The 144,179-nt window shown below is 42.3% G+C and overlaps 2 protein-coding genes across 6 annotated transcripts; both read right to left on the bottom strand.

Annotated features, from left to right (window-relative positions):
- Window positions 1-5,671: 5,671 nt before the first annotated feature.
- LYPD6B (LY6/PLAUR domain containing 6B) lies at window positions 5,672-15,209 on the bottom strand. 3 transcript variants are annotated; one of them, XM_033164471.1, is made up of 6 exons: window positions 15,126-15,209; window positions 11,697-11,801; window positions 10,778-10,929; window positions 9,798-9,896; window positions 8,556-8,686; window positions 5,672-6,150 (listed from the first exon to the last, which is right to left on the bottom strand). In XM_033164471.1, exons 3-6 carry the CDS (start codon window positions 10,890-10,892, stop codon window positions 5,986-5,988), a joined length of 510 nt encoding a protein of 169 aa, XP_033020362.1. In that variant the 5' UTR covers window positions 10,893-10,929; window positions 11,697-11,801; window positions 15,126-15,209; the 3' UTR covers window positions 5,672-5,985. The 3 variants fall into 3 exon arrangements, with proteins under 3 accessions (XP_033020362.1, XP_033020352.1, XP_033020370.1); XM_033164461.1 differs by having other exon boundaries at window positions 11,701-11,801; XM_033164479.1 differs by having other exon boundaries at window positions 11,705-11,801.
- A 52,579-nt stretch (window positions 15,210-67,788) lies between these two features.
- On the bottom strand, window positions 67,789-140,542 carry KIF5C (kinesin family member 5C). 3 transcript variants are annotated; one of them, XM_033164439.1, is made up of 26 exons: window positions 140,357-140,542; window positions 124,449-124,539; window positions 118,566-118,639; window positions 110,387-110,491; window positions 107,217-107,265; window positions 105,399-105,454; window positions 103,930-104,017; window positions 102,914-103,038; window positions 102,113-102,217; window positions 101,597-101,745; window positions 98,904-99,052; window positions 93,589-93,764; window positions 92,421-92,489; window positions 88,399-88,605; window positions 85,995-86,141; window positions 84,440-84,628; window positions 84,206-84,323; window positions 82,283-82,359; window positions 80,760-80,869; window positions 78,490-78,591; window positions 77,413-77,473; window positions 76,641-76,712; window positions 75,577-75,681; window positions 73,607-73,823; window positions 73,023-73,135; window positions 67,789-69,711 (listed from the first exon to the last, which is right to left on the bottom strand). In XM_033164439.1, exons 1-25 carry the CDS (start codon window positions 140,480-140,482, stop codon window positions 73,041-73,043), a joined length of 2,862 nt encoding a protein of 953 aa, XP_033020330.1. In that variant the 5' UTR covers window positions 140,483-140,542; the 3' UTR covers window positions 67,789-69,711; window positions 73,023-73,040. The 3 variants fall into 3 exon arrangements, with proteins under 3 accessions (XP_033020330.1, XP_033020322.1, XP_033020339.1); XM_033164431.1 differs by having other exon boundaries at window positions 73,034-73,135; XM_033164448.1 differs by lacking the exon at window positions 118,566-118,639 and having other exon boundaries at window positions 73,034-73,135; window positions 140,357-140,363.
- Between the last annotated feature and the right edge of the window lie 3,637 nt (window positions 140,543-144,179).

Genomic DNA, 144,179 nt, shown 5'->3' with positions numbered 1-144,179 from the left:
AGCATACCTTAATATAAGGCAGCCTTTCTCAACCTTGGGTCCCCAGATGTTTTTGGCCTACACTCCCATCATCCCTGACCACTGGTCCTGCTACCTAGGAATGATGGGAGTTGTAGGCCAAAAAACATCTGGGGACCCAAGGTTGAGACAGGCTGTTAGCAGACAGCATACCATAGTCCATCAGGGGCAAATGCACTAGCTTTTAGTCAAACCACCATCTTATTATTACCATCATTACTGGGTCATAAACAGAAGAGAGAAACCTTTTTTTTCTTTTTGGAAATAAATATTTTGGGGGGGGGGTTGTTTTTAAAAAACTGTGTTAGAAAATTAGTTGCCAGGTGTTTTTTAAAGGTTTTGTCAAGTAAACAACTTTTATGCTAAAAAGTAAATATTGTCATTGAAGAAAAATTGCCACTGTGGGAGAAAAATATACAATTTCAGACAAACCAAAACCTGTGCAAAGCACTATGCAAGCACTGCATAACAGACATTTGGGATAGCTCAGTTGGTAGTGCAACAGACTCTTAATCTCAGGGTTATGGGTTCAAGCCCCACGTGGGCAAAAGATTCCTGAATTGCAGAGGGTTGGACTCGATGACCCTCGTGGTCCCTTCCAACTCTACAATTCTATTGATTCTAAGAAGGCTTTGGCTCAACTGTCCACCAGCTGATGGCCAGTAGAGTCAAAGGCATCTTTTTGCAGGCACTGGCTGTGCAAGCAAGTTCCCCAGAATTCTTGCAGCCAATCCAGCAGGCAGGCTTCTGCTCTTCCAGCTGATGGCAGTAAGCCAAGTCTGTTTTCCCTTGCCAATACACCACTGGGAATGCACTTTAAGGCTCCCGATGGCACAGTTGTGGCTGTGTCTGTACCTGCCTCTCACCTGAAGTCATGTAAGATGTCAGACATTGGGCTTATAGGTGTGGTTTGTGGAAAACACTTTTACAGGCCAAATTTGAAACCCAAGTTTGGTCCCCAGGCTGGGGATATGCCACCTGTACTCTAGAACAAATTATCAAAGTAGCCCCCTACAGCTTGGATAAAAGGTTTCCTCTCTCATACACATCGGCACTATTTTTGTATGTGAATGTTTACTTCAAATCTTGAAAACTCTTTCCTGCCACCACTGGCAGATTTACAGTTATGCACAAAGGCTTATGGAAACAACTTTTATATATTTTTTAAACACATTCCCCCCCGCCCCATCCCCTCCCCCCCCAAAAAAAGTCCAGAACTTTGGTGCACTCTTCCTTTTAAATTGCTGGAAATATTTGTGGCTTTCATTTTTGGCAAATGTCTCCCCTGCATTTAATTATATCCCCCAAATCTTTCCCTTCATTAAGCTTCCCTTTTCACCTTTAAGTGCTGCATTTAGCCACAAAAAAGGGGGTGGCGTCCTACACAATGCCTTTACTAAATCTGTTATATCAATCTCATCACACTTATCTGGCTTCGGGGTATTAAAGCTCACATCCCCGACCCCAATGAATATCATCCAAATCGTTTGTCCTTCTTAATCTCCTTAAGGGTTCAATTATGCTGCTCCTCACAACATGGGATGAAGAGGAGGAGCGGCACAGGTGGGGAATGGAGGCTCAACGTCTTAAAAAACCCCTCAAACCCTAATCCTTTCAAGTTGCTGGAGAAGCATAAAGAGAGCACAGTGAGTGTGTGCTTCCTCAAAGAGCATGCATATGAAATACATGGGTGCCTTCTTGTTTCTTGCGCTTCTGTCTTGGCCCACGATAGGTAAAGGTAAAGGTAAAGGGACCCCTGACCATCAGGTCCAGTCGTGTCCGACTCTGGGGTTGCGGCGCTCATCTCGCTCTATAGGCCGAGGGAGCCGGCGTTTGTCCGCAGACAGCTTCCGGGTCATGTGGCCAGCATGACAAAGCCGCTTCTGGCTAACCAGAGCAGCGCACGGAAACGCCGTTTACCTTCCCGCTGGAGCGGTCCCTATTTATCTACTTGCACTTTGACGTACTTTCGAACTGCTAGGTGGGCAGGAGCTAGGACCCGAACAACAGGAGGCCCACGATACAGAAGGTCAAATACCAGGGCAATATAGAGTGCTTGTGTATGCGTGGCTGTGCAAATATTTATGGAACACCAATGGACAAGAATTAATGATGCCCAAACATATATGCTACACACAGAGACTTTTGCTAGATGCAGTCCGTTTTTCCTTCCTTGAGTCCCACCCACCCACCCACCCAGTGAAGACTATTTGCACGAGGAAACGGCTCCACCGTTGCAGTTTCCCCACTCAAAACTAGCTTCCTGGAGTCTTAATTTAACTTAAACTGCATTTACATGCACATGCAAATCAGGACAACTTCCTCTACCTCCCATAAATTGATCTTAAAACTTGCATGTGGATGTGCCTGGCGCAAAGGAAGAACGAAGGCTGCCTCAAGTTGCAGCCAACGTTTCTCACAAACACCTTAGTCGTCTCTTCTCCCTAGGCAACATTCTTCAATTTCAGTCATTATATGAATTGGAGAACCTGTGCAAAACGTTCCCAGCAGTGGAGTCACAGTTTATAGAACTATGATACCCAAAATAAATACGGTGAGTTAGTACAGGAATCTGTATTGTGCTGCATTCTAGTCCTCTCACTTTGCTGTGTCCTCGTATAAGAGCCTGCCTTTCCAATCATTCATTCTGCTCAGCAATTTCTGTTCACAATGCAGTGGTATCAAAGCAGCCTTGCAATCTGAGATCCTTTAAGTCACGGGTGGGAAACCTTTGGCTTCCCAGATGTTGTTGGGCTGCAAGTCCCATCAGATCCAACCAGCACTGCCAGTGGTAAGGGATGATGGGAGCTGTAGTCCAACAACCATCGTTTCCCCATTCCTGCTCTAAGTAGAAATGCCGGGAATTGAACTAGAACCTTTACATGCAGAGTGCATGCTTGGTCACTGAGCTTTGTGCTCATGGCTTGTTTCTAGCAGTGGAGGAGGAGGAGGAGGAGTTTGGATTGATATCCCGCTTTATCACTACCCGAAGGAGTCTCAAAGCAGCTAACATTCTCCTTTCCCTTCCTCCCCCACAACAAACACTCTGTGAGGTGAGTGGGGCTGAGAGACTTCAAAGAAGTGTGACTAGACCAAGGTCACCCAGCAGCTCCATGTGGAGGAGCGGAGACGCAAACCCGGTTCACCAGATTACGAGTCTACTGCTCCTAACCACTACATCACACTGGTGGTGTGTATTTGATCTGAATATCTGCTCCTACTAAACATAGGGTATTTCTTGTTTTAATGGAAGCTCAGTATAAGGTTTATCCTCATTTGTGTCACAAACTCTAGAAAGTTCACACTCTAGAATTTGTGAATTTCCACTCATTAAACGAAGTATCCTAAATGCAGTTTTACCCATTATTTCTTCCAAAGTGACACAGTACAATAGTCTTAATTAAAGCACCAATTAAATGCCATCTAGCTATTGCTTTGTGGTGCCATTTGCAACTTTCAAAATTTCAAATTTCAGCCCTGTGTGTGTCTCTCACACACGCATGCATACTAACCAAAAAAGCTTTTAATAAAATAGCACCACACGTTAATCCTGTTCCCAGATGATCTTGGCTTCTCTCCAAAAGACTAGCCATCACCCATATTGGGCAGTGACCTTTTCTTTACAGCGTAAACAAAATCAAACCATTACATTGTCTACAAGTAACAACAAGAAACAAATTTTAAAAACAAAGGACATTTTTTTTGCAAACAAATGTCACAAAAAATCAGGAACCCACCCACCCCCCCCCAAAAAAAAACAACAACTAATGAGCAATGCTCATGGAAGTATTCAGGTTTAAGTGACACATAATTCAGCAGAGGCTGGTCTTCTTACTTTCATGCAATTCAAATTTAGTTAAATAAAATTAGAGCCTGAGCATGCAAAAACCTTGGTTCAAAAGCAGAATGATTTAAGACAGCCATAAGCATGGTAAAACAGAGCAATAATTAAGGAGAGTTCTGTAGTTTAAACTGCAGGTGTTACTCTCTCTGTAAAAAGACTATAATAGTAAAAAAAAAAAAAAAAACCACATTTCCTAGGCAACTGTTTTATCTAGACATAATCCTTCCAAGTTGCAGTATTTGTCATCATATGTACAATACATTTAATGCCCGGGGGTGTGGGGTGTGATCCAGCCCCTCCCTGAGAACAGCAAGGTATACATGCAGACCTGCACATCTGTGCAGTTTTTGGTACATGGGAGGGAAGAATCCCCTTGTACATGCAAAGATCTCCACGTGCAAAAGAATTCATTCCGAGAAGGACCAAATCGTGTCTTTATTTTCTCATCCTCACAACAACCCTGTGAGGTAGGATGTATTTGTTGTGTAGGGAAAGGATGTTCCCACAAACTGACCTGCCTGCAAGTCAGTAGCTGAGCAGGGATTTGAAGCCTGGATTCCTAACTGCAACATTTCATCTGCCTATAGATATTGGATGGCCGCTAAAAACACATTCAAAATCCACAGGGTGGCTGAATAAAGCTGTCCCCTCCAAAAGGGGGAGCGGGAGGAACCATGAAGGCCTACTTGCAAATTTTACAAGAGGAAACTATTGTGCACTGATGAGGAATGACCTACAGGACCTCGGGGTTTTGTTTTGTTTCCACTGTATAATATTGCTAATTATTTTCTGTAAGGTCATGATGAACAAGATCCAGACAAGTTACACACATTGAAAACAATTGGGGGTGGGGGGGAAGAGCACAATAGGTTTTGCTAAGCTACAAAATTTCAGGTGTATTAAACGCTTTCTCACTAGCTGTATAGGTTTCCAAGTAATTCATACGCTGTTTGTAATGCTAATGGATACTGGTGGCCTCCATCCAGTGTGGGTTCATTGGCCACATGCAAACTGTTTCCATGCGTACACTAGAGTTTCCCCTTTGTCTTCTTCTTCTGGGCTGTGAAGGGGTCCAGAATTTCCACACACTGCACCTGTCCCCACCCAAACAAACACCCCACTTTATACTTGGGCTTAATTCAGGCATCATGGTGAAAGACACTTATCCATGACAGAAAATTAGAGGTGCCATGGGTTGTATTTAGTTAGCAAACTATAATTAGAAATAGGCTTGCAAATCCAAGGTTTGTGCCGACTATGATATATGAATTTCCAGACCATAGTTGCAAGAAGAAACCTAGTAAACTGAGTCAGACCATTGGTCCATCTAGCTCAGTAACTGTCTACACTGACCCGCAACTGCTCTCCAAGATTTCAGACAAGAGTCTTTTCCAGCCTCATGCAGAGACGTTTGTATTGAGCACTGATACCTATCTGTAATTACATAGATTCCTCCATGAATTTTCCATAGTTTATTATTGAAGAACTGATGTAGCAAGAGAAAAACCATGTAATTCACATTTTATTGCTGTGGTATGGCTTGATGTCCCAATAAATAGGATGTTTTACCAGATGCCACACTGTTTCATCTGTTTTAAAGACTCGTCATCATCAAATTGACTATTTATTTTAAAAGCAATATTAGGGGGGGAAATAGACATGAGAGTTCAATGCTTAACCTCCATATCAGAGGCAAAAAGAACAATTCCTTATTAAGATAATATGCAAAATGTACAAATTCTCCTACAAAATAGAAACTCATCCACTGACTAGAATTCCAGTAGCTAACCAAGTCAATACAACATTTGGTCATCGTGTTTGGTCTTTTTAATACTTTGAACAAGCATCTGCTGGTGTCTTCACTGTAAAAGCAGCACTCTTCAAAAACAACAGAACACAGCACCATTCTATATTTTTCCTTTGTTTAGTAGATGTCAGAGGATTCCTCTTCTTCGTTGCCATCTCAGGTGGGTGCCATCACCCTTCTAAGAGGACGAGGGAGGCATTCATGGTGAGTTCTGGCACCTCTTTTTCTAGAGAAGGTAGCACTGGTCACCATCTGAGAGACAGTCTTCATATAGCTCCAAGTGACAAATTAATTCTGTTTGACAGAAGGAGTCATGTCACAAAACAAAAATGGCGGCGATTGAAACCAGCAACAGGATACTGGCAGCCTGCCTGCCGCTGCCTGATGTCCTCCGAGCATGGACAACTGCAAATACTGCATTAGTATGATTTGTTGGTATGTCTACATTGCAGATCATCCCTTCACAGCAAGAGATGCATTCCTGTAAGTTTTAAAAGACAACATATGTTTTTTTTTTAATTAATCAATGAGTTAAATCTGCAAAAAGTTGCAAGTGAATAAAAGAAACATTCTGAAGGAGCATTTTTTTGTTTTGCTACAGTAGGCTCAACTTAAGAAAAGGCATTCCATCTATACACCATGGTAGAGGGATGCCTCTTTTTATGATGGTACCTGGCATCTGTGGGTTGGTGTTTTGTTTTGCAAGTACCTGCATTACAAGTAAGCAAGCAATCTGTTTCTTGATTTATTGCAAGGCACGTCTTTAAAATTAAAAGTTTTTAAAATCATTCATTTGATATTGTAAGGTTCGCGTGATGGCGCTTACTAGTAACGAAGCAGGAACCCAAACAGTCTTTTGGCAGTTTTATTGTGCAAAACTATTTACAGTGCGGAGCTACAAAAAGCATGTCTGTCTCAGTCGCTGGCAGAATCCGGGAGTGGCCCCTTCCAGCTCCTTCTCCAGCTTCAGCACCCCAAATCTCCACCTACCCTCCTTGCGTTTCACCCCTCTGCGCATTTGGGGCGCCAGAACTGGCGTGCTTCCCTCCTGACCAGCCGGATGAGGTGAGGTGATGGGGCTCTCAGCAGCATCCCCAAGCCCTCTCCTCTCCCGGCTGGTCCCTTCCCCTTCCTCCCCATTGGAGGTGTGGCTGCTCTTCGTGCTTCATGCATTGGGGCTCTCTGTATGCTAACGGGCCCTCCGTTCCCCTCAGTGGACCAGGTGGCAGTTCCCTGACAGATATCAATTAAAGTTGCTTCCACACCAAGTTCCTTACACTTTGCTGGAAAGGAAGTTCCACAGAGCAGTAATATGGCACTATGTTATCCAGATGCACTGTGCCTCTGTGTCAAGGAGGCAGAAAGGAACCCACTGCTCTTGAACAGAACAGGAGCTAAATGGCAGTTCATTATTATCCGTCAACCGAACTGAAAGCGGAGAAACAACAGGCGCAATGTTTCTACAGAAGTAAAAGTTGCAGTCCTCAGCAATGCTTTGCCTGTCTACATGGCATTTGTGTTGTGCAGCAAGAAACAGAAAACAAATGCCACAAATCAAGCCAGTGGGGGACCCCTGGAATATAACAATTTGGCAATGGCATTGTCTGGATTCTTTGTAAGAAATGAGTGAACGAACAGCAATAATTCCTGAGAAAAGAGCTAATTACAGCGGAAGCAACCTAAATGTCACAGCCTCATATGGCAGCAGTTTCTTTACCATAATTAATTAACGGAAACTTGACATTTTTATGCAACTGTTAAATGGATAATAAAGGGCTGAATCCCTGCTAAATGTGTGCTTTTAAACGGAAGGTTAATAATTTGTGTGATGCTCTTGACATGTGATGTGCAACCCAGAAGAATGTACACTTGCAGATTCCCATTGCCAGAAACAGAATGGTAAACCATGAGAGTGCAAAGGAAACACGCTTCATCTGTGGCCAACATTGTGGAATGTTCTGGCTTCCCCCTGCTTCAATTATCATGGTTTTTCTCCTCTACATCAGCTCTGTGAGAATAAGGCCCATTGTCCCCATTTTATAGTTGTGAGACTGAGATTCAGCCTGAATGAGATGCCAAAAGCACCCAATGAGTTCTGTAACTGAGCTGATACTTGGGCCAATGTCCTCGCACAAGATTTTTGTCAACAGGCCACACCAATTCCCAACAGTGGAGACCTCAGTCAGTGACTGAGCTACATATAAACACGCATCATTTTGTCTACTACATGCTTGCAATATCTAGGTCAAAATGTATTAACCCACATACAGATATTCCCTTAGCAGCCTGATCACAGGTGTCTGACAGTCTGGGACCTCGGCTGTCAGCAAGAACACAAGGGCCAAGGAAACCTTGCTTTTTCCAGTCTCTTAAGACAGGATTGTGTCCTTTAAAAATAAATTTTTAAAAATCAAAATTCTAGGTAAAGTTGACTGATGTTCTGCAACCTATATAAACAAATGCAAACCAAGCAAAAATTATTTTTATGTTCTGTGCAAGGTAACCAGCTTCTTCTGGAACACTAATATGTGCATAATAAGCTGCTCCTGGTGAGTGACTAAAATAAATTTAATAATTAATAATACACACTATGGCCTTTTAAACTGGGGGGGGGGGGAGGGTGGGTTACTGTTTTTGTTTGTTACGATGTTATGTATTTTTGTTTTTTTATATTGTAAACTGCCCTGTGATCCTTGGATGAAGGGCGTTATAGAAATTTAATACATCACCACCATCATCATCAATGCAGGCAACAACTATACTTGGGATGGGGATTACTGTTGTCTTCCGAGTGTAATAATTGCCTAATTTATGCCTTGGGTGTGGAGGACAGAGAGGGCACCTTGTTCTAAAGTACTTTTCTGTACACAAAACGGCAATGCTCACAGTGTGACTAGTTTCCCTGTGGTGGCGACATCCAACAAAACGGCACTCTTCTCTGGTAGCACATTTTTTAGTGACAGAGATGCTCCTTCCATGACTGGTGAAGTGATGGGCTGTCAAGCAGTACTCTGTGTCTAAGCAACCAAAAAGAAGAAGAGAAAATCAGTAATAGAGTTGAGGCAGTGAGATTCAAATCAGAGACTGGACTTTCTGACCGGAGCTCAAGATGTCTGGAGTTTTTCATAAATGGGGCTTTCTTTTCCTGCCCCCACTGCCTTTCATCACCTGGCTTGACCACAGACACATCTCTCCTTGCTTCAGAATATTTTAAAAGTTTGTTCTATTGGCTCTGAAATTAGGGCATACACTTTCTGGTCCTGTTCTTCCTTAGATGGGAAATCCCTACATATTAACATACACTCCTGCATTCCACTGGGTGCAGGTTTTCCCAAGGTACTGGAGAAGGTGGCCAGGGTATTAGCACAACCCGCCCTGCAGCCATTCCTTTGACTGGCACATTTTCCCACACAGAAGGCAAGACAGCACTGCTTGTATCTAAATGTAATCTGCGGCACACAGAGATTGGGGGTGGGTGGGTGTTACCTAGACAAAAACTCAAGGAGTGAACACAACCTTTCCACTACCAAGTCACCATTTTGTTTTCCAATAACATGTGTCAAAGGTGCCCTTCATATATTGCAGAGGAACTGCTGATTTGTGACATGTTAAACTCTTAGCATCCTATTGGTGGGTTCGGTCTTGTGGGGGCTTTCTGCGCAGTGGCTGACAAGCTGGGAATGGAAACAGTCCTATGGGAAAGAGCCTTACAGCAACAACATACGGTAAAATGAAGTTACTGATAAGCCGTATGAAGGACACCAGTCAGATATGCATGTGATTGGCTCTGTGACAAATAAGAAGCATGCCAAGTATAGCAGTGTACTCTAAAGCCAATAGTGTTAAATACCATATTTTCCGGCATATAAGACGACTGAGCGTATAAGACGACCCCCAACTTTTCCAGTTAAAATATAGAGTTTGAGATATACTCGACCGCAGATTCTCCACCCGGTGTATAAGACGACCCCCGACATTTGAGAAGATTTTCCTGGATTAAAAAGTAGTTTTATATGCCAGAATATACAGTACCTTCTTAGCCACTTCAATATCTAAAATATGGTGTGGTCAGATGGAAAAAACCAGAACAAATAACATTAAATATCTTACTGTTCCCCATGTACTTACTCTGAGGACACCATTTGTCTTCAGCCCATCTGTTACAGTTGTAATTGTCAACCACATTGTCACATGTAAAACACTTGAAGCTGCTTGGAAATGGAGTAGCTTTGAAATTAAAAAAATAAAAATAGAGAAATGAAAAGATGTAAATAGTTTCAGAATCCCAAATGTCATAACCCCAAATTCAGTTCTTCCCCAGTTAGGTTCCGGAGAGAGGGCAACCAAACAGCAATGAGCCTTGTTGAATTGCATCTCAATCCTAAGTATACTCACTATGGGCCTATTGATTTTAGAGTGGGTTTTAGGTGAGTGCAGGGGGCTGCCATGCAGAGAGGAGCTAGGAAAGCCCCATTGCCTGAGTGGAATTTTGTTCAGTTTTCTCTGCCTGCAACCGTTAATCATTTATATCCTGACTCTCACACCCAACCAAGATACTCAAAGTGGATTTCGTCTTTTGGATGCTTTCTTGATTTTATTCTTCATCTCAAGAACCCTCAGTGGCTGCATAGCCCATTGTGGGGTACCCACTGTACCAGGTTAAATAAAACAGATCAGCACTAACTAAAATACAGTGGCGCAGACAGACTTTAAATGAGGAGCCCATCCAGCCCCTGGTTTCTTGTGATACAACATCCAAAGAGCAAGGCAACAAATGGAAAACCACTGTGTTCAATAACAGATGCAAAATCTCTGCAGGATGTGTCCGAAACAACAGTACGAGAAAGATGTAGCAAAAGTAATAAAAAGAGGAACGTGCAGGTGTGCTTTAATCAAGGGTTCAACAAAAAAATTAACAACTACCAGAGACAATCAAACTGATGTTTAGCTTTTAGGTCTATTAGAAATGCATTGTGAATTCCTGATGATGATGATGATGATGATGATGATGATGATGATACAAGGGATTTCAAATAGAAAATGCCCCCAAAGTTGAAAACATATGCATAGCCAACAAAACTGCAACAAAACTGTAACTGGCTACTTACGGTCTACTGGAAGTCTCACATTATGGAAGTTGATGTTCTTGGCTAGAATCCAATTATTGGAGACTATGAAGAGCTGAACAAAAGCTGCAGCCAACATTTGATAGAGGAACGGCATGCTGTTTGTTGCACATCAAAGCATAAGGTTCTTATAACTGAGAGGAAGAAGGGGAGAAAGAATGTATCGTTACCCCAAAAAAAGCCTGAGAACTGATTTTATGTCTGGCACACTCTGTACAATACGTTACTCACATCCACCACTGCCACCACTGTTACTCCCAGCAATGTCCTAGGGAGCATACATGCATTAAAGGTGACATCAGCTCCACAAAGCTAAGCTGGCACTGCCTTCTGCTGGCCTGGTTGTAATGTACATCACAGCACTGCTACATATTACAGCAAAAGGCCATTCATAAGTGCAGCGGTTGTGATAGAGCAGAGGAGGTTAAGAAAAAAAAACATCCATTAACAAGCTTGAATGGATAAAATCAAGCTTTTTTTTAGAAAGAAAGATGAGTGCAGGTTGCAGTGGCCATTGCCAATCTGAACTGCAGGAGCATACAGGCCTCAGGTTTATTTTTTTAAAGAGGGTTCTCAATACTCTGGTCAGAATCTACAACATTATGATTTCTAGGCTGTCCATTTTCTGCTGAATGCAAAACAAGTTCACACATCGTCATTACTGCATGCATTTTAAATTTCTTAATTAATGCTTATCTATCTTTAACAGGTAACATGCATATTCAAAAAGTACCAGTTACAGGTGGGTGTTGGTCTGCCATAGTCAAAACAAAACAAAATAAAAAATGCACACGAAAGCTCATACCAAGAACAAACTTAGTTGGTCTCTAAGGTGCTACTGGAAAGAATTTTTTATTTTATTTTATTCAAAAAGTAGTTGCTCCAATAGAATTACCGGTTCCTACTTGCCTATTTTGCATCTCTCATCTTGCACAATGCCATCACCTCAGCAAGTATCAATGCTCAGTTTGAAGGTATCAGAATTCCACATGCAGATCTGCAGATGCTAATGAGAAATAAAAAGGCATTTAGTGTGATTTCTCCCACTAAAGGTCACATTTAAAGAAAAAGTCTTCATGGATAAACATTAAAGAACTTTTCCAAGTCACAAAGACTCATCTACCAAAATGGGAGGAGGGATTTGATATTGGTTACATAAAGGACAAAAAAAAAACTTAATAAGTACAGCCATACCTTCAAACCGAAGATGGATTTAATCCAAAGGTTTGGTGAAAAGATGAATATGGGACATAGAAAGCTGTGGGTCAGGCCACTGGTGTACTGAACTCATTAACACTGTCTGGCAGAGGCTGTCCTAAGTTTCAGACAGGACTCCTGTCCATCTCTCCCTGGAAATGCTGGAAGTTGAACTATAGTCCTTCCACAAAATGCATCATCAATATCACAAAGCATTTTTGCCATGAATGAAATGATTTACAACAGAATACACTTGTGTCAAAGCTTACAAGCATGCACACGGTTAATGCTGTCATGCAGGAACATTGTTGTTACTTCTGAATATTGCACAAACACAACATGGACGTGTCAGATATTAGTGGAGTGTATACGACCGCTATTCAGAGTCACCACTAGATGGCATGAGATAAGATGAGATCTGCAGAGTTTCCAAACCCCTTTTTGTACACTTGGATCTGAACTGCAGCCAGTTAAGGTGCTGGGAACCAGCCTGTGCTTCTTCTCTCACTCAACGTGCACAAGTCAAGTCAAGTTTCATTGGCTAAAAACCAATGGCCATTGCAAACATGTGAAGGTGACTGGGTATTACAGTTTATCATAGGTTATTTCCAGAAGAATGTTCCATGTTTAGCAGGCCAAATTAATCCCCAATTCTTCCTAGGACACACACAATCTTGTGTATGATATGCTTATCTCCATCTGGTCACCAAATGAATGAAAGAGTCCAATAACTAACAACACCCATATGAACATCCCAACACAACGGGCCATGTCCATACTTCAGGGTTTCTAACTTACCACGGTTTATTGGAAACTAGCTGTGTGCTGATTAATTGCTCCTGCTGTGCTCCTTCCCTGGTGCATGTGAGAGAAAAAAATCAGGAAATTGATACTAAACTTGATGTCCTGGATTGTGCACTGTTGCTCCCTGGCAAACCAGAATTACTAGCCATAAAAGCATGGTTTGTTGATTCCTGGCTACTTAAGAGGAAGCAAACAATGAACTTGGGTCTGAACATCTCAGGATGTGGTTTCTTGCTTTGCATTTCCCTGTTCACGACAAGGGAAGAGCACAGTAGAATATATCTGCTTATTCCTGATAAATCATGAGGGGAATTCAGTCAGAGCCGTCTCATCCATAGAAGCCGGTGGCGCGGTGCGCCAGGGCGCTGGGCGCCCCAGAGGCGCCCCCGCGAGCCCGCCGGCATACCGGGCTCCTCCTCCCCAACCCGCCCCCGCCCCCACGGGCAGGCGGGCACTCGCGCGCCGGCGGGCGGGCTGTAAGCCGCCCGCCCTCGCCTCCCAGAGCCCCAGCTGGAGCGGCGCGGGGCTTTGCGCGACCTTCCAGCACTCCAGCTGGGGCTCTGGGAGGTGAGGGCGGCCGGCTCGCGCTCCCGCGCGCAGCCGGCCGCCCGCCCAATGCAGCGCGAGCTGCCCAGCAGCGCCGCGCCGTCCAGCTGCGCGCGGAAGCGCGAGCCGGCCGCCCTCGCCTCCCATCCCGGAAGCGCTGGAAGGGCGCGCAGAGCCCCGCGCCGCTCCAGCGCCACGCCCCTCACCCCCCGCTCGCCCACCCCCCTCCCAAGGGGCGGCAAGCGCGGGAGGGAGGCGGCGGAGAGGCGGCATGGCGGGGGCGCCGGAGGGATAGCCGCGCCAGGGCGGCAGATCCCCTTAAGACGGCTCTGAATTCAGTGTTGCACTAATCGTTCTGTCAGTGCAAGCATTTTGGCTTGCCACACAGAATGATGCCCCCTCTCTTCCCCAGTACCATGTGCTTTTCCATGGGTTCTTCTGATCTACCCCCAAGCCAATGTTGGGGGGCACAGGGGGAGGAGATGGTGGAAAGCCCTATTGCACAAGAAAAAGTCATAGCACAGGGCTTCTGCTGACAGGATGCATTAGTTGAATCCTGCCCCATGGAAGCAATGCTGACTTACTGTGACATGTAAACATGCCCAGAGTATATACTGTTGCACAAAAACAAGTCCAATTTCTTAGCAAAGCTTTTTAGAATAATTCCAGCCACCAATACCAAGTAGAAAGTGCTTTTTTTCTCAAAGGATGTTGGTTTTCCTTGCTGCCAGGGGTGCCAACTTGAATAAAATATTGTGGGGGCCCAAGGTAAGCCCTGCCACGCATAATCGATCACATGATGCAGGGCGCGCACACCACTTTAATAGGAATGCCCATCAACTTTGTGGGGGCCCAGCCCCCTCAAATATTTTATTGTGGGGGCCGAAGCCCCAATGGCCCCTAGGAGTTGGTTCCTATGTTTGCTGCAGACCAGTATAAGGAGGCACACACCGTTCTTTAAAAATATTATCTTAGATCTTGTCTACTTAGAACCATGCATTATTTTTGCTTTATTTTCCATTTGAGTTGACAACTATTTATCCCTGATGCACAACTGAAGAGCGGTAACAGGAGTAGACTCACCCTTGAAATATTCTAAAGCTTTGCATAGCTTTGACCGTACACAGTGTTGCAACACAGAGAACTTTGTTTCTCCCAGTCCTTGAAACTATTGTTTCTGTTCTCTCTCATTCTGTACTCTTCAAATACCAAACTAGTCAAAGAATCTTGGGCCATAATGTAGGGTATGTACACATTAGCAGATCGGGGTCCCAGCAAAGTCATTTTCCTCTGCTACATTTTAAGTCACATCACCAATGCCCATTACCTTATTTGTTTCAGTGCACCAAACTCCAGTTCACTGAAGCTGTAATCAGCGCATGCGTTGTAATCTGCACATGCGCAACGGCTGCCTGAACTGGTTTCCTATGGATTGTGGCTAGCGTCATGTGTACTCAGCTTCCACCACCAGTGTTGCAAGTGCGCTGGAGCTGAATTAAGTGGTAATACAGACAAAGCTTTATTTCTGAATAGCTCACTTAATGTTTGCTCTGTGAGGGTGGGGCACTGATACCCTTCAATGCAGGGCTTATCTGTCGCAGAAAAACAACCAGCTTTTATGGAAGCAAGGCATGACACAGAGCTTCTGACAGCCAACACTCACCTTAAAACACAAAACTGCACCTGCACCACCAAACAAACATTTCACTCTAGACCTTGTTGCTTCAGTATGAGCCACTTTGAGGAAAGCAAACAATGCAAGCTAAGACCAGCCTTTGCCTACCTGCTGCCCACAAGGTGTTTTGGATAGTAATTCTCATCAGCCCCAGACAGCATAGATTTTCTCCACTCTGAAACATCCCTGTACAGTTGTTGGTTTTTTAAGAAAACAAAACAAAACAAAAACTCATGGCATGTTTTCCTGCAATCCTAATACCTCATCTAGGATGCTTACTGTCACTGGCCTGAACAAGCCTATTCTCTCTTCTCTACCTCCATCTTGTTATCTCCTTCCTTGCTTCTCAGGCTAGTATCTTAACATTTTGTATATCCTGGAATCCCATGGGTTCTTGCTTGGTTGCTTAATATATATATATTTTTTCTGTTGATTTACAAACTTGCATACATCAACACACTTAGGGAGTCCCCTGAGTATGTGGAAACCACTGACTTATTTTTTAGTTAGCCCATTTACTTTCCAGACTGACTAATGCTTGACTGTCTGGGTTTACTATCAGAGACGTGATTCTCAAAACTCTCCTCAGCTCCTCAGAAGGACCACTTGAAAAATGCTGAGAGCCTTGGTGGGACCGCTAAATGATGTTTCTGCCAGTTGCTGCCACAGTTTGAGAACCCCTCTAAAAGGGAATTGCCTAAATTTGAACAAACTTTGGATGTAATATTCTTTCCCTTCTTCATTTAAAAAAAAAAAAACTAGGCACAGAAATCTGGAGAGCTCAGTGATTTAACCCCCCCTCCGTGTGTGTGTGTGTGTGTGTGTGTGTGCGTGCGTGTGCATACACCCAGGTGATGCTGTAATTACTCAGTTTTGGAATTGTCTATTTTTATCAGAAATTTTCTGCCCTCCAACCTAAATACTCTAATGTGGAATGTATAGCTATTTTTTCCTCTACACACAGAGTTCTTAATTTAAATCTGCCCATCCCAGGTTACATATTAAAAGCCAGCCAAGTTAATAAATCCTTTGGTCAATAAAGTCTCTGTATCTCAAACATTTACACTGCCACTACCCCAAAGGGAACGAGCCTGGATATTTCCAGAGATTTCTGCCCACCATCCACGACTTCATTAATCAAATTGTTTTTGCACGGCAAATGGTGTGCAGCGGCCTGTGAAAGTATCTGCTACTACAATGCGAACTGAACAAATGCACTGTTTAGGGTTTTTTTTAACCAGTTGTTCCTGGAAGCTATCGTTGTTGTTGTTTTGCAACTGAAAATTGTAACAATCCAAGCCATTTCAGCTGCTACTTGAAATTAAAAACCTAAATGGAGTCACCAACTGTGAAAAACTACGGTCTTGTTTAAGTCTTGTAAAAGACTGATAAGAGCATAAAGCAGAAACAACTGGTGTTAATGTGTTGGAATATAGTATTTCAACATGTGTGTTTTTTGTTTTTAATGAAACACAATCTCTTTATCATTACCTAATGCAATATATATGCCACTCTTTTTCTTTTCTTTTTTAAAGGGGAAGATAAATAGTAGTGTGGTACCTTAGAGATTAATTTATTTATTCTGGCATGAAACTTTGCGAGTGACATCCTGCTCCATTAAATATAAATAATATAAACTGAACTGAAGTGGAAGCCATGTAGTTTTGGTACACTGAGATTACCCAAAATCAAGCCTTTCTATTGCTGTATATTTTGTTTCTATGTACTGTTTCAGCATCAGAACATTTATGTCATGAGTGGAGAACTTGGGTTCCTCTAGATGTTGCCTGAACAATGGTCAAGGATGATGGGAGTTGCGGATCCAACAATATCTGGAGGGGCACAAATTTTCCATCCTTCCTACATCCTTATCTCCCCCACCCCAGTTGTGAAAGCCCCACCAAACAGCTGATTGTTGGCAATAGCGAAGTGCTGTACACAGGGTTTTGCAATTGCTGCCAACCAGCTGATTGACAGTGCCTACATAGCCCCTTTGTCACAGCCACATCTTTCCTTCCCCATACCTGACGTCAGATGTAGGGCCAGTGGGTGTGGTAAAATGGGGTGCTGTCCCTATGGGCTGGACATTTCCCATCCCTGCTATATGCCAAATTAGATCCCATACCCTTATGTATGACTGAGAGAGCAAGGAGGAATGCAAGTACAGTGGGCGCTCGGGTTGCAAACGTGATTCGCGCGGGAGGCACGTTCGCAACCCGCAGTGCTGCATCTGCGCACATGCGAGTTGTGATTTGGTGCTTCTGCGCATAGCGCAATTTATCGCTTCTGTGCATGCACCTAAACCTGGAAGTAACCTGTTCCGGTACTTCTGGGTTTGGCGCAGTACGCAACCCAAAATCGCACAACCTGAAGCGGCCGTAACCCAAGGTATGACTGTACTTGAACCAAGATTTTGAATTTCTGATTCATATTGAACCAGATTAAAATTTAAATGAAGGGCTGAATGATTGACAGGGAGTTTTGTTTTCCTAAGCATGATAAAACCAACTTATGTGTGGATAACAAGTGGATGCAAGTCTTCTCCCCCGCTTTCTTTACCATTTTAGGTGGCACACCTGTGCTTCAGAAAGGGGTCTTTGTTCTCTCTCATTCCACTGCTGTCCCCTCTCCCTTGCTTTTCTTTCTTCAAGCTTGTTCCCTTTTTTTACTGCCTCTGGTTTCTCCTTTTGCAACTAAACAATCCTTCAGGGTTGTGGGGGAGGTGTCTAATATATGACAACTGTGGTTATGTCCAATAAAAAATATGGCAATCTTCCTCTCTATAACCAACATGCCACGCATCTCTGAATTGAACTGAACCCTGACGTTTCATTAACAGCTCATTCTTCAGACATCGGTGACTCAAAGGGGGGAGGGGGAAATGTGTGTAAACAGCTGCAGTTCAAGTTCACTTCTTTTTAAAGTTTCACTCGCTTGTCTACACTACAGCAGAGCCTCGTTTGGGTTAGGCATGTTTGTACTTACACTTAACTGAAAGTCCAGTCTGATTCCCGGCTTTCAAAGGAACACAGACTGCTGGTAAAGGACTGCAGGGCAGCATTTGCAACTACACCTCCCAGGACTTCAGTGCTGCAACCCACAGAGGCAGCATTCCCCTGCATGTGTCTGAATGTTCCCTTTCTGGCTGCACGCATTTCCACTGGGAGAGCCCTTAAACGTGTCCTTGCTGAGACGCTCTCCTGCTCTCTGCTATCAGAAGACCAGTTCAACACCGATGGTAAAGAAAGAGTAAACCTTAGCACGGTGTTGTAAAGCATGATTACAATTGTAAAGCAACCCGTGGTCTCTTGATGAAGGGCAGTATAGAAATTTACTAAATGATGACGATGCTGCTTTGTGAAATAACATGGACCAAGGGATAAGAAGGGTTCCAAAAATGAGGGGTTCAGCATCCTGCTTCTCTTGACTAGCAACAGGATTATGTAAAAAGGCAGTGACCCGCTTAAAAAAAAGCAGGAAATGAAAGAGAAATCCCTCCCCTCTCCCTTGCCAAGTGCAATATCTTCTCCCCTACCTGCACCTTCCAAGGAGCAGATCAATGGAAGAAGAGGCTCTGGCCTGGCACTGAAGACAGAAGGCTGAGATACAACCTCCTCCTTCTCCTTCTCTCTCTCTCTCTCTCTCTCTCTCTCTCTCTCTCTCTCTCTCCCTATATTGGTAAGGAGATTTAAGTGGGGAGGCATTGGTATTCCCCCAACTGCAGTTTGAAGCAATATAGGCCATTCTGCCACCTCAGGACTTTACACCTCCCTCATCCCATATACTGTGGTGGACAGGCAGTGGGAAGGAGATACAGATGGTTTGGGTTCTGGGAAAGAGAGTCAGTGGTGGCAACAGAAAATGTGCTGAAGGAGGGGAGAGGCAAAGTACATATCTGGGGCGGGCAAGCACTGTCACCATGTTAAGATTTCTGAAAAAGAAACAACAGTGTATTTCACATTGGCACTCCCATCCATTCAAGTCCCATTACAGGGTGGCGCTGTAGGTTAAACCACAGAGTCTGGGGCTTGCTGATCAGAAGGTCGGCGGTTCGAATCCCCACGACAGGGTGAGCTCCCGTTGTTCGGTCCCAGCTCCTGCCCACCTAGCAGTTCGAAAGCACGTCAAAGTGCAAGTAAATAAATAGGTACCGCTCCAGTGGGAAGGTAAACAACATTTCCGTGCGCTGCTCTGGTTCGCCAGAAGCGGCTTTGTCATGCTGGCCACATGACCCAGAAGCTGTATGCTGGCTCCCTCAGCCGTTAACGCGAGATGAGCGCCGCAACCCCAGAGTTGGACATGACTGGACCTAATGGTCAGGGGGTCCCTTTGCCTTTACTATCTTTGATGGAATTACCCAGTAGGTATGCTTAGGACTGCAGGCTTGTTTAATTTTATTATTAAACTGCAACTTGCATGAGAAGAGTGCCTTTCCTTCAAGCAATCACATACGTTGATTTGATTGGGAGATGGGAAGAGGCAAGACACTTGTCTACTAGGGGATACTTGGGTTTAGCTCCAAGAACAGTGAGGCAGATTGTGTACTTCCTCTGAAGCTGATCCAATCCAACTACAAATAAAGCAACTCACACCCAGGCATCCAAACCGTGTGTATCAACGCTTCCTGCAGCCAACCTTACCCCAACCTTGGGTCTCCATATGCTGGGTCCCCATCATTCCAAGCCACCACAGCTAATGGTCATGGATGATGCAGGTTGTAGTCCATCAGTATTTGATGACCTAGTGTTAGAGGAGGTTGCTAGAGAACGTGGGATTTTGTACAAAGTTTTGAGATGTGTATGAAGAGCAGGTCACCCGAACATCACACTATTTTCTGGTCTGCACAATCCAGTCCTTGGTAATTCACATGCAGTGTTGCACCCCCTAGTACCCCCATAAACACTCGTTTTTCTTGCTTTGTCACAATTCCACTGTATGGCCTCATTCAGCCCTACTGTCTCCAGAGGCTTCATTAAGACTGATCTGATTAAAGGGAAACTAAACTAAATCAACAGATCAACTGAAGTATGTTAATAAGAACTTCCTAAAAAGAGGGCAACATGCTTCACTTACTTCATGCCTGAAAACAAGATAATAAAGTAGAGATGCCTCAAGGTAAAGTCTCTCTCTCTCTCTGTGTGTGTGTGTGTGTGTGTAGGTGGGTGCTCCCTCCAGTGTGGTATGCTGCACACTCATGTTAATAAAATGTACCTGGAGTTTTTACCCCCAACCTGCATACCTTTCACTCAGATATAAATCAGGAGCATGAAAAGGAAAGGAAGAGAAAAGCAGGTGGGGACACTACAGTGTCTCAAAACGATTAAAATTCCAGCTCTATGTGGTTCTGCACACAGTAATTCAGCACTGGTATTTGAAAAACTGATCCCTGATTTCAGCAAAAGCAACCTTAAATTAGGAAGGTTTCAACATGGTAATGCTTAGTGATGAAAAGGTAAGATAGATGAATAACCAGGAGCAATCTTGATTAACCTACCTCTTGTTCACCCTGATAACATATGAGTAGGGATGGGCAAATCTTGCAATTTCAGTTTCTTGTTTTTCCAATGTCAAGTTCAGTTCCCCACATTTTCATGAGAGTCTGTAAACTTCTTCTTTTTTAATAGAAAACGCTCACAAGAATTTGTCAGGATTTTAGGTCACATTTCTCCTAATATGCATATTTTTGCAAGCACTTTCCTGTTTTGGTATGTTATTTCCAGCAATATAGGCATTGGTTTCTTCTTCTTACTCTTTTAATAAAACTCTTTTTATTTACCTTTCATATGCTGTATATAGGTAACTAATATCCAGTGCAGATAAGTAATGCAATGAGTATACAGAGGTAAACGACGCAACAAGGATAAACGAACATCTATAAGCAGAAAATAGCAACAGCAACAAACGTTCCCTCCCCCACTGCATTTCTATATACACGCTCCCCTAATATACACACACTGAACACGTTATTTGGTTGGAGAGCCACACTGCAAAATTCAGAGTAGTGCACATTTTGAAGAATAGCTATGTTTTGGGTTTTGCACGTTGTTTTGGGACATGCAAATTCGCATTAAAACTGAACTCAATTCTTTTATATAAGATATGAGTTTTGCAGTCACCATTTGGTTTTCGTACTAATGTTATGTCCTGTGGCCAATATGAAAATAAAGCTAGGTAGGCAATACAGTATATCATGGTGTTGTCAAGCCCTGCTAAACTTGAGGAGATGCTGAGTGTCATTGCTGAGTAAAGGTTTCCTTGGTGTTCTATACCAGGCTTCCTCAACATCGGCCCTCCAGATGTTTTTGGCCTACAGCTCCCATGATCCCTTGCTAGCAGGACCAGTGGTCAGGGATGATGGGAATTGTAGTCTCAAAACATCTGGAGGACCGAGGTTGAGGAAGCCTGTTCTATACAGTAGAATGGATTAAATTCCTTGGGGCTTTGAGGCATCCCATGAAACTACTCCAGCACTATGATGTTGATTTGAGACAATACTTCAATAGCCTTAGTTGCCAATTACCCAGCTGTTTATATTACACTTCAACAAGTCCAGATTTGCTTCAGAGTACAAAATTGTGCCGTGTCAGATAAGAAGACTGTGCAGGTTTGTTTTATTTTTTGCACATATTACACATCACATCTGACATGGCATGGCACTTGTGTGTTGAACGCAAAATGTAAAGTCAGAATTATCTGATTGAAATGAGTCAGCTCGTCTTGCATGGGTGCTAAGTGAGAAGTGGCCTTTTTAAAGCATATTTTTTAAAAGCAGGGACACTGAAGCTAAGGTTAGTATTCCACCATTGCAAAGATTTATTCTTGCAAAACAGACTGTTCTCCCTCCCCCCCCCCGCCCATCCATTCTGGGTCCCCCCCCCAAAAAAACTCTCCAGATGTGGGGATGGCGCAAGGCCACACAAGGGGGGGGATCCACTTGCACTAGAATGAGAAGTTAGCCGAATAACACCTAAGAATGCTTAACATGTTTTTAAGGCTGCAAATTTATGCACATTTAACCCCACTGAACAGCAGAACAGAAGTATAACATACATGGATTTGTGCTAAGATAATGAGACTCTACAAATAGTGTTTTGTCTCTAGCTTTGCTAGTTTGTTCTAAAGTCTATCCCAGGGCTGGCCCACCCATGACGCAAGGTCAGGCAAATGCCACAGGTGGCAGGATCTGCAAGAGCAGCAGATCTCAATGCAGCTCTTTATTTTCCCACCCCCTTGTTCCTGATGTAGAGCTTCATTCCTCCTTCCCTGGAGGGGTGCCATTTTGTGGTTAGCCTCAGGTGCCAAAATGTCTTGGTCCAGCTCCGGTCTATCCTTTTACTCATTTAACCCCCAGTCTGCAACCATGAGTACTGCTGCTACAAGACTCCCAACGCTGCACATTTCTCCTGATCTGGTGAAATTGGGGTGTGCTTTATACGAAAGATGACACAACATGAGTTGCACAGCAGCTGTGTCGAAAGAGTGTATATAATCATTCACAAAATTCTCCTGCGCTCCTAAAATCTTTTCTGCCAACTGTCAGCCTGCGGCAATTTTTTACAGGTGAGTTATAGCTTTCACTCTTGAAAACTGGGAGGGGTATATAATGGAGCTACTGACAAACCGTCTTAATTACTACTGCTTTGAAAAATATGTTAGAAAGAAAGTCATAAAAGCCCCACATCCAAACCCCCAAAAGAGATTAAATCAGTAAGAATTCCTTTGCTATGAAACTACCATATGGGTATACATACAAAGGGAAATCTACATTATGCCCATAAATCAATAGATCCCTTTGATCCCTGTGTAACCTGATGAATTCTATGGCCCTGATTTACACACCAGGTGGTGGCAGGCAATTGTCAATTGGCAACCAAAAAGGAAAAAAGAGAGAGAAAAAGAAAAGTAAACAGCAGCCAGCAGGTTTATTACAGACCAAAATGTTCACAATAGCCTCTGGAAATCAGGACGTCATTCTTCTTTTCTTGATGTGCACATATTGATCATGAACTGAATCATGTCGTTCAAATGCCAGCAATAAAAAGCAACATTCTAATCTAGTTCAGGGCTTATATGGAGTCACAGAAACTACTGTGGCAAGAGTGAAAATTCAAGATTCATAAGCGTTTGTCAAGGACAGAATACAGGCACAGAGCAAGTTTTGTTTGTTTTTTATGTCCATGTAAACCCCAGTCACAATTTGGCACCCCTTTTATTGAAGTGAGAGAAATTTATGTGCTTGCTTTACCCTTCCAGTAAAATCAAGGAGACAGGAAAGTGCCAGACTCTGGGAGGGGTGTGATCCTATTGTTTCACCCCCCAACATGGGCAACTGTTAGAAGACTGAAACAATTGTACAAGCCCCTGTCATATACTAAACCCCTGCTGGCTTGCACAAAAAGAACAGAGTAAAATTACTAGCACTTAAAGCAGACTGAGCATTTAATTCTTGGTTATTAGGCATGTATAATTTCCTGCAATTTAGACACTGCTGCTGGTTGCCTCTTTGATGTTCCATAGTTTTAAGGTTGAGGAAGGACCACCACTAGCAGCACCATCTCAGAAAACGTGGCTCCTTGTTCTTTCATTTGTACTTGTTTGCTCATAGCACTGTGGGTGGAGGGGGAGAGGAAATCTCTTTTCTTTACATATTAAAATTGCTCTCAAGTATGCAGTTAGCAAAGCTTGTCCTAACAAATCAGTGGCCACACACATAAAGCAATCTCCAAGAGTCTCCTCCAGCACCATAATTCAAAAGCATCAATTCTTCGGCGATCAGCCTTCTTGATGGTCCAGCTCTCACTTCCGTACATTACTACTGGGAAAACCATAGCTTTAACTATACGGACCTTTGTTGGCAAGGTGATGTCTTTGCTTTTTAAGATGCTGTCTAGGTTTGTCATTGCTTTTCTCCCAAGAAGCAGGCGTCTTCTAATTTCGTGACTGCTGTCACCATCTGCAGTGATCATGGAACCCAAGAAAGTGAAATCTCTCACTGCCTCCATTTCTTCCCCTTCTATTTGCCAGGAGGTGATGGGACCAGTGGCCATGATCTTAGTTTTTTTGATGTTGAGCTTCAGACCACATTTTGCGCTTTCCTCTTTCACCCTCATTAAAAGGTTCTTCAATTCCTCCTCACTTTCTGCCATCAAGGTTGTATCATCAGCATATCTGAGGTTGTTGATATTTTTTCCGGCAATCTTAATTCCAGTTTGGGATTCATCCAGCCCAGCCTTTCGCATGATGAATTCTGCATATAAGTTAAATAAGCAGGGAGACAATATACAGCCTTGTCGTACTCCTTTCCCAATTTTGAACCAATCAGTTATTCCATATCCAGTTCTAACTGTAGCTTCTTGTCCCACATACAGATTTCTCAGGAGACGGATGAGGTGATCAGGCACTCCCATTTCTTTAAGAACTTGCCATAGTTTGCTGTGGTCGACACAGTCAAATGCTTTTGCGTAGTCAATGAAGCAGAAGTAGATGTTTTTCTGGAACTCTCTAGCTTTCTCCATAATCCAGCGCATGTTTGCAATTTGGTCTCTGGTTCCTCTGCCCCTTCGAAATCCAGCTTGCACTTCTGGGAGTTCTCAGTCCACGTACTGCTTAAGCCTGCCTTGTAGAATTTTAAGCATAACCTTTCTAGCGTGTGAAATGAGTGCAATTGTGCGGTAGTTAGAGCATTCTTTGGCACTGCCCTTCTTTGGGATTGGGATGTAAACTGATCTTCTCCAATCCTCTGGCCACTGCTGAGTTTTCCAAACTTGAGAACAAACTTAGTTGGTCTCTAAGGTGCTACTGGAAGGATTTTTTTTATTTTTTATTTTGTTTTGGCTTTCCAGAGGGTTAGCTATGCTAATCTCTGGCAGCAAAAGCAACAAAGAGTCTGGTGCCACCTTCACTAATAACAAATTAGTGTGGCATATGCTTTTATGGACTAGACTCCACTTCCTCTGGTAAAGTACAGTGGTACCTTGGTTCTCAAACTTGATCCGTTCTGGAAGTCCATTCCAAAACCAAAGCATTCCAAAACCAGGGCGCGCTTTCCCATAGAAAGTAATGCAAAATGAATTAATCCATTTCAGACTTTTAAAAACAACCTCTAAAACAGCAACTTAACATGAATTTCACTATCTAACAAGACCACTGATCCATAAAATGAAAGCAATAAACAATGTATTGCAGTTACACAATCAATCAATCAGTAGCTGAACTGCGTTCCACGCAATCACAAAAACAAAAATGCAAAATAATTAGCAAAATCAGACAGACCTCAGCATAACACTCAAAACGGAAGTGTGGCACTCAAAATGGAAGAGTAACACTCAAAAAGGAGCACGTTTGGCTTCCGAAAAACATTCACAAACCGGAACACTTACTTCCGGATTTGCAGTGTTTGGGTTCCAAGCTGTTCTGAGTACCGACTTGGTACCACTGTATCTATTTTCATTGTTACTTATTCAAAGATATACAAAAGTTTATACCCAGCACAATGTTATCTTTTTATAATACTCCACTTCATCCAATGTAGTAAAAACGAAACAAAAGAAAACCTATGCCACATTCAATTTGTTAAATCTTTAAGGTGCACCCATGAACTCTTAGTTGAGATTTCCAGTTTTAACTTGTAAATATAAAGCAAAAGCAAAAGCATTTCAGGCCTCAGGCTTGCTGTGTCATCTCCCTGCCTGAAACCCTGGAGAACCACTGCCAGCCAATGGAGACAATACCTGGCTACATGGACCAATGACCTGACTTAGTATAAGGCACTTATTCTGCATCTGTGCCAATCCTGTACATTCATCTAGGTTTACCAGGGCAGGTATTATTTATCCCTAAAGCACATTCCGAGTTCGTTCCGTAACTCACTTTTCTCTACGGGCAACCATAAAAGGATAGGTTTCTCACTCCCCCAGAGTATGATTATCACAGTATCAGGTCAAAGGTTAAATGCCCTAAATCATGTCGGTTCAGGTGAAGAAGGCAGCACTGCTTTGTAATGATTTTGCAAGAAGGGCTTGCAATTTTGCTTCTTAAGAGCAGAGGTGTTTGCTAGCTGTAGCCAGTGCACAAAAGATAACAAGAGATAAGCATAAAGCTAGGAGCATAATAAAGCTGTGCAGATAACAGTACTCTCAGAACAAACTCAACAATTAATAACCAGTGACAGGAACACAAATGTGATGGTGACGATGCAAATGCAAGAGAAATACTAAGCTTGCTTTACTGCTGTTCTACTGCTTTTGTAACGTGTACTTGAAAACCGAGACCTGGCAGGATAGGCAATGAAGTCAGATAGTAGCTGGGTATGCAAGTTTTTATGACCCAAAATGTGCAGGTCTACAAGACGTTTTCGGTAACAAAAGCAGCTTGGAAGATTGGGAGGACAGTTCACATATTAACCGCTACTTGAAGAGTATCAAGCATTGGTTTCAATGTAACCACCCACCCAAAGTTGTTAAAGAAATATATTTCCGCTGTTGAATGGTTGTTACCTGTTGGAAAACTTTGACTGTAATGGAAAATTCATTGCAATTTGCTGCTATTGTTTAATGAATTACTTAGCTGCCCTTCGCCATAAGGTCCAAGAGTAGATTACAAAATTTAAAAGTGCACTGTTTTAAAAAGTTTAACACAAATTACAGGTGCAAGACTGGAGGTGGATCATAAAAATATAGATCTCAAGTGTCAGGGTAAGAAGACTGGTGGAATTTCAGGGATTCACCTAATTATACCTGTCACACACAATTCATGAGATGTCTTCTACTGAAAAAATATATAGCTTTAATATACATATTAAATTATATATGTGTGTGTGTGTCAGCATTCTACCTCCCTTTGCTGTCAGAGGCAATTGTTTAGAAATCTAAGATCCCGCCCACCTCAGTTCAAACTCTTATCCACACCTGGACCCCCTTTTTTCTTACTACCAAATGTCTAGATTCCAGAGTCTTCCATATGTGTTCGTGTATTATGGTATAAGCACTTCTTGAAATGGAGGAGAGGGGAATAGCCTTTGCAGTCAGGAAGGCATATCTTCATAGTTCCTCTTGGCATTACTGACCCAGGTTTTTGCAATCAGATTTAGTGTCAGGAATAACGTAGTCCTGAGCACAGCAGAGTCAACGCAGGTTTTCTGGAAGCTTCTGGCTGTAGAGCATTGACTGGACAGCACAACGCAGGAACTCAGCAACTACACTTTGGATAACTATATACAGCATTTATTGAAGCAACAAGTATCCATAAGTTACTATATACAGACTTAGGAAATAAAAGAAACAAAAGTAAAACCTGTCTTCTCTGTCTCTCTCTCTCTCTCTCTCTCTCTCTCTCTCTCGCAACCTTCATTAACCAAACTACACAACACTACAGAAAACCCCACACAGAGCTCATCTCTTTAGGAACTCCTTAACCAATCACAAGGTAGTTGCTAAGGGTCTAGAGAGAGTAGATCTTGGCTTTCAGCCAACAGTTAATTGCCAGAGGTGGATAGCTGACTTTCTGCACATAGGCACTTTGAAATCTCTAACAGTTCTAGCTTCCAGTGGCTTCCGGTCAAGATGGCGGAAGGCCAGGCAGTCATCTCCAGAGCTCCACAGATTTTAACTGAGTTTTAACTCTAGCCCTAATATGCCCGATGTGTATTTTACAGACAGGCATAAAACTGCTTGCAACATATACTCCTTCTAATGCCTTCCTTCACCATTTCAAGGCTAAGCAGAAGCTACTTGGGAAGCCAACCGCAGGCCACAGTGGAAGCATGTCAGCACAAAGTAGCTGAGAAAGGCATGCCACAGGACTGACCCCACGAGGTCTTTCTGGGAAAGAAAAGTGATAAAATGTATTCCCACCTTATTCACAAGTAGCTCTCCCATTAGTAAGCAAAGATTCCAGCCCTTGGCTTGCAACATACAGCTCCAGGGCACCAAAGATGCCAAAAGTGGGACATTCTGGAAGACCACAGCAGCAAGATTTATTTCATGTTGTTAAATCACGATGAGCAAAAGGGTGGTTTTCCAAACTAGGAAATGAGGTAACGACTAGTTTGATAATAAGTAAAGTTCATTAAGTTCAACACAGAATATTCATCCATATTTTATTTTCTTTGTTGCCTCAGGTTAGCTAATATCACAATGCTTCCTGGATGTTTAATTCACCCCATCAGCGCTCCCTGTCAATACTCAAAGGTCTGCAATCTGGCCATTTCAGTCTCAACCAGTGTTTCTTGTTTAACCTTGCACATAGTATAGTACAGAAGATTTACCAATGCTATATATTGAAAACAAAGCAAAGGTAAATTTTTCAAGCCAAGTTAGACAGACATTGTTTGAATTTCCATTTATTCCTCCTCTTAGCCCCTGGTAGAAATTACCAGTAGTTTAAATATCCCTCATTGGATTAGCAACAGTGGGTACCATAGGAAGCACAGAATTAACCTGAGGAGTCCAACGTGTACACTAGATTGGCTGCACACAGCTCAAGGTTTAGAATTTCATGCAAATGCTTGATCATGCAACTTCAGAGAATAATGGAGAAAATACCTGGTGGGTTGGTCACAAAATAAAACTAATGGCTTGCCCACTCCAGAGCAAAATGTGGAGTGCGGGGGGAGCGCACCGCCCCCGGTAGCACGATCCCAGTGGGGTGCCATCACGGCTGCCACCCACCAGCGCTGGGTGCCACACCCCTGCAGGCAGCACACTGCCTGTCAGGCCCTCAGGACTGTACTCAAACCTTCTTCCTAGGCTACAGCCCTCAATAGCCCTGCTTTGTACACCTCAAGTATTTTTGTTTGGTTGGAATGTATCGCTGAACTTTGATAATGCCTCTTATTTGTCCAGATGTATGTGTATGTAGAAACTAGGTGACTGTACAAAGGCACATCTTCACATGATTTTCGGTTTCACTCTGCTGGAAAAGCTGCCATCCTGGCTTGCACAATGCTCTGTTGTGTTCAGTGCAAATTCTCTCTAGGAGCTGCATCTAATGGTGTCTTTGCCTTAGTGGAAATTGCTTCCACTTGTCAAAGAAAGTTTTACAAGAGTAGAAAACTGAATTCACTGTAGTTTTACTGAAGACAGGAAGGGGTAAAAAAAATAATCCATGTAGATTAACAGCCTTGGTTTAGTGAGAAGCATATTAAGATAGTCAAGTAACAGATAACTTCTGACACATAGCAACATAGCCAAAATAATTATAAGGACAAGAATTTTGGGAGCTGTTTGCTATACGTCCACACTATCCCTCCCACACTCGGAGGCACCTTAATCACCCTGCAGACTTCATCCCATATCTCCCTTTGATAAGAGAGAGGGAGAAGAATGTCTAGGAGGCATTCCTTCTGTACCAGTGATGGGCCACTTGGAAGAGACAAGAGAATGCTACAGAAGCAACTTTCCTGGTGTTATTAGAAAGCACCACAGGAGAAACCAGAAGTGCAAACTGCTGCTGCACAAGAGACAGCTGCTGAACAGCCGCCAATCATTCCAGATTGTAAACTATCTTCAGAACCATGCCAAAGAAGTCAGAGAAGAGACATGGGGGCTTCTGCATCCCCCCCTTAAACCAGGCATAGGCAAACTCCGGCCCACCAGATGTTTGGGACTACAATTCCCATCATCCCTGACCACTGGTCCTGTTAGCTAGGGATTATGGGAATTGTAGTCCCAAACATCTGGAGGGCCGGAGTTTGCCTATGCCTGCAACTGTCATATAGCATTACAAGGCATAAAGGCTGATTCATACTTGGCTCCTGTGCACATTTATGCCTCTCCTCGTGTGTACTGCAGCATCTCTTTGGCTTTGTGTTTTCTACTCAGACGTTCCACTGGGTGTGTTTAGGATTCCTTGCTCTTTGAAGAGTTTAAGGCAGTTTAAGGTGTTTAAATGCCTAGATGAGTAGGTCCCATTTGTGTGATCCATCTATTATAAAAAGGGGTGCAGATCACACAGAAATTGCTTGCTTAGGCACTTAACATGTGTAGCCCCTGGGTTCACATTACAAGGGTCCATGCACAATGGGGTAATGCTCCCATCCCTGCTGTGTGTATACAGAACAAGGCCTTACGTGAACCATACATCAGTCTGGTTCTACCATGAAAACTATTGTTGACATTTATCAATATCATTATTTTTGGACATTTTGTGTGAAAAGGAAGATGAACACACCATATTTGGGTTTGAAGATTGGGGAAATACTGGATTATGAAAAGTGGAGTAGTTGTAGTTGGATGTTACCGTGGAACGAATGTTTGAATAATTCTTTTTATGTAACTGACAGATGGAGAATCATAAGTCCTTTCTTTCTTTTTATCTTGTATCATAGAAAAGCTTTAATAAAAATAATTATAGGAAAAATCTGGTTGTACTGTGGAGCGCATTTCAGAATGAGTGTATGTGGGAGAGGCGCCTTTTAAAAAATGACTCCATTTATATCACCTGGAGCTACCCTGATTTATGTACAAGAGACTGCTCAGTAGATTGGTTAACCAAACTAATCAATATACCTAAGCAAAACAAAAATTAATTATCTTGCCCTTTGCTCATTTCCACACACAGTTATCTCCCAGGATGAAAAATGAGTCCTCACCTGGCTTAGCATTACATGTGAACCTGTGCTCAGGGTTTGCTTCTCCCAAACTAACAAGCGGCAAGCCAAGAACAAACATTGGCTTCCATTTAATGGAATATTGGAGAGAAACAAATACTGAGCCCTGGTTCTCACACTCAATGCTAAGCCAAGGCTTGCTGCTTATTGATCCTAGCAGAGCAGAGCAGCACTAGCACACTGCTTTTCTTTTTTTTACAGAAAGCTATAAATCACGCCACACCATGATGTGCAAACCAGCCCCGTATACAGGGATTGGGAAGCGAAAGGATGCATTGAATATATATCAGGCTTTTAAAAAAAGTCTTGCAGACCTTTGAGTAAATGATCCTTAGGAGTGACCAAACAGGTACCATAGCCTTGTTATTGGTTTAATTTGAGGGACTGCTGCTATAACCCAGTTTCTAGCTTACCCTTGTCTTTAGTTTCCTGAACACAGATGGTGATGATGTCCACTGAATCAGAACATGAACATAATAGCTATACTCCTCCTATGCCCCCCCAAAAGATCAGCATCTCCAGTAATAAATAATTAGTTGGAAGTTTGCCTAATGCCTTAATTTTTTTAATGTTATATGCAAGAGTGATCCTTTTCATTTTAATTAACTGCCTCATATTTCCATGTGCTCCTTCTGAAACCTTCTCTTGAAACACTGTTCTGAAAAGTTTGCCTAACAGGGAGCATTTTAAAAAAGGTGGGGAGGTCCACATGGTGTTTCAGGGTTTGCTAGATAATGGAAAACTCAACAGTGTGTGTTTTCAGTCCTATCTTTATTGACAAAGGCATGCCTGCTGGCAGGATGGTCCACTTAAGAGTGTAGTACTTTGCTCTGAAAAATGCTGAACACAAGTTTCAAGGGCTTTGCTATCTTGACAAATTCCACCCCTGCTAGGAAACAGCCAAGCAGCAATGGTCATGTTGTACGACTATGGCACAATTCCTCATTATTCCTATCTCTTTCTTTCTCCACATGACAGCACTTCGGCATAATTATCCTTTCTTGTACCTTTCCCAATTCATCATAAAGTGAACTTGCTATGTGGCAGACCAGTGATACACTTTAATACAGCTTTTAAAGAATCCCAGGGTGAATAAAGTATATACCCTGCCACTCTCACACATTGGCCACTGCTTTATTTTCAACTGGGGACTAATGGCTGCTTAGGTCCCATTAATCTTTGATTTCCCCTTAATTTCCAGGTTTCCTATGTTGTATTTCCAGACTTCCAGAAAACCTTAACAACTGCTTTCTTTGGGTCTGTGTTCCACACAGCAGACTCTCAGTCAAATTTTTAGCAGTCAGCATGCTGGCTCGCAGTATTAGAGGTGAATGCAGTATTGGGCTATTACCTGCAGCTTTTCTATCTCTGTCATGGCTGACATTCAGCAAAGAGAAGAATGCACTCTGGGACTGAGCATCTCAGACCCTCCAAGTGTCCCTATTTTCCAGGGACAGTCCAGGATTTACAGAAGCTGTCCCGGTTTCTGATTTGATCCCAGAATGCCCCGCTTTTCCTTAGGACGTTCCTATTTTCATCGGGGAAATTTTGGAGGGTATGGTGGGGTGTTCCTATTTTCAACAGAGGTGTTGACGTTATGCGAGTTGTTTAACGTTTAATTATGTTTCTATATATGTTGGAAGCTGCCCAGAGTAGCTGGGACAGCCAGTCAGATGGGTGGGGTATAAATAATAATAATAATAATAATAATAATAATAATAATAATAATAATAATAATAATTGTTGTTGTTGTTGTTGAATAGGATGTCGATCGGAAGGTTGGCGGTTCGAATCCCCATGACAGGGTGAGCTCCAGTTGCTCAGTCCCTGCTCCTGCCAACCTAGCAATTCGAAAGCACATCAAAGTGCAAGTAGATAAATAGGTACCGCTCTGGAGGGAAGGTAAACAGCATTTTCGTGCGCTGCTCTGGTTTGCCAGAAGCAGCTTAGTCATGCTGGCCACATGACCTGGAAAAACTGTCTGCGGACAAATGCCGGCTCCCTCGGCCAGTGAAGCAAGATGAGAGTAAAGCAACCCCAGAGTCGTCCATTACTTTTATTTTCATTGGAGAAATGTTGGAGGCTATGGGATCTGGTCACCAACATCAGGGTTCACCTAGATCAGCTGTTCTACATGTCATCTCTCTGGCAGCACATGCCCCATTCATTTGGTTCCCTGGAACAGGATAGAAGCCTGAAATGTCAATAGAAAATCTCTCTCTCTCTCTCATGCTGCATTAATGGGCTCATGCTGAATAAGCGGGGAATGGGGAAGGGGACATGCCAGCACACCCATACCTGCAATAGCACCTGTCACCACTTAACCCTGCGTTCTCTTGACAGCGCTTTAAAGAGTATGTTTGCATAAAATCTCTAAACAGTACTGTAACATTATTACAAGGAAAGGTAGGAACTGGGTCAACCGTAATGAGATGGCAGATTTCTTCTTCTGGTCCCTGGAAGTTAGCAAAGCCGGGCCAAGTTTCTAGCCTAGCCCCTCCAACAACAAACGGTCTTTGTGCACACCTGACAGAAAACGAGACGCCTGCATTCTAGTGTTAATAGGTCCAACAGAAATGATAAAGGTATCAGTGCCTGCATTCCCTGAGAAATCCTGGGCTTTGTTCACTCACGGTGGCAGCCATCCAGAGGCACAGTGACTGCAGCACTGTTCTCCAGCCATTTCTAAGGCTCTCTGCTAGCATTGGGAAAACTTTTGAGGGCAGGAGCACGGAGAGAGAAAGTTTCCAAGTTAGAAAAGAAATTTCCCGAGGGGGGGGGTTAATAATAATAATAATGCAGTGTTTATAATACCGGGAACACTGAACTAATTAAGCTGAGGCTGGCTTAATTATGTCAAATTAAAGACATTGCAGAGGGTTGCAGCTGTGCTGGTTTCCCAAAATGACACACCACCCAGCACTATTTGTTGACATAATTGTGCCTCTAAACACTAAGGCAGGATAAACACTCATTTATATTTAAATTATATTCAGGTTTGCTGCTTTCTGTCATCCCTCTTTCATCTCAAATATGGCACAAACTTGCCACGCACACAGTGCTTAACCCCCATTCTTCTACATCCCCCCCCCCAGAAACAATGGCAGCAAGCAGCAGAAGCAGAGAAAATTGCGAACCAGTCATCTGCTGCAAGTTTATGAAAATTCCAAGAACTCAAAACCGTATTTGTCTTGCCTGTTGAATGCTACCAATGCCACCTAGTCTAAGAGAACCATGCATTCCAAACAGCAAACTCACACTGCAACCCCAATGCAATGCGCTCAGAGGTCTGAACTGGCTGTCGATTTGCAACTGGGCTGAGTTCAAGGTGTTGCTATTAGTAGATAAAGCCATTAACAACTTGGGACCTATTTGCCTATGAGATCCCATTATGTGTCCACTTGACCATTTCAACAGGCAGAACTGGAACTTTTACAGGTGCCACTTAATACCCACACCCAGCTCTATTTTTCTAGAAAAAGAGGTGCCGGAACTCACCACGAACGCCTCCTTTGTTCTCTTATAATGGCAATGGCGCACACCTGAGAGGTGCCAAACAGGATTGCAGTCAAAATGAGACCACTAAGAAAGAAGGCCGGGGTGTCAGCACGCTTAAGGTAACCCAATGGTTTGCAGAAGCTCACATTAAAACTTTAGGGAAAAAATCCTATGCCGCAATCCCCTAAAAATAGCTCAATGAGGCTGAGCTTTCTCATTGGCAATGTAGTGGTGAAGGCGGGTGTGTGTGTAGAAAACTATAAATGGAATGGAGTGAAATTATATCATAATTAGCTTTAGTTTCTACTTCAAATAAGGCCTTTTTATTGTCTGGCTGATACATATTTATCAGTTCCTAAATGTTTTCAGTTCTACCAAATAGTTAACCAATGCATGTGAGCAGTATATGGTATTAAAACAGTTGTTTTCAGCAAATGCTAAAAGTCATCAAAATGAATAGGCAGTTACTAAATGGATTTATAATAAAAGAGATTAAGAGGGCAGGTCATCAAACCAGGCTCAGCGCCCTATATCCATGGCTGTAATTTCACGCAGCTCAAAATTCTGCAAAACCTATATGAAGAGCTGGTAGACAGCGAGAGGCAAAGAATGTTAACGTTTTGAGTAAAACCTTGTAGCTAGTTTCGAGACAAACCTGCCTTTGAAACTCAAAACAGTTCTACAATTCAAGCTCAGAACATCTGCAAAGGAGCTGAATGTTGCATTTCAATTGTGTATGAATTATTCATCAAGTAAAAGATGCACTTCCAAAAGGTGAGAGAGATCATTTGCAAACATAGGCACAGGTTTATATGGCAGGTGGCTGGCACTGAAGTAGTTTTCACACAGAGCACACTGATGCATGACCTAGTGATGGAGCGGAGCATGAAGAAACAAGAGTTAAGGAGGGCGATGGAATTTTAGAAATGGAAAGCTTGTGCTGGGAGATTCAAGTTAGAAGCACTTAAACAGAAAGCAATTCTCTCCAAGGATCTTACCTGCCTAATGCCACCTGTTAACAATCAAGAGGTAGCAGAGGACCCTCTCTGATTCACTCAGGATGAGTACTCCATGCTTGTTTATCTCCTCCACATTAAAAAGGCAAGGCAAGAGGGTAGGATAATCTGATTTCATTATACTGCCTCTGCCTCTCAGAGTCGGCTTTGGAAATACTGTATGAAAACATTCCTCTTCTACCCCCCCCCCCATGTAACTTGGTGGCTTATAATCGTCCATCCAAACTTCTTGGACTGAGAAGCTTCTTTCCCCCTGTATCTTCTTTCGACAGCAGTGCCAACCTTTGCTGCCACAAAGCATTTTTTTAAAAAAAAATATGTTCTCAACATTACTGCTACTTACATATATGGTTTTCATCTCACAATCCAATGGGTTTCTGTTCCCTGCTGTTGCTGGATTCTATACCAGGTCCCTCTTTTGCTCAGCTGCCTGCATCTCTCTGTTGTCTTGTTAGCACGAGAGTACCGGTATTTGGTAACTTTCCATGGATGTAGAGAAATGTTGCAGCAGCAGAAGGTAGAGCCAGCATAACATCCTTAACAGCCTGCCTTCCAAAATAAAGTTGGGAGGCATATATATTTAGATGTTCACATCTCAGTGAAGGTTTGGGGAATTTGGTAACTAGAAGCCTCTCCCATCAAAGGAGCAGTTTAGCAGCAGGCATAATAGAGACTCCAGAGAGCAAGATCCAGTTACAGAAATCAAGCTACAAAAGGCAACAAAAACAGTATTCATGTTTCTTTGTGGGGGGGAGGGAGAAGCACAGAGCATTGGTATTTACAGGCAGGAGAAAATCAACACAAAGACATGCAAGGCATGGCTTCTGCTTGTTTGTTAAGGGTGGAAGTAGCATGCTAAAAGAACTGTAGGGTCCAGATCTGTGGTAAAAACTCTGGAGCAACAAGGGCACACACAATTTAGTATTCAATATATTTAAAAAATGCAATGGTGTAATACATAGCTTTCCATACAGGAATGAATGTGAAACTCAACTTATATGAAAGAGCAGGGCCAGTCCAAGACATTTACGCACCTGAGGCAAACCACAAAATGGCACCCCACTCTCCACCAGGGGAGAAGGGGTGAGGGAAGATATTCATCAGGTGAATAAATATGTACATTGGGGTCTGCTGCCTCAGTGGATCCTGCTGCCTCAACTTGCCTCATGGGTGGGCCGGTCCTGTGAAAGACACGGAGTGCAATGATCTTTTATGAAGATATCCTGCTGTGTGCACACAGCAAGGGATGTGTTTGCAGCAATCTGACAATCAATTGCTATTGACAAGAGATTGCTAAAAATCCTTACAGAGACACAATGACTCATTTTAGCTAACTAGGGTATTTTTTAACAGTTGAAACATTTTTGTACTTTCAACCTTTTTACTGTAATTTTAACTTCTGTATTTTGTTAACTTTTTTGGAAGCTAATTTGACTTGATTGTAGGAATAACACCTGGTTGAATTCAACACTGTGCTCTTCCAGTTGTTCCATCTGTGCAAACATTTCAGGTTGCCAGGTGGAATGACTCCCCACCACTCTACCTACTGCACACTGTTCTGGGAGCCCTCCCAACTTCTATAGGGCCAATTTTGGGGGCATGCCTCTCTAATAATACTCAACATGACTGTTTCCTCACTACAGGTTCTCCCTCCCTAGACCTACCATTGCCTTCCCCACCATGTTGCCCACCTCAAGCAGGGGCTCCTATTTGCCTTCCTCCTCCGGTCAGATCCTTGCTATTTTCCCCTTCAGTTATGACCTCTAATGCAGCAGGACACAAACTCACAAGAAACATCTCTCATACAATTCTAGGTCCCTTCACTTTTCTTAAACATCCAAGTTCTATCACAGGCTGCAGTTTGGCATTGCTCATCTACCCAATTGCTTGAGTACCATAAAGCGGGTTCTCCTTCATGGAGAGCACGTGTTGTGGTGGGGGCCAGCAAGTCACCCCTCTGTTGCTGGGTGGGATCGTATAGATGGCAACTGCTGTGATTGGGTCCTGGGTGTCATTGGAGAGATTTCTATGTTGCAATTGTTGATGGACAGCCCAGCGACTATATATTGCTTGGCTCACACAGTGATATACCTCTTTGCTGCATGCATCGGATCACCTGCCCCCCTCCCTATTATTAGGCTTCTGTGTATGACCTTGCTATGCCTGTCATGGGGTCGTCTGCTTTTGGGGCAGGGGCCTGGTAGGAATTTTTCCATTTGGCTGATGCCATCTGGTTTTCGCCTACTGCGTAGCAATTAGTCACAACTTGTAAGGTTGGCAATTAGGCATTGGTTATTAATTTGGTTGGTGGAGGGGTCAGGATTGGCTGTGGCTGCCCCTCCAATGCCCCTGGGAGCATTTGGGGAGAGGCGAGGGTCAGACCCCCGGCTCCCATTCTCTCCCCAAAGTGTTTTCCCTTTACTGACGAATGTCAGTCCTGTACCCAGTGGGACAGATAGTCTGAACCAATGCCTAAGCAACCACTCACATATTTTGTCTTTTAACAAAGTTGTGGCCAAAATTATGCCAAAAAACCTTAAACTTAAATTTCTGTCTGAAGTGTGTTTCATTTGAGGGGTGGTTTGGGGACCTCGACACGCAAGTAAGACAACCTGGTGGCCTTGAGATTTTTCATCTTCTCCAGCAACTACCTTCCCCGGCCTGGTGCCTTCCAGATGCTACCAGACTGCAACTCCCATGGTCAGGAATGATTAGAATTGTGATCTGGAGGTGGCCAGTTTGAGGAACACGGGCCTACAGGATGTCGTGAATGTTTGAGTCATACCAGGGTAAAGCACACACCCAACACCACTTAACTTGGATGACCTTCAAATCACCATGAGCCCTGCAATTTTATAATTCCAGTTTTTGAGCTTCTGTGATTAGGGTGGCAGTGATGAGAGAAGAATGAGAAGGTAATGACTATCCATTCTAACTTTTATTTAATTGAAGTGAAGGTTATTGTGCCTAGCCTTGACTGGTGGCAGAGAGCCAAAACCTTAGCAACAAAGCTAGTGGTTCATCTTTCATTCTGAAGCTTAGTCAATGTGTTAACCACACACAAAGGGGTACAGGGGTGGGGAACCACAAGAGATTAGCTCAAGATAGTGCTCCAAGGTTTGTATACATTCATGCCAAAAAAGATAGCTGTGATGGACTCTCAAAATGTCCTGGACTTTCTGCCTTGCATGTTCTTGACTCTGTCTCTTGCTGTGTGTCTTCTGCCATGGATTAATATTGTAAATATGTCCGTTATTTAATATCACCTTTTTGAACCTGCCTTCATTGGCAATGTGCTGAGGAATAGGGGCCTTCCCTGCGGCAGTGCCAAGGGGTGGACAGACCAGTCCATGTTACTTTCACATGTGTTCATTCCTAAGTCTGTTCAATCTCAACTCTGCATTAAAATGAAAAAAAATCCCCCCAAAATTGCATTTAAATAACATTTGTTTTACTGTATTTTATCTCTAATAAAAAGTGCATTTTGGCACTTTTACAAGCTGAGAACAGCATACCAAAATCTGGAGAAGAGCAAAATCTGATAAGGATAATGGACTGCACATTACTGTGGGAACTGCAAATCAGGTAAGTTCAAATCAGAAACCCCCAAGATCAAATTACTCAAACCATAGTGATGCCTTGATTGGGACATTCCTTTATACACACACACACACACACACACACACACACACACACACACGTATGTATTTCTGCATCACCTTTATTTTGTAGAAGCCAGGCTATATTCGTTCCCTGGCCCCACCCTGGCCCAGGCTTTTAGTGGATGGTGGGTTTTGTTCTCTCTGGTGCTCTTTTTTACACTGGCTTTTCTCATTTTTTATGCAGATTTTTGTGACCTTCCTACACCAAAGTTCCTCCCAAAGCAGGAGACCCACACTGTACCAGTTCAGCTAGCAGCTTGGGCCTCATATTTTGAGAACTGACTAATCCTGATATTATTATTTTTCAAGTCCTGCAAGTAGAAAGCAAGTCTGGGCTGAGCTGCACCACCTTATTCTGCTGCATGTGCACACCAGTCCTTAGATAATCCTTCAAGGTACTTACTATCTACACTATGAATCTGAAATGGTCAGTCATGGCATTCTCCCAGGAACCCTGCAGAGTCGCCATTCTGGGAGGCGGGGGAAGCAGCACCTACTGTAGAATGTGCCCTGTGATTGTAAGCCAAAAAGTTACTGTCTTATCAAGGTACACAAATATGCGTTTATGGAGGTTAGGTTGCTATGGATGGCTGGACTGGAAGAAATAAAACAGAAACCAGGGAAATAAGCATGAAATAGTACGAAACATGATCAGATGGTTTGCTTTTGTCTGAGCTGTTGCATGCTGAGGAGATCAAAACCCAGGAAACCCACATTAATCGACGGCATGCCACATATATCTCAGGCAAAGAGAAAGATTTATTTGCTCAGTGAAAGTGTTTAGAATGCCATTATAACTGCAGCCTCAAGGAACTGCCCTTGCATGTCAGATACATAGTTGGTCTTTGTGCTGCAGGAAATGAACACCCGCAGGAAATGAATACGCTGCCAAAGCCACTTCAGTTAAAACCTATTTGGGAAACCCAGGAGGTTCTCTAAGCCACTGATCACAGTACCATGACAAGTTAACCTGCGCGGCACAAGAGACCAGGATGAGTCACAGTGCAACAAGTGTGTTAATAAAAAGCAGAATACTTCACCGAACGTATGCATTTGCAGAATTTATTGCCGTTCCCAGAACCCCACAACCCTTGCTTAGGTACCAAATATTGATCATGATGGAATCGCAGAATATTTGCTGCATTACGAAACGTTGATCATGATGGAATGACATAACATTTGTTGTGGCAGGATAAGCTGTCACGTTTCACGAAGCACTGGCTGCCTCCACCTGAGCCTCATACCTTTCCATAACAACTCTCTTATAATAAGACCTACTGTAGATGATGATTTCCACATTTGAGATTAAGGAACCATTGGATACTGGGACAGGAAGCTTGACATTTATCCCAGTCAAAATAATCAAGCAGGTTCACCAGCTGGGACACAGAATGTTCAGGCTCAGGTAACACAAGCGAGTCCCCTCTCACATCTTCAGAAACATGCGAGTGGAGTATGAGATCGCACCTGCTAGTTATAGCCACCAGTCTGTTAGCTGTGGCTTTTGCATCGGTCTGAATGAGATGTATGTGCGTAAGGCTCTTCCATGCAAAGGAGAATCCTGATTGTCCCAGGATCCCACACTTGTGTTGATTTCCTTTCAATCTGACACAGATTGCTTGGTCAGCAGATGACAAAGCCAGGGCCAGTGTGGGGTTTTTTTAAAAACCAAAATAATAATAACAACAACAACGAGGTGTTTGTAGTCATATATTGATAGAAGTGTCATAGGTGCCAGCACAAAATAGGCAGCAAAAAGAGAGGGGGGTACAGGTACTCTTTACTGCCACACACACAAAAAGTCCTGGCCCAAGACACAGGTCAACTTACAAAATATATGGCTAGCAGTCACCATCTCTCACTTTCTTCTCCACCCATTATAACATGAACCCCTCAATGTGAAAAAAACACCTTAATTATATAGCTTAGAGCTGAGGGCTCCCCAACATGAGCCAAAGGCTTCAGAAATGCTATCAGATCCAAACCATACCTGTATGTAATTATGCTGCACAAGAACTTCCATCTCTATCTACTGGAGGTCTTTTCTGCATCTTACACAATCACACTTAGATTTACATATAAATATTTATCCTGGTACATAAATTTAGTTGTGTGTTTAGTTTGAGCTATTTTTGCTGTAGGCCTATTCACACAAATTACATATATTACAAACGTTTCTGAAAGGATTTCCTCCATAACCCTTTGAAGATGCTTCTGTATCTACACCCAATAAAAATACGTATTGGACTGAGAACATATGACTCGGCTTTTTCTTGAGTAATAAATTAACTCAGGTAGACATTATGGTTTTACAGGCTTGTTTGGTAGGGGTTTTCCCTGCTCTTTGTGTGTCAGATCCTAGCTCTTTGACTAGCTGCCATTTTGAGAGGCAATCCTTGCTTTTTATCCTCTTGTTGCTACTGTTGTTACTCTCTGCCACACCCACCATCATGCTGAGTACTAAAATCTCTTCTGTTGGGATTTGGACAGACAAGGCCCATTCATGGTAATGCTGGTTACATGCCAAATTTCCCCTGTATGAAAATGAATGATTTTCCCCCCTGGAGCATACTTGAGTTGGCACGAAGCCAAAGGATACGAACAGAAACACACTAACAATGAGATTCACAAACAAAAAGTCAGCTTCCAAACGAGTAGTCACGCAAGTCTGTTTTAGCAAAAACAACAAAGTCCTGTACCGCTTTAAAGACTAACAAATGCACTGCATGAATATTGCTGATAATGTTTTGTTAGGTGGCAGTTTGCCCATCTTTATTCTGTACTTTTATTTTGTTTATACTTGATAAACATTTGTTATTTTCCTGTCAAAACAGAACAAGAGACTGGCACAATTATGGCATAAACTACGTCTACACACCGCAGTTGTTCAGTTTGATTCTCAGGACTGTTGACAAAAGGAATAAAACCAGTGCTTTTTTCCTGGGGGGATGCAGGGGGACGTGTACCCCAAACATTTTGTGAATCTAACAGGAGAGGATTTTATAATTTTTAGTTTCTTCTCTAGCATGGTGAATTGTCAGTTCCGTTGCTACCACCAATGGCGGCCTCATTTCCTGTCACAGTGTTTCCTGAGTCTCAGACAGAAGCGAGTGTTTAATGTGTGAAGTAGGAGTCGGTGTATGTAAATTCATGGTTTTTGAAAGCACAACATCTGGCGATGGACACCAACAGCAAGCAGAGGAATCGGGAAGATGTTAGTGCACACAACCTCATGCCAATGTGGAAGTTACTGTGATCTGTCAGCTGTGTAATATGAGGTAATGCATGTTATCTGTACTTTTGTCCATTTACTGTATTTATTTTTTCCAGATTTGAACTATAAAATGGTGAGTCAAAAGGAGAGCACCCCTAAACATTTTTTGTAGAAAAAAGCACTGAATAGAACAATTGAAATGGAAGCTGAAAGGATGAAAGAAAAGATAAGTGAAGATAAGTGAAAAGGTAAACAGGTGGGAAATGAAGCAAGATCCACAACCAGTTCCCTAACACAGGTGGGCCACCTTAGTTAAACAGATATGTTATAACGAAAAGCCTTTTAAATTAAATAAATGAAGAGGTAGGAGAAGCTGAGAAACGGGTGCATTCTGGTGAAGCCAAAAAGGTGACTCCTTTTTTGTGGACTTGAGTCCAGTTGATTAGATGCGTGAGGTGTTGCCATAAGCTGGCAGGAATATATATATACCTGTGGGTGTCAAACCATTCTCAAAATGCAGTAGTTAAGTTATACACAGCACAGTCAGCTAAACTGTGTCTTTATATAGCAGCAGCTTAATTTTTGTATACAAATTCCTGTCAACTTTAAATTTGACCCATCAAAATCCTTACCACCCCTAGGGCCAGGCTGCCTTAGCAGATATTTTCACACTGATTTTTTTTTTATTGTGGCAGCAATACATTTGTGAAATGTAGTGCCATCCAGCTCTCATTGACATCACAGAATCACAGGGGACAGCAGGAGCTGTATGTTGAAAACAGAAGCAGCAAATGACCACACAACAAGTACAGCGGCAGGAAGCAATCGTATAATGCATACAGAGATAGCTATTTCAGGAATGTTGAAGGGCTTTGTGCGTGCCTGGTAGCTTTTGAGTTTTGCTCTCTGAACATCAACGTGCACATACATGCATGTACAGGCATGCATTCGAAGGAGCATTGCAAATTAGTTTTCAAAGAACTCGTAATTTCAGAAGTAGCTAGCCACAACAGTGCTCATGTGGGGAGTGCAGAATTATCCAAAGGTACATGTGACAGCAGTTGAGCCACATCTGCAAACCCAGGTCACTGCAGAACAGCAGTGGACTGGATAAGCAAGTTCTAGTGGAAAACCAGACGATAGGTCGAGGCGGCTGAACCCCTTTTCTACCCATCTCTTCCTCTCCCCCAGCCATCTCCACTTTCCATTCTCATTGCACTCCTCAACCCACCCATCGCTTCTCTTCTGAAAAACCACCCTTCCCCTGCTGTTAGGTACGATTGCAGGGTCAAAGACAAAACTCCAATTAATGTGAAATTCTTATTTGTGTATTAAATTTATATTCCACACTTCCTCCCAAAGGAGCCCAGGGCAGCAAACACGTCAGCCATGAAATAATGCAATTTAAAACATCCAAAAACAATTAAAAGGTTATAAAAAAACAAAAATTATCTCAGCAGCATGGTTTTTTCAGAATGTGGCTAACCTAGGCATGCATCTGGCACCACAAAAATACAACAGTACAAACAACAAAACATAATTATTGTGGCATAAGCTTTCGTGGACTAGACTGAAGTGTACTTCATCAGATGCAAGAGGTGTTATCCTTCAGCTGACCTGGTCTAAGGTGCTATAAGACGTTTAGTAGTTTTTGCTCCAGCAAGCCTGCAAGCTGTGCTACGGTGGAAAACAGATCATCACAGTGGGCCACAGCTGCCCACATGATATACGGTCAAATGGAAAGTCCTAAAAATGTGAGATTGCAATATATTATCTTTTATGTAAATATACAAGAAACAACAGTGCGTCAGTGCATTCTATTCTTAAAGCAGAATGGCAAAATATAGCAGGAGGACTTCAACATAGCACTGTGGCAATCTTTCAATCAGTGCAAGCTTTTTGGCTTGCCAGATTTCAATCCCTCCTCCTCTTCATCTCTTGTGCCCTGTTCTGGGGTTTTCCTCAACCTCCACCCAATTCTAGGGGGCTTGGGTTAAGGAGAGGGAAGGAAGTCCCAATGGACTAGCAGAAATCCTCCTACAGGCTTACGCTAGCAGGACAAACAATTGAATCCTGACCAGCGCTTTACTGTTTGCATGGTATTTGGACAAGGAATTAAGAAAGATGTGTTACCATCACAATCTGTTTGTTTTAAACAGTAACTGTCAAGATACATTAAATATTAAGCATGAATCCAGACATGCCATTTACTTCGGCTCGTTCTATCCTTCCTGCAGTAATAGCAAGAGTGCTTCATATAGCTGAAATGATAGTGAGCCAAGAGCCCATTTTTATAATGCAAGATTACAGCATATCAGTTGCTGAATACATCTTGCTACCTGCTTTTCAGCCGCAACAAGCTGTAAATCCTAATAAAGAATTCACCACAGACATGTGGAAAATAAGAGAGGAAAGAAAAGGACAAGGCTGCAGTCAACACAAACAAAGCACAGAAACAGGATCTAATTAAAATGAGGTTGGGATCTTATCTTTAAAAAGTGGTTAACCACATCAAACGCTGGATATGAATATGCTTAGAATTTAAAACTAAATTTTTAGATAGTCATTTCCAGAGATATTGAGGCAGATGCTGTTGTTAAAAGCAAAGTAATGGATATGCAAAGACTTGGAAGTGTTGTGCACCCCCACTATTAGAAACCTATCTAAGAAAAAGAACCACATTACACCTGCTTTGAGTGACTGTTCCAATGGGCAAGCACCAAGACAAACTAAACATCAGATAAAAATAATTCATCACGCAGCTGAATCGTATTTATTTATCTGGAGTATTTTTATGCTGCTCTGTAGCCAGGGGCGTCACAGGGGGGGCGGAGGGGGCGGGGGCCCTGGGCAGCACCCCTACTGGGGGTGACACATCGGGGGCGGCCCCGCCCACTGGGCTTTTTTAAATTACTTTTTTAAAAATTCTTTTTCGGCTATTTTCGGCACTGCCGGGGTAGAGCCGCAGGGGCCGCCAGCGAGTCGGGGTGTCACCTCCCTCGCTGGCCGCCCCTGCGGCATTGCCCCGGCAGCGCTGAAAATAGCCCCCACCCTCCAGCGGCTTTTCGCGCCGCTGGCTGGCTTGCGGAGCTGGGGCAAGGAGAGGGGCGGGTCAGCGAAGAGGGGTTTCACCCCTCTTTGCTGGCCCGTCCCTCTCTCTGCCCCACTTGCGCTCCCCCGAGGGGGCCCGGGCGGCGGCTTTGGGAGTCTCGGCAGGCTGCAGAGTCCCGAAGCCGCAGCCTGGCACCCCTTTGTGCTACAGCAGCGGCTTCGGGACTCTCTGGGGCGGGGCGTCACCGCGTGTGCGTGCGTCATGACGCACACGCCGCGATGCCCCGTCTCCGGGGATGCCGGGCCGCTGCTTCGGGAGCCTCTGCGAGCTGCAGATAGTCCCGAAGCCCCCCGCCCAGCATCCCCCGGGGGCGGGGCGTCGCAGCGTGTTCGTGCGTCATGACGCATGCACGTGCCGCAATGCCCCCGCCCCCAGGGGTGCCTCTTGGCTTCCCGGCCCGGGTAGCCAAGGGGCTAGGGACCCCCCTCTGTCTGTAGCCAAATAAGGCTCCCAGGGCTGTTTGCAAATCTCAGTGGATAAGAGAGTTCCTTTCCTCAAGTTTACAAACTAAAAATTACATGGCGGCAAGGCCTTTGGGACGTTCCCTTGGGTGTGGTATCAAGTGCCCAATGGTGGCACTTGGCTCTAAGCCCAGGACAAGGATAAAACGTGGTCTGCCAGGAAATTTGGCTGTCCATAGCATCTGGAGAGACATAATTTCACCGCTCCTGGTATTGTGTGTCACAGGTAAAGAGCAGGTATACCATCCAAACATTCCATGATGAGGATGAAAACCACTCCATTATCCTCTCATCAGATGATCAATCTAAAAAAACAGAGGAATGGGGCAATGTTTTATCTCTGTGTGTATTGCATGCCCATGTGATGTGTGCATTTATCCTAGTGTGTTTGCAATACGTGTGGTATGCGCCTGCACCTGCCAGGGATGGGTTGGCCACGTCCACTTTCTGAGCACACTGGCATGAAGCCCACAAACTGGTGGAGATGCAGCCCTCAGGGCCATAAATATAGGCCACCCCTGTTAGAGCCAATCGCCACACAGGGCAAGATACAAGCAAGTAGAAGGATGCTTTGATTTGGTTGTTTGGTCTCATTCAACAGATTTTTTTTTTTGTGGAACACCTCAAAAGTTAACAAGGAGACTATTTTCATGCTCCCTCTTATTAGTATCACAGGCAAGACTCATTCTGGTTTGCCTATGCAAGTTGAAGCAGGAATACATTCAATGTGACAATCAAAGGGCTCGCCTACCCTTCAAGTAATTCTTAATGGTTTCATAGGGCCTACTGTAGACAGTTTTTGTTTGAAGTGCTACGAACCCTACTGCTCCTGCAAGCCAAGGGCAGAACTAGGCATTGTTTCACCCAGGTCAAAGATCTGGTTTGGCGTGCGCGCACACACACACAGGCTGGGAGCCTCAATGGCACCCCTCTGGAGGCTTCACCAGTGGCCAAAAAAAAAAAAAAAAATCTGGCTATTCTTATTATGGCTAGGGAGTCTCAAAAACTTGAAGCAGTCCAGGGCTCTCTGGGCCTCTGATAGGGCCTGAACTAAGGCAGTGGATCCTGCAACTGTTCTCTCACACAGCTGAATAGAGCCTGCAAGGATGCAGTTGTTCCATGAGTCACATTTTCTTTTTGGAGTAGTAGGAGCAGGTGCCTTCTATGACAGAAGCACCACCCACAGTCCAGGAACGAGTCTTACTATGCTCCCCTCCGTGGCAAAACTGAGGCTTCTCTGTAGTGACCTCCTCACTCTGTTTGCAGTCACACATCTCCCAGCGTCTTCCCTCCCCCCCCCCCCCCATCAGCGGATTGGGGGCTGCGTTTGATGCCTTTTGACTTCTGCACGACTGTTTTGACATTTGTAACTATGGTGACAACAGGCTTTGCTTAAAATGGCTTACCAGAAGGCGCATGTTTCTTTTACCTCAGAGGAATTTACAATCAAACATGAAATTACCCGTTACAGGAGCCGACGAGGTAAACTGGAAAGCATCCATTGTATGGCCCGATCAAATTTCTGCCCCAACCTTGCTCCCAGTTTTGGCCAACGAGTCACGTCTCTCACCTCGACATACCAGCTCATTCATTTTGTCAAACTAATGAAGCAGAAAACCTGGCTCACTTGACACTTCCACCAACCCCAACCCCACCCCCACCCCGGTATCCGGCTGCACAATAATTATTAGCCATCCAACCTGGTTCTTTCATAGAGGAACTGGAAGGTCATGTCACCTCCACCTCAAGGGTATGAGATGTCAAGCTCATGCCATTCTAAATTCCCTATGTTTTCAAGCAATTGGGGTGGGTGGGGGATCCATTTGTCTTTGCCAGCATTTAGAAAACCGTGAGGGTCAATAGTCATATCTGGAGTTTTAAAATTTCAATCGTCTTATTCAAGAAAGAACAATGTTTATTATTTCTTTATTTAATATCAAAGATTTATAAGCCACCTGTTTCAGAGCAAATCCCTCCCAGGGCAGCTTACATCAACACCAAAACAGACAACGGGTCACTGCAGTCCATAGGGAGCATCATACCTTATATCTTCTTTCCACATGAATTTAGCTTGACTAAAGCATTGTCCAGCCTTCTGTGTCTTGTGTTCCAGCAAGGGGCCCAGGCAGACAAGAGACTTTTCTGTCTTTAAAGCCAACATTCAGGCTAACTCAAACCATAACCTCAGGTTTTCTTGACCAGAACTTGTTTTCATACCATTTCACTGCTTCTGGGATTATCAACTTCACAGTGCAGATTAGATTTGCAGCTCCTCTCTCCAAAAATGGACTGAGAAAAAAAAAATGAAGCCTACATCAGGAGCTTCAATGCAACATGATGTTTGGTTCTTAACGTCTACAGCAGGCTTCCTCAACCTCGGCCCTTCAGATGTTTTGAGAATACAATTCCCAGCATCCCTGACCACTGCTCCTGCTAGCTAGGGATCATGGGAGTTGTAGGCCAAAAGCATCTGGAAGGCCGAGGTTGAGGAAGCCTGGTCTACAGTAACATTTACTGGATCAGGCTTCTAATTTAGGATATTGTCTCTGCTAAAGCTGTTCTCCATACCAGCAAAATAATAATTAACCTAAATATATGCTCCATGGAATGCCACATGGATAAGTTTTCCTTAATTCAGTGGGTGGAGATGAAAAAGTAGTTTCATCAGTACCAGCAGATACTCCTCCCTCCAAGTTCTCCCTGCCCCAAGCAAGTTATTACAAATAGGAATGGTATTCTCCTGTAGGTAGACAGGGCAACTAATCCAAATGATGAGAAGGATTCCTGGGAACAGAAAACAAGTGGAACGTATGAGTCATCTAGAAAAGGCAGTTTGGGAATCTTCTCTGAAATATACAGAAGTTTGTTTATTCTAGCCTACCAGGTTAAAAACTATTGCGTTGGATCACTGCATAGGACCACTGTCTCTACCCCAGATATATACTTCTAGGAATTATTGTGAGACTTCTCACAAGTGGTTCTGAGACATCACAATGCTTTTGCATTTTCCTACTTCTCCTCTGAAAATACCGGTACTTCACCTCAACAGCACAGGAACAGCCATGGCAATTTCAGCAATTTAGAATAATCACAATACTGTGTTGTTTATTATAAAACTTTATATACATTTTGCCAAATAAATATAATGATTGAGATGGGGGTTGAGGCCAGCAATCAGCAAAATGTCACCGGATCCAGCATAAAATCAAAGCCACACAGTGCTCTGCCTGAAATTACTACCACATTTTCATGCACTGGTAAAAACCCTAAATTGGATGCAAAGAACAGCAAACCCAAAGGCTTGGACTGGCCTGCCAAATTTTACCAAGTGGCCTGGTATAGTGGTGCCTTCACTGAAATAAAAAGCATGCAGGCACAAGTGAGGAAGGAGTGATTTCATCCCTGTCATGGTGATGGGTCGGATGGAGAGGTTTCGTGGGCTTGTAAGAATGTGGGTGGCCCCACTCACAGTGGCCCATGCCCATCATGGGCTTATAGCCCCTAGAAAGCTGTTCATGGGTGAATGTGGTCCTCAGGACAAAATGTAAGTATTCCTCACCCTGCGCTAAATGAAAAATATTTGCTGCTATTATCCCGCTCAGATGAAAGGCAGGGTGAGCTTCAGGCTAGATGCAAAAACAATGAAGAGTCTATGCTGGCTGCAGTGCTCAGACTGGGTGCAAGGTTCCAGCTGAGCTCTAAAACAACAGAACTCTTTGCAAAAACAAAAAACAAAAAAACAAACCAACAAACCAAACTTAGATGGAGCCCTATATAGTAGCAGCAGTTGCTTTCCAATTGTTAGCCCCATCTGCTCTGGAAGGTATTTATTTGATTAAAGGGTCCCAGACCTCTCCAGCACTTCCACCAGATGAGCCTAATGAGAAATGCCCATTTATGTTGTGAACTGCCCTGAGATCTAAGGGTATAGGGCGGTATACAAATTTTAATAATAATAATAATAATAATAATAATAATAATAATCCTATCATGAAGGAGTAGGACAGCCTCTAGTTTCACACTAGGTCTTCTGCAATGAAGTCATATGGTAGAAGTGCTTCTGCAGCTAGTCTTGTTTGTGCTTCCTCTTCTGGTTAAGAGTCCTCAACCTCATCACCTGAAGAAAGGGGCACAGTCTCCTAGTCCCGGATACCAGAGCACACAGAACCTGCTACCCACAATGAAGATTGCACATTGGCCCTCAATGGACAATCTATGCAGCAAACAAAGCTGCAGAGACTGGGTAGGGAGAAGTGGAGAGTCCACTTCCAACCAAAGCACTATCATCAATTCTGATAAGAACAGGCTAATAGAGGGGCTGGGAGGTCTTGGCAAGTTTCACATCATACTTTCAGACCCACAGTTCAGAAGGACATGCCCTCCTTCTGGAATTCCAGAACTCCAGAAAGCATTACAGGTGGATGCAACATTACAGACACACTCATGGAAGAAGAAAAAGAGGAGGTAATTACCCAAAATCAAAACAAATCTGCACCCAGTTGTTGCTTGAGAAACTTTCCCACTTATCCACTGTTATACTGGCACAAACAACACTGGGGCATCTCTGCAAATTGGTACAGAGTTACATGGCTTGCACTTCATGATCGTCCAAAGAACATGGGGTGCTAAACAGCAAGTGAGCTATGTCTTAAGCTATGTCTATAACCGAGCTGAGAAATTTTTTTAGGCATGTTAGGAAATGATAGCATCAGACAAACAACCAGATTCTTTTGAGCTTTAGAATAATGTACTCTCAGATCCTTTGTGAGGCTTTCCAGGCGTGGCTGTAAATGGTTGCAAAGTCTTTCTTAGGGTTTACCATAATGGTAACTTTCACCATCACCTTTGAAGTTGGGAAGCAATTAAGGGAAAAGGCTGTAGCTCAGTGGGAGAGCAGAGCACACACTTTGCATGAGGAAAGTTCAATCTTTGGCATCTCCAGGTATGCCTGGGAGAGTATCCTATCTGAAAACCTGCAGAGCAGCTTCTCTACAGTCAGTATGGACAAACACTAAGCTACATGGACCAATGGCCTGACTCTTATATAGATATAAGACAGTTTCCTATATTCCTAACAGTAACTTTTGTCATCTGCTTGATTCCAGATTGCAATAAATCTGCAAAGGAGTAGAAAAACATTCTGCACCTGTTTTAAAGTAAGCCCTTCATTCTTTCCAGTGAAGCTCTGTGGCTCATGCTTTACCAACATTGCCTGGGGAAGTTATTGCTACAGATATATTTTTTATTATCTTTTATCACAAACCTTTTAGTCCTTGACAGCAGAATTTAGGCATCCTCCAGAAAGATTATACTCTGCATTCAGGCATACAGTTGTTAACAACCACTTTAGTTTTGAACTTCCAGTAGCTTCTTACTAGGTTACCTTAAGAACTGCTTGTCAGTTGGCAGATGAATTCAGATAACACCCATTTGTCTAAAAGGGAGTAATTGTTCACTCAGGTGTTGGGTGGCTCTGTCCTCCTCATTTATTCTTTTCTGCTTCACAACAAACATTTGCTTCTTGGTTCCCCACCTAGACTTCATTTTGAAGGAAACTCTTTTAGGGTGCATTCAGATGTGGAGAATATTACATTAGTTTTCTTGACTATAATGCAAGTGCTTCTGTGCTGTTTTCTAATGTTCTTTTTGCACTGCAGTACCTGTTGCATTGGGACGCGGGTGGCACTGTGGTTTAAACCACTGTGCCACTTGGACTTGCCAATCGGAAGGCCGGCGGTTCGAGGCCCCGCAGCAGGGTGAGCTCCCATTGTTCAGTCCCAGCTCCTGCCAACCTAGCAGTTTGAAAGCATGCAGTGCAAGTAGATAAATAGTTACTGATCTGGCAGGAAGGTAAACGGCGTTTCCGTGTGTTGCTCTGTTTTCGCCAGAAGCGGCTTAGTCATGCTGGCCATATGACCTGGAAAAACTGTCTTTGGAAGCAAACAAACGCCAGCTTCCTCGGCCTTTAAAGCGAGATGAGCGCCACAACCCCAGAGTCATCCGCAACTGGACTTAATTGTCAGGGGTCCATTTACCTTTACCTTTACCTGTTGCATTATGGTACTGTGACTTTTTTTACTGATCAAGTCATGCAAAATTTCATTCACACTAATGTAATGTGTGTGTGTTTTACACACACAGTTTTACACAACAATGAATGTCATTGTGTAACGACATTCCTGCACATGTACACTCCCCCATGAAAACTGCAGGGAAAAACTGCATGTCAGTATAATACCCCAAATTTCATCTCTTTACTCCAGTGGTTTTCTAGGTTAACAGCACTGAGAATGGGGATCCCCACACCCCACCCCACCCCGGAAGCAATGAACATGGAAATGAGCACTAAACTTCCACAAGATTCCACATGACTTAATGTTATGTGAAAGCTCAAATATAACGTGGAAACAAACAGGGAAACTGCCATGCAAATGCAGCCTTACTTTATGCAAACAAAGCATTAATCTGTATGTACTGATGCTCTGTTTAAGAAGCTCTTAAACTTAAAGCTTTTGGAATTACTAGTTTTTATGTGTACATACTAAGATGAGCTTGGCGGACAAACCACAGGAGCATGCCCTGCAGGAAATGCTTTAGGTAACTCCTGCCACTGCAGGTGTACTTTTGTGTTTTTATATTGTACTGTAAAGTGAGTGCCCTGTGATCTTCGAGTGGTGTAGAAATTTAATAAATGAATGCAACAAATTTAAAAATTGAAGCTGTCAAATCAAAAGCTACAATAGCAGTTGCATTAAAAGAGCTAGGTGTCTGGATAATTTGCCCTTCATAAAGTTTACATCTGATAATCATACTCTTTTTACTACATTTCAGAACATACTTCTATGTCCATGAGACTGATAAAGGTACAGTATTCATATCCTTCATCTATACTGGTTGGTGTAGAATTAGCAGTCTGCTCTGAACTAGCTACTTCCCAAGGCAGGTTCAAGACCGTAGTCCTCTGTGTGGTCTGCTACAGGAAAAATGTTGCAACATTTCCAAGGGCCACACATTTTCTAAATAAACATTACAGTTCCTTGCCTCCAAAGTAAGCTTTCAGGGGACTTAAAGGTAAGACAAACGCACAGAACATCGCTGATTACTCTTGGCATGACACTATTAACCGAATCCAGGCTCTCACCTGATGTCAATCACTGTTAATCCACCACAAAAGAACTGAACAACATTAATCCTAATTTACAGAGGCACTCTCTATTATGTTTTTATGACAGGCTTACCAATTACAGCAATTGTAGGTAAACCATTATATTAAAACCCTGGATAAAAGCAAAGGTGTATTGCTCCTACAATGGGTTTCAATTTTCAGACTAATTTAGAAGTGAACCAAATATGTTATGTATATGTGTGCGCACAGGGAGTACACGGAAGGCTTTAAAGAGAATTTTCTTGCATCCAATTCTTTTCATGTTTATTTTTAAAATGAGGCACATTTCACATCTTACCCAGAGGCAAGCCAGAGTTTGCCACCAAGCAAGCATCCAGTAAGAAATGGCAGCCCATCACAACGCCTTGAGCCATATGGTAGACATTTGCAAACCTGGGTCTGTACTTTTCACACAGTATTTTAAGGTGTAAGACAGCACATGTACAACTTTACAATATAATTTAAGTATCGGACCCTTAGATTCACTGAGGACTTAAAAAGAATGGTGCAGAGGGCTGCAGCCTTAGAATATCATTTGATTAAAAATATAAACTTTTTCATTCTTGTTCCAAGTTGTACAGGCCAAAAACACCTTCAGGCAATAATATTTTTTTTCCAGAGTAATTTTCATGAAGATGATACCCTTAGTTATAATGATTTCTTAAAAAAATAATGTGGCCACCTCTTTATATCAGGGTTTCTTCTACACAATACAATGCTTCATTGGAAGTATAACACAGAGGTCATGAGTATCACAGTCAAGACCATATGGCTCCACCATAGCCAAGCCAATTAAAATCAAAGTTACTGCAAACAGTCACTATTTACCTTCTATATATTACTTGGCTATTTTATAAGAATGATCAGACTTTAATAGTTTTGGCTAAGCCAAGCATCACCTTCATAGGCAATTTTGTCCAGAGATGCTGCCAAGCAGAAATCATGAGCCAAGGCTGCCTCTACACACTCAGTGACAACACTGTTTGTTAGGTGAAAGACAGTTTTGTAAGAAGCCAATCCACAAGCTAAAATGTGCCTCATAAGCAAGAAAGCTTTAAACCAGGGGTCAGCAAACTTTTTCAGCAGGGGGCCAGTTCACTGTCCCTCAGACCTTGGGGGGGGGCTGGACTATATTTGGGGGGGGGGTGATGCAAGAGCACCAAGAGCCCCGGTAGCTGCTTACCTGTGTTTTGCGAGCGGCAGGGGCTGGCAGCAGCAGCAGCAGCAGGATGATGAGCGGTGCGCGAAAGAGCTCCAGAGAGGGGCTGCTTAAAATGGCGGCCGCTCAAGCACTGCTGCTGCTGGCACCAATAAAGCCCAGGCCCCTTCCTTCTCTAGGCAGGGCAGGGAGAAGCCAGGAGGTGGGAGGGAGTAGGCGCCGGCGTCGTGTGAGGGAGAGGGGGCGAGAGGGAAAGAACGTGTGTGCTGGCGATCCATACAGTGATTCCCAGACCATCCACAGGCCGGATCCAGAAGGCAATTGGGCCTGATCTGGCCCGTGGACCTTGTTTGCCTACCCATGCTTTAAACATTGACAATATTTGAGTGTTTCAGTTGGCCTCTTGTAATTGTGGCATCGAATAACATGCACATGGCATCTTGCTTGATTTTTAAATGTGTATCTTGATTAAATAGTAGTCATCTGAAATACACAGAAAGGAAGAAGCAGTCCTATGCACTGCCTGCACAGCAAGTATGGGGAACCTCTGTCCCTCCAGAACTACAACTCCCAACACCCCTGGCCATGCTTGCTAGGGATGACAGGCAGGGGCGTAGCAAGGGGGGCAGTCTGCCCCGGGCAGCGCCCTGCTGGGGGTGACATTTTGGGCGGTGGCCCCCCTCTGGGCTTTTGTTTTTTAAGGCTATTTTCGGCACTGCCGGGGTGGAGCTGCAGGGGAGGCCAGCGAGGGGGGGTTTCACCCCCCTCCCTGGCCGCCCTGGCGACTACTCCCCAGCAGTGCCGAAAATACCCCCAGCGGCTTTTTTTGCCATGGCATGGAGGCAAGGGGCTGGCCTGCAAGGAGGGGTGCCACCTTTCATTCTTTTAACACAGCTTTCTTTTACAAATTCCTGAAAGCAACAATAGCAATAACCCTTATGGCATCTGGTCCCTTGGGGGAGGATTGAAATAATCAGAAGCGTTCCAAGGATCAGCACACTAGGCAGGGCTCATCTGACATAAGCTGATCACCAGATTTACTTCACTCTCGTCGTTAACATGACATGGATATAGCACAACACAGCCATTATTGGGGATACAGCTCTAGCAAAGCTGTGCTAATGAGTACCATCTGGGAAACCTCCATCATCCTGGCAACTCCAAGGGGAATGCCACCAAAACTAGGTGCAAGAGAAAAACCTGCATAGAGTTGTGATGCATGGAAATATCACCAGCATTATAATTAAAGAAGCAAAAGCAGAGGCGTAGGAAGGTCAGGTGGTACCCGGCGCGGAAAATTTCTTGTCCCCCCCCCACTGATTCCCACCCCCCTGCAAAAATGTTTTTACGTTATTTCATATTTTCTTACAAAGGAATAAAAACAAGTAATAATAATAAAAAAAAACTTTTATTTATATCCCGCCCTCCCGGCCGAAGTCGGGCTCAGGGTGGCTAACATCAGGTACATAACATTGGTATAAAATCAAACAATAATCAAATTACCTCCTAAAAACATCTCAAAATCCAATTGAAGTCTAATTAGGTAGCTTTCCACAGGGTTAGGGTTGGGAACAGTAAGTGCTCCACTGAACTGAAATTTCAGCCTTCATGACATAGGAAAACAGCCAAGTAAACAGCTATTTTGGTGGAGGAGGGGCAAGATATTAACCGATATGCATGAAATTTCTTATATAGCTATATAATCCCTAGTATAGTAAGATAAGACCTTTGGAGCAGGCATTTAAAAAAAAAGTTTTTTATGAACAGCCCTAGTAGGGCAGTAATTGTTCCTTGATAATTTGTCACCCCCTCCATTATGAAACATGGGGCGGTCACCCCCTGAGCAAAAGGATGGAAACAGAACACAAAAGGGGAAAGTGGTTCCTCTCGTTCTCCCTAACACAGAAGATAACAATGTCCCTAAATTGTAGAGGTGCCTTTGTGCAAAACACAGATCTGAATGATTCACAGTGCAATCCTATACATGTTTTAATGAGGCTACTTGCAAGTAAATGGCTATAGGATAGTAGTCTCTTTAGGCTCCTCAACACAGACAAGGAACAAGACTCCTTTTAACAGGTATCTTGCAATTGCACCTGGACATCTTTCATTTTCCTAGCACAGTGCCCCATTTCCTACTCTGTCGTAAGTACATACATTGGTTGCAAGGTATACAGTACATTAGATTCAAAGAATCTCTCTTTCATCCTTTGTAATCTGTCATATGATTAAATATTTGCTTTTACACAGCATGCAAGGCCTTTAAAAAAAAGATCCTTACCAGTGAATAACACATTCTGATCAAGTCTTACATCTAGCTGTAAGGGAAATACCTCCAATTGTACAAATATGTCTGCTTTTTTTATACAATGTAAACAGGCATGATCTTACAGGTCTGAACAGTATGAGGGGAACAAGGAGTAAGAGTTGGATACAACCAGAGGGTACGTAGTTTTCTTGGGGGGGAAATGAAAGGGTGTATAAATTCCCCAGATTGTGACTTTTGTCCAGAATATGTCCAGAATAACTTATTTTGCATTACATAGATATAGCAATTAAAGGAATTCCAGAGTTTTCAGTCTGGAATCTCTATTGGCAGGGTGTTCCACAGGACCGAGCCTATAACACTAAAGTCTCAATTTCCTGCTGTTGTCAAATTAGCGTCATCAACTTGGGGAATGACCAGAGATGCTCTAGTATATGATCTTAGTGATCGAGCTGGGACAGTGGCGTAGCAAGGGAGGGGCGATGGGGGCGGGGTTTCCCAGGTTACAGGGGAGGGGGTGACACTCGGCAGCCCCTCCCACCACTCCCCACCACCCAGCACCCCGTCCGTGCTCAACGGACGGACGGGGCAGCCCCACGAGCCGCCGCTCGCCTGGCAGCCTGCCTAGTTGCCACGGGAGCAGCAGCTCCAGGCCAATTGCACTGTGCATGCCCGGAAATTCTGGGCATGCGCAGTGCATCTGAGTTGGTGTCACTGTTCCTGCGGCGACTGAGCGAGCTGCCGAGCGAGCGGCAGCCCATGGGGCCACCCCATCCGTAAAGCAGCACAGACGGGGCAGCCCCACGACCCGCCACCTGCTCAGTGGGTCGCCCAGTCGCAGCAGTGCAGGGCTGGATGAACTGCGCATGTGCAGCATTTCCGCGCATGTGCAGCCTGTCCGATGTGTGTCACGGCGCACACGTCACGGCGCCCCGCCCCCAGGGGGGTGCCTCCGCGCGCCACCCCAGGTGACCAAGAGGCTTCCTCCACCCCTGAGCTGGGATATAAAGGTTCAGGCAATCCCTGAGGTGCCCTGGACCCACCCAAGTTCTTCAGAGCTTTGGAGATCAATGCAAGGACCTTGAACCTGGCTTGGTGGCAGATGGGCGGCCAGTGAAGCTGTTTTAGCAAAGGTGTCACATGTTCTCAAACAGAAGCTCCCGTCAGCAACCTGGTCACAGCATTCTGCACCAGCTGGATCTTCCAAATCAGACCCAGAGTGCATTACAGTAATCTAGTCTCAAGGTTACCAATGCATGGGCTACAGTGGTCAAGCTAGGAACAGTCATAGTTGGCAAACCAGAGAAAGCTGGTAAAAGGCACTCCTAGCATAGAAGGCACTTGGGTTACTATTGACAAAGATGTATCCCCAATATAAGCACCTGCTCCTTCAGACAGAGTGCAACCCCACCCAGAACAGGTAAATTGCTAATTTCCCGAAAATGGGAACCACCCACCCAAAGAGCCTTCGTCTTCCCAGGATTTGAACAGCTTATTGGCCCTCATCCAGTCTACAACTACCTCCAGACACTGAACCAAAAAGCCTTTGCAGTCTTTCCTGATTCAGATGTTATGGAACAATAGTTCTGATACTGATAACAAATTCCTGGGCTGAGAATGTGCTCTGAGGAACATTGTTCTTTAATTCTAACTGTACGCCTTTTGCACAGGGCTCTGGCTGATAGATCTTGGGGGGTTCTAGCAAAAAACAAACACTAACATTGTAAAGCTCTCAAGCCTGAAATCTGCCCACCCCTTCCATAGGCCGCACCAGTATCTCATAAGCTCCCCAAAGGGCCTTTTTGTTTGACAGCCTTGTCAAAAACAGAGCTATATATTTATAGATAGTCCTATCTAAATTATCATTAATAATAATTACAAACCTCAGCAGCAGGGATACACCCGAAAGTTAAATCATACTGTAAGCAAAGACTTGGGAGTCCAGACAGCTACTTCTGGCACACCTAAAAGCTTGCATCTGCCTTGGGGGAAATTTTAATCATTTTTTATTTGAGCAGCTGATATCTCACACACGCCATGCCATGTCACAATTTATTTCTGAAATTCCCCCTCCATTTCAAAAGCAGATTTCCCTGTGTCACAGGCAAGAAAGATGGCTATTATCTGAATAACAGCGAAGGCATGTAGAAACATAGTACTTTGAATACCTCCCCCAACTCCCCCCCAAAAAAATCTTTCTCTTAAAGAACACGCACACCAGTTTGTGTGATCCTGTTTTCTCATGCAAATAAGAAGGCTGTTTTCAGAATGAATGGCATAGATATAATTTTTTTTCCTGTAAGCAGATGCTTGAAATGCTTTCCCCAAACCCAGATGCTACCTTCCCTTTTCATCATATCTGATGAACAGCATGCCCTGAGGACTCTTTGTTTCAAAATACAGCGATCACAAGTTAACGATCACAAGTCTCTATCAAATGCAGACAGTTGTTACCTACTGCAAGCCTAAACTGACAAGGCTCAAGTTCGGATTTCATGAGTTCAATCCTGAACACTGGTGAAGCCGGTCCCTTGCGGGTTTTCATTCTCCCTCTCCCGAAAGGAATGTTAACATTTCCTTTTCATCAACCAGGAAGATTTACATCTAATCTGTCACTTTGAAGTAACTCCTGCCTTGATTTATGCGCAGCAGATGCTGCTGTAGAGCCTATTTATTTAAAATGCAACACTGAAGTTGAGAGACTAATGGATCGGACATCTGTAAAGGATTATACCACAAACACATATGCCTTAAAACGTAATGAAGAAAAGGAGGTCAAAAGCCAAATGATTCCAGGGATTCTAGTAGTTAGGGCACACAACAAATCAGTACTGATGCTCGATGTTTTTACCTCTTGTTATGGTATCTGCTACAAGCTGATAAGGAAAGACGCGAGCGATGAGCCAGGTCTTTGAAAGTTTGGTAGTACAGTATTGCCAAATCTTCCAGTGATTCAGAAGAATTCTGTTGCAGGGGATAACTATAATGCAGTGCTTGTGGGAGGGCAATTTCCTTCTCCTCTTCCCCACTACAGCCCTAAAAAGCTGTAAAGTATTCCTGATTGTCAGCGGAGGCTTTTAGGTGGGACTCCAGTAGGGAAGAAATGGCAGGGATTGTCCCTTCTGCACTCTTAAAATAAATATTCTTTGTGCTGCTTTTCAGTAAGGCTCAAAGTGCTAACCAAACGGAGAACTGGCAAGGAAATAACAGGTGGATCAGCTCCAGGCGAACCAATACCTGACCAAGAGCCTGGAAATATCTGTGGAAAATATTACAGGGGTCAGGCTACGACATGCCTCTTCAGCGAGAATGTTCCACAACTTTATATTGACTACTCTGCTTCTGACTGTTACCCAAACCAGCTCACAATCAGATCTCTCAAGGTGGAGGGCTTCGATGGGGAAGAGGTATTCCCAAGGAATACCAAACTTAGCAACTTTAGGACTTTGTAGGCAATGGCCATCACTCGGTAACTAAGCAGTGCTCTTGGGGGTAGCACAGGTAACCTATAAAGCCTACACTGCTGAATATCTCATGTTACCCCATGCTGAACTCGCTGCAGTAGTCGCTATGTGCAGTTATGAAGCCATGAGGTACAGCTGCCAAGATCCCTCATTTGTTGCTAAGAGTGTGGCTGCCGATGAAGTGCAACAGACAGAAAGCACTGCAGATCAGAAATATCACCTGCTGTCTCTGAACAGCCCTGGCGGCAAACCACTCCATCAGAAGGAGCGTGACCTCCATCAAGCAGGGGCATGCCACCAACTCCCATATCACAAAAAATTGTGTCGTTGTGACTTCAGATAAATTCGTAAAATAGATGCTGCAGACCAACTCCCACGTTTCCTTCCATGCAACAGCAGGTTCATGTGATGTTGTTAGAGATCAAAAATTTAAAACCAAGCTGTGTGATGTGGTTGGGAGCAGCATGTGCACAAGCACTGCCAATTCAGCCAAAGTTAGTTGTGGGCACAGCACCACAAATGTTGGGAAGCCGTGCATGCCCAAAGCCCATCCCAGCTGAGTTCAACAGATGGTAGGGGGGAAAGGACATAATCTCCTCACCAAGGGCTTTTGCAAGTGGAAGTTGGCCATGGTACCTTACTCAAAACTGCCCGTTTCTTTGTGCAAAACACACTACAAAGCAAAGGGCAGGCTTTGGAGCCTATTCCCTCATAAAACAAAGTCACCCAGAATTCTTTTCTAGAGCTTCCATATGAAATATAAATAAAAACTGTTGATTGAATAGCTCAGGTGTGCAATTATTGACATTTGCAGGTCTGCACTCTTAGAGAGAGTCACCACAATTGTTGGTCCAGCAAAGCTTTATGGAAACAAATATAGTATAACCTACCAATTATAAGAGAAAAATGCGGCTCCATAGTTGGAGAGCAGAGGAAAATGACAAGAAGAGAAAACAAAGTTAATAGCAAGCTGGAGCCAAACAGGACTCGTGTTTGTGAATCAGAGTCTAGCTTGTTTGTTCAAGTAAAACTGAGATTTGAATTTACAGCCCCATTTGTAATTATAGCTGCTTGACTCAAATGCAAGCCAGTGTGTACAGTAATGTGTATTCGTTTGTATTCAATTTATTTTTAGACCACACACCCAAACACAGCTGATCTAAGTATTTTTGATTTCTCAGTTTACTTGATGAATGGTACTGATAAGGAAGACTAGTCATGTTTAACGTAACTTGAGGCATATAAAATTTGGACAAAAAAAAAAGCAAATAACTCCCTTGTAGCTCAAATTATATATTTGGTGCATGTCCCTATATCTATCTATGCATTTAGGTGAACACCAGAAGGCCCCAAAATACATGGACAAAGTGAAACACAGCAATATTTGTCTTTAAAAGCCCATAGGAAATATACTAGTGTGAATAAAACAAATAAAAGAAATTAGATTTTTTCCCCTATAAAAAGAAGTTGTTGCAGCCCAACTGGAAAAAAGAAATAGCAATGAGTTCTGAATTTGAACCCACCCTGTTCAAAGGGGACACTCTTTGAACCAGGGTTGCCAGCTCCCCTCCTCCTCTTCTTCACAAGGTTCCTCTATCTCCAACACTTGCATGACAGGCATACTTCAACAGCTTAGCCTTTCAGCCCCAACGAAGCCACAGTCATGGGAACTGTTCTCCCTACTGAATTCCTGCCCACTCTGCAAAGTGTTATATGCACAGGGCCCTGTTCAAGAAGAGGATGGCAAACCCTGCTCTGAATAGTCCTAGTAAGGGCTATTTGCCATGAGCAAGAAACAGCACTCCCGGGGAACAAACAGAGCAACCTTCCCCAACCCAGTGTCCTCAAGAGGTTGTCAGACTACACCTCCCATCATCCCTGACTGTGCTGGCTTGGGTTCATGGGAATTGTAATCCGCATTATCTGAGGTGGTCCCCACCCCAGGTTGTCAACTGTGTCCTGTGCCATCACTGTATGCTTCTTGGTGACTGGCCAAGGCACACCTCTTTACCTGAGCCTTTGGTTGAGTGGATGTCTTCCTGCCTCCTGCGTTGCTACACACTGTTGTTCTGTGCTGTGGTTTTGTTATTCTGATATTGGCCCTTTATTTTTATTTTAAAGACCTGTATATTGCATTTCTTTGATCTGTGGTGGTTTTGTAACAGCCCAGGGGCTTTTGCTTGTGAACTTCTGGAGGTGTCTGGCTGGCAGCGCAATGCTGAACTAGGTGGACATCCATCAGAATCTGCACAGCAATACCTGCAGCCTTCTAGAGATGGACGTCACCTGTCTTTAGTGGCTGCAGGCTAGATCTAACCTAGCACAGAGCAACAGTCAGAGATACCAAGGGGTGAGGACACACAGGCTAGCAGAGTGCAACAGAAACTATTCTGACACGTTCTTCAGCCTGAAAAAATACAAATGCCTCGGAATCCAAGGAGCGTGTGTTCAAAACCACTTCCTTATCCCACGCCTTGACACATGTTCAGAAGCCACGCTTTGCATGCAAAAGTTTCCATGTTTGATCTTTGGCACCTCTCTGCAGGGCCTCTTGTCTGAAACCCTGGAGTGCCATGGCCAGTCCCCAAAGACCAGCTTCCCCGCCTCCTTGCATCCCAGGGTAGCCCAACAGTAACTGTGGACAAACTGTTCTGCTTAATGCCTGGCCACTGGTCATCCTGGGAGTCATGGGTGTAGCCAGGATTTATTTTAGGGGGGGGCAGTCCTTATGTGGTGGTGGGAACAACCAAATTATCTGTGACACAATTGGTCAGTTAGTTAAATACATTTATTTCCTTGCCCCCTCTGGCTACGCCCATGGTTGGAGTTGTTGCCCATCACTTCTGGCTTCCCCCACTGGCTTGCCCCTGCCCTCTAACCCGATCCCTTCTAGGTGTGGCTGAACACACCCAAACACCCCACCCCCAACTCCCACCAGGCCTGCCAGAGAGGGCGGGAGCTGGCAGGCCCAAACATCTGGAGGGCATCAGCTGGGGGCTAGGCTGGGGCAGACCATCCCGGATGGACCAATCGCCTGATTCGCTATATCAGGCAGTTCCCGGGGAGGAGGCGCCGCCGCTTTGCCCAGAGCCCGCGCACCCGCCGCCGCCCTCACTCACCGAGCGCTCGAGTGGTCGTCTCTCTCTTCCTCCCCCGAAGAAGGTGCGCGGCCGAGGCGAGGCTTCGTTCAGGGCAGAGCGAGCGCCGGGAGCCCGAGGAAGAAGAAGAGGAGCGCCGTCGCCACTTGCCTGCCGTCGCCTCACACACCCGAGGGGCGGGGCTTTACCTGCTGCCGGGGTGGGGCTGCCAGGTGGGCGCCCGCCCGCTCCCCAGGGGGTCGGCTCGCGCCCCCCATTCTGAGAGGCGGGGAGCGAGGGGGCGGGAGGAGGAAAGCGCCGGCTGAGGCTTGGAAAGGGTTGGAGGTAGAGGCGCTCAAGAAGACACCTCACACTCACTTACACACACACACACACACACACACACACACAGTCTCTCTCTTTCTCACTCTTACTCTCTCACACAGTTGTTCCCTCGGCGCCACTCTCTCCCGCCACCTCAAAGAAGTTGCTTTCGGGAGGCGGGACGGGAGGATGCGGAGTTGTGCAACACCTGTAAGCTTGGCGGGCGGGGGCCGAGGGAAAGTGTAGCCGCACGACGGCGCGCTGTCGGCGGGTAGGCGGCGCTGTGGAGACGCGCGGAGGAAACAGTGGGGTCGAGCGAGAGAGCGACCCAAGCGCCGGCGCGGATTCGGAAGAGGCTCTTCTTCCCCAGCAAATGCTGGGGTGCCTCGCAGGCTCCTCCTCCCTCCGTTTGGACCTGTTGCCTCTTCGGGAACGTCGGACTTCGCAGCTGGAGGGTTTTGGGTGGCCACCTGTCAGGGATTCTTTAGCGGAATCTTTCAGGGGGCTGGACTAGATTCCCCTTGGGGGTCCCTTCCAACCCTAGAATTCTAAAAGCCCAGCGTTGGCAACTCTCGCACACCTGCGCGCGTGCGCACGGGGAGCTGCCGAGCGACTCAATGACCCTAGTCCTTAACCCCTTGTCACCCGAGACAGCCCCTGCTCCTTAAAACTGAAAAAAACCCATTTGTATTTGTACACAATAACCTATATCCTGAAATGTTACATATTTATATGCAATTGCATAAAAGGAAAATGAATGCAGGAAAGCAATAAAAAATGGGCCAATTTCATTTTAGTTCCTTAAGATGGTTGTATATACAAATGGAAGCCGGATGTATGCACGTTGTAAAATGTTCTCGCACATTTCCCTCTTCCCCAAGCCCACCCCCTCAAGCTCTTAACAACAATTTTCAGGTCATCACTGCAAATACCTCTTTAAAAATGACAGTGACAAGGCATCAATTTATAATCAGCAACCTCATTAGAGCCACAGTGATTTATATTCACTTCTTTCTCCCGCTCTCTTTTTACCCAAGTTGATCTTTTCCCTATCAGAAAAGTAAAGTACTGTACTGTACAGTACTGTACAAGTTTGTCTGCAAGCACTGCCACCTAGTGGAAGTTAAGTGGCCCTGCATAAGTAGCAAAGCACTACAGGTATTCCAATAGTAATAACAATTCATAAGTCAATAAACCTATAGGAGGGCTCCTCTGCAAGGGAGAAGCATGGAAGTTTCCCAGAGGAAACACAGGCTCTTCAACCACCCCCATTGAGTTTGTATAGAAAAGGCCTCCCTCCACCTGAAAGCTTGGAGGTTTTGCTTCCAGTCATGGTAGAAAGAACTGGGCTGGACAGGCCAATGGTTGACTCCTTATAAAGGGGAGCTTCATAAATGGGAAGGGGATTGTGGTTGAGTCTGCAACTTGCCAAACACAGCTCTCCCTGTTTCTAACATCTTTATAAACCCCAACCCTTTGTGCAAACACAGTTTAGTACTCTGTTCTGATCAAAAGAGAAGGACTGGAAGGGAACTGTGTGTGCCTTGCTGACTGAGAAGTCGTCATGCTACGAGCGACAACAAATAAGAATAATAAATACCAAATGTATTTGCTGAAACCAAATGGGCTGCATTCAATTATCTCCTCTAGGGGAGACAGATCTCATCTGGTTAGCTTCCCCCAACCCCTGCAACACGAAGGGCTTTTGCTGAAAATAGGGGCTCTGTGCAGGTTCCAAACTCACTCTCTCCAGTGGCCTGTCTTCAGAGTTCAAGTGTGGTTGGTCCTAACAGGCATGAAATCTGCAATGCACACCCAAAACATTCAAGTTACATGCTGGGCTGGGCTTATCAATCAGTAGGCTTGCAGCTTGGGCTGGTGAACAGGTTTGCTCCCACAGCAAGCAACAAGAACCCTGCATTTGATGTGTTTATTAATTTTAACTGTAGCGAAAAGATCTGACCTTGGAAAAGCCATCTGTAAACACTTGAACAGGGTGAAATCGCAACCACCGATAAATACAGGCCACAAATGCTGCTTGCAAGATAAAGTTTACTTCGATTTTATTTCCACTTTTAAACAGTTTTTGAATGATACATCATGCAGTCTGCCAGTGTATCCATACATTTTAATAGATAGTATTTTTAGAACCAAGATCAAAAGACTTATCTATGGGAATGGTTGGGGAGATTCAGGTCTGCTGTTACAGAGCTTGAGTCATTACAGCATATTTTATAATAGTGGCAATTCCAAACCCCCCCCCCCGATTGTAATCAGAAAAGTATCCACATTTCACTCCCCCCCCTAAAACAAGCTACTGTACAGATACATAGATCCCAGAGAATACACATCTGGAGTACACATTACACACTTTACAAACTAGACATGTATACTTCTACAGAATGCCTGGATCCCTATTGTTCTTTCACATCTTCCACTATTTAAAGTGTTTCAGAAACGAGAGAGACAGAATTATTTAGAAGCTGACAATCCTTTTGTACGGGTGTTTAAAACAGTCATTTGTCCAATGTGTTTTGAACTTCATAAAGGCATTAAATAAAGCTCTAATTGCCAACACAACGGAGCAAATTAATCATCCTTGTAGGTGTAGTTGCACAATTCTGATGAGAATGGTTTACTGAATAAAAAAAAAACATTTTTGTATTCTGCTTGCCTCCAAAGTGTACAATGACATAGTGTTCAATCCGTCGGCAACAGACTGCACACAGTTGCTGTATAATCTCTTATTCAACATGGCTTGCATGGACAACACACACAAGATAGAACCATCAGAAATGGGAACAGTCATGGGTGTTACATTCCCAAGACCAAGGCCTGGGGAAACCCAGCCAGATGGCCAGGGTATAAATAAATTTATTAATAATAATAATAATTAATATTAATATTATTATTAGTAGTAGTACTACTATGGTCCATTTCATATAAAAGCATTCAATGGTTGAGTTTGCATGTGGTTTTTTTAAGTGTTTCTAGAGATCAATTATGAAGTTTTTTCCACTTACTGAAGTACCGGTATGTATACAGAAATGTTTCCAAAAACTCAGCTGCATTTAAGATACTAGTATAGCTTAAATGCTTCTGGTTTCTACTAGATTCAGGATAATCCACTCTCACCTTTGCTTGGCAAAATACACACTTAGCAAATATCATCACAAGCTTTCTTATTTGTCTCAGCGAGGTTAAAAGGGTTAGGACTAAATAAAATACAAAGTGCATCTGAAAACAACTGCTTAGGAAAATGAGAAATTTGACAGTACAAAAAGGTGCAATTGAAATCAGCAACAAGCAAATTCCATATTGTATGGTTTATAACGTGTCAAGTATTGGATGCAATACTTATTTAAATAAGTTGAAAGAAACGATTTTGAATCTGAAAACGAAAAAGCAAACACAAATGACTATCACTGATGAAATGTTGATGCTGCCGCCCCAAAATATGGTAAAAATTGTATTCTAAAAGACCTACTAATAGGTACCGAAACTAGATCTATTAAACTCTTCAACAAAAAAGTAACTCTAGCAGCAAAATAAAACTGCAGTGCCACAGAAACAAGATGAAAATTTGTGGACACTTTAAGAAGTCAACTCTAAGATGTGCCTTTTTAGCATTTCAGAAGAGAATCTGCAATCTCTGAATCAGAATGGAATAGTTAGTTCTGACGCCTCCATTAAGGGGTTCGTGCTAGATGAACTGATTGGCTGATCAGCAACTAGCTGTTTCTAAAAGGTATCGGGGACACTGTCCTTATAAAAGCATCAAAAGTAACTTTTCCATGATGCTCAAGATAGACACACCCTTGTGCAGAACAGCTAAAGCTCTCTGTTATGAAAGTGCTTGGGTACTCACTGCACACAATTCTCATTAATTCTAATGGTGATTGCACGGGTATAATGCTCAATGGATTATATTCATGATAAGCATGGACTTTTACTTACAGAAAACTGTATGTTAACAATCAAAGGGGGGACAGTTCAGCTACAAAAAATAAATTATTAATAATAAATAATAATATTTTTTATTTATACCCCGCCCTCCCTAGCCAAGACCGGCTAACACTAAATATAAATACAGTAAAAACATTAAAAACAAAACAAACAAAAAACAGCTGATTAAAATATAAAATATAAGTTAGAATGCAGCCTCGTTTTAGTTGTACCCTATAGATCAAAGCCATAAGGGGAGAAAATGTCAAATATTCACTGGAGCCAACTATCCATGCTGGTCCTACATGGGCCAACAAAACAGCCGAGGGAAAATTTAGCTACACATTTAAAAATAATACTTTGTAAACAATGTACAAGTAGAACTGATCTATATGATATGATAGCCCACACACTGCTTGAGAAAGTATCTGAATGGCAGATGCTACTCATGTTATTTTGAGCCATTTCCCATGTGGGTTATTCCCACTGCATACAGCAGGGATGGGGACCCTATGGATACACTATCATCCAGAGGGCCACAAATAAACCTGATTCACCAGGTAAAACCTTTGTAAATATTATGACCACCTTTTGGAGTAGCTGCCACTCAGAAACTGCTTCAAGCATCCTTGTTGGAGTTATGGCATATGGACTGGCAGTAAGTTTAAACAACAGAAATAGCAGGAGACTTCTTGGTACCTTTACTTGGAATACAGAGTTCAACTATATATAAACATCTTGGCCACATTACTCCCAGAAATAGGGTTCGGATATGGCAACTTGTACCTTTCAGTTTGTTGGCAGTGCTTAATACATGTGTATTTGGAAACAAAGAGGGTTTTTTATATTTTAAAAAAAGTAACAAAATAAATTAAACAAATGCAAAAGATTCAATATTTCATTAAATATGTTACAAAAGTCTCTCCCACACAGATAGTGCAACCCTTAATAAATTAAGCAAAACCTGAATATCTTTGCTAAGTTTGAGAGCTTCTAAAACAACACCAGGACAAAACGTCTGAAGTCAATTCACAATCTTTCCAAAGGCTTTAGGGTTTTAATGAGTTAGCTTTTAAAAATATGTCTATAAGCGAAAAACATTCAGACGCCCCCAAACTTACCCTTAATTAAAAAATATAAATAAAAAATGCCACAGCAGCAGACAGGACTGAATGAATGTAAACTCCTAATTCAGTCATTTTGAAATAGTCTTTCAAGACAATACATTTTAATGTGCATGGTTGTAGATGTAGTGTGTGTGTGTGTGTGTGTGTGTACTACATGAAAGAAACACAACAGACATATTAAGCTACAGATTTAACACCTGCCTGCCTATCTAACATTTCCTATGGCTATGTTTCATCTCCACTAGAAATAAAATCTGACACCCTACATATGTCATTAAGAAAGAATTGAAAAAAGAAGTCTATCTCACTAATGGTGAGTAAGCTATAAAACTATACTATCTCTAGGCAGACTTGCATATTGTTCATTTCCAGCATATACTGTTATCTTATTTCATCTTATTTCATTTTAAACAAAAAGAGTTATCTTCCATCATTTTTCTTTTTTGTTGCACTGCACACTAAGCATGCAAACCTATTCTCCCTCAACATCCTGAAGAGAATCTTCCTTTCAGTACAGCAGATAATTTATCTCTTATTTCTGGCTTCTCAAAATCATGAAGAAGTTGAGTTAGGAAGAGGATGGCAATGGTTTCAGCTGCTTTTGTAAATGTATCTTTCAATTTCATTTTAACCAGAACCATGCTTTTCACGTGGCTGTCAGAAAACCTGACCTATTATGTGTTATTACAAGGCAGATCAAATGCAACGTTTAGAGAGTATGATGTGCCCATGTGACCACTGAATTTCAAGAGATTCTAGAGCTACACTAACACATATCTCTACATCAGGCATAGGCAAAATCCAGCCCTCCAGATGTTTGGGACTACAATTCCCATCATCCCTAGCTAACAGGACCAGTGGTCAGGGATGATGGGAATTGTAGTCCCAAACATCTGGAGGGCCGGAGTTTGCCTATGCCTGCTCTACATCCTCAGAGTTTGATCTCTACCGAATAAGTGTACTAATGATTCTGTGTTCTCTCCCATTTTAAATACAAGTTTAAAGATTTCACCAGGGTATTAAAAATGCTAAATTGCGGAGCTGTACTTTTTGAAAGCATGTTAGGTTCGAAAAACAAAAACCAAATAACTGCACATTGTCATCTTCTAAAAATATAAAATAATATGCATATTTTACAGGAAATCAGAAAGATGGAGCACAATCACCTGCTTTTGATGGCACTTGGTTGTTGAATTGTTAATTCTTTGATGCCAGGTACCAGCATTTTAGTGATGCACCAAAGTACTTGAAACAGAACAAAAAAAGCATCAGTGCCAGCATGAAAGCCCCAAAGTAACTGGCACAACAGGGTCAAAAATGCAGTCAGTCAGTGAAAGAGATTGAGCAGCAAACTCCTACTGTTAGCTTAAGTGCGTGTGTTAGATACACTGTACATGGTTTCAGAAGAAAAGACAGGTCGGGCACACTTCTGTACACATGGAGATTCTACAAAGCAGAAAAATATTTGAAACCGGTGCACTGCAGAAGGCTATAAGAATGCGTACAATGAACAGAAGTACAGATCCAGTCCAAAAGGGAAAGGAACTAGTGAGCTGATGATGATTTTTCACGTGCGAAGTGGAGCCTGCAATTTTATCTGCAAGAGAAACATGCCGACATTTGTTAGTACTATATCCTAACAAGAGCAACATCACATGATGAACTTCCATTAGGAACACTTAAAATAATATACAGGATACACATCTCAATGGTGCAATGCTGCATAACATAAACAGTGCTTAGGTTAATCTGAAATCAGAAGCACCAGATAAGAGTCAAAAGTGAGGTAGTGAATGAATTGCCTTTTCATAGTTCTCTATTTTTTTTAATTAAAAAAACCCAAAAACCTCCTCTCCTTCCATGCACTATTCCAGGGGTTCTCCCAATCCCCCTCTGTCAATTTCAGAGTTGCTGAGGGGCATGCAAGGGGAGGAGAATGGGGAAAAGTTGTTTGCACAGGACTCCACTGATGGGACTCCTTAGCTAAACCCTGCACTATGGAGAGAACCCAATTGGTTCCTTTGTAGTCACGAAAGGGCTTTTGATCCAATGGAAACTTCCACTAATGGAAGAGAGGGAAATCAGCAAAAATCATATATTCAGTTCTGCTGTTTGCAGAGACATCATCCTTCCATGAACATCAAATGGATGCCTTATCATCATCATCATCATCATCACTACCACCATCATCATCTTATACCCCACCCATCTGAGTGGATTGCCCCAGCCACTTTGTGCGGCTTCCAACATAATAAAAACACAGCAAAATATCACACTCAAAAAACTTTCCAATACAAGAATGTCTTCCGAAAGTTATGTAGTTGTCTACCTGTTTTGACATCTGATGAGAGGGCATTCCACAGGGCGGGCACCACACTATCAGACAATCTAACATTTCAATAAAAGTTCAGCCACTAGCTAGGCAACTGAAAAAGAATTAAACAAAAGACCCCAGCAACAGCGAAAGTCCACCATGAAGTGCTGAGTTCAGGCAAAGGCTGGGCAGAACAAATGCACCTTTATTACTTTCAGGAGAAATTCCATAGACTACATCTGGCTGAACTTTTTGCAGAGAGGATTTCATAAAAGTTATGGCACCATGGAGAAGATGGCGCATGGAGCAAGATTTACTTAAGGCTTTATGGGAGAAAGCAACAGCTTAAGCATCTACTGAATCCTAAACTATTTCACACTGTAAAGATATTTTGGATTGTGCTCAGAAACCGACAGGCGCACTAGTGTGGCGAAGGGTATATTAGACTCTTGGAACTGGTACAAGTTTGGTTGCAAATCCACTCCTCAGTAATGCTGCTCATTGGTAGCCTTGGAAAAATAATTGTGTCTCTGCCTTGCTACCTGGAAGGTGAGAATACAGGTGTAAAACATCACTATCAGTCCCTCCTCCTACCAGTGCTATTTGAACAAGGCTCTTTTGCGGCATTTTGGGTGTTCCAAGAAGCAGAGCACCAATTGTTAAACATCAGCTTGTTTGTTTGTTTGCATCATCTTTCTCTTCCATATTGTGGAATCTCCTTCAGCATGCATACTTCATGTGCATCGATTTCAAAGAGGATTTAGAAGCAAGCCTATTATTATTATTATTATTATTATTATTATTATTATTATTATTATTCAGAGTGCTAAAGGCTACTGTCCAAGTATCTTGTAGCTTGTCACATGTAAAACATCTGCATTTGTTTTGTGTCTTTTACTACTATTGTTGGCTACTGTGTGGTTTTCTTCTGTGTCTTTCAGCTTTACTTCAATACAGTCAGGATTATTATCATCATTATTTTTTGCTTTGAAGTTTCTGTTCTTGCTCTGAAGATATGCCTTTGACAGAGTTCTTACTTCCATACACAATGTCTCTTTAAAGGTATACAAAACACACATACGTTCATTTTCTTTCACCTTGAAAGGCTCTCGCAGTGATTCTTGTTGGACTGCTTGCAAAAGCTTTTATTGCAGATTCTATTGTATATGCTTCTTTTTGTTTCTCAAAGTGCAGAACAAGTTCAGGTTTGGTGAGACAAAAAAGCAACCCCACAATCCTATCCTTAGACCACATGAAAAACCGCTGCATTATCTGTCCATGGAAGGGAAAAGAGCTCCACTTCTATCAAAGGAAACACCAGCAGCAAAAAAAAATGGCCACGGGGAATAAAGCCAAAATTTGATATAGCAGATGGTTTGCAAACAGGTATGACATGCAATGTGCTCAGCAAAAGTGGCACTTTATCCATGAATATTTGATGCCTAAAGAAACAAAGCTATTAAAAATACCCACATACAGCTGGTCTTCAGCCAGAGTCCCTTTCAGACTATGTGATAGAACCATGCAGCTCTTCACAAGGAAGCTTCAGAAAATAAACACATGGGGGAAATGGGTGGAAAAAAGCTGGCAAGTTGCCATCACTTTCCAGAATCCTTTTATATTTAGCTGCTTACCTAAGGAAACGTTAAAAACATTGAGGAATGAAATGTGATATAACTGATATTTAGGTACTTCATCCTGTGTGGGTTTAAAAAAAAAAATCATACCATGCGGGGAGAGGGGTTGAACTGTTTAGAAAAAGGCTGACCATGCTATCAAGGAGAATATATAGGTTTTAGAAGGAAAATTCTGTTGCTTCAAGCATGTTTACTTGAATTGCTAGATTCCTGTTACTGCAGGTAGGGGACTGAACCTAATAGTAAAATTATTAGAGACCCCCAAACATCTGAAGGCAGCCCTGTTTAGGGACGTTTTTAATATCTAACGCTGTATTGTTTTAACCTTCGTTTGGGAGCCGCCCAGAGTGGCTGGGAAAGCTCAGCCAGATGGGCGGGGTACAAATAATAAATTATTATTATATTATTATATAAAAAGAAAAATCAATCAAAAATGGTCAGGCATGATGCACTACATGCATTATCAGTTATAATATAAGCTAGCATGAAACAGCACCCATGCGTGTTTTCCTATAGGCATTATCACAGAAACACTACATGCAAATTAAACCAAAGGAAAGCTTCTGAGCCAAGAGAAGAATCAGCCCTGACCATTGATCATCATCATCATCATCACTATTATTTATTATTATTATTAGACTTATACACTGTCCTTCATCATAGGATCTCAGGGCAGTCCACAAATCATGAGATTTGTAGTGCAACATCTGGAAGGTTAAAGGTTTCCCCTCCCTGCATCTCAGGACTTACACTGTTGCTTTACCGATCTTTCTTCATGCAACAAAAGCCACCATGCTTTTAAAATCCAAGCAGTTTTCAATATAGTGACATCAGCTACCAACCTACACAAAAGACCCAACCTGGCCCACCTCAATTTTTCTGCCGGCGAGAATTTGGAAACTGGCAGAGTGAGCGCCTCACAAATAATCACATGTTGAAAACTTACAAGCCGACCACCATGAGCTCACCTGGTGTTTATTTCATGTTGTGGTAATACCCTCCTGCTCCTCGAATGGCATGGATGGCTGTTGGAGAAGATGCTGGATAATGACCAGGGCGTATAGGCTTGGCTGCAAAGAGGCAAATCAAAGCCGGGGTGTGTGTGAAAAACAGGCTTTATACGAGCTTCGTATGTTTTTGTGTTCTGTGGAAAACCCACAGAGAGAGCAATATCTAAAACAGCAATACAGTGGTACCTCGGTTTAAGAACAGTCCTGTTTACAAACGATTCGGTTTACGAACTCCGCAAAACCGGTAGTAGTGTCCTGGTTTGCGAACTTTACCTCAGTCTAAGAACGGAATCCGAACAGGGGAAGCGCACCGGGGGTGGGAGGCCTCATTAGGGAAAGCGTGCCTCGGTTTAAGGATGGTTTTGGTTTAAGAATGGACTTCTGGAACGGATTAAGTTTGTAAACCGAGGTACCAATGCACACGCGGTTCTAAAAATGGGGGAGAAGACAAGAAACCCACAACATCCACTGGAGGCACTGCAATATTCTAATAACCCTTTATCTCTAATCCTCTTGAGCCAGAATACATACCAATCTGAGCAGAGTGTGCTCTCCTTGCCATGTTCTTGGCTCTTACAGCCTCTTTAATGCGGTCTACTTCCTGCTGGTATCGTTTCCGGTCTCGCATGGCATTCTCCTTGGCTTCCTTCAGAGCACTCTCCAAGGCCTTAACTCTCTCTGCCGTAGCTCGGAGTCGTTTTTCCAGCTTAGGAAGCTCGCAACGAAGATCTGCATTATCACGTACCAGCTGTGAAAGATCAACACAGAGATCTGATTATGGATACTATGCAGTACAAAATAGTCACTGGTATTTTTAAATTAAAAGAAATAGAGAAAGACACAGAGCCTGTACAGATGGTACTTTCCGGGGAGTAATCTTTGGCATATACCACCTTCTGCCACAGCTTCTCATCCACATGAGAAAGGTAAGGGTGTGAACTGCCGCGTACCATGTTTAACTAAAGGCGAAATCTCCCTGGCCCCCTATTAAAGCCCTTCTTTGAACTGGGATGTTGAGGGTCAGGAAGATCCCACGTCCAAGTAAAATCAGTACAACACAGTTTAGTGGTTATTTTTTTCCCATGCAAAAGAGTGCATTAGTCCAACCCCCATATCTATTTACGTGAAAGCAAGTCCTTGTGCTGGGGAACTCTGCCAGATGGCGGAGTATAAATAATAATTTAGTTAGTTAGTTAGTTAGTTAGTTAGTTGTTATTATTCAGTAGGGCTTACTCCTAGTAAGTATACATGGTACTGCAAAAGCGAAGTTGAGATTTTTTTTTCCTCCAGGAACAAGGTCAGGGAGATTTCATATTCATAAACAGCAATCATCATCATAATTTTTTATTTGTACCCTGCCAGGCCCAGGGCGGCTAACATCATAAAACTAACACAGTATACAAAGAACATAAAAGCAGGCAATCAATTAATTAAAATACATCTTAAAATTAGTTCAGAGCAAATTAAAATCTGGACAGATGGCAGTCCGCGGTAGTCATAATTGCCACTGCATTTTGTAATGACACATTCCTGATATGTTATTGAAATGCTGAGTGCTGAAGCCACATGCAGCCCAATGGTCTGTCAAGATACAACTACTATTAAATTAACTTTTTGCCAGGTTGAATTTCTAGGTGTTAATTTTTATTTTGTGATTTCTCAGCAGGATGAGGGGTGCTTCTAAATTAAATTTCGAACAGCAACTTCAATGAATTTAATGACACAAAGCGGAGATTAAACCAACATGAAGTAAATCTTTAGCTAGCCATTTCAAATCTTTGACCTACTTCACAAACCATGGTAAACTATGGTTAATGGTTTACCATGAGTACATTGATTATGCCTACTTCATTCTTCCCAATGAGTGTGAGGAAGAAACAAAGAAACCTGGCTTGGCATTATGTCTGAATTGGAGAATGTGGCTCCAAACAAACCATTACCTGCAGCTAAGGTCTGGTCTTGGCTTAATGATCGCAGTTTGAAGTTTGGATGTAACACTAAGCCATGGATTGTGGTTTCTCCCCCCCCCCCCATCATGCTAGGAGGGAGGGAGGAAGTGGGCACAGCTGGTGCATTTTCAGTAAACGATTAACTGTGGTTTATCATGATGCATCGATATTGTCAGTCACTATGTGATTTTTCATAAATTAAGTTTCGAAGTTCACTTTTTAATATATAATCATCATATGGTTTTTTGTTTTATCAGTCAGGGGAGCTGTATTCTGTGGTCAAACAAGACCACAGGAAGCCCACAAAGTTGACTGGGTTATGTTTTCCTCTCCCCCAACCCACCCCCGGGCTTGGAGGTTGGGGGTAAGAATGGTAATGAACTATTTGAAATATGAAACACAAAGCAAACATTTATGCCAGGTCTTACAGATTGGAATATTTCAAATAAATTATTGGGATGCTGTGGTGGCCAAGAAGAAGAAAAAAGAAATAATAAATAATAATGATGATGATGATGATGATGATGATGAACAACACCACAATTATCTCACCTGCTTGTGAACCTTTGTAAGTTGTTCCAGGTTGTTTTCCAGAAAGGAGATTTTCTGCTTCTGAGCAGCACTTCCACCTCCATCATCACTGTCTAGTTCAACACTCTGTGAAGACAAAAAGCCAAATTAGAAATGAGCCTCTGAATAAAATGAATAAATAGTGACTGAAAAGCTCTGAAACTGTGCACAAGTCCTTCCTAGAAAGCATTAGAACTTCAACAGTGTGCCTGGTATTGAAGCTAATCGAAACAAGAAAACTAAACATTTTTAAGGTTCAAGGTGACACAACAACAAACCACAGTCCCCAAATACTAAAATGAAAGTGACGAGATAATTGTGCTCGGGTCATGCCTCTATGAGCCCTTGCAGTAGGCCACTCCAGCAACAAACAAGGGCACCCCCTCCTTTATATGACAACCCTTCGCCTTTACCCCTCAAAAGGAGAGAAACCTCAATGTTCATCACAGTTTACATTTATGCATTTTCATATTTTCATCATAACATCAAAAATTACTCAAAAGCATGATATGGGCCTCTGGTAGTCTTTGGAAGGCAGCTTAGGCATAACTGATTTACGTATATCATCATTAACTGGCTGTAATGCTGCTATGAATATCATGGTTTCTACTGCGGATCTTTGGAATGGATTGTTAACGGCAATATCCAGTAGTTCCCTAACTTCCCCCCCCCCCAGAGAGCACTTGAAAATTGCCACGGGTCTTGGCAGACCACTTCTGCAAGTTGTGGCAATTGTAATGCACTGTGCTAGAGGCTGTATAATTTGTAATTGTATAATTACACATATGCCATGGACCCCTTGAATGAAGGCCACTGTTAGTCCTTAGAACTGTAGTTTGGGAACCCCTGGCATAGCCCATTAGTATAGCTGCATGTCTGTTTGCAAGTATTTAAACACAGCCAAGGTGCACAGGCACTGCACTGCAAGGTGCATACATTACTGCTAGAGTGCTAAGCGTGTACATACATACATACATACATACATACATATGTAAACCTAAGAAGACTTTTGCACAATTATCCCCTCCCACAATATCTCAACTTACTTTTTTCACCCTGGTGGTGAGGTCTTGAACAAAGAGTCTGCGCAAGTTATGGAGGGTCTGGAGCTCTCTAGCCTGTAAACAAGTTTAAGAAAGCGTTAGCTTAACAATGACCTATTTGAAATATGAAACACAAAGCAAACATTTATGCCAAGTCTTACAGATGGGAATATTTCAAATAAATTATTGGGGCGCTGTGGTGGCCAAGAAGAAGAAAAAAGAAATTGACATTAATGCTCCGTTTAGTAATTGGTATTCCTCAGCATACGCTAAATTAAATCTCTTAGTTCCTTATACATTCAGCATCTAGACCTTGAATTGAGCCCAGCAACATTCAGGCAGCCAGTACAGAGCTGGGAGAATGGGTGTTATATGACTCTGGTTTGATGCACTAGCCAAATGAGTCCCTTGCTTTCTTCCTCCATGATATACAAGGCAGCAGCCGTCAAAAGGAGGGACGTTCACAATTATGACTCACTTGAACAGGCCATCTATATGAGCCCCTATTGTTCATTTTAAGAAACCAAGGCATTCAGACTGAACCCATAGCTGTCAACATTTCCCTTTTTTAAGGGAAATTCCCTTATTCCAAATAGGATTCCTCACAAGAAAAGGAAAAAATTGACAGCTATGGACTGAACCACATATTTTCAAAAGAAACAAAACAAACTAAAGGGAGCATACAAAATTCAAGTGTGAAATAAGTAGTGCCATCCCTAGTGACAACTTTTCTTTTTTCTTTTTTAAAGAGAGACAGTGTAGATTTAATACATACCACAGTTTCTTCCAGTCCCTTAAGATCTTCTCTTGCTTGTTCCCTTTTATCGTTAAGCAGTCTAGGCAGAGAAAAGACACTGCTCAACTCAAAAAATTAATTGGAATAATGTAAAGTTTCCAAGCGAACGAAACAAAAATGCTCACCTCAGCCCACTTAGGCTTTCCTCAAACTAGAAACCAACACCAGTGCCCATCTCCTACCAAGCACTCCAGAACTCCTGCATTTTAAAAAGCTGCATCACAGAAGGAACTTGGAAAAGATGCTGCTTCTCTATATGTTGCAGTGTATGCAAGGTGGGCAAACAAATAACTGGAAGCAGCAAGGACAACAGCAGCACTCCTCCATCTGATGTACCAAGGGAGCGCAGTGTCTTTCCTGCCCAGAGAGAGGCAGGGCAGGCAGTTGTGGATACTGCAACAAAAAGGGTCCTTGGTGGCACTGTAGCCACAACAGCTACTGAAGCATAACCATCTGTGATGGTAGCCATATATTATATGCAGCCACAGGACTCAGCCTGTTTCAAGAATAAATAGAGAAGCATTTCCCACACATTTTTACATGGGAGGTCTGGCGCGAACAGAACACCCAGCAGAATTAGCACTGTTGCAGGTGCTGGATAATACTCATTCTGCACTTGTTAGAAATCTCTCTTTTAGTTTAGCAGCACCTATGTACACTTTGGAACTCCCTGCCTATTGACATCTGGCTGCAATCTTTTCACGGCCGGCTTAAAACATTTTTATTTAGGCAAGCCTAGCCAGACATGTAGAAGTAGGCATGTGTTTTATAGCTTACTGTTGGTTTCAATCAAGTTATGAATGTTTTAAGTACTTGTGTGTGTTTTTAACTGCTCTTTATTGGTATTTTTAATGTTTTGTTTTTGTAAAACTGATCGGAGGTTCTATTACCATCAAGCAGTACATAAATTTTGTTATGTAAAATAAAGGTCAATTTTCCTTATGTTTCTGTCCTGGAGTACTGTGTTATCATAGGGGGCCAGGATTGGTTGGATGCAACATTATTGGAATGCAAGATATTAAAGAATAATAAGAACAGATTGCCCTGCAAACTTACATTAGCTTCTCCAGCTTCTTTTCCCGTTCTTGATCTTCTGCTTTCAATCTTTCATAGTCCAAACTCAGTTTTTCTTGTTCCAGCTGCAGCTTCTGATTCATACTGAGACAAAAGAAAAGAAAAAGGTCACCCACAAGGGATGAAAAGAAACTCTCTGTTCAAGAAGCCTTAAAATTAGTCAACACTTATACATTTAATAAAATCCCATCATAACAGAAAGACTCTGACTCTACACAATAACTCTCTGGGAAATTTTATTGATAAGACATCTTGCTTCTTTAGAGAATTCCCCTTTATACACATCAGACAACATAACACAATACTTACCTTGTTACTGATTCTCTCTCAGCTTATTGACATGCATCCAAAACATAAAATGTCAATTCCTCTCTACAAGTGTGGACTTAATGCTAACTATTTCAAAAGTCAAAAAGCCTAGATTGGGGATGAAAAGCCTGCAGCCCTCCAGATATTGTTTGGACTCCCAACTTTTGTAATCCGCAAACAGTACGGCTAAAGGTCAGGGATGCTGGGAGGTACTGTGGAGAGACCCTTGCGGCTGGTTTTGAAATTGCAGCTAGTACAGAATGCTGCAGCCCAGCTTTTAGCTGGAGCCACCCCGTATCAACATATTATGCTGAAGCTGAAAACCTCTGCACTAGCAGCCAATACATTACTAAGCTAAATTCAGGATATTGCTGTTATAAAGTCCTAAACTGCCTAGGACTTAGGTTACCTGAAAGACCACGTTATACATCTGCCAGATTACTGGGATCACCTGGAGAATCCCTTCTGGCCGTCTCATATTTGTTTGTGAACTAAGGATTCTAGCATAGTGGCACTAGTAATTTGGAACACTGCTCCTTTGGAAATCAGGCAAGCACCTACAAACTTGGTGCTTCATCACCTGCCAAAAACATTTGTTTCACCAAGCTTTGCAGAATTAATTTGATTCCGTCTTGGCCATTGTGATTCAGTCTTGGTATTCTGTGATTTCATGATTTCATGATATTAGAATGCTTTTATTTGAAATCACCATGAACTTTTATTATTTTTGTTACTTACTAATCCACATGTAATTTCTCAAGGTGATGTGCACAATATAAGAAAAACAGCTAAGATACGGTTTAAAGGAACACAGAAAATGTAAGCAAATGAACTGGGAAATGATCAAAGGAGGCACCCATGGCAAAGTCTTGTTCATCCAGCTGGGAAAGCTTCTGGTGACAAAAAATGTCTCCAGTTTGTTTCTGGAAAGCAGAAGTAGTGGGCACCTGTGACCTACTTGGCATTTAAGGGATAAGGCAGGTAAGTTGGTCCTGAGATGTATAGGGCCTTATAGGCTAGTACCAACACTTTGGCCCAGTGCAGACTGGCAGCCAATAAGGTGATATATGCTGGCAGTAGTTTGCCTCCACAAACAACCTAGCTGCTGAATTCTGCCCTAGCTACAGCTTCCAGACCAACCTCAAGGGCAGCCCCACATAAGAGGCAGGAAGTGCACTTAGCATGAAAATGTCCCTTTCCCATTCATTGTTTTACATAATCTTCTTGCTAAAATTTGTAATGGGGGAAGCAAACCTCTGACTGGATGCTGGTTTTAGTAATATTATATTCGTTTTTTCTATTTAACACGGCTTTCATGTGAACAGTTGATTGATCATGATCAGATATTCATCATCCTCTCCTCCAATTTTGCCACTGCTTTTTTCCTGCATCACTGAATTCAGTAAGGGTTTCTTTCACTTTTTCACTTCCTAGTTATAAGCCTTGGTCTCAGCTTCCCTACAGAGCTGTATAGAACAGCCCCTTTCCTATTCAGCACCCACCGCCTATATCCATTTCAAGCTTTTCCTCCCACTCTTCTTCATTTCCATCATCTAGCTTTGCCAAAGTCAAAGCTGTATCATCCCCAATCATTTTGACATAGTTTCTTAGTAGCAGTTTCTGAAGCAGTCTTAAGTCTGTTCAAACATTTATTACACCATGTGATTTATAAAGCAAAATAACTGAAAATATTTCTAGCTTTCAAGTCTTTGAAATTCATTAAATGCAGTTTTCAGCACTTCCTTTGCTCAGTATCATTAGCAGGAGAATAAGAAAAAACCCTGAACAGACACATCCGCAGCAATAGGCCTGTGGGATCCTAATGAGATGTTTGCCAATAAAACTAGATAATAATAAGTCATCAGCAGTTTGCAGTTGTGTGTGCAAAGAGAAGGGGGGTGGATGGAAGGGAAAGCCAACAGGAAAGCAAAGCATGATCTTACTCTCTGATCTCGTCAATGGTTTTTTGCTTCTCCTCAATCTCATCTCGCAGCCTGGACAGCTGCTTCTGGTGAGCTTCCCTGTGACTCTCCATCTGTTGCTCTAGTGTCTTCTGTTCATAAAAGAGAGAGGTGAATAAAATTACACAACTTTGCCTTTTTGATCGTGGCTTTGCCCAGTATTTCTGAAGTAGCTCAGAACTGCATATATTCCCATGGATTCCTCTTTGCTTTTTTATTGAATATTAACTTGCTTGATACAAATTGATTCTGCCTTCTTTAGTAAAAACTCCCACATGCATACACCACCAGCTACACGTATTTGTGTCAACCATGGTCAAACCTATGGATCAAACCCCCACTTAGAATACACAGGGGTGCAACTAATTCCAGCACTAATGCTGTACCAACATGTTGTCCTTTGTGTTTGCCTGGGTGGCCAATCTGTTGCCCTCCATTTGTTGTTAGACTCCAACTCCCATCAGTTCCAGACAGCATGACCAAAAGTGAAGGATGATTTGAGTTGTAGTCCAGCAACTTCTAGAGAACAAATTGTTCCCCACCCCTTAGGCCCTTAAGGTAAACAGATGACCTGTTTGCTTACACCAGCACTGGGCATTAACAGCAGTGTACACAAGAAGTGCCAGGGAATATAATCGTTTATAGAAGCATGCTGTAAAACGGATAATTAGCAACTTAAGTCAGGGATAGCTAACCTGTGGCCCTACAGATGTTGTTGGAATCCATCAGCCCAGTCAGCATGGTTAGGGCCAACAGGAACTCCAGTCGAACTTTACCTGGAAGGACCACAGGTTCCCCATCCCTGACTTAAGGCCTGTGTTATAGAGCAATGAATGTTCAGCTAGTATAATTTGTTGGATGGGATCCATATGCTTTTCATTTTATTACAGGGGTATCACACTACTCAAATACTCAAGCTGCATGTTACAAATATAATGAGCACTTATTGGACAGTTCCTGTGACTTCACAGCTCTACAAGTCCTATTCCACCCAATCCCTACGTACAAAAATGCAATATAGTTTGGTTGTTTTATGTTGTTGTTGGCTGTGCTCCATCAGCATCAAACAACTCACTCAGCTTCTTCGCTACCATTTCAAGAACATCAATGGGATTTAAACACACACACATTTGCTTGCTGGCTGTATGCTCCCCTATTAGCAATGTCTGGACAGCATCTAGTAGATAAAGTAAACCTCAGCATACCTACCCTCTGCACTCTTATGCAGCAAACCCATCCTTCCTTTTAATTGTGTGAGCATGGAATAATCTGCAACTGGTATGGTTAGTATAAGTAGCTACCAAGAATATAATACAACGGCTTAAAAAAAACAAACCCAACCCAACAACACACATTTGGTAGGGAAGCTCTTCCACCGCACGGCAAGCAGAACAGATTTCTTAATGCACACATGTGCCTTTGACATACTGTTCAGAAGTACAAAGCAACATTACACGTGCACTTTGGTGAGAAACTGATCTCACAATTGTATTGTACAATGTTACCTTCATTTCCTCTGCATCCTGCAGCAAGGTTAAATGCTCCTTCTCTTTATCTTTGAAACTGACTTCATGCATTTTTTCTGTTAAAACAAAAATTAAAGCTGAGCAACTCCTGTTTAATTTGATGCGGTTTAAACAAGATAGCATTCAGGGCCCTAAACAATCTACCTCTTCAAGCAGAAGACACCACTTCACATATTTCTATCTCCTGGCATTTGGACTTGTTTACAATGGCAACAAAACCTAAGGGAATCCATTTCCCGCATTAACAGCTGCTTCATTGGAACAAGCTACATTTAGCCTATGATTTCCAAGAGGTGCTTTGTGGGGGGGGGGGGAATGGGCACCATATCCAGTCCCATCTGTCTACTAAAATAGCATATTGTATGTGCTAAGACTTTTTCTCTCTCTCTCTCTATAGCCTGCTCATCCCAGCCACTGCTAGCTCAGAGTGTAGCAGTCCTTCCTTAGGGCCAATTTCCAAGACTAATTCAGAATGCCAGGAACATTATTTAGCTGCAGATCCATGGAGATTTCAGCACATGAATGCAAATCAGCATTGGAGGGCAGGATATAAATCAGGGGTGGGAAGCCTAAGACTTTCCAGATGTTGCTGGCCTACAACTTCCATCACCCCGACCATTGGCCATGCTTGGGGGGGGGGGCTGATTGAGGTTCAAGTCTATAACAATATATGGAGAGCCACGGGTTCCACACTCCTGATATAAATCTTAGAAGTCTACTCGGCCTCTGGCAGCCCAACAAAGTTGCCATGAGAAGGTTGAGTTTTGAATCATGCTGTACTGCACTAACAACACAGGATTCTCACATGTTGAATCAGATGATAAAGGATGCTTATGCAGCACATTTATTCTGCATTGCAAAAAAAAGTCAGATCAAATAAGACATTGCAAATGCCTCCAAAGAAGCACTGCTCCACCCAGATCAGACATGCCATTAGCCTTAGCCGGTCTGAAATGCTACTTGAGTCCTCAGCAACAAGGATGGTGGTTGTCCTGACTCCTGCCTGAAACATGATAATAGAGGCTCTTCCCTTGCGAGTCAGATAAATATCTTTATTCAGGGAAGTTAACTGGACAGGCTCTGAAGCAGGCGCAGTGTAGGACTCATGAGTTCAGGAGCCAGGCAGGAAGTTCAGGAATAGATGGAAGCAACAGAGATGTCTCCACATCCCTCCAGCCAGGCTTTTAAAGATGAGGCATGGTGATCTTATGCACGAGACCCTCTTGCCTCACAGATGTGTCTACTTCGTAGGGGCACATCCCATCCGGACGGGTGAATCTATTCCCATCTATGGAGGCAATGCCTGGTCCTCAGAGGCAATGCCGCATCTCGCCTTCATACTCCTTTGTTCATCTCCCTCTCAACCATCCTCAGCAGCCGGTTGATGTTCTCTACTCCACAGGATAGGCAGAAAGGGGATAACCTACATCCCGCATTCAATTCCTCCTGCTTCCTCCTCATCCAACTGAGCCTGCCAATCCATGTCCGATCCCAATGGAGCTGTAGGGCTCATTACAGTGGTAGGAAAGAAGGTAACTGCAACAGAAAAAGCCTCACCAAAATTCAGCATCTCCTGAGAAAAGCAGAAGAAAGCTCAAGGTCACATACATTTAAAGCGCTGTTGTACCACATTAACTGTTATGGCTTCCTCCAAACAATCCTAGGAACTGCAGTTTGTTAAGGGTGCTTAGAGTTGCTAGGAGACCCCTCACAGAGCTACAATTCCCAGTTCCATTAACAAGCTGCATCTCCTAGGACTGCTTTTTTGGGGGAGGGGGAAGCCATGACAGTTTAAGTGGTGGAAGAAAACTTTAAATGTACGGTGCGGATGTGACCCAAGAGGGCTGTTTTCAGCTCAGAACAGGGAAAACCTAAAACTGGGAACGCTTGAAAATACTGTACCTTGAGCACGCAATTTGGCCAACTCCTCATTAAGTGAATCCTGTGACTCTTCTAGCTGCCTTCGTTTATGCTCCATGTTCTGCATGTAGTCTGTGAGAGACTTTATCTTTGCTTCATGCTTTGAAAGACGTAAGCGGGAAAAAATATATATTTAATTTGCACAGAAGCAAATTAATTGGACTAGTTAGCGGGTGGGGGAAGTGGAGGGATAAAAAGAGAAAGCACTCTAATAACCTGAGAGATAAGGAGTTGACAACCGGCAAGTTCCCTCTCGCTGGCATTCATCTTCCTGTTGGAGTCTATCTGGGCACTTTCCAGCTGCTTGCTACGGTTCACCAGAGATTTCACCTCGGACTTCATCTTACTGATGTAGAGCCTTGCCATGGTGAACTCCTCCTCAATCACTCCATTCACATCTGCTAACTGAACATCCAAAACAGCTGCATGGTGAACATGTACCAGTAAATTCAATTTGTTACTACTGTGATGTTCAACTCTGTTTTCATTAGGCAATGGAAATCAGCCCGATTTGTACTGGTCTTCCCTTACTGCCAATGATGCTGAAGTTCTGAAACGCCTTTTCCAATAGAGGCTCACCTTGCTCAGTTCTAGATGCCAAATTTAAGGTATTAAAATCTATTATGTCTTTTAAATGGCAACTAGCAGTGGTGTTGTTGTTTTGAAGCATTATGCAGTATATATTCTAAAGTTGGAAAGAAAGACGCTTGGGGAATTGTCACCATCCAGCTCCCATAGAGGCCTCTCTGTCCCCCAACGGCCATCACAGGGACATCTGAAGGACCAATTTGCCCTCAGGGGACTGAGAAGCAGTAACAGCTTGTTCTAAAGACACAAGTTGCCTTTTCCATTATATTGTAGCTTCTCTCTCCCCCCCTCCAAAAAAAATCAATACTTATTGTTTAATAATCTTATGTATAATCTGCTTTGTAAGGTTTGACTGAAAAGTGGTATATAAATAGCATTGATAAATAAATACTTCATTTACCAGAAGACACAATAGGCATTATGGTAAAGGTAAAGGTAATGGCAAAAGACCCCTGGACAGTTAGGTCAAGTCAAAGGTGACTATGGGTGCAGCGCTCATCTCGCTTCAGGCCAAGGGAGTTAGTGTTTGTCCACAGACAGCTTTCCAGGTCATGTGGCCAGATGACTAAACCACTTCTGGCATAACGGAACACCATGACGAGTGCCAGAGCGCACAGAAATGCCATTTACCTTCCCGCCACAGTGGTACCTATTTATCTACTTGCACTGGCATGCTTTCGAACTGCTAGGTTGGCAGAAGCTGGGATAGAGCAACGGGAGCTCACCCCGTTGCACGGATTTGAACTGCCGACCTTCTGATCAGCAAGCCCAAGTGGCTCAGTGGTTTAGACCACAGCGCCACCCGCTCCCCTTAACAATAGGCATTATAATAGATTGCTGGATACCCCGCTTTTTATTTAGATCAATGTAGACAATATTCAAAATCTAGATATCCCATCCAGAAATGCTTGGACGTGCCATGCAGAAGTTTCTCAGCTCACAGTAGTTTTCCTGTGAATTTCAATGTATTTTATATGTTTATGGGTTCAACTTTTAAATGAAAGGACCTATCAGCAAGTCCAGCCCTTTAGACACACAAACTGGCTGGCAAAATGAATTGGGGAAAAGTTTACTTGTTCATGAGTTTCACGTGCATCCAAGAACATACTAAGAGAAACAAGCTTTGCAGTCCAGCCTGCCAATGAAGTTAGACAATTCCATTTAAAAAAAAAATCCAACTTACCGTTTTAACATCATTAGTACCAATGATTCCTCCAATCTCGCCAAGGTCCTTAAGCAGTAAATTCAAGATCTCAGTAGCTCTCTTCTTCTGATGTTTACTGAGTTCTTGCAACTGTCCCAACTCTCTCTGTGTAGTTGTCAGGGCAGACTGAAAAATAATATATGAGGCATATATGCTGGATAGCAGTCAACACCTCACACTTGTTGCAGCAATTGTACATTTTTGAGGTTAAGCTGGTGTTTACAGCATTAAAAGTTTGTGTTCTTGAACACCCAAGGATACAAACGAAGGAATCACAGACAACCTATGTAGCTGTGCCACCCTCAATAATGAATTAAACACAGACACTAAAATACTTTATACTGGTACCACCAGAAGTTCCCGTGTGGTTCTGCATGTAGTCCGTTCCTAATGCCATTAAGTACCAATCCAGAGATTCAGATAGGGAATTGTACACTAGAATTTGAACATGTGGAACTCTACACAAGAATATGTCTTGGTACACAAAATGCCTCTTTACACGCAGCCTCAGCATTTCCCACAGTTCAAACATCCCAGGTTTCCCTTAAACCCACTCACTATGAAAACTACTCAAATCAGAGCACGCACACCTTACACCCAGCCCCTGCTGGCTTCTAAGTAGTAGCTAGAGGTAAAATCACTAGAGATAAATCAGAATGGACCAAGTTGGAGGTGGGTGAGGATACATCATTGCTTGTTTTTAGGTTAAGGGCTGCTGGTAAAATCCTCACAGAAAACAAGCAGCAGCAACCAAGAGAGCTTTTTAGAATGTCATGAACACATATAAACTGGAAGAACTGCAATGTGTATTATAGCTGTAAGATTGCTCTTTCCATCTCAGACTCCACCCTACATCTTCACTGCTGAGTAACATGCCATTGGTCTCCCTTTCACAGCTACATCATGAAGACCAGGCATTGAGCTTTCTTTATTTTTAATAACAGTGTAAGCAAGCTACTCTTAATTTCTCTTGAGATTGTATTCTTTCAGCAAAAACCATTCAATGGTAACAGGGAAACTTCCTTCTTCCATTCTCCTATCCACCCTATTTCAGCTAATGTTCTTCCAATTAAAATCCGCACAAAGTAACTGCTCCCCGGTGCACATATGCAGAGGAATGGTACTCTGCCTTCTCATATGTCATGGCAGAACATACATAAATGAACAAAATGTAAAAATGGATGCACCAATTTTTTTATTATTATTATTTCCCTACTCTTAATTCTGCAACTGCATACAATATGTGTTTCTGTGGCATTCTCCAATATGTTGTTCACTACCTTGAACACCATCAATAGTACAAGTTTGCATAGGATGTAATTAAAAAATATGGTTTTACCCTTAGCACCTGAAACAGGTCACTACTTTGTGTTAGGGTATTCGTACAGACCGAGCTGCAAAAGCAGCAGCGAGGCTGGTATAACTTGTGTTTTTCCCATGAGAAAGACAGCTGTTTTGTCTGCTTTCACAACCATGTGATGTTACTGTATATCTTTACTTTCACTTTCAGTTCTGGCTCAAGAGATGCTAGATACGTTACTGAGCTGGCAAGCAGAGACATACTCTGCATCTTATCTACAATAAAATAGTTTAGCCTTAATGGCTTGTGTGTGTTGTTCTTCACGGTGGGGAACAATCGCATATCAATGTGCTACTGGACTCGAGTAGCCAGGAATGCACTCAGGCTTCGTCCCTGCCTGGGGGGTCAGTCTCACAACTTGCCCTGAGCTGGACGTTTGCTAACACTTTGGAGTATAGCTAATCCTCATAATCTCATTCGTACTTGTTATAATCCTTTTTCCTCATTTCCTAAATGGGGAACAAATATTTGAGACACGCTGCCTTAATTGCTCATTGAGTCTCTGGCCAAGCTGGAATATGAACCCAGCAATTGATAGGACTACTGCACTGGCTCTTGATGTGGGTGTGGAAAAGATTGCTAGAAGCTAAAGAAGCAATGTAACAGCATACAAGGTAAAGAGACAGAGACATTAAAAAAACCAACCATAAATCAAGACTTGAAGGTATTTTAGTGAACTTTGTGGTGGCAATAGCACTCTACCCCAGTCTACCTCAGAATATAACAGCATGAAGTGCAGACAAATGCGAACATGAACTGGCTGAAAGCTTACACACACTTACCTAACAATAGGGGCCACTGGACTCAGTAGTATGCACTGCTGAGTAAACATTAATAAAATCAAGCTGCACTCCTTATGTTTGAACAGCTAGTTTTAGAAATCCACAGCTTCTCTTGAAATTAGGAAGATATCATTGTTGATTCTAGAATGCATTTCCAGATTTCCAGAATGATGTACATGTAGGCACGCATGCACACGCACACACACACATGCACACACACACAGAGGAGGATTGTTCTTACTGTTTTCTGTGCAAGTTCATCAGCTAGCTGTTCATTAGCTCTCAGCTTGTCCTCCACTTCCTGTGACTTCTGGTCATAATTAACAGCCAGTTCCTCCAGAGCCTGAAGAACTTCTTTCACTTCCTCTTTCGCAGCTTCATTTTCAATCTGGAGACGAGTGAGTTCCTCTTGGATCTTATCATAATCTCTCCTAGTGGAAGCCAAAAGCTACAAAGAGATGAAAACATTAAGACTGTGTAAATCCTGGGTTAAAAGGAGGACCGATATGACATAGGCAATGTGAGTGAAAATGGCATAAACCAGACATTGGAAATAGAATTGGAAACAGGAGATGTTTGTGGGGGTGGGAAGGAATCACTGAAACATCTCAGTGAGAGCAGAAGAGAAGCAGGGCTTGTTAACTGCCCCAACTCTTCTGAATATTCCATATGGCCATTGTTAATAGTCATACCTCGGGTTATGAATGTTATGGGTTGCGTGTTTCCGGGTTGCGGACCGTGCCGAACCTGGAAGTACCAGAATGGGTTACTTCCAGGTTTTGGCGTTCGTGCATGTGCAGAAGCATAAAATGATGTCACGCGCGTGTGCAGACGCGGCACTTCAGGATGCAAATGCTGCAGGTTGTGAACGTGCTTCCCGCACGGATCACGTTCGCAACCTGAGGTATGACTGTAGAATAAATTATAACATGCTTACGAGTAACAAACTGTAATTCAGGGTTTAGAAGAATTCTAGTATACTGCATGATACTCCGCAACAACAGAAGCAGGAATGTTGCTTGCTCTCACATAACAGTACAAGAGTGGGTTGAAAAATTCTTTTTATTTACGAATTATATTTCTCAGCAGCCCCATAACTCAGGTTCTCTGGGCAGTATACATAAAAACCATTAAGAATAGATAATTGATCCACCAACTCAATGTGATACCCTCCAGACACTGTTCATCAACACTCCCATCAACCCCACTAAGCCAAATCCTACTTTGCCCACTTCCCAACTGATCACACTCTTCTGAATCATCCCTACACTAAGAGCAATCTTCAGTACTTTAGAAGCACCCAGTGAGAAGCTTTTAGTCTGCCAACCCCTGTGGAAAGCCAACACTTCCTCCATAATTCAAAAGGTTATCGTTCAATAAAAAAGATGAGAGAAGTTTGTAAAAGGTCTTTTGGACATAAATAGTTCATTATGTGTTGAACCATGTATTTTTGTGAATGTGCATCTAACTTGTGAACACAATACCCTCTATATTTTCACCTACTCGTCAACACATGAGACACTTGTTATAGAAAGCCATGGAGTCTACGAGCATTTAGACCCAGAAGGAGGTAAAGATAAGCCTACGAATTTGGATTAATCCTATCTGAACTTATAGAAAGTGGCATTTCTGAGATAGTAGGCCATGTATTCCAGTCACAAAGCTTAAAAAAGTTTCAATAAGCTATCCTTGCAAAACGGGAAGATATCAAAAGAATTAATCAGCACAATATTAAAAATCTGTCCAGAATAAGGGTTAGAACTGTGATCACACCAAGTGAACATAACAGACTAAAAAGCAGACCACATCAACACATCCATTACATCTAGCTTCTACATATACACAAAACTTTAGCCTACATGGTTTAGCAATTTTTTAAAAATGAAGGCATTCACATTCAACATACGGACTATTTAGTCCCAGCAAATGATTTTGTGATGCACAAAAAAAGTTAATCAGTGGGACTAGAATGTGAAAGATATTAGAACAGCATGTTCCCCTTTTTGTAACACTTATGCTAGCAAGCCATGAATCTGCTAGCTTAATCAGCCAGAAATAAGTGTGCTGGCTAATTAAGGAAAGCCATCATTAAGGCAGACACCCTGAAGCCCATCTATCACTGAGCTCATCACAAAGAACGGCGGAAAGCACTAGAGAATACAGTAAACAGAGAACAAAATGAAGCAAAAGCACGTTCCATTCCTAAGAAGAGAACAGAGTGCCACCTTACAAAAATTAATGGCAAAAGTTTTATGCTTTTGGTCAACAGCTAGTTTTCCTAGCAGACTGTTTGAGGAGCCTAGTACCATGATGGAGAACTTGTGGCCCACCTGATGTGGTTGGACTACAAGTCCCATTATCCCTGACCACCGGTCATGCTGGCTGGGGCTGGTGGGAGTACATATTGAAGGACACAGGGTCTCTAACCCTGGTCTAGTGCATTAATTTCCACCCACTGAAGCACTGATGTACAGTGGTACCTCGCAAGACGAATGCCTCGCAAGACGAAAAACCCGCTAGACGAAAGGGTTTTTCGATTTTTTAGGTGATTCACAAAACGAATTTTTAAATGGCCGTGACTCGCAAAACGAATCGTCTTGCGCGGTACCACTTCGGATCGTGCTCCCCGCTTCGGATCGTGCTCCCCGCTTGCTTTCCTTGCTCCCCCCACTGCGATCGTGTCCCCCGCTTGCTTTTCTGGCTTCCCCCTGCGTTCCCTGCTTGCTCCGCTGTCTTCTCCCGCCGTGGATCCTGCTCCCCGCTTGCTTTCCTGGCTTCCCCCGCTGTGGATCGTGTCCCCCGCTTGCTTTTCTGGCTTCCCCCTGCGTTCCCTGCTTGCTCCGCTGTCTTCTCCCGCCGTGGATCCTGCTCCCCGCTTGCTTTCCTGGCTTCCCCCGCTGTGGATCGTGTCCCCCGCTTGCTTTTCTGGCTTCCCCCTGCGTTCCCTGCTTGCTCCGCTGTCTTCTCCCGCCGTGGATCCTGCTCCCCGCTTGCTTTCCTGGCTTCCCCGCTGTGGATCGTGTCCCCCGCTTGCTTTTCTGGCTTCCCCCTGCGTTCCCTGCTTGCTCCGCTGTCTTCTCCCGCCGTGGATCCTGCTCCCTGCTTGCTCCCCTTGCTTCTCCCGCTGTGGATCGTGTCCCCCGCTTGCTTTTCTGGCTTCCCCCTGCGTTCCCTGCTTGCTCCGCTGTCTTCTCCCGCCGTGGATCCTGCTCCCTGCTTGCTCCCCTTGCTTCTCCCGCTGTGGATCGTGTCCCCCGCTTGCTTTTCTGGCTTCCCCCTGCGTTCCCTGCTTGCTCCGCTGGCTTCTCCCGCCGTGGATCCTGCTCCCCGCTTGCTTTCCTGGCTTCCCCCGCTGTGGATCGTGTCCCCCGCTTGCTTTTCTGGCTTCCCCCTGCGTTCCCTGCTTGCTCCGCTGTCTTCTCCCGCCGTGGATCCTGCTCCCCGCTTCCTCCCCTGGCTTCTCCCGCCGTGGATCCTGCTCCCCGCTTGCTTTCCTGGCTTCCCCCGCTGTGGATCGTGTCCCCCGCTTGCTTTTCTGGCTTCCCCCTGCGTTCCCTGCTTGCTCCGCTGTCTTCTCCCGCCGTGGATCCTGCTCCCTGCTTGCTCCCCTTGCTTCTCCCGCCGTGGATCGTGTCCCCCGCTTGCTTTTCTGGCTTCCCCCGCTGCCGATCGTGCTCCCTGCTTGCTCTCCCCGCTCACCGGTCGCTCTGCCGCTTGCTCTGCCGCTGCTTTCCCCGCTCGCCGGCAGGAGGCTTGGACTTTTTTCCCATAGGAACGCATTGTTTAAATTTCAATGCATTCCTATGGGAAACCGTGCTTCGCAAGACGAAATTTCCGCAAGACGAAAAGACTTGCGGAACGAATTAATTTCGTCTTGCGAGGTACCACTGTATCTAGGTTAGCAACCAGAAGACTACATTTGGAATTTCTCAGTGGGGTCTGGATTTGACCGAAGGGTCTCCAGTGTTACTGCCTCCTCTTTTTAAAGCTAGTAGCACTTCATTAGTATGGGCACCATTTTCTTTTAAAACAAAAAAAAAACAAGAAAAATATTCCAAGTTGCAGAGCAAGATGAACTGAGGAAAGGCTGAGCTTCTTTCTGCCTATTAGCAAACAAAACCACGAATAGCAAATGAAACATCAGTTGAATGAGGTTTAAAGTGAAGGTTAGGATGGTGGGGCAGGGAGAAGATATAGGGAAATGCCCATTTTAAAAGGTCATAATAATTATATCTTAATAAAATGCTTTGAGCTAATATTTACCTCATCTTGATCCAACATCTGCTGCTTTAGTTTCTCTGCCAATTGACTCTGTTGATTGATTTCGTCATCCTGCAACAGGTGAAAAAATCTATCAGGAGCTTCTCCCCCTTTTTCTACATTTGTTAAAGTTGGAAACCAACACAAAAAGGATGCAGTATTGGAGTGGAAATAAATAATTAGATAAACTTTACAATATAATCTGCAGAGTACCAAGTTTGTTTGATCATTGTGGGGAAAATATTTCAGTCTTAAAAGACGCCAGAAGCCATAAATCAGTCCTATCTGGTTCCTTTTTTCATGAATACAAGATCAACTGCACAACACTAGCTGATTCTACAGAAGAAAGAAATATCCTTCAAAGCAGACACAAAACCGTAACTGGCTTCATCCTGCTTTCTTTAAATCACCTGCATAATGTGGTTGTAAACATTGCCTGAAATTGGAATCTGCTTCTAGTAACAGTGCCATTTTATATAAATACACTACAGATTTATAACAAAAAAAATCCCTTCCTTTATTAAGTGAGAATTCATGCAATAAAACTGCTGATAGTATAAAGCACACAAGTTGTTTCATATAGGGATATGACATATATTATTTTCCTTTGTTGTTTGCTGTTTAAAACAAATTGTTTCCCCCTCCTTAGCAGAAGCTCTTGCTTTCGCAGAGATAAAAAGAAGCATGTGCTTCCTGTATATTCCTGAACATTTATCCAAAATCAAGAAAGAACTTAAAAGTGTTCAGTGCAATATATAATTATACCTGCCCCACGTGCCAACAAAATCACCCCCTCTCCTTTGCTCTCTTAATGGCCCATCACCTTTCTATTCTATTGTTCTCTTAATGGCCCATCACTTAGGTGATTACCCCAACATAGGAAGCTAAACTGATGGACCCAGGGATTCAAGAGGGATCTGGCGCCTCCAAATCTCATAACTGTACATATGGCAGGGACAACACTATTAGTTGTTTGAAACTGGCAGGAATGGAGTTCGGTTAACATTTTTCAACTGTAATGACCACAAAACTTGTGAGATTTTACACCAACAGTTTTCTACTGTGTACACTTCGAAGCATGTGGTGGTTTCGATGAATAAAAAACACTCTTTAAACAAAATCTACAGTAGTTTCCAAGACATAATAAGTTGAAAGGAAATAATTTCTAAACCTTATCATCCAATTGTCTGTAGAGACTAGTAATCTCTTCATCGTATTTCCTCTTCTCCTCCGTTGTGATACTGGCAACAACAGGTGCAATATTATCGATGATGGGTGTATTGTCACATGGTTCCAAATTCTTTTGGTCCTTAGCACTGATCTGTTCATCCTCAGGAACAGCCTCTCCTGCAGACACATCTCAATACAATCAGTGATAATACAAAAAGTCCAAAAAGCAAGGAATCAATATTTAAGCTTCAATGTCCTTTGGAGACTTAAATCTACAGTCCTTATAACTTCAGGCCTCCATGCCTAGTGGTCTCTCAGAACCAGCTGAAATAAAAGCCTTAAGGATCATAACTACATTGTCAGAAGTAGCAATCAGAACTACGGTGGAGTAGATATACAGAAACAGCAGAACAACATGGGGCAACATTGGCAGTCATTCTGCCAGCCCCATGTTTCAGACCACATTTCATTATTCCTCCAAATAACCTATACATCTGGTTACTATGAGCTATATCAAAGTAGTCAGAAAAGCTCTTAAAAATAGTCTTCTACTCTGCAATGTTAACATTGAGTATATTCAAAAAGTCTCATGTGAAACCTTCTCTCCATACTAGAGTCTCTCCCCCACCCACACCATTCAAACAGGGGCAGCACAAAAAAAAAACTGCAGTAGCAAACGCCCTATTATGATTAATGGCAACTCACTTGGAAAGAGAACATACTTGTGTTCAAAAATCCAATATTTGAAGTCAAGTGCTAAATCACAAGTGCATATTACAACTAAGAATTTTGTGTTTGCTTCAGTAATGAATATAATTAACCTTTAGACTACTGACTCACTGAAAAGATCTAGAAACAGAACTGAAGGTGGTTTTTAAGGGGCCTATAATTATGGAACAAAATTTTCAATACTTTTTATAGGTATTTAAATTTTATTTTGTTTTTTTTTAAACCCATCCTCTACAGCCCTCTCTGCATTTCATAATTAAAACAGAAACTCTTTGCCGCTGTCTGGAAGAAGGGGGGGAGGCGGGGTTGAATCCATTAGCATTAGCTCACTGAAGTCTGACATGATCACCACCTCCAAAATTACCTTATTTTCCTCTTTTCCAGAGGGCACGGCAATAATTGCTCTTTATGTTACTATTAGCAACAGAATTGCCGTTCCCTATGTATCGAAGTCCTATCTGGGGGGGGGGGATTGTGAATTGGAAATATTGTGGGCTGTGGGCTGCAGCCTGTAGTGAAAGAGTTAAATCTAAATGTTAAAATCCTATCTAAGAAATAGCCACTACTTCACGGTCTACATCCCAGGAAAATGTAAAACGGAATGCTTGTTTTCATTTTGAAAACGCTGAAGTCTTGGCAATGTTCTCCCGCTCTGATGCTACACCTACCCAAGATCAAGGGCTGATTCACACAGAGAAAATGAATGTGCGGCGGTGAGGAAGATACTCACACATTCCCACTGGCCGTGCCTGTTCAGCCTGATGTTCACACGTTGAATGGAATGTTGGAATGGGAAGAGAAACGTGCATGGCCGATCCATTTAGCACATACCAACAATTTTGAGAAGACTGAGTAGGGAGGCACAATGCTATGCCCTTCACTACTATGAGAACACAAGAAGACTGCTGGGTCAGGCCAACGGCCCATCTAGTCCAGCATCCTGTTCTCACAATGGCAGGCCAGATGCCTGTGGGAAACCTCAAGTAACACAGTTGAAGCCTTGCATGAACCAACCCATGGATACAAAAAGTGCAGGCTGCCAAGGTGGGGGGGGGGGGGAGGAAGCAGGGCCCTTCTGCCAATTCTAACCTTAAAGGCAATTAGAAAGATGATAGTACTTTGCACTCCACACTATCCAATATGCCGCTGCATAATTATATGGACAGCCTCAAAAAACCAAAAAAAAACTTATTTAGCCAATCCTGATTTATTTAAGTTCCTTTATTGCCTGCTGTCTCTTTTCCTATATGCTTTTTTTCTTCTTACACATTGGGTGGAAAACCCTACCACAATCCTGCGAACCACTTTCTGCTAGGCCAACTGAAATAAGTTGGTCTGTTTCCAAGGTTTCTTCTGTAAATATTTCACTTGCAGGCAGTTCTGGTAACACACTAGAGAAGAATGCCTGTCTCTTTACAGTTGAAGGCAGCAATTCCGGAGGCTATGTTTCTATTTTTGACAGCACCAGAAAAGTTAAAAGAGTGGCATGTCTGTATCACTACAAGTGTCTTGGATACAAATGCTTTCAAAAGAAAAAAGAGAATCGGGTTTAATTAAGCACAAACCATCTCAGAATTTGTTCCAGTGTGTGCTTTCTGCTATTAAAGAAAATAAGCTGCTTATCATTTTCACAAGTTTATACAGTGGCAATCGGTAGAATGCCTTCCGGGGGGGGGGGGTTGATGTTAGTTTTTAAAATGGTAGAAGTGTAAAGCAAAGCTGTGCCCCTGTGGTGTGGTATAATTAATAATAATAATAATAATAATAATAATAATAATAATAATATTGATGTCTGGGGCTGCAGCTCCCATTAGTCCCAGCCACCATGGCCAGGGCTGTTGGGAATAGTAGCACAACAAAATCTGGAGAGCCATACGTTCCCCATCTCTGGTATATACATGCAAAGGTCATTAACGTTTGCCCTTTCAGCTTTCCCTGCCTATCCAAGTTGTGTGCAGATGGTGGTGGCTACCCAGCAGTGAGGGGGAAAGCTCCCTTTTATGCTTGAAAATAATTTACTGCTACATTGTCCTGGCAAAATTAACCTCAGCTCCTGGTATATGTAATGCCATTATTGTTATATTTAATTTTTAAACTGTAGGCCTAACAATATACGAGGAACCCACCCCATATGTCTCTTGCACATGGCAGCAGAGTGGCTGGGAAAACCCTGTCAGATGGGCGGGTATAATAAAACAAAAGGAATATTCTTTTTTTTCTCCCCTTCACAACTGAGTAACACACAACCAATATTCACATATTGGGTTACAGGGGGGGGGACTCTTTTGTAATTGGAGCCCTTCTCCGTCAACAACACATTGTATGCTACTATGGAGGTTAACAACATCAGACAAAATAAAAATAATAATGCATCTATAATATTTACAACATACAAATGATGCTTTCAGGGGAAACGTTGTGATCTCAAGACTGATTGTTGCTCAGACTGGTATTTCTTTTTTAAGTAGTGAAGCATTTGCTTCTTCTGTATTATCAATATGTAGGTCCAATAGTTTTCTGTCCGACAGAGAAAACCATATAAGCAGAATGATGGCATGACGGTGAATAAAATAAAACTCATCAAGGGCACTATCTAAGTAAAAAAAAAAAAGTGCAAGGACTTTAAGCTACACAATAGAGTTTCCCTGCCCTCAGATTTGGGGTTGTCGTGTGAGGAGATGAAGTTCCAATGCAAAGCTTAAAGTTCTTGAGCTAGTGGGACCATTCAGTTGGATACAACGCCAAGTACCGTATATACTTGAGTATAAGCCTAGTTTTTCAGCACACTTTTTGTGCTTTAAAAGCTGCCCTCGGCTTATACTCAAGTCAACCATTCCTTAAGAAGTGTACAAGAACGGTGGTTCTTTACTCTCCCCAGGCAGCTTGTTCCATTCCTGAACTGCTCACATAAATGCAAACTTTAGACCCCAGAAGGCAGAAAGCCTATCAGTTAAGGAAGTATTAAAACCCCACAGGTGCTCACTTTCCCTGGCTCCTGCTTAAACAGGACAGGATCCCAGCCTTCTCTGTATAACACAAGGGAACATTGCACTGTGAGTTAAACCACAGAGCCCTAGGGCTTGCTGATCAGAAGAATGGCGGTTTGAAACCCTGCGACGGGGTGAGCTCCACAGCAGCAAAGGAGGAAGAGGAAGGAGCAGCCCAAAGGGCTGCTTTGGGCTGCTCGTTCCTCCTCTACCACAGTGGCAAAGGCGAACCGGCTTATACTTGAGTCAATAAGCTTTCCCACATTTTTGTAGGGAAATTAGGTGCCTCGGCTTATATTTGGGTCGGCTTATACTCGAGTATATACGGTATTTAAATTCCTACAAATGGAGTTCATTCATTAAAACCTGAACCACATGTTATCATACCTGCATGGAACTGTGGCAATATTTAACCATTTTGTAGACTCTCATTCCATTTCTCGGTTAGATCGCTATCCTAACTCCACTTACCAGGGAGTAAGTCCCACTCATTTCAATAGAATTTATGAGCAGACAAGCATGTTAAGGTTACTCAAATTCAACTGTTTTCAACAGGATTTACTTCTCAATTGATAGTTTCAGCATTTTAATTTAAGAATGCAACAGCACAATGTGGCATTTGCAATTTTCCTTCCTCTCAATCGCAAGTCTATTGATGAGCAATCTCTGTGAATAATCCCATCCCTGCAACTCGTACACATTATCATTTTAAAGTTGGGTGTGACAGCTAGTAGCCTAAGGAAACAGGGCATAAATTGTAAATATTTCCTGAATAGATCCCACACCCTCCAACATTCTGCATGAAAATAGAGACATTCTATTAATATTCTAGTCAGGTAAATCGGAGCTTCCTTTTTCAGACAACAAGGGAACTCTGATGTAAAGCAAGCCAGGATTCTCCACACCAAAGCTATACAAGAGGAGGAGGAGGAGAGGGCAGGCCACAAGGGAGGACTGTGTGGGCCTAATGTTGGTTCCCAGCTTGATAAACCATGGTTTATGAAGCCAGCAATGTGACATCCTGAACCAGGCCTGTGTTTAGGGATGAATTGAACTGAATAGCTCTGTGTAGACAAACAGAAGAACATGATTCATCATTGTAACAGAGCCTTAACAGACAGTAAAGTGTACCATAATTTATTTTATGGCAACTATTTGGCTTCTTTAGTTTAATACCTTAAAAAGGTAAAGGACCCCTGACAGTTAAAGTCCAGTCGCGGACGACTCTGGGGTTGCGGCGCTCATCTCGCTTTGCTGGCCAAGGGAGCCGACGTTTGTCCGCAGATAGTTTTTCCGGGTCATGTGGCCAGCATGACTAAGCCGCTTCTGGCGAGACCAGAGCAGCGCACGGAAACGCCGTTTACCTTACCATCGGAGCGGTACCTATTTATCTACTTGCACTTTGACGAGCTTTCAAACTGCTAGGTTGGCAGGAGCAGGGACCGAGCAACGGGAGCTCACCCCCGTCGTGGGGATTCGAACCGCTGACCTTCTGACCGGCAAGCCCTAGGCTCAGTGGTTTAGACCACAGCACCACCCGCGTCCCTTAATTTAATACCTTAACAGCTGCCTAATAATCAACAACAGAGTTACTTCTCACCATTTCTCCACCTGTTCAGTTCCATCTCCAGATGCTGGATAACATTCTTCAATGTCTTGTTTTTTTCCTTTTCCTTCTCATATTTTTTCTTCCATTCTTCAGCAGTCAGCTCAAGATTCACAGAGACTGTATTCTTAATGGTCTTCGCTCTGTACAGAAAAACAACAACTCACCAAACAAGCACTGACATTAATCTTATTGATTTCTCTGTGATCTGAAAGTTGTAATACTATACACCCTTAGCTAGAAGTAAATTCCACCGAACTCAATGGAACGTACTTCTGGGTAGGTATGTACAGGCTTGCACTGCAAAAGAATAAATACAAACAGCAGCAAATGTAGAATCTTTCACCTGGAAAACGAAATATTACTATTTCTCCCCCCTCCCCCTTTTTCCTTTTTTAAATAAAACTTTATTTATTCATATTCCAAATCTTACAAAAAAGATAAAAGATAAAAAATATACATTATCTTTCCCAATCCCCTTGTCCCCCCTCCCCCCGCTCTCCGGTACATGATTTTATTTACTCAATATTTGACTTTCTCTTTCTTAGTTGTATTACTTACTTTATCATTATCCTATATCCTTTATTTTCCTTAACGTTTTCCCCTGTTCGATTTATACCAAATCCACCAGAATATCAATATCTGAACAGTATACCATTAGATAGTCTTTCACTCCTTCCCATTCTTTTATTATTTCTTGATTGGAGCGACCTCTAATATTTGCTGTTAATTTTGCCATTTCTACCAATTCACACATCTTACTTCTCCATTCTGATATTGTTGGAATTTTCTCTCCTTTCCAGTTTTTTTTGCAATTAATAACCTCACTGCTGCTGAGGCATATAGGAATACCTTTATATTATTTTTAGGAATTTCATCCGAAATCAAACCTAATAAAAAAGATTCTTTTTGTAATAAATGTAATTTTAAATAATTGTTTTAATTCCTCATATATCTCATTCCAGAATTTATTTATCTCTTTGCATCCCCACCTTAAATGATAAAATGTGCCCACCTCTTTTTTACATTTCCAACATAAATTTGATTGATTGTTTTAAATATTTTATGTGGCTCACCCTGCTGTAAAGGATGCAAAAGAAATAGTAATGTTTTGAAAAATTATCCAAAATTATCCAAAATATTACTATTTCTTTTGCATCCTTTACAGCAGGGTGAGCCACATAAGTCTTTATTTCTGGATAACTGGTTTGCACTTCCTTCTTGAAGTTTTCCTCAGATTCTCTCTTTTCCTACCAGTCTTAGCTGGCATTTCTGTTTTTAATAAGTGAAATGACAGACTCTGTTCTGCTGATACCAAATTGCACTGTTTTTCTTTTTACTCCCCCCCTAAACAATCCCAGCATGGCAAGACTTAAATATAGTACTCATTTCACTCCAGTTTTATGGCTGACACACACACCCCTGAATTCATTATTTATGTAGCATCTATCATGGCTGTCAGGGAACTGTCCCTGGCTCAGCGCAGGGTGGTGGAAGGGCTCTCGGGATGCTACAGAGAGCCTCAGCCCCACCTGACCAGTAGCACCTCCTTGTCCAGCGGAGTGAGCAGCGAGGTCTCCAGTGGGGAGGGGCAGGCAGCTCAGGGGCTTGAGAGCAAAGGCTCTGGGGGAGTTGGAGAGACCCTGCACCCCCCTCGCAGAGCGGGCGAGGAGGGAGACATGCCATTTCCGTTGCCCCAAGTACGCAGAGGGGTGAAACGAAAAGAGGGGAAGCGGAAATTTCGTATACCAAAACTCTTATGTTGGGGTCAGAACCGGAAGGGGCCGCTCCTGGATTCTGCAGACAGTTGATACAGACATGAGCTTTTAAGCTCTGCACTGTACATAGTATGCACAATAAAACTACTAAAGAAACGGCTGGAGTTTTGCCTGGTTTCTCATGAGCAACCATCCAAGGACCTTACAATGGCTCTCAATAGCCAAGGCTATACCACACTACGTTGGTTCAGTCTACTGCAAAACAGATATGCCTTCCAAATGCAAATTCCATCCATTTTATTTAAAAAAGAATGCTAATGCGAAAAGAAGGACCCAGTCAACAAACAAGAAAAGGCAAGTGTGATGGAGACTAGGCAGCCTGAATTCTGTGCATCTGAGCAATAATCTGTCACATCTGAGCTCTTTACAATAATCTTTCCCCTCTGCCCTATACCAAAAACTTTGGATACAAATACTACTAAGCTTCCAGTAGCACTACTGGGGTTTAAAGATCAGAAGTGAAGCCTTCTGAAAGGCTTTTTTTTAATATGTCCAGTTACATTCACTTATCTGATTCGCACATTTACTGTGAGGAAAGCTATGCACATTATCCACATCAACGCAGTCACTGGAAGATCAATAGAGCCACATCAGGCTATGAGCCAGCAAAGCACCGATGCAGAAAATTAAGCACAAAGCAAGTTCTTTTGCTGCATATGCAATTTTATTCTTGAGTGCCTTATCATGGAACTACTGCAATATCATTGTTGTCTGCTGACAGAAGATGCCAAGTCCAACCCCAGCAATGTTTTCTTATTTGGCCGTAATTGGCTGGCCTCACTTCTGCCCATAACTCAGCTCCCATTCTTCTGATGAAAGCATTTGCTAGATTAAAGAGCCTTTGTCAGAGGAAGGACACAACTGGAACCAGCCCATAATCTCTCCCAAGAGACAGGTGCACCTGCTCACCTCTGCCCAAACATTAGAGTAGACTTGGTTTCTGCTTCATTGAAGATGGACGGGGAGCAACAGATGACAATGGTGGTTCTACAGTTTCCACCTAAGGAGTCCTGAAGAATCCTGGTCATCTTGCTGTCTCGATATGGGACATGTGTTTTCTATTTAAGAAGGATGATACAGGATCAGAACACACACAATTGCTTAAAAGGGATGACAATAAGTAAAAAGTAAGTCAACCTAGAATATGTTTTCATATTGCTAAGGCAGGTTCATATAATTTCTAACAGATTGCCATCTGATCTGTCACTAGTTAAATATGGAACTAAAAGCTCCTGCAGTAAAAAACAACAACACATAACTTCTTGCCAGCTGGCAAAGTGGGGGTGGTGGGAGGGGGATAGATACCTTTTCTCCTCTGAATTTAAGGTGAAGATCTATTATTCATTTTCACCAAGAGGTTGAAAACTGGGGGAAGTAACCTAGCCAACAAGTGGTCACTACTTTTAAAAAGTATGAATTACTTACAGTTCCTTCTGCTAGTGCTGAGATCACGTTGCCCAAAGCAGACAAAGACTTATTAATATTTTTGGCTTCATCAAGAACAGAGCCCTCTGCGCCCGTTTTGCTGACCTGCCAGAGAGCAGATATTGGTCAGTGAGCTCAAATTCTGATCATTGCAAAATAAGAAGGTTAAAACAAAATAAAAAATAAAAAAATTCCTTCCAGTAGCACCTTAGAGACCAACTAAGTTTGTTCTTGGTATGAGCTTTCATGTGCATGCACACTTCTTCAAAGTAGCTTCACCCCATCCTGCCTGAGCCAGGGAAGTTATCAGTTTGCAAAGCTACAAAATTTTCATAACACACATAATAGTTATTTTCTTTGCTAATCATATATAAACATAACACACAAGTGGTTTTTTTTAAAAAATAAAAAACCCTTTATTTCACTTATATTCAAGTGAATATAAGTGCCGCAGGCCTGGGCAGGCCGGGTCCTCCTCTTATATACCTGCTGGGATTGACAAGGAATCTGACCCTCACCTGAATCTCATCAGCTGCCTCTGATTAGTTATCCCTTGCAAAGCAAAAAGCAGCTTTCATATGAAATCTCAGTGTCCATTCTGGCCCTTTATAGAGCCAGATTTGCTTAGCTGCAGCAGAATGGTGTCCTCTACTTCCAGATCATTCTCTGGCCCCTCTTTTATACAAGACAATCATGCAGTGACTTCAAAAGGACTAGTTAGGAGTTGAAATAAAGCTACCACCATCAGGCACCACTAACAAATCAATAATGTTATGTAGAGTAATAAGATACTTCTGTTACCTTTTCGCTCCCAGCCAAATCCACCAAATAAAGCTTCCCACTGAGTTTTTTTTCAGTTTCAACATTCTCTTGTTTGATATTAATTAGGAAGATGCTATGACTTCTAGAACTGTGTTCATTCATGTCTATGAAAAAGAAGATTCAGTTAGGTGTTATATAAAATATGTATCTCTTCTAAGACCTGTTTTTTTTTCCCACCACCCTACGCGCCGCACGCTGATCCCAAAAGCCTGCTTGACAGGGAGCCTTGACTCCAAAAGACGCACAGACATTTTCCCTTCCTTTTTAGGAGGGAAAAAGTGCATCTTATGGAGCGAAAAATACGGTATGTATAAAAAAAAACAACCTGTGGTTATCAGACCTGCCCAACCCCATTCTGCACTAATTAAGGCACAAAGCTGTGCAGTCCTCAGAATGATGGGGCTATCTGCCATTATACTGAGTACATTTTTTAAAACCCCACAAAGTTTAATGGTGGCTAAATTTCACTCAGTTTACTAGAGTCTTTAGGACTATGCTAGGCAACATAATTGTTGCTCTTTGCATTAAATCTGAGCAACATTGTTTGCCTCATAGTTCACAAAAACAACTGCCACATATTTGCAAACACTTGAGTTTGGCTACATTTTACACAAGTTATAAATGTGAATACTCATGGTTGCTAAATAACAAAAAAAATTATTATTTTTTTAAAAATCTATCATTTATCAACAACAAGGTAGGAATTCATTCGGTATATTTTAATTTTAAAGACCTAAAATATTATCTCTCATGAAAATGTTAATCATAATTTTGAAAATGCCTTTCAAGTTGCAAAAATAGTAATATATTTTACCATTATGCATTAGGAACTCCAGCATAAGAAAGCTGAGTAAAAGAGACTAATCACATACTAATTGTACCTTTTTTGCATGATAGCAGGCAGTGATGCAACAACATTGACCGGAACTTTAGCATGGTGTTGGTTGCAGTTAGTGAAAACCTAATTACAGGGTTAGCAGTTCATAAATGCTTACTTGTAACAGCTACATGGCGGTTTGTTTTCCCCTCATCAATTACATCCATTACTTCTTCAGGACTAGAGACAAACCTTTCTGTGCAGCCCTAGAAATTCAAATTCAGCACTTGTCAGATAAAGAGAGTTTGGGAGAGGTAAGAAACTTGTACCAATAGTCAATATACTTGGCCCAAATCAAGGCCAAGATTCTGTCCTCAAATTTATGTTGGACACAACCATAGAAAACATACCAGATAACAACAGAAGCGCAGTTTCTACAGTGCAATTTAATACTCAGTTCCAGAAGGCTAACAGACCGAGTTCTGAATAATAAAGAGCTTTACTTCCCTGACACCTGGAACATGACCCTAAAAACACAATTCCCTTCTATGAATATTGAGAATAAAATACTTCCTTCTACTGTCTTCCATATTTATTAAATATTAATATTAAATGCAAATGTTTCATTTCAATAGGATGACTAACAAAAACGAAACCATTTTAAAAGGAGGAAAACGAAGCAAAAATTATAAAAGTCCATTAATATTTCAGAAAAGCATTGCTTGAATTTTTATGGTTAGAATTCTCGGTTGATGAGAAATTATTCCCTTCCATTCTCTAGTGTAAGAGAGGCTTATTGAAGTACTGTTAAAGATAACATTCAGAGCAGCACAAGGAAAACAAAATGTTCTAAGTAATTGAATCTGAATATCCACTGTGCCACAAAAAAAGCAGCAAATTATTTTGTGACAATTGCTTGGGGGATGTTTGTGTGTTTGTGTGTGTATGAGAAAAGTTGTCGAAATTTACCTACACAAGGTCTTTTCTCAGGAAATAAACAAACCCCACTGGGAACATAAATTATTGCAGTCTTTTTTATTTTACCATATTTTGAAGGGTTCATTTAGGTGGCTGGTATTGGAATGAGTCACATTCTGAATAGACTAATAATTAAGTAAGTCGTGACTTAGCTGGATACCACCTAGAATTTATTATCCATTGATTTTCTTTTTGGTAATATGTATGTTTTGCTGGCTCCAGAAGTTAAATAATGGTATGACTGCTTTTTATGGCCTCAATTCTATACCTGGGGTTGTGCCCCAAGCTGCTGCTCCACTCACACAGCAGACTTTCACTTGCATGACAGAACTCATCACCTCCTAAACTCACCCCATGCACCCTCAGAATCTGCTCCAAGGGGTTGGGGAATTCTCTGGAGCAGATCTGGCAGGGGAGGAGTGCAGGAAGAGGAGAGAAATCTGCTTGCACAGTATTGCAATCAGCTATGTATTCTATTCTATTTATTTATTTATTTTAAATTTAGTGCTATCCACAGTTTTTGTCAAGCTATCTTGATGGTGTCTGAAGAAAGGTAGCATGCAAATTTTAAAAATAAAGCACATTCATGTGATCACACAAACCAATTTCAATCATTAGACCAGAACAATTTTGAAAGGTTTTTTCTGTATCTAAAGGAATATTTTTTACCTTGACATATGGAACTCTGTTCTTGTCTTCATGAACTGCAAGGTTTGTCTTTGAAACTAAAAGGGGGGAAATCATCAAGAATCACTGATGAAGAAAGTGCACAAATTTGATGAGCCACAAGAATAATCTGAGTAACACAAGCAGATCGTTCCATGGAGGAAAGCAGCAATTTAATCTACACAAGAGTTAGCCACATGATGTACATAGAGTATACAATGCCATTGCTTAGTTCTACATTAAATGACAAGACATGAGACTCAACTAAACTCCAAAAAAAGCAATGCTGACACACATACTTTACTCTGACTTGCTCATGAAAAACATACATCACAAAAAAAATTGGGAGCTTTGATGTATGTCTGCAGTGCAATTTCTCCCAAATGGTTTAACCAAGATAAAAAAAACTACCTGGTCAATGCACAAAATCATCTTAAAAATAAGAAGTGACCAGATTCAGGACCAAAGTGATAATGGTGCCACTTTAGCCCAGTTCACAGGTCACATTTTCATTCCAGCAAACTATGTTCCCATCATCATATGCTTTGTAGAAGACTTCTCATTTGTTCTATGTGTTTGTGGAAGGGGGGGATTACTGGTTTGCTTTTGTTTTATTATGCGTTTTGTGATTTCATTCTGTATTTTTATGTTGGGGACCACCCACCCTGTAATCTTTGGATAAAGGGTGGTATACAAATTTTAATTAATAAATAAATTCTTAAACCAAAGCTCACCATGACTCTGAAACCAGGCAACAGTATATAGTCATGGTTTGCAAGCATGGTTTTCAGGAAATGGTAAACTTGTATGTTCCCAGTTCAGGTGATTATATTATATTATATTATTATTATTATTATTTTATATTTCATTGTATTGTACTATAGGTTTTCAGTTTTGTTTGTTACATATAAATACTGTATTTATTATTTGCATATTGCTTGGAGAATGTAAAATAAATAAAAGTGTCATGGCAAAGAAGGCTCGTGACAGCATGAGCTTGTTGTTTGGTCCCAGTCCAACAAACTATAATTTTTTGGACCACATGCAAAAGGCCTTACTGTACAAAGTACTTCAAGCAAAAATATTAAGGATGCTTCAACTGTTTCAGCTCTTTTATTTTTCAAAGCTCTCTGCTTGTTAAATATACACAGGTATAACATGATTCTCAATTCATAGGGTTTCTTTTTTAAAAACAAAAACCAAAATATTAAAAGCACTCCCAGCAATTTTTTTAAAAAAATATAAGTATGAAAAATAGTGAGAGATTATTGCTTCAACCACTATTAAGACCAGGGAAAAGGAACCCAACATCCCTTGAAAGCCCAGGAAGTCTGGTGGGAAGAGGTCTGAAATTGTAAGAGAGCTTAATCAGTGATGCCTTAATGAACTACATAAAGATGGCTAGCCTGTGGCCCTCCAAATGTTGTCTAACTGCAAGTGCTATCATTTCTGACCATTGCACCATGTTGGCTAAAGATGGTCCAACATTGCATCTGAAGAACTACAACTCCTATCAGTTCCAGCCAGAATGTCCAATGTCCAGGGCTAATAGAATTTGTAGCCAGCAACCTTTGGAGTACCAAAAGTCCCACATCCTCAACTTTAAATGGGTGATATAGTCTATTAACCCAAATTTTATGAGAAAACAGTCATATCAGGCCTTAATGTCTGCAGTGTATGAATTTTACTCCAGGAAATGCACACATCCAAATGTCCAGGATTCAGTCCTTGACCTGAAAACCATTTTATTTTTAAATATAAAATATACTCATTTTGTTAATTAAAGCTACAGTAAAAAAAGAGAGATGCCGCTTTACTTACCATCCAGCAAATCCCTTATTTTGTCCAAGTAAATCTCAAAGTAGGAAACCTAAAGAAATGAAACACACTAATTTAACAAGTTTTCAAAAACCTCTATCACTTTGGGTTCTTGCAAAAAAAGTCAAATCTGTTGCAAACAACCATTTAATGCTGTCTATGCATACTACTTTTGGTGTTTATTCTCTGCCAGGGTTGGATTTACTTATTACAGTTTTATTTGTATTGTGTAAAGGCTGAAACAAGAGACAATCAAAGAATATTTGCACAAAACTTGTAAACTAATACAGTGGTGCCTCGCAAGACGAAAATAATTTGTTCTGCGAGTGTTGTCGTATAGCGAATTTTTCGTCTTGCGAAGCACCAACGGGAGAATAGCGATTTGACGGGAATTTTTTTTTTGTCTTGCGAGGCAAGCCCATTGACAAATTCGTCTTGCGAGACAGCCTTCCGCTAGTGAATGCCTTTCGTCTAGCGAGTTTTTCGTCTAGCGAGGCATTCGTATAGCGGGGCACCACTGTATAGCCATTCCACTGCATGCCACAACGCATTATCTCTAACTGATAGCTGGAGTTAGACAGAACTCACTCTGCAGAATCTGAAATCAATAGGGATTTTTAATTAAGTAATTAAAGAAGGGTGCTTTTTGCAGAAAATACCACCTGACTCCAGTATTTTGGCCACCTCATGAAAAGAGAAGACTCCCTGGAAAAGACCCTGATGTTGGGAAAGATGGAGGGCACAAGGAGAAGGGGACGACAGAGGATGAGATGGTTGGACAGTGTTCTCAAAGCGACTGGCATGAGTTTGGCCAAACTGTGGGAGGCAGTGGAGGATAGGGGTGCCTGGCGTGCTCTGGTCCATGGGGTCACGAAGAGTCGGACACGACTGAACAACAACAACCACCTGACCTAAATCATCCTCACATAACGCTGAATAACACTCTGTTTACATTCATACCAGAAAGTAAAATAAGATACTTTACTTATTTTGTTTCTCCTGAGAGGGTACTCAGAACATACTTCCACAAGGAAACAGAGGGAGAAAAGAACCCAAATATGGAGCATACTGAATGATAGAGCTAAGCCTATAAACATCATTCTGTTTACCTCCAATGTCCGACATGCCCTGAATTAGATTTTCTCTCTCTTTCTGTTCTGTATGTGGAGTGCATTTCGCCCATGTCTTAGTTAAAAATAAGCATGTCTCTGCAAGACTCAACATTTTAATAGAAACATTCTAATGCTTCAGCAAGCTTTGACAGTAGCAATATTTTATCAGAAAGCCATGAAGCTGTTTGATGGAATTCCCCTCTCCATGTCCAGAATGCCTGCCATTTCCAAATGGCACCTCTCTTGTGTAATCAGCTTGCACAATTTGTTCAATGCCATTCAAATACATCTGCTGTCACAGCAGTACAAAACAGTCAATTGTTATTATGCTGTATCACTTGGAGAGAGGAGCAATAAGAAGAGTTGAGTAGGCTAATTTTAAGTATTCATCCTCTCCTTTTTTGTGAACTCATGAAGGGAAGGAAAACTATTTCCTTAGATGTCTAATGTTAGACAATGACTAAAGAGATCTTATATTCAAGTTGCAGGGTTGTTGTTTTTTTAATTCCAAAAGAGATCTAAACTCTAGTCAATCACCTCAATCCAAGAAGGACTATCCACATAAACAAGTAAAGCTCTGTGTCATTATAGAGAGAGGTGAATACGACCAATGTGGCGATTTAAAAGAACAACACAACACAACACTATATGCAGCACCTGGGAGGTGATGCTGCCAACTATTGAGTGGCAGGTGCATGCAAGATCTTTGCAAGCAGCAGTGATGAGCAGCACCTGCGTGTGCAAGAATCTATATCTTGGAACAGATGGAGTCTGGAATACTAGCAAGCTGGACGTGGTTAGCATTAATCAGGGTTTGCAAACCAACTTCTAGCCCTGGTTTCAAAATTTGGATTGAAAAGCAAACTTTGCTTAGCATTAACTATAGTAAACATGAACATAATGTTGCAGTTAATAAGGAAAGGGCGAGGGCAGGGAGCACACACCAAATTTCCTAACCATATCCTTAAAAGAAGGATGGCTTTGTCAAATGGAATGGGAGAGGAAAAAGAAGCCCCTGGGTGAGTTTAACCAGCACCCAAATTGTGTGCACCAAGATTGATGCATCAGGCAAATCACCCATTGGGGGTGTGAGAATTAAATCAAAGTATCCAGTCCCCTTCCCCCCATCTGCAAAAAAAAACAAAGTTTGACAGTACCTACAGTACAGTGGGTGCAAATACATAGGGCTTTTCAAATGCAGCACCACACAGTCACTACGGCATGCAAGGATCTGTGAATCATTTCTAATCTGTCAGTCAGTAACGAGAACACTTAATTTTCCACCAAAGCAACAAAAATAGTGGGAGCTTCTTAGGAAATGCTAGTCTACAAGTAGCATTTTTAATCCTTTTAAATGCTTACAACTATATAATATTTCAGTTGGGTGCCACATCTGATTAACTCAAAACTTTGCCAATCGAAGAAAAAGCTATCAGCCTGGTACACAACTAATCCTGCCATAAGTGCAATATTTGGCTCAATAGCTCACTCCAGGATTATCCAGGAGCCACTTAAAGCTTTTAAATACAGCCGGTGTTAAGATGTGCTAAGCTCTTAAATCTTGATCATATCATTAAGAGTGACATATAACAACTTTCTTTCCACAGCAAAATGCAGGCTGAATCCGGCACGAAATAGGATTGTGTCTGGTCAATGAGCCTCAAAGGGATGTGTTTTATAGGATTTTACAACCTTTTTTTTTTCCAAACCATGCAACCCTATATGTACTTTTAGCTCACAACTTGGTTCACATTTCTAAAAAAAATTGCATTTGATTCAGTTATTTGCTCCCACTCTCAATTCACAAAAAAAGAAATGCAGGCACGTAAGAGCTCATAAAGACCTGCATGCAGAAATAGAAGTTATTTCAAATAAAAAAGAAAGGATAATTTTATCTGAGATACTGGAACCTTGACAAGTAACATTTGTGAAAGTGAAATATTGCAGACCCAAATTTATTCTGAGGTTTTCATTTAAGGGAAAAGTGCAACCTTTGAGGTTTGGCACCTTGCTCAACATCTTTTTATCTGACCATTGCATAACATGTCATTCTGCATTTACCTTTATGTGAAATTCTAGGTTTTCATCCATGGAATAGATGTGATCGAAGATGTCATGTGCAATTCTTGGAATTATTCCCATTAGCTGTGGGTCATGTAACTTCCCCTGAAGACACAAAAGGTAAGAAGTAAATTGCAGAAGACTGTTCACCATGTGCATACATGTGGCGAATCTTCACAAAATGCATGTTCACGTAACAAACATAAGATGACTGCTTTCCAGTAATTTTCTAGATACATACACAATCGCAAGTATTCATATAGCGCTTCTTTTCAATTTGTCAGGTTCACAAACTTTACTGTGTTTTTCTCTCCGCAACAGTCCTGCAAGATGGGATACTAATGTGTCTACCTGCTATGTTGCAAATGCTGTAAATAAGTAATAGTATTTTTTTTTAATTGCCTATTTTACACACTACGGTTATGGCCCCACCATATGTCTTATTCCCCATAGTTGATGGCAGAGGGTGGGACATGGACTCCAACTCTCAGCTGACTTCGGTTCCCACAATGTACTGTTTGTCAAAAGTGCAGCAGGGTAGTTAAGAAACTGAGATATGAATCGGGCAGATCACCTTTGCCATTAACTCATTAGGTGGCCTTAGCCAAGCCACAACCTTTCTGTCTCAGGCACACACTCCTGGAATATACAGATAACACAATGGGCCCTGTAAGGTAGGCAAGAACAGGACAGTCCATGTGAAATGCTTTCAACACTCAAAAGCAATATACAAATGCTTGTAATTCTTATGTATTATTACTACAACCATGATTTATCATATTGTTAATTATTATTAGCTCCCTCCCCCCTTTATCCTTCTATCCCTAGAGCTTGCCCAAACCACAACCATTTTTAGAGAAGTTGCTGAATGTACATCTCTTTACCCAGTTCCCTGCTGACCACTTTCCTGGTCCTCACCTCTTCTTCTACTATGCAGGCCTGCAGAAAAGACTACTTCTACTTATATCCTTGCAAAGTGCTTAGCAAGCAGGGCTGTAAGCACTTAGCATCATGTGGCTATGCAGCATAGCCCCAACTCTACACCTCAACATCCTCTGTAATGCTGTACTAAACTGGGTATGTAAGAAGCTGCCTTTTGCCAAATCAGGCTGTATGTCTATCTAGCTCAGTATTATCTCCTTTGACTGGCAATGGCTCTCTAGAGTCTCATGAAGTGGACTTCCACATCAGCTCCTACCTGATCATTTTTACTTTCCTATTTTTTTTAAACGGGAGATGCCTGAGACTTGACTCTGGGATGGTCACCTTCCACGTTCAAAGCATACACTTTACCACTAAGGTATGCTCATTCCTCAATTTATTTGTCCTTCTTGGGAAAGAAATGGCTCTTTATGGCCATTTAACATCAAAACAAATCTCCTTTGGTGAATGCAGAGCAAATGTCTCCAGAACACAGTTTCTAATACTTGGAAGGCAGTTTCCAGCTTATGCACCAGTGACTGAGCTACCACATAGATGGAAATTATTGCAAGATGGAAGAGGGGGGCAGGATGAGCCTGTAATAAGTCTGCAGATTGTTCTGCTGGGCCTAATGCCAACAAATGCTGCTTTGCCAGCGCTGCTGGTAGCTTGCACAGTCAGCTTCCTTTGCTTTATTCAGGAGCTCTGAAGATGAAAGGGAAGAACATTTTTCCTGACTGCATGTCATTTTTCACTTTTCCTCTGGAAACAAAAATTAGTCAGCGCCACAATAATGAACCAGCATCCCCCCTCACTTTCCTTTTTGTTAGGTGCAACATAATGCAAGTGGACTTGCGGTCCTTCTGTTTAATTATGAATATGAAACAGACAACTTGCCCTTTCAACCAACACTTTGTGACTGAGGAGGGCCGCACTGTGGTCACCCTGCCTGAAATGTGAAGCTATCGCTCTGAAAACATTACCCAGGGATGTTGATGTGAAGGGTGGCAAAGGTTCTGAAGAACAGCAAAGGGTTTCATAACAAAGGTCTTGTGGTGCATGTGCTCTTAAGGAAGGCAAGGTTTTATGAACCTCAGGACACTCTTGAAAGGATCATAGAACCATAGAATTATAGAGTTGGAAGGGTCCCCACGGTTTATGTAGTCCAACCCCCTGCAATGCAGGAATCTTAGTTAAAGAATCCATGTCAGATGACATAAAGCCTGCTTCCGCATTATCAGTCTATTGTGTGTACTCCTGCACACACGTGTGAACCAAAGCAAGTCAGACCAAAGCATACCACACAAGCGTGCTTCGCATAAACAGAATGTGAGAGTAGGGGAGCAAACCAGACTTCTCTTGTTTCATGCATGCATCAGGAGTCTATCAGCTGAAACAATTTTGATCCTGCTTTTAATAAGTAAGGGCTAGGCATGAAATTGAATACTTTCAGTCGAGGATGGGACACGTGAAGCAGGAGAGCATAGTAGTCCTGTTTCTGCTATTGACAATGTGGATATCAAGAGGGCAAGCAGGGAGTCAATCCAAGACGCTGCCTTGGGTGGAGAAAGGAGAAGAGTGTGACTGGATTCTTAGGCCTTGTGCCATTATTTTCTGACCGTACAGCACCATACTGATGAGGATCAAAAGTACTGGGAAAGTAGAATTAAGAGGAAAATGAGGGAGGACACCACTTCTCTACCTACTGGAAGCCCAGCATTCAATCTAGAATGGCCTGCTGCTACATCTGGATTTTTGCAAAGCTGGGGAACCTTTGGCCCATCGGATGGGACTGTTGGAAGTTGAAGTCCAAGGGCTCCCCAGGCCTATATTACAGTGGTGAAGAAGAAGGAGGAGGAGGAGAAGGAGGAGGAGAGTTTGGATTTGATATCCCGCTTTTCACTACCCGAAGGAGTCTCAAAGCGGCTAACATTCTCCTTTCCCTTCCTCCCCCACAACAAACACTCTGTGAGGTGAGTGGGGCTGAGAGACTTCAAAGAAGTGTGACTAGCCCAAGGTCACCCACCAGCTGCATGTGGAGGAGCAGAGACACGAACCCGGTTCCCCAGATTACAAGTCTACCGCTCTTAACCACTACACCAGTGTTTTTCAACCTTTTTTGGGCAAAGGCACACTTGTTTCATGAAAAAAAATCATGAGGCACACCACCATTAGAAAATGTTAAAAAATTTAACTCTGTGCCTATATTGACTATATATAAAGTAATTTTTCAATTTTTCCCACGGCACACCAGGCAACATCTTGCGGCACACTAGTGTGCCACGGAACAGTGGTTGAAAAACACTGCACTACACCACACTGGCCCTTGAATCTTTTATTTTTTAATGAAGGGTGGTCTATAAATAATTTTAATCAATGTAAATATAATATGTTTACAGTCCATCTATTTTTTGCCTCTCTGTGCCACTTCACAAACAAGGAAACTGGCAAATCCAGTCAGTTTTCATCACAATCCTCAGCTACATCTCCCTTTGGGCATAATGTGCTGTACTACACCACAGCGGAACTGGTGGAATGGCAGCCAGTTTAAACATTTAAGCCAGTCAGAAGGAAATTAAAAATGAAAAGCCAGCAGACTATATATAGCTGCCTGACTCAAGGGTTCTCTTCAAAGTTTTCCATCCTCCAATTACCAGTGCTATTCAGGAGGCAGAAATGAGAAAGAAAGCTGTGAGAAGGATGATATTCAGAAGGCATCCCTAACAAAGAACCACCTGGATATACTTGGATCACATATTATGCCACAATAATGGCAAAAACTAATTGATCTTTGCAAATATCTGACAGATGACTGGCTACTGACTATAGTTGTACCTCGTGTTGCGAACGCTGCAGGCTGCATTCATCACGGGATACGAACGCGCCGAACCCAGAAGTACCAGAACGGGTTACTTCCGGGTTTGGTGGTTCGCGCATGCGCATATATGCAAAATGATATCACACGCATGCACCGAATCGCACGGCAAGCGTGTGCAAATTCAGCGCTTCAGGATGCGGCCTTTTCATGTCACGAACGGGGCTCCAGAACGGATCCCGTTCATAACCAGAGGTACCACTGTATATACATTCAGGAATACTTTGAAGGTCCAAGATTTAGAAGATGACATATCCTGTATATGTACTTCACTGAAACAGGTTTCACTGACATTTCAAAGTCTTCATGTTTGACCCATGTCATCTTCATATGTATAATGCAACAAAAATATGTATTCTTCTTTAACCAAATCCTGAACGTCTGCAGAGCACATTCTATCTGCAGTCCCGCTCCCAACTTCAGCACCTGAATACTTCGAATATATTGAGTGGGTGAAGAACTGTGCCCACTAAAACTTCCCGACTTCATACATTCAAGCAGGAGATGAGAAAAGCCCTGTATGCATCAAGAGGAACACTGTGATTAAATGGACAAGTCTATCTCATCCTTCTCAATCCTGTATTTTGGGCTGCAGCTGCCATCATCCCCAGTGAGTATGGCCAATGGTAAAAAAATAATGGAAGCTATAGTCAAAAATATATGGAGCCCACTAAATTGTGGAAGGGTTGTCTATACATATACAACTTGCAATCCCCAAGGGCCATGAGAAACGGGATGTGGGCACAAAAGGAAGAAGTTTACTGCAGATTATGAAAAGAGTGGCAAGCCGCAAAACGGTTCTTGTCTTTTAGCATTCAAAGTATTTTCAAACCTGGAAAATCTGAAGCATTTAAGATGTTTACTTCCAGGAATTAATGACCCCTCCTCTCTACATCAACTCCCCTCCCCCAATAAAGACATGTTCTTAATAATATTATAAGAGCGCTTAAAAGGAAGATTAAAATAAAACTTAGTAAAGGTTTGGAGCTGCATTTAAAGCATCATAAAAAGCATGATTTAACAATAGGTATCAAACATTCTCATCTTTCCCTACAATAATCTGAGCCTGTAACTCTGAATGCAAATTGGCTTTCAGATATATTTTTTCCATCCACCAGCTCAAGCACCACAGACATTTTGATTTAATTAAATTCTAAGCTGGTGGATTACCGGTACTCTGCCATTCCACCATCTGCACACAACAAGTGAGCGATTCCCCTTGCCTGCTCCACCCCCAAACCTGTTCTCTAAAAAGGCGGCAAATACTTGACCAAAGCAGAGGTGGCATTTTATTCCATCATTAAGTTTAGAAGGGGGAGGAGGTGGGAGCTGCGGAGGGAACTGGTTATTTTGTAAGAAGCAAAAAGCTAATTCTCACTTTCCTTCTTATGGCAGACTACACAGTCATTTGGATTCTCACCACATCCAACCTCCAGTGGCTCAAGGCATTCCACACAATTATTACTATTTCATCTAAAAATTAAAACACCAAATACACACAGTCAGTCAGCCATTTCACATCTAAAAAGAGAAGCCTTGAAGCACTTGCAGAACATGTTCAGTTTCTGCTGAAATGGAAGTCCTATGGGAAAGAATTCCACATTGGCAGAGCAGCAACCAAAATGGCCTCTCTACACATCCATGAACCAAGATGTTCTTGGCGAATCAAACAATGCTATGTGATAGCCTCAAGTTAAGTGGCATTTTAGGTAAGTAAACACACATTAATATTCAAACTTGTAAAAATATCATGTGTGCCTGTGGCCTCCACCTTACATGCTAAAACATGTAAGGATGCCAATCACAGGTTTTGGAAGGTATTAATTTAACACTGACCTACAAGAGATTTACATAGCACAGAGAACCAGCAATTTGGTTAGAGCTTCCTGCTGTGTGTCTGCATCTTTCAAACCACATGAATGTTTCACATAATGTGTGGAGCAGTCCTTTAACCACCTAGGAATGGAGAACATGTGGCCCTTAGCCTTACGCAGCTGGGGAGAGGGAGGCTCCCGGGGGGGGGGGAGGACACCAATGGAACAATGGAAGGAAACGGGGAAATGTTTTTTGGAACACTACACTACTTTAGTGTATAAAGAAATGGCCATCATGTCCTTGGCTAACAAGAATCAGCAGCAACAGCTCAGAGCTTTCTATAGGACTCCTGAGGGTTATAAACCACCTAGAAAATCAGCACAGCAGGAAACCAGCCAGTGGTTTTTGACAGATGTGCATTTGGAAGGAAAATAGGCAACTGTGTGACAGATAAGGCTGCTTCTAGACCAGGCAAATGTGCCACCACAACCACATTCAAGTATGTTTAAATAATGCACATTTAATGCACACTAAAAGCTGAACTGTGCATTATTAAATACTGGTAGAGTTATTTTGGAGTCTACTGCTAGCATGTCCTCCCTGTAGCGTGTTATTCTCTTCTTTAGTTTGAGCTGCAAATTCATTTACAAAGAGAGCAGGGCAGCTTATCTGCCACTGCCAGGGGCTCACATCCATGGCGTCTAGAATGGAGGAAAAGCTTGCAGTACCTCTACTACAAGTGCAACAAAATATTCATTTTGTTAAAGCCAATAGGCAAACTAAAGACACAAAATGTGTGGCATCAGGCTGATTGCAACGCTATATCTCAGAAGTGTTGTGGACTGGAGAGGAGTTCAGGCACTGGGTTTGGGGGGGGACAGCAGATGGGCTGTAGAGAAGGAGAGGAGGCATTCAGTTGGAAGCCTGCAGTTTTCTGGGTACAAGTCAGAAAAATATGTGTTTAATTGCTGCCTAAGCTTCTGCCAGTTGTTTGTTTCCCACCCATCTCAGGGAGGGTTATAATAATAAAAACAACATTAAAAAAACAACCTACAACCATAAAACAAAGTGGGGGGGGGTGTCCCAAAAACATACACCTCAGGTGTCAAAAGCTGGGATAAAGAGGCTCATCCTCATCATTCTCTAAAAGCTGTATATTGAAGGGGCCAGATGCACCTCGGTGGCAATGAAGTTTCATAGCGTGGGGGCCACAACACAGAACGCCTTTTCCTGGGCTATCACCCCACAAGCCTCTGAGGAACTACCAAAAAGGCCTTCTCTGTCAATCTCAGCACCTGATAGGGTCTGTATGGAAGGAAGCAGTCTTTCAGGTATCTGGGACCTGAGTCATTCAAGGCTTTAAACATGAATACGAGCACCTTGAATTGGGCCCAGAAATGAACTGGCAACCAGTGTAAATTGTATCTAGCTACCAATGGTATAGCTCAGTATAAGGAAGATTCCTATGCTCCTATGTGTCCCTATAGGTTGCTACATACTACTCCTCTCCTATAAAGGTACAAAAAAGATTCACTCTCTTCTACAGAGGCAATCTAAGAAAGTTGCTGCCAGTAGAAACTATTGTTGGCAAACAAGCCCAGTTACAACTTGCGGGTCCTTGGCTATTATCAATTTTCTAACTGAGGAAACCCTAATAAGAATAGAAGGAAACCCAGAATACAGTTACAAAACCCTGATTATGTTATCAGATTTGACTGAAGAATGTGCTATTGCCTAGGAGAAGAGTAAAGTTACCTTCTGATAAGCCAACCTTGCAATGCCCTTGCCATGATCAAATTCTACCCAGTGTATATGTAGCATGGCCAAAGGACCTCAGCTGGAGAATAAGCCCCACTTATTTAGTGTAGGGTGCTTTTAACCTACAGAACACTTTCCTATTCCGTGTGGGCTTAAGAGAAAGAGATTCTAGCTTTCTAGATGTAACTGTTCGACTAAAAGCAGAGTCAAATATATGCTAAGAAACAATCATACATATTTATGCCCAGACTAGAACATTTGAGTTGGGTAAATTTCAAAATGGAAGTGTGCATACATGCACATGCAATATATTATATTATACATACAACACAGTTGTTTGCTTGTTGTTGTTGTTGTTGTTGTTGTTTTAAAAAAACCTTATCATGAAAGTTTACTCTTCTAAAAATGCAGTTTAATTTTAGTGGATTCTACCGATTGTATCTTTCAAATTGTGGAAAGCTTTATACTCTAGCTAAGTGTTATATGCACAGAAGGTGGGAGGGAGAGGTTTTTGCAAAATGCCCCTTTTCCCCTGCAGCCCTCTGCAGTACCACCTGCATGTTCCTGGGAGTTCACCAACTCTCTGGTGCAGATTAGAGGAAGGTGTTATGGAGTAACAGAGAGAAAATCCACAGATATCACTTCTCCCCTTCCATTCATGGGAGCCTCTGCAGGATCAAAGACAGACATAATTTGACACAACCCACTCTTTCTCTATTAGTAGCAAAATCCATTTCAGTGGTTTCGAGCTGTTGTTGCTGTCTAATAAGCACATTGTCAATAAATTCATATTTCAAAAATCACTCTTACCTCCATGGTATGTGTTTTTCCTGAGGATGTTTGACCATAAGCAAAAATTGTACCATTGTATCCCTCAAGAACATCTGAAAGGAGAAAGAATGAATTTGTTAAAAAAAATTATAGGATACTATCATTCATCGAGGAAGATGCCATTAGCCAACATTTAGTCAGAAGATTGGGGGTGGGGAGGTAGGGGGTGGGGAAGGAACTAGGAAATTAGAAGAAGGTATCTGGCAGGAAAATGTACAGATGTACTGTGCAGTTAGGGTAACATAAAGGAACTAGATTTCTTGCCAGCTAGATCAAATTTAGAAAATAACATCTGTTATGACTTCCTATTGCTTCCCCGAATAAATATCCTTTAGATACTGGTTACTGTCCAGTTTACTAATTGAGGAAGATAATTATATGAATCATGAGCTATGCTGGTTCCAAAGTAAAAGGAACAAAGGCCGTTTTAAGATTTCCCTACTGCTTCTTCTCAATATAGGATTATTTTATATTCATTTTTTCTTGTTATTTAATGGGAAAGGAGTAAGAAATTTGATTCCAATGCCTACTCTCTTGAAAAGGTATGGAGCCTAGAATACTTCCCAGTGTAAATTTGGTACAATGAGTTCCTCCTTCCCACATTATGGGGGTCATTCAGTGGTGTCCGTCTGCCAGCAGAATGGTCTTCCACTCAAGCAAAGAGACTTTCCCTTCCTCTCTCTCCAACCTGCACCCCCCAAAAAAAATCTGCTCTGAAGGATTGAGGGATTCACTGGAGCATATGGGGCAGCTGTAGGGGAAAGAAGAGGAAGGAGAAGTCCTGTTACATGAGTGGAAGTAACCTCGTGAAGGCTGAGGGCAGAATATTATATTGTAGAGCTCATATGGCAAAATAAATTAGACTGGAACAGGAAGTTACTTTCAGCGCATACTTATTTTGGGAAGGAAATGAGACTCTCAAGATCAGAAGGAATAAAATTTATAATAAGGAACACAAAAGATTATGTTTCCTTCCCCCTGCCAAATTCTTGGAAGTTACTTTGGCTTGTAAAATCTAAGCAGTTGGATTCACCTAGCGTGTTCTCTTAGTGCAAGCCCTGCACAAGGACTTCTGCTTGCACATCAGGGCTTTCCCTCCCGCTCTTCCTGCAGTGCTCCTCAAATTTGGCTCACGGGGTCAGGAGAACACCCAGAGCAGTATGCAGAGGGAGGAGGGGGCAGAATCATTCCATACAGAAAGCTGTAATGCTTGCACTGCTGGGATGTCTACCACAGCACAACACTGAATACCACCCAAAAATTCACCAAACAAGGAAGTTAGGAGTACCGGGGGGGGGGGGTGATGTAATTAAGAGCCAGTAAGACCACATTGTTCCCACACAACATGTAGTGAGATTGACACACACTCTTCTTCACCTGGCACAACCTCTGCTGTTAAGAGTCCACCCAGTAGAACAAATAGCTTCAAGGATTTGTGATACCTTAAGAGAAACCTTGTCCCACCCCAAAATCCCTACAACCTGTTGCAGAAATTCCAGGTACCTGCTCTCAGTTCCACAAAGGGAGCTGTCCATTCAAGAAACAGTGAGAATGACTGGACGTGCCTGCATTTTGGAATGGCCAGGTGGAAAAGAGAGAAGGGCTCCTGAACCTTTTAATAGTTGTGTGAGAACCTAAGAGCAGACTGCTGGGTCAGGACAAAGGCTCATCTAGTCCAACATCCTGTTCCCACAGTGGCCAACCAGATGCTCATGGGGAGTTCACAGGCAAGACCTGAGCAGAAAAAACATACTCCCACATCTGTGTTTCTCAGCAACTGGTGTTCAGAGGCATCCTGGCTAAAAGTAGCAGTGTATTGTCATACAAGCTATGTCTGATAAAATTCCCTCTTCTGCACAACTATTAAAAGTGCAGGAACTGTGCCCTCCTTTTTTCATTGGGCTACTATCGCATAGCTTTTGGCTCACTAGGGTTTGTTGAATTGGGCTACCTAAGCTGCTGGTAGAGTCCAGTGACAGTCAGTAGGGTAGTGAGAATAAATAAATATCCCTTTCAAAGAAGATGGTGTTACAACAACTTTTACTGATGGAGGTTGGGGTGGACTATAAAAGCCTCAAAGCAACTTGTAAAAAAAACCCACCATGCTTTTAATAGTAAACAAGGGTGGTTGAGTTGCCTATTAGGTTGGAAGTGAAACTGGGTCACCCCAAAACACATTTCTATATGCTCAGAGGATTTCCTGGGTATGCAGAAGTATATAAATTTGAAAGGGAAAAGGGGAAGGTATTTTTTTATGTGAGGTTCAAGTCCTACAGAATGCTGAAGGCAGAGAGAGAAAATACTAGAATAACTAATCATTGTTTGGAGAAGAACCTTATATATATCTGAAAAACAGAACACCTGTGCTGCTACCTTGGGAGTTTGGGGAGAGAGACTGCTGTCTAATCACAGTGACTGTAGAATTATTAATTCTTCTACGGTTTTCTATAAGCAGTTACCATCCCAGGGGAAGAAATCATACAAATCCAGTGACTCTTTCCTTCTTAACCCCATTTCAAAGCTTCAGTTTTCTCTTTAGCTTACTAGGAACCTTATTTCCTGGCTTGCAGCTGGGGGAGTCACCATGATACTACACAAAAACACTGAAGAGCAACAAAGAAATCCTGGCATCGATAAACAATGAATACTAGGACATAGAAAATGTTCTCTGTCCTTCTGCATCACAAACATAAAAACAGAACCACATTACTGATAATAAACCTTGTTCCTTTCCTACTGCAAGACTGACAGCACTGAACTCACAAAATGAAAAAAATGAACTAAAGATTTAGCCTTTAAACACAATAATTTATGTTTCTAGCCAGCCTCTTGCTCTTAGCCAAGGGGTCCCTAAACAGCTGGAGGAATTACAAGCTTGTGGAATTGCAAAGTCTCATTCTGAATGCCTTCCTAAAAGCAACATCATATTGATTTTCAGTTCAATGAAACAAGACTTGCATATTATTGAGACAGCAGCTTTCCTTGGTAGAGCAATCAGTTGTGGTTTTAAATATATAATTATGAACCAGATTTTTAACCATCCATGCACTGTATTTCACTCAAAAGAAACCACTTAGGCTGAAAATTAACATTTAATTTAGCTCTGTTTAAAAAAAAAAAAGCTTAGGGCAAATAAATAAGGTAGATTAAAGGCACTTTTTAAAGAAAAAAAACGTATTTAGATCACTCTAATTTTAAAACACTTAGATCCTATAGATAGTCAATATTTTTACTTACTAAAAATAATTACTAAAAGTCTGGCTCTTGCAATATCTTCCGAGACATTTACAAAGATATTAAGAATCATTTCCCCCCAAAATTAGACAATGTCCTGACTTGTATGTTTTATTGCAGATTTGCTAATCTACAAGGTCAATATGCTTTGAGGTAACCAGTAAAACTGTTGCTCTTTTCTGAAATAAAACTTAAGATGTTTGTGCAGAATTTGGAAAGGCTGATTGTTAGGTTTACAATCAAAGCTGGCAGTTCAGCAAGAAACCATCAAAAACCTCCTGAGTTCTATCACATCCATGGAGCTGTCCAGAGGAATAGTGCTGATGGCTGTGTACTAAAAAGGCACTGTTGAAACCTGCATCAAGATCCTGGAGTATTGTCTTCTTCCAAACTGAATTTCTTTATATATAGACCAGGGCTACCTAAACTGTGGTCCATAAGCTTCATTCAGGTGGTCTATGATATGTGGCTGAAGACCGGAGACAGCACATCCATCACAATAAATATTCATATTGATTTGTAATTGCATTTTCATTGCTTCTTATATTTCTTATATTGTATTTATTGTATTACAATTTGCAATTTTAATTGTCAAACCATAAACTATCATATATAAGAAATACAAAAGATAATAAAAATACAATTAAACATCATACAGCATTTAGCACAGTGTATGACAATTACTACAACATTCAGAAAAACAGTAAAGCCCAGACTCTCAGCAGTTTTCAAATGGTCTGCTGCAAAGAAAGTTTGGAAATCCCTGATACAGACTAGGGAAGATTCTTATGCCATGTTTCCATTTCATGCTAATCATAACACAGGAATGCAGAATTCACACAGGAGAAACAAAATCAAGGACAGACCCCACACGTTCCTGCTCTTTTCTGTTCATGAATTTCTCCACTGATAAAATAGCAACCATATTGCTCCTGTAACACAAGTTCAGTTCACACACCCCTCTACATTTTACAAAATAGATATATCTGCAATTTATTATTCAATGGTCAGGCAATAATATAACTCAAATGAGTCGGTCAATAGTTGGACTGAGGATGTCTCAATAAGCAATTATTTTTACAAAATCATTAAAATATCATTTTGCCTTTATCCAAGGCTCCAGATGTCCCTTGTGAACAGCCACAGTAAAAAAGACAAATGCCCGCCAGTTTGCGTATAATGGCCATTTCTTATTCCTACGCACTCCAGTAACATCTTCTAGTAACCATGGTGCTTTAATTCCTCTCAGTCAGCAGGATTCAGCTGATACAGTCATTTTCCTGCACAGAAAATGGACTGAAACCTTTCTATTCTCCTAACAACAAATAGCTAGAGCGAGGAGAACAATTTACAGGAAATTGTGATTGAAGCTGGGGGTGGGGAATATCAGTGTTAACATAATTGCAATGAAGCAAGCTTTAAGATCTATACAGTATACTAAGATCTCCCCCATCCCCATTTGGAATAACTCTCTCTGAGTATTAGGAGGAGTTAGAGAAAGATTATATGTGATATTTAAGACAGGAGAAAGAGAAGCCATCGCTTTGCCTTTCAACTATGAATCCCCAGATTCAAAACTGCATGTCAACATAACACTATTGGTATCCATACCAACTGACAAAATGATTATGGAATGAAGTGACAAGCTCCACAATTAACATATCTTTTTAAAATAGCATTTCTAGCTCCATCACTAAATGGGAACAATCCCTAAGGACCAGGGTTGCCACTGAGAATAAATGAGGACATGATTAATTTATTCATTGGGAGGGATAGGTATAACCCTATCAGTTAGTCTAATAAGGTTAATAGCAGTCCTGAAAAACCAGCAGATGGATAAAGGCACTGCAGACACCAATCTGCATCCAAAACAAAGGCCACACCTGAGCCAGATTAACAAGGTCAAAGGTGGGGAATGCTGGATGAATACTGTAGAAACTATAGGCCCAGAGAACTGCAGACCACTCCACCAATGGTTTAGGTTTACAAATGCCTCATCTTAGACAACAATATCATTATCTGTCACACATCACAGTCATAGCAGTTACAGAAATAGATGCCACTGCTATGGAGATTTTAGGATCATGCCTCCGCCAAAAAAAAAGAGCGTTTTCAAGAGTGGTTCCAGAAACTTGGTAAGTTCATAGTTCTAACTTCAGAGAGGCTCATCAAGGACAGTTACATCTTTAAAAGTTAAAGGTGAAAGGAATTTCAGAGGCTGTCTTACACCAAGTCAGACTGTTCACCCACCTAGTCGAGTCCAGTCTGACTGGCCATAGCATGGGGAGGGTCCCAAAGTAGAGAGCTTTTCCAATCACCTTTTACCTGCTCCTTTTAACTAGAGGTTCAAGGGATTGGACCTAGGAGTTTCTGCATACAAAGCAGGTAATTTACTAATGAGCTATGCTATTCAGAAGTAGGGCAATGCAAGATGCATGTATTTCTCCACCTGAGCTACAAGCTGAGATCCTTGAGCTCCCAGTTTCCACATCTCACCTGTAGCTTCATACATATCAACAGAAACAAAGAAAAATTACCCCACTCTGACTTTGTTTACTACCCACTCTCTACTTCAGTTTGCCATGAGCCCTTTCAGGCATGACTAGAAATTATTTGAGAATCTCTTACCTTTAACAATCTGCTTGGCACAAGCATTATAGACTTGCTCTTGGGATGTATTTGAAGGGAACACTCTATCGAAGACATAGGGTTTCCCTTGCTGAAATAAAAACAAAAGGTATTTTTACAAAAGACCACAAATGACAAAAGGTTTCTAATAAAAGCCTACAGAGAACCATATAAAACGGCACACCTGCTCAATTTGGATTGTTGATTACTACAAAAGATGTTCCTGTGGATATATCTGGCATTTGTGAGATAGCCTATTCAGAGCACTTAGCAAACAGCAACTAGAATTCTAATTTCCCAGAAGCTTATCAGATTCATCAACGTATGAAGGAAACAGAATGGGCTCAAATGTTAACATTGCATTTGGAAAGGCTTGACCTCCTTCTTTAGCAATTAAAAATATAAAATGAATAATCTGAATAGAAACTTGCATTTGTAATATCAAAACATTACGATCTCTCTCATATAATATCTTATTCCCACTGAATCCTACATTAACAGCACGTTAAGGTACAGATATACCTTGTTTCAATTAAGGAAAGGGAAATGTTTAAAGGGACATGGGTCTATAGTTGAGATTATATTACCAAGGAATGGGAAACTCATCCTAACACCTTCCTCCTTCCAATTGTGTGAAGTGGGTGGCAGAAACATCAGTGTTATATTACTAGGATAGAAAATAATATAATATATTGTATTCCCATACAAAAGCCTCATTTTTTTTAATAAGAAGCAGGAGGAAGATTTTGACATGGTCAGTCTTTCAAGTATCACACAAAAGTGATTTGAAATGTAATACAAAGAATTAAGTAAAAAAAAAAAAAGGTAAAGGTAAAGGACTCCTGGACAGTAAGTCCAGTCAAAGGCGACTATGGGGTGTAGCGGTCATCTCACTTTCAGTCTGAGGGAGCTGGTGTTTGTCCACAGATAGCTTTCCAGGTCATGTGACCAGCATGACAAAACCACTACTGGCGCAATGGAACATCGTGATGGAAAGCAGAGCCGCAGTGGTACCTATATATCTACTTGCATTGGCATGCTTTTGAACTGCTAGATTGGCAGAAGCTGGGACAGAGCAACAGGAGCTCACCCTGATTTGTGGATTCAAACTGCCAACGTTTTGATCAGCAAGCCCAAAAGGCCCAGTGGTTTAGACCACAGCACCACCAGCGTCCCTCTAAAGAATTAAGTATTGGGTAGATGGTACTTGAGGACGGTACTTGAGTGGGTGGTGCTTTGGGTTAAACCACAGAGCCTAGGGCTTGCCGATCAGAAGGTTGGCGGTTCGAATCGCCACGACGGGGTGAGCTCCCATTGCTTGGTCCCAGCACCTGCCAACCTAGCAGTTCAAAAGCATGTCAAAGTGAAGTAGATAAATAGGTACCGCTCCAGTGGGAAGGTAAAAGGTGTTTCCGTGCACTGCTCTGGTTCGCCAGAAGCAGTTTAGTCATGCTGGCCACATGACCCGGAAGCTGTACGCCAACTCCCTCAGCCAATAAAGCAAGATGAGCGTCGCAACCCCAGAGTCGTCCGCAACTGGACCTAATGGTCAGGGGTCCCTTTACCTTTACTTGAAGATTAAGAACCTAAGAAAAGCCCTGCTGGATCAGGCCAAGGGATCTAGTCCATCCTTTTTGCACAGTGGCCAGCCAGATGCCCATGCTAAGTCCACAAGCAGGACACTGAATGCCATCCTGCTATAGTGCTTCATGGATGCCAGTAAATACATAAAAAGAGGTCTGGGGAAAAGATGATGAGAATGCATTCTAGAATATCCAAGCACACATACACAATTAATTATTTCCCAGATCAACCAAAAGGGGGAGAACACATTATCCAGCTCAGCCAAGAGGCATAACTGGCAGCCCCTATTCCCAGGGCTCCTCGTCCAGCTATCCTTGGTACAGTTGTCAATCTGAAGCGCACACAGAGGAGCAGAGCACATATTCTATCCATTAAACTCATGCTGAAATAGCCTCCTCTTTAGATTCTGATGCACAGAACTCAAAGTGCAATGAGGTCAATCACATTGCAAGTTTTCCTTTTGGTACCTCTAAATGCCAGGAACACAGATACTCGCCTAACAGCACAATCCACACTGCAAGTACAATTGCGAGCACACACGCTGAACCCTGTCCTGCCCCCCCCCCACTCAAAGAAAGAGACAAGAGACCAAAGTATGGGTTCAAATTGGCCACAACTTTATTTAACTTCAGAATGTGGGAAACTTGGCATAGGCCTTGGCATGTAACCTTCTCAGCCCGTCCGGGTCTGAGGATGTGCAGGGCAATGAGGTGCAGTGGGAGGGGACAGTAAAGCACAAACTTACACAGCGTGCCCGCCCACCTTACCTCTGCCGGGAGTCTGACCTACATGCCACCGCTCTAGGGCCAGGGACTCCCGCAATCAACCCTTTAACAGGCCTTGCAAAAGCTGCCGCATGGGGGTGCATGAAATGCCTCCCCCCCTCCGACTTGAAGATACGACTTAAAGGATACCTTGCCAAGGCCTAGATCCACCACCCGAGGCCCTAAGGAATCCACATTGCAAGTACAATTATGTTACAGCCAGAACAAGGAAAACTTGGCTTAAGGATTCTGCCAAAAATGGCCTCCACTAGAGGCTATGCGTGCTGGCCCCAGGGGGTTGTCCGTAAAGCAAGGTCTAATCCAATCCTAAGTCCAGGAGTCCAACGGGGTCAGTCCGGCAGGGAGCAGGGCAGGAACAGAAACAGGGTTACAGTCAGAAGCATGTTAGCAACTATGTTGCTCACGCAACTTGGGGCTGCGGCTGGCTGGCTTTTATCTGGCCCTATGCTTAGGGCGGCCCCGATCCTCTGGAGACTCGCCTCTCCTTCTGGCCTGGAGGAGAGTACTCCTCCTGCAAGCACTCAGTTCCCTTCACCTCTCTGCCCTGAACCTCTGGAGCTCTGGGCGTGGAGCACCTGCAAGCAATGGGTCCTCCACCCCATCAGAAGCCAGAGCAGACTCCTCTGTGCAGGCTGGGATTCCTCAGGTTCAGCATCTGAGTCTGACTCCCAGGCCATCACACTATGTAAGGGGGAGGGGGGGTAGAGTCCTCATGACAACTATAAACAGCATCTTGTCTGGCCATGAATCACAGGCACTTTAAACCCTCTCAACACTAGTTTGTGGGTGGAATGAAAAGCCCTTTGCCTTAATCTCTGCTTGACAGGAGTCCGTGGGTAAAGTTAACACTGCTGGTCCTTCAGCAAGTACTTGCTCTATTAAAAAAAACACCACACAGCTTCTTCTTTTTTAAAGAAGGGGGGGACCACAACTGTTACCAACCCAAACTTGTCATTTAAGACTGCAAGCTACCTTCTATACAGGTAGGTTCTACTGTGCTATAAAATTTAGTTTTAGCTGCGACTGCCATCTGCAACCAAATGTTCTGACACACATAATTCAAGAGTTTCACTTTTATTTATCCATAAAGACAGCTATAAACCTGTCACCTGCTTAAGTTAGAGTTCTGAAGACCGATAGCAAAAAATGTGCAAAAGCCACATTCAAAACCAATATATTATCCATGAAATGAGATCTCACCTGCAATATTTTCTGTTTCAATGTCAGTGTGTGCTACTGACTATAAATCCATCCTTTTATCATAATGGTCAAAAATCTATAGTGTAGTAACATATTGTAATAAAAAATGCAATGTGTTTAAGACACATGTTAAGTCCAGCAGCCACCATAATTTGACATTTTATCCCTTTTAACATGCTTAAGGTGATAGCTTAAGGCAGAAGGGATACTCAAAGCCTGAACTGTTCAATTTCCAGAGAAGACAAAGGTTGATGCATGTTTCCCAAGCAGGGAAACACTTACTGTAAGGCCCTATAAAACCAGGTAACTTGTAGGACTCACTAGAATTCAGCTAAGCAATCAATCAATCAATCAATCATATTTTTATTGTACCAAGATGAAAGTACAAATTACTCTATCAGACATGTATGAGTAAGCAGCTAAAAAAGAATTTTTACCAGTTCTTTTAGGACAAAGAACCAGTTCATTTATTTCAGAATTTCTACAAGTCACCACATTAAATACACACACACATTCTTTTTTTTTTTACTTTATGAAGACAAATGCGCATTATAGTTTTTGCATATATTGCTATTTGTAGTGTGACAAATATAACCATGATAGAGAGCCACACTCAGAAACACTTCGAGCAAACCACAAGCGAGAAAGAAAAAGATCAAAGTATTGCAAACTTGTTTAAGTGTTCAGATATAGAAAGTTATATTGGGTTTATTTTTCTTTTCTTTTTTTTAAAGGTTGTATTCCACCCTGGAATGTTATGGTGAATGGTGGATAAGAAATCTAGCAAATGAAATAGAAAATAGGGAATGTGTTTTCTATAAATGAGAGAGAGAGAGAGAGAGAGAGAGAGAGAGAGAAAGAAATTATGCTGGAAGTATGTGCACCTAGTGCAATGTGTATCATGTCTTGGATCAGCCAAGTGATATAATTTCAAGCTTCTTGGTGGCAACAAATGTATTGAATTTTGAGAAGAGAGGGAGAATAAGCTCTGGAATAGAGTAAGAATTGCTTCCCGACTCAAGCAGGGCAGTTACTGTGAAGAAAACTGCACCTAAACATTCATTGCAATCTAGATCATTCATGCTGTAAATATAAAACTAAGCAAAAATCCTCAGGCAGTTGCACCAAGTTAATAGAAATCACCATTAAGCTACAGCCAACACTCCCTTCAGGCGTACACATATTAGGTTGCCATTAAAACTGTGTCATCTCTTAAGACACAGTTCCCTACCTGGGGGCTGCGATGAACTGCAAGAACTCAATTACTGAATGCTTGCATACTGCTTTGCAAATGTGAATCGTTGCAAAAAAAAAAAATGCTATCTACCACCAACTCCTCATTATGCTCAAGGCCAGCATAAAACAACAACAGCAACAAAAAGTAAATAAAATACCCGCACAACCAGCTTCCTGCAACCTTCTTCTATCAAACTTCCCTAGTGTGCAAAACTGCATACAAAGAACCAAGCACATTTTTGACAGGAAGCACAGAAGTGCATTTGTATGATTTTATCCATTACTAAGAACTCTAGAAATATGTTTATAGGAGAAGATGTGCATTAAAGAGAGAAATGGTGGGGCTATAACATTATTATATGTATTATTATATGCAGTGCTTTTTTTCTTTAAAAATGGTTAGGGGTACTCTCATTTTTGACTCAAGAAAATCACAATTTTATAGTTCAAATTGGGAAAAATAAATACAGTAAATGGACAAAAGTACAAAGATTCACAAAATGTTTAGGGGTATGCATACCCTGGCACCCGCTAGAAAAAAAACACTGATTATATGTATTTATACCCCACCCAGACAGGGACTCAAGGCAGCTTACAGATAAAATAGGGGCAACATAGAAAAACAAAACCAAAGAAACCATTAAACATTGCTATATAAAAATATATACCGTATTTTCCGGCGTATAAGACGACTGGGCGTATAAGATGACTCCCAACTTTTCCAGTTAAAATAAAGAGTTTGAGATATACTCGACTGCAGATTCTCCACCCGGCGTATAAGACGACCCCCAACTTTTGAGAAGATTTTCCTGGATTAAAAAGTAGTCTTATACGCCAGAATATACACTAAATCTGGTCTGGAACAGTAGATGCAGCAGCACTAGTAAAGGTAAGGAGTGTGGACTTGGTCAGCAATCTAGATGGGAGGCCATTGTGTCTTATCATACTGTGCCCACAAATATGACTAGACTCCACCCCTCCTATGAATCTCACCCAAAAGGCTCAAAGTGCTCACATGTTAGATACATATCATGAATAAACTTAAAAACAGAGGGTGAACCTTCTGCCAATTCTTCCCCTTTCCATGCTGCTTCACACAAGGCCTTGCTCAAGGGAGAGAAGTCTTCACCGTTACAGAAAGTTTTGGATACAATACAAAGCAGCAAGCGAAGTCTCTGCTCTCTTAGGTACTCTAGAACAGTGTTTTTCAACCTTTTTTGGGCAAAGGCACACTTGTTTCATGAAAAAAATCACGAGGCACACCACCATTAGAAAATGTTAAAAAATTTAACTCTGTGCCTATATTGACTATATATAAAGTAATTTTTCAATTTTTCCCACGGCACACCAGGCAACATCTCGCGGCACACTAGTGTGCCGCGGAACAGTGGTTGAAAAACACTGCTCTAGAAGTTCTCCTGCCTATTCTCAAAGTCCTCTGCACACATCAGAGGACATAAAGAGTGGGGTGAGGGGAGATTTATTAGTGAGGCAGAAGAGACTGGTTAGTAAGAAAAGTCAAATTTTTATGAATCTCCCCAAGAGTTTTTTTCCTTGTACTCTAGGAAATACTGACAGGTTTCAAAAATTATGATCAGATGTGCCTAGGACTGCTTCTGCTTCCTCTTCTTCTTCTTCTTCTACTAGACATTGAACTAGAAGACTACATCCAACAAAGTTGTTTTGGACACTACCCTCTGTTCCAAAACAGGGTATACAGGTGAAACTCAAAAAATTAGAATATCGTGGAAAGGTTCATTTCTTTCAGTAATTCAACTTAAAAGGTGAAACTAATATATGAGATAGACTCATGACCCCAAATTAACAATTTCAACTTTGGGGTTTCCATCAGCTGTGCGCCATAATCATCATAATTATAACAATCAAAGGCTTGACATATCTTGCTTTGCATGTCATGAGTCTATCTAATGAAAACAATTCTTTACATAAATGGACTTTTCCACGATATTATAATTTTTCGAGTTTCACCTGTATAACATGGGAAGAGTTATTCAAGAAATCAGAAACCACAAAACTCTCATGGGTGTACTGAACTGTGATTCTTTAGCTCAAAGGTCTTTTATCTTTCCATCTTGCACTAGTATACTGTAATCCCAAAGCGCTAGCACTGGGCTACTGGCAGGAAGCCAAGTGGTAGCATGCAGTGCTTTGCACAGGTCAGAGGTGAATGGAGAAGGGTGCACTGCCAGAATGCAGGGTTTTCAGTGTTAATTTCTATTCTGTTCATAATATCACAATCAGAACTGCATGCACCTCCCCTGTGTCTGGACACCACCGCATAAAAAAACATTTATTCTACACCTTTAGGCACCAGGCAAGTGTTCCTTTTTAACCAGGCCTCTGGTTGTTTTGATTGACATGCTATGTACACCCTTTTAAAATGTGGCATTTGGGGGGGGGGGGGTATTATTGAGCTGTTGTTTTTATTTTGATTATGTATTATGTGGTTTTATATTTTGATTTTGTTCTGTGAACTGCCCTGAAACCTCCAGGTACAGGGTGGTATAAAAATTAAATAAGCAATAAAATAAAAATAAGTAATCAACTCCAATATATAATTGCTACACTATTTGTCACGAAATAAGGTGAAATTCATTTCTTACGTTTCTTCATGCTGCAATAGTGTAATTGCACAATTTCACTCATGAAGCCTTTTGTTGCACTGTACAGGACTATGATCGAGCAAGAAATAATGCAGATGCACATTTTGCTTAGATGTGTATTTCTCATCAACTTCCCAACTATTGTGCTTTACATGCTGTTCGGACATGATGTTCCTTTTTTCAAGACCCCATAATCAATTATTGTTTCGACAACCCCTCATTGATTCCTTTTGTCATTTCTTCCAATTTTGTTCTAATCTCACCCACTGTGTTTCACTTTCCCCTCCTGCCATGCCATTTTCAGTCTGCAGCCAGTTTTCTCACTTAGAGAGAGGGGGAGGTGGAAATCAATATTCTAAATCAAGAGGAAGCAGAATCAACCCAGCTGAGAAGCACAAAGCACAGTCAGCACCAGCTAAATAACTGAGCCAGGTCACCGGTGGCTTGAATTCTAAACCCAAAGAATACTAGTCAGCAGGATACCAGCTTCTAAAGAGAGCAATAGCATTTCTATTGATGAAGTGGTAGCTAGTGATATTCCACAATTTACTGCACACTACAAAGCCTTAATCTGTGTTCATATCATATCATATCAACATAATGTATCATATCTTTCTTTAAAAGCATTGTGGAATAACTGATGGGGACACTGACCTCTTTCAAGGCCAGGGCAAGAATGCTGGTCTGTATAAACATGGAAAGCCCCTACACTATCATTCATTTACAATGGGACCTCCTTTGTCACTCTGACTTGGCTGTCCGACAAAGGCCAGCAATGAATTAAGATTCTAGTATTGCAGCTGATCTCATATAATCAAGAAGCATGCACTGCCTCAAACACTCATAATAGCACAGGGAGTTGTGCATGCTGACACACAGAAAACACCTGTAGTCTTCTGGCCTGTTGCACCTAACCAAATGAAAATCTCATCTGCCTGTGTTCCAATTCAAGTGAATTTATCAAGGTCTAAACATTAAATGGAACTTGCTTTATTTATTTATTTATTCGATGAGCATGATTGTTAATGAGCCAGATTCTAGCATTCTTAATCAACGTCCCACCATCCCTGATCGTTTGTTATGCTAGCTGGGGCTGGTGGGAGTTGCAGTTCAGGAACTTCAGCCATAAAGCATATTAAATATATTCTAGGCAACTTCAGCAGTAACAGTAGCCTTTTTGTGTGGAGTTAGTCAGGGCCCTGCCTTCCCAGACGTGCAAGATATCAGCCAAAGAGCAAGAATCAGGACTTGCAGGTTTTACAGCTACGTGGTCAAGGTCATAGGCTTCCCCATAGCTCTACCAAGTGCTTGCTGATGCTTCTTGGAAGGGCCTCAAATTCTTCTGAATGTGAACCTGATTCAAATGCAGCAAACTTCAGAAATTTACCGGTATATCATTAACTGTAAGTTGTTCACATAGGCTGTCTAAAATGACAAATTATCCTCCCACTTACAGCCAAGATCCAGATTTTCCCTCTAGTGCTCCAAGTAAAGATGTTGGCTAGTGTTTCTGGACCACAAGAGATCTAGTTGCTTCTAATGAACATCGTATAATCAGAATGACTTGACAAATAATCCTGACACAAAGCCAGTCTGATGGTGTGACCTCTGGAGATCCCAAAATGATGCAGCACACCAGAAAGAATGAAAAAGGGAAAGGAAAAACTTCAGTCTTGCAGACAAATAAATCCCTACCTGAAAAATGATATGATTAAGCTGCAGAGTACTTTTCATGTTATATCTTACCTAGCTTGGGTCTTTGCACAGGCAAAACAGCACTCAGCAAAACTGATAAAGCAAAAATACTATTTTATGTAAATGAAATTTGCTTCATTTTAAAACATCATATCCAGGGTGGCAATTTTTGTTCATTTTCCAGCATTAAGAGACCAATAATTTATACTAGATGTGGTTGCCAGTTACAGTGGTCAAATGTAATTTGTGTAATTGTTTATATTTTTTATAAAAGCACACAAAACAAATGTCACACTTCTCAATAATCAACCATCTCAGCAGATTCTTCTGAAATATTGTTCTCATGCTCCAATATGATCTTCTTCTTCTTCTTCTTCTTCTTCTTCTTCTTCTTCTTCTTCTTCTTCTGTTCCATATTCTTGTAACAATGGAAATAAAATGTATATCTGTCCAATTGCAGAGGGATGGGAGCAAGGGAATAATTCAGGTTTTATTGGGCTACCAGTGTTGTTTTCATGATGGTTTCACAACCATTTGTCTTTTCATAGACCATTATTTTACACAGTAATGGATAAATCTGTTGGCATCCGTCTGTCTCAAGAGACAAAGGAGTGCGCCTCCAAGTCACTGGGGGTGAAGTCAAACTGCTGCAATAGCAGCACTGAGGTGACCTCTCTGGGGCACAAGCCCAGGCAGTGCATGCATAGGTCCTGGGCTGCACAGTAGACAAAACTATACACCATCATAATTATTTAAGATCTTTTGGAAGAAGTTTAAGACCTTCCATTTTGGATGGCATTTCAGTTGGTCCCAATAAAGGTACTGACTAACTTGATATTATATTTTAGCTGTTCTTCAGTATTTTATATAATTTTAATGGTATGATTTAAGGGTGACACCAACATCATCCATATGTGAGTGGGACTGACTTGTTGTATAAAAGGGCTTCCCCTTCCTCTCACCCTCCCCCATGCCGCCAGAATTTTTTTGGGGGGGGGCACAAGGAAGTCCACTTTTACCCTAAATCTATGGTTATCTGCTTTGAACATCCAGGATGAAACATATCCTTACTCATTCAAATACATTTTAATAATATTTTTTTATAATAAAAAAACCACTGTTAAAAGCACCGTTCAAACTATTTTCATGCCAAACAGTGCAGAAAATCAAGCAGAATAAACAAGAAAGTTCTGCTAATGAGCAGAACAGCTTTACAACTTACTGTGTTAAGAGTTGAGTTTTATTTGACTAATTAAATTGTTGGGTTTAAGTTGCTAAGCACAGATTTAATACCAAAACAAACTTCTGAAATTTATTCCTGACACTGGGGACATGAATTGTTGTGACAACTGTTGTTCTAGGAAGCATACAATGGATGGCTGTCACAAAGTTATCCCTCTTTATTTGAGAACATTCTTCCCAATCCCTGAGCAAAATGCCTTTATCTAGATTCTTTTATAATGATGCTAGATTTAAGGCACAAGTAAAACAAAAGTACCGTATGTCTAAATCACATTGATTTCAACAGGACTATCCAATAGATACTTAAATCTCTCCCACTGAGATAAATAGGACTGGGAAAGTGCTTTACTTTGGCCAAAACATGCTTCTGTTTGCTCATGCAAACAAAAGGCCTGTCGTGGTGATCCAAGATCCCTGGGGTGCATTCTTTTTTATTGACTTTAAACCAACAGGATGCAACAGCCAGCAGATCTGGATTGAAAAGAACTGATTGAAACGCATGCACTTCATAGCCCACCAGAGGAGTCTATTGAACAGCTCAGGTTTATACCGCTTTCCAAACCGCAACACTGCCAAGCACTGCAGAGGCACAAATGGTTTGCTGAGGTTTGTTTGTTTGTTTTTTTAAAAAATAATAATGCACAGATGTTGCTGTTTCCTTTCAGTTTTAAAGTCCATGTGCAAGTAGGTGTGGTGGGTTCTATCCCACTCAGTGTCAGGACGCAGAATCAGCACAGCACTGGACAAAAGTATGCTTACCACTAAGGAATGACAAGAAATACTGGAAAAAGTAGAAACTATCAGCTGTTGCGCTAACAACAGAGTAATTAGTCCAACTAATCACTGCGGTATTCAGCAGAGAGAGAAAGGAGACCTCAGCAATTACAGGAGGGCCATCGTACAACCTACATTTGTGCAGAATATTCATTTGCAAGCCAGAGTAAAACATGCCTTTGATTGCAAGTTAACAATTGGCTGCAATCACTGTTACAATTTTTTTTTAAAGACAGCAATTTGGTGAAGTGGTGGAACAGTTTTCCTAGCCGTAAAACGAGGCAGGCAGGACATAAGAGTTAGGCAGCAAATTCCCCCTGAAAAACACCAGCACCTTTTAATCTTGCAGATTTACACGAGATGCAATAAATCCACTTAGCATGGTGAGCGTGGCCTGCCCATAAGAGCGTGTGATAAGTGGCCTGGCCAACCTTTCCGCTTTGAAGGTAGTTGTGTGGCAATCCTCTCTAGCTTCAGAGCTGGGAGAAAGGCTGGGAACTGTCCAAGGAGAGGAGAACAAGCAAGGTAGGTGGGGAAACACTGGTTGCCTCAGTCTAAAGATGCCCACAGTAGCTTCAGACAGGGGAGCACAAAAATGTGTACACCCTCATCTCCTAGTCTTTCCTGAGGGAAAAACCAGTGTGGGAAGTTGCTGGCTATGGTTTTGGGGTTTGTTAGCAAGACCACCCAAAAACTAACTGCTGACTACACACAATCCAAAATATCTCTAACTCTTCGCATTTTGAACACAGGAATATGAAAAGGTTTTTGTTGTCAAACTCATGCCACCATAGTGGCATAAGTTGATAAGTTCATGAGTTATTCATGTAGCAAATGTAGTTGCCACTAAGTAATCTAAAAGTGCTAAAATTTGTAATCAGTTACTGAGTTATTATAGATCATTTCACAATAACACACAAAGCCTGGAAAGAAGGAAAGAAGGAAGGAAGGAAGGAAGGAAGGAAGGAAGGAAGGATATTAAGCAAGCTAAATTAATGCTGAATCAGCTTTGCTTGATTCCGGTGCCAATATTAGGAGTCTGCAGTGATGAAGAACACAGAAAATATTACCACTTGCAAAGTTTGCAGAGGAAGAAGAATCAAATCACTGTTGGTTTCCTCCAATTGCCCCGTGACAGCTTTACCAGCAAACAGGTGAAGCAGGCCGTGGTTGGCAATGTCTCCCCCAGCTACACATAGCCATGGATCTGCACCCACACAAGCGCCCTAAAAGAGCCATAGAAGCCAGGAGAGCAAGAAAGCAGAGAAAGCTGTCCTGAAACAAATGGAAATTACACAACAGGAAAGGATTGGGAGGGTAGAGATTTCCAGTGGATTCCATCCAGCTTATTTATATTTGGTTTTAGGCAATTAACAACAGCTAGCGTCAAAAGAGATGCTTCCATGTATTTTCTTTCAACAAGCTAAAAATAAGGGATATGTTAATTTGTATGGGCAGGGTTCAACTAAGTTGTTCTGTGTGAAGAACAAGGTCTGCTTGCGTGATAGGACTTTTCCCTCCTCTCCTCCCACCAGAGTTCTTCCTGCACTCCCTAAATCTGGCCTGAAGGGCTGGAGGAACCCCCAGAACAGATTTGGGGGGCACACAGAGGAAAAACCCATTACACAAGCAGATCTTGTTCCCTGCACACATATCCCACTTAGTGCTACACTGAATTCCACCCTATAAAAATATATTAGTAGTATCACTGCTGCATCCGGAACTACCAAACATAAATAGCAAAACATAACGAGACCTACAAACACTGTAATTATTGTTTGGCTAATTGCTCGCTAATTCAAGTAAAAATTATTTAGCAGAGTACTGAAGTAAGCCTATTAGAATAATCATTTGTTAGCACAAAGCCCTATAACCATTTCCCCGACAACATAAATATTACACCCACATACAAATATCTATTGCCATTTTGTTGTGGTTGATAGGCCAGAAGTAGAAATGAACAGAGTTGGCTAGTGCTTAATTCATTACTAAAGTTTCCTAGTCCAGCTCTGATGTAACTCTGAAAACTGGGTATGGGTGTACTGACAATTCAAAACAACCATTTCAGAGTCGGGGGCAAATTCTCATTGCGGAATAAAGAGAAGTAGATATCAAATAACCAGACAGATTTCCTTTTGCTTTATCAACTGATAGTTGGTGGTGTGTTGTTTTTTTTAACTCTTCTTAAAAAAAAAGTCCACTTATCAAATCTTATAGGAATGTTTATATTTTTAAAGACAAAAAAACAAAGCACTTCTTTAGACAACATGCTATTAATATTGCCACAGAATATTGCCACAGAATGTTCCAGTGACAACAACCATACAATAAAAAAGTTAAAACCAGATTTCAGCTAACAATTATGGATGCCAGGAGATTGTTCCTGGGACCTTCCCCACATACTCACAAACCTGTTATGATGGAAGCACCAATCCCTTACAACAGTCTCATCTGAAGAAGTGTGCATGCACACGAAAGCTCATACCAAGAACAAACTTAGTTGGTCTCTAAGGTGCTACTGGAAGGAATTTTTTTTAATCTTTTATTTTGTTTTAACAGTCTCAGAGTTCAAGTACTTCTCACACCTCTGAACATAATCTGTCTTTGACAGTCACCTTCTCTCAGCCATCCCTACCTTCTCAAAGTTATTGTGAGGCTAAAATGTCGCTTTGAGCTCTTGAAGAAGCTGCCCACCAATGTTTTACAAATGTAGCTTTCAACTCCTTTAATAAAATGCTTTCCACACTGACTTTGTCCACTGAAGAGTCCACCTATCTGTTGAGGACTCTCTGGTATATTCTGTGGTGCATACTCAATTCACTGGTGTCCACAGCTGCAAACCACCAGGAACTCCAGTAATGGGCAGACAAGCTGAAAGCTTTGTCTGCCATTACTGATCTTCTCATTAAACCGGTTTCCTTGGAACTCTTTTTGAAAATCTTAGCATGGAGGCAGAAGGTTGCCATTATTCAGGGGAATTCAGGTACAGTAGAAGGTTGCCATAGATTCATATCACAAGACTATTATGTAATTCATATTGCAAGGAGAAAATTACCACGAATTGCAAGGAGAAAATTACCACAAATTGCTCCAGAGGCCAGATACCTCTGGAGTTGAGGTCAGATATATAGGCAACCTCTCCCCCACCCACATCAGCACATCTAGGATAGGACAAAGGAAGAGCAAATGTCTCAACCAAGGCCAATATGATCCTGTAAGTGATAAGGAAAGGATCTCTTGTTAAGCGAAGGTTCTCTCTCTCTCTCCCTCCCTCCCTCCCTCCCTCCCCATAATGCAGCAAGAAGAGCAGGAAATGAACACAGCAGGCAAAGATTGAGCATCTCTGGATGGAATACATAAATTTTGCTCTCGTCTGCAGAGACTGCAGCTTGGCATGCTTTTAACTCAGGGCTGCAAAAATGCATGAAAACACAAGCTGGGTTGGTTGGCAGAGGGGGTGGGAATTCCTCCACCTCTGTAATTCTCTCAGCAATTTCTTGCCACCTGTCAATCAGTCAAAGGAATCAGGAGGGAGCATGTGAGCGTGCCCAGTGATCCAGATGACATCAGCTTGATCAATGCTGGGGATTGGAAGGCTGCAGCAGCAAGGAAGGAAGGGAGGGAGGCAGCTGGAAGAGTCAATTGGGGTTGACTCTATTCAGTTCCCCACCATTGCCCTCTGCTGCGGCTACAAAAACAAGGAACTCAGCCAAGCAGTAACTTACATGGCAGGTTTTCCCCTGCAGAAAGCATCCAAAAAGGGTTGAAGGAGGATGTTTTGTTGCAGGGCACTAATGTTTGGCAGACGTAGGAATTAGATGTAGTATCTGGCCTATAGGAGCAAAGGACATTAAGACAAGAAATGGGCAGTTCAACAAAGCTAGACAAGGGAGTGAAACATTAAATAAATTTTAAAAATGCTTGCATTTCATGCCTTTTCTGCACCAGCATTTGCAGTTACTTTCTCTTTACCTATTTATGCCTGTCAACTGAGGGCAACTGTGCCATGCATCTGCCAACGTGGGCTCTTAGCCCACAAAAGGATCACGCTGCAATAAATGTCAGGCTTTTGAGAAGGTTGCCGCAAGACACTTGGCTGTGCCATCCCCTTATGCTCACGCACATGCGATGGCTTGAAATGTTGCATCCCCCAAAGGGGGAAAAATATTACCACCAAACACCTATATTAAGTGACACCCCCCCAACAAAACCTACCCACACCCTTTTCCACACCTTTTGAGTGTCTATTCCAGGTATAGAGAAGAGGAAGAGGCATACTCCTTGGGGACCCCCTAGCTGATCTCCAAGTCTGAGGAGTAAGACACCCAGGCGAGGCGTGACCTTTCCTCCCACAGCAAGTGAGTGGAAGGGGGTTTCCCAATCTCATCCCCGGACCCTCCTCCCACACCAGGGTTTCGGAGCTCAAGGTGAATGAAAAGAGCCTGGATCAGCACACAGAAACGCGCGCACACCGTCGCTCCATAACAGCAGCCAAGGTTGGGAACAATGGGCGGAGGAAGAAGAAGCACAACAATGCAGTGCAAAGGCACGCCACGCAGGGGGGCCCAGCAATGTTGCCGAGCGGGAGGAAATTGGCGGGTCTCTCTCTCTCTTTCCACGTTGCTGGAGGCGAGGGAAGGTCCTGAGGGGGAGGGGGGGGCAAGATGAAGGCAACTCCCTCTCCCGCGCACGCCACCCTCACCAAAACAAAACAAAAAATAAAGCCACCCCAAAACAAAACAAGCAAGGCGACGACGAGGAAGCTTACCCCGACCACGACCGTCTCCTCGCCTTTGAATTTGGGGATGAATTTGTCCCCGCGGAGGATCTCGGCTTCGTTGAGGGGCCGGAACCGGCACATCACTTTGATGCTGCATTCGGCTGGGTCCGCCATCTCGGCGCCGGGAGGTGGCGGCGCCTTGACCTATGGCGCGTGGCGAGGACGGCGCGGGCGACCCGCTCTCTCCCCCCACCCTCCCCGGCTTTTCGTTTCTTTTGGGGGGTGGCGGGGGGTGTGTGTGTTCCAGCGGCAGGGGAAGGAGCCCACCCAGCCCGGTCAGGAGAGGCGGCGGCAACGAGGCATGCCCGGTTGCCTCACACGACCACGGGCGACCGCGAGCAACTTAGGCAGGAGAATAAATAGAAGGGCGGGAATGGCCTGAGGGGTGGGGTGGGGGGTTGCCAGCCTCCTCAGCCCCTCGAGGGCTGCAGCTCGGGTTTCTTCAGAGGGTGGCAGCCGGCGCCGTGAAATAAAAGCATCAAACTACAGGAATGCATATGGTCATTCGAAGTCTTTAAAAAATAAAAAATGAAGCCGGGTCCTTTGCTCTCCACGCCGCACCACTTCCTGCCCACTCAAACGCCGGAGCCGCTTGCTAGCTTTGCAAGCTCTTCTGCTGCTGCTGCTGCTGCTGCCGCCACCATCCTGCATCCCCGCCAGCAAACCACCTTCTCTCCCTCTCTCTCTCTCTCTCTCTCTCTCTCTTCCCCCACCCTCAAGGGCTTTGTGACTTCACTGCATTACATCAACCCCTCCCAAAGCTCACGGGCTGGAGGGGGAGATGTTCCTGGCGCATCCTGGGAGTTGTAGTTCTTGTCACGACAGGTGGGGAGAGCGGGGAACCGGAGAGGAGGAGGCGAGGAGCAATGGGAGGAGAGGTGTTTTTCTCTCTCCTCCCCCCCAACACGTTCCCCCCTCTCCTAACGTTTTGCCATATTTTGGCACCTGAAGGACTTCTAACAAATACAAGTTAGAAAATATATTTCAAATTAACAAAGCAGAATGGCACAATGTTAGCATGTGTTGTTGTTCAGTCGTTCAGTCGTGTCCGACTCTTCGTGACCCCATGGACCAGAGCACGCCAGGCACGCCTATCCTTCACTGCCTCTCGCAGTTTGGCCAAACTCATGTTAGTAGCGATGTATAAATCATGTTAGCATGTATAAAGCTACATGTTAGCATGTATAAAGCCAGAAATCATCCGTCAGACTAAAAATCAGACGCCTCCTGCCTAAAAGAGAAGGTTGTAGTTCTTCCTCAAATCTCGTACACAATCCCATCCCACTGTCCCAATATCTGCATATAATATCTTAAGCATACTAGTTTTAGAGTGCCTTGCTTGAAACAACTTGTGAAAGTAATGTTATCTGCCAAGGATATCATGATGATGATTAGTGCTTTTTTCCTTAAAAAATGTTTAGGGGTATTCTCATTTTCCTACTCATATAGAAATACTGCCCCTCAATGAGGCCATACTTAGATTCACAAAAAGTTTAGGGGTATGTGTATCCCGGCGTACCCCCAGAAAAAAAGCACAGACGATGATTATTATTACCCCTTTCTGAGACCTTCCTGATGTTGCCTCTTCTCTTTTTAATTTACTTTTAATTTACTTAACTTAAAAATTTTGCTGTCACTGGCTCATTGAGTGATGTTGGGTACATAACTCTGGTAATCCTTTCAATCCGACGGGTGACCTAACTATCCATGACTTCTCAGGACCCATTTGAATATTACGAAATTTAAAATAAGTATATTAATAATTAAATATTTGACTTGCCTCTTCACATGCCTTTCCAATAGGGTTGCTTCCCTTTTGCATTTCTCGCAGCTTCATGGATTCTTGCTTTGTAGCAAAGCACTACTTCACTGCTACTTAGGAAAAAGTTAATGGAACATGTTTCCAAGATAATGTTTCTTGCACCAGCTCAAGTGAATCATAATTTTATGGTGGTTCCAGGCTTCATTGCAAATGTACAATTAAAAAAAAGTTTTTGCTCACTGTCCTTTGCCTTATGTTGGTATTTCCCATTCATGTTACAGTGTTTAATGATCAGTGCACACCTATTATAGATCTGCCCTTCCTTTGTGAGGCCTATCTGAGCTTTAGTAGTAATTGATAGGCAATATTTATGCAAAGTATATTACCTGCTTCTGTTGGTGTAGACAAGGCTGCTACTTAGTGTTGCCTCTCCTCTGCCATGTTCCCACTGCACTCAAGTTTATTTCATTGTTTTTCAGCCTTCCCATCAATGAGCTCAGACAAGCATGCACCAAACTCATATTGTATACACTGTTCTATATTATTGAATCAATGCAGTACATAAATTGCCATGTTGCCCCTGTGCAACAACCCATGCACCCAATCCTTTTGGATTGCACAGTGCACACCAAGATTGATCTGACCAGCTGTTAACCCAAATATCTTCCAATAAATATTTGTTCCATTATGATCAATGAGACCCAAAAATTTGGGTGTTTTATAAGACCTTATATTAAGCTGCCCTCCTGAGCACAAAGCAGGAACCTATCATGAAAAAAAATAATTTATATGGTTCTTCCTTTGTGCTCAGGATGCTAGCTTAATATAAGGTATATTAAGCTTCTTGGAAAAGTACCAAATGAATGGATGAATCATCAGGCTATACATGCTTACATTGAACTCAGCAAGGTTTATTTCTGCGTATATCTGCATAAGTTCAAACTATAAATGTCTTACATCGCTTTCTGCCCTATATATATATGAGCTGTTCAGATAGTTATTTCCATTATCTATGGAGGATTCATATTTATATATCTGATCCTTTATTCTTAGGTCACCTCCTTATATTGTCCTTTCTGCAGCCTTGTTTTCATGAATGAAGACAAAAGAGACTTTATACCTTTTCACTAATAATTTAAACATTGTACTTCATAATAATTCCCAGTATTCATCAGAGATCCTGGGTCTTAAAGCATTGGTTTGAAAAGACCTGTCCTTTGAGCCAGAAGTCCTACTTGCAAGTTCTAGATGAGCAGACTACCTGGAGCTGCTAATTGCTGGAGGAAAGGTACTCCATATTCTTAGATTGGTGCCCTAATTTCCATCACCTGAAGCTGCACAGAAAAACAATCTAGCCAATGGGTAGATTGGGAAATCTATTACACAGGAAAGTGTAAAGCTGAGTGCTTAAAGCTGAGTGCTGCCTAAAATCTTTTAACTGTGACGAAGTGACCCGCCATATAAACCTAAAGAGTAGATGGGATCCAGAATGGGATAGACAGATTTCGAAAGCTATACATTATTCCAACTCACTTCTAAAGGACTATTGATATCTGGAAAAATATACTCAAATAGAACTTAGCAGTTTCTTTTCATTTACTATCTACATTCATTCATACATTCATACATTGTGTCCCAGAGAAATCTAAGACACTTGAAACTAGGTCCTAGGGCTTCATTCTGGCTCAAACTAGTAATATTTCCTCCATCTGTTTAGCATTTTTGTCCAATATCTGCTACATATGATTAATACACTTTATGGAGAAAACAACAAACAACCTGTGCACAGACAATCCAGGCAACCATTGTAATGCTTTCTAAAAACTATGTATCAAATCCCTGGGAAGAAGTTAGCTGTGGCTTCTTGCCAGATTGTGTTGCAAAACCATCACATGGTGATAATGCAGTGCAACAGTGTCAACATGAAAGTGTCATGTCTTGCATAAAATGTTTTCTATGTAGACAAGTTTGTCATATGACAAGCAGTTGTTACTTCACAGATCACAGAGCTGTTTTAACCAGAATGAATAGTTTATAATATTAAATTAC

Source organism: Lacerta agilis, chromosome 1, assembly GCF_009819535.1.
Source record: "Lacerta agilis isolate rLacAgi1 chromosome 1, rLacAgi1.pri, whole genome shotgun sequence".
NCBI classification, from domain to species: domain Eukaryota; kingdom Metazoa; phylum Chordata; class Lepidosauria; order Squamata; family Lacertidae; genus Lacerta; species Lacerta agilis.
This window is presented reverse-complemented; position numbering and strand designations above follow the sequence as displayed.

Coding starts and splice junctions, on each gene's coding strand:
- LYPD6B (XM_033164471.1), bottom strand. CDS start 10,892: ATGCCGTTCCTCTATCAAATGTTGGCTGCAGCTTTTGTTCAGCTCTTC. Junction 9,897..10,777: donor TGTGAGACTTCCAGTAGACC/GTAAGTAGCCAG, acceptor TTAATTTCAAAG/CTACTCCATTTCCAAGCAGC. Junction 6,151..8,555: donor ACAGGGAAACTAGTCACACT/GTGAGCATTGCC, acceptor TAAAACTTACAG/GAATGCATCTCTTGCTGTGA.
- KIF5C (XM_033164439.1), bottom strand. CDS start 140,482: ATGGCGGACCCAGCCGAATGCAGCATCAAAGTGATGTGCCGGTTCCGG. Junction 84,629..85,994: donor GTACTAATGATGTTAAAACG/GTAAGTTGGATT, acceptor TTGGATGTTCAG/TTAGCAGATGTGAATGGAGT. Junction 75,682..76,640: donor TCACCACCAGGGTGAAAAAA/GTAAGTTGAGAT, acceptor TTGTCTTCACAG/AGTGTTGAACTAGACAGTGA.